This window comes from Lepeophtheirus salmonis, chromosome 9 (genome assembly GCF_016086655.4).
Source record: "Lepeophtheirus salmonis chromosome 9, UVic_Lsal_1.4, whole genome shotgun sequence".
NCBI lineage: Eukaryota > Metazoa > Arthropoda > Copepoda > Siphonostomatoida > Caligidae > Lepeophtheirus > Lepeophtheirus salmonis.
The window spans coordinates 21,688,265-21,810,364 of record NC_052139.2 but is presented as its reverse complement, the minus strand read 5'-3'; the positions used below and the strand labels follow the sequence as shown (position 1 = coordinate 21,810,364).

The following is a 122,100-nucleotide window of genomic DNA, read 5'->3' as shown; positions in this document are numbered from 1 at the left end:
AAACAAAGAAACATAGGCAAGAATTACTCCGATGTCGATACTTAATCCATCCAACAAGGACTTAAAACTATAACTGCAACAAATCCTCATGCGTAACCCTCCGTCTTCTATGAACGCACGCAAATGTTCAATCCTGTTTCGTTTATATCAATTATAGCTTTTATATGGAAGAAATGGAATTTAACTACTGAGTCATTAAATCATAATGATAGCAGCTTAGGAAAAGAAAATTCACTCTTCAGGTTGCCAACTCAAAAAAAAGCGGCCCACCTACAAAATACTTACGAGTAGCAATTAATAATTAGCATAGCTGATTAGTACAAAAGCATTAAACTAATTAACGCATATATGATCGTTAGCTAGAGGAAATAGTATGGTCAATATTTGTCATAATATTTTCGCAAGATGTCGCTTTTCTATGACGCCCTGTATTTTTTGCCCTTACGTTATAATTTTTCTTTCTATCCCCAAATTGGAGACAGCAACAGAAGATGGTTGAAATTCAACCCTCGCAAAATTTTAATGTTATGGAAATAAATTTGTCAAACTTAGGGCGCGGAGTGAAGGTAAAAATATAATTGGCTGAAGAAGAGAAGACGCGAAGTGAAGCGAAAAATACATTTACAGACGAAGGGATCTCGACTTTTCCGAGTTATTTGGTTAATTAGCTCTTCGAAGGGTCAAGAAAGTAGATGGAAGGTCTTATTGTGTGGAAGAAGTTTTGAATAGTATAACAACTCATTGAACCATCATTTTCACAAAAAATAAAAGTCATCGGCAATGAAAGATTCATTTTTGTACAATATTGCAATATACAATACCATAGAAGGTATGACTATGTGTCATATTTTCGAAAACACGCAATTTCTTCAATATTCAATGCTACTTTCTTTCTCAGTAAAATTGTAATTTGCCCTAGGAAAATAGTATTGAAGGAGAATAGAATCTTAACTAGTAGCATTATTAATTCCCCTAGCAGAGATCCTAATTGTAATCTGTCGAAGGAGAATCAACGATTCTACTGGATTTCAATCTATAATGTGACATCCTTTTGCAAAAAGATGACGCCTAACTTTAACGGATAAAATGTTCGATCTAAACTTTATTTTTAATACTGGTTTTGTAATTGACTTGTATAAAAACGTTAATGGTAATATTTGTACCAATCCCAGGTTGAAAAATTCACTCTACGAAAGTTTTTTTATTCAAAAACTTTTTTATTTCAGTTAACAAATACGGTCTTTGTAGAAGAAATATTAATAGTAGGGCGTGACTTGTCATAGATATACAGGAAGTAATATATTATACAGAGTCAATTAGTTTTTACTAAAGGACTCTATGGCGGAAAGAGCGGTCCAGCCAAAAATAAACAATTCAATCAAAAACAGGGAATACTAAGGAACATGGATTAACATAGTCGACCTTATTCTTCTTCACTTTTCACTAGGGGGAAGACTTACTCCTTCACCCCTCTCCCTCCTCCCCCCCATTGGCTGCGTGCCTAGCTGGATGAACCTGTAGAAGCTTCTAATTTTAAGCCAATCAGAATTGAGAACTACTAAACCCTACCTTCCTTGACTTGAGTGTCCTTTCCTTACCTTGACTCGTTTAAGTTTTGCCATTTGATTTTTAAGCATACAAAATGCACTTCCCTCTACATGAGGTTAGGTTGATTGACCCTTGGTCCACTCCTGTTATTACTTATTAGTAACACTCAATGTCATTGATTTGTTAGCTATTTATGTTTTGAACAGCTGACAACTTCACTATCATAACAATAACAAATCCACGTGCTCGCAATATTAAATTCTCTTCATTTTTACATTAAAAATTAACAGTCATCTAGAAACTGTGTCAAAATGAGACCCTTGACTGAAGAAGAGACCAAAACCCTTTTTGAAAAGCTGTCTAAATACATTGGAGAAGAGTCCATCAAAAGACTCATTGATCGGAGTGACGGAGTCTATTGCTTTCGCCTCCATAAGGTCCGTGTCTACTATGTAAGCGAGGAGATCATGAAACGCGCCGCTAATTTAGCACGGAGTGAACTCATATGTCTCGGAACTTGTTTTGGCAAATTTACAAAGACGGGAAAGTTCCGTCTTCACATCACAGCCCTGGATTATCTCGCTCCTTATGCTCCTTTCAAGGTACATTCGTTCATGACATACAAATCCTCCTATTGGTTATTCTTAAACTAAACCATTATTCCCTTTGTTTGTAGATTTGGCTCAAAAGCTCCTCAGAACAAGGATTTCTCTATGGAAAAAACGTCGTCAAGTCCGGTCTTGGTCGCATCACGGAAAATACAGAGAAATATCAGGGTGTCGTTGTATATAATATGTCAGATCTACCCCTTGGATTCGGGGTCGCTGCAAGATCCACTGCAGAGTGTCGACATGCGGATCCTATGACAGTTGTGTGCTTTCATCAGGCGGATATAGGAGAATACATTCGTTCGGAAGATACAATTTGATTCAGTGCAGATCTTATTTTAAAGACTTCTACTCTCTCCATTGATTTAATTATATAATTATCTATATATTTTTATGCAATAAAATGTTTGTATTCTTATGTTCTGTTCAATCTTTTGTGATATTAATTATTTATTAATTGACATAGGATTTGTGAGCGATCGCTTAATTTCTTTAAAAATTTCTCACTTTAACCTTAATGAGAAAAATTGCTCATTTTTTCCCTGTTTAGTGTGATAATTACTTTTTTTTTTTAAAGTGGTATAAAATAAATATAGCAAATTTGGATTACACAACAGCTTATGAAATCCACATGCAAAGACCCTCCTCCATTAGACTCACTTTTTGGGGACAAATTATGTATATGATCCAATCAGAGTTGAGATTACATGCTTGTTTGTGTGGTAGAGCCAGATTCTCACTACAGCCAATTAGAGGAAGGATAATTTTGTTGTAAAATTGACTGTTGAATAATCCCCCTTGAATTTTGAAACAAGGGAGAAATACTTATGCCCCAAATATTTAAATCCTAATATTCCATTTATGCGAAAGGTTGTTCGTGTACGAAGGTGTTATGAGGATGAGATGCTTGGATTTAACAATAATCCTGAAGTTCTCTCCAACGACAAATTTGCTTCAACTACTAATGTGGACGTCTTTATGTATGTTTAAAACTACCAATACTGATCGAAGGCAGAATATCTTTGTAAAATCTTGATTTGTCTATATAATTTAGCAAAATTTATGAATAAATTGTGATAAATATTAAACAATACTCATTACTATATTAATTAATATTTTTATAATACTATATTATAAATTGCTCATTCTTCAAAGTTTTAGCACTCTTTTTTGTTACTCATTTTGGTCCAAAAAAATCGATCAACAATCCAGTCTAAATATTACTCACTAATAGCCTATAGCACACGTGGCACGCCGAGACATATTCTCTAGCACGCACAAATTAGAACATATTCCTGTAGTTTTTGTATGTCTTTTACCACTATTGGTGATAGTGGCCCGCTCATTGATTTGAAATGTTGAAGTTGGCACTCCATGTCTCAAAAGTTACCTACCCCTGCCATAGAGAATAATGGTACAGCCTTTGAACCTGTCCTTGAGACTGTCGGTACTTCGGACTGTCAGAACTAGAAATTATAAAAAAAGGAGAAATAAAGTTGATGGACGTCGTCAAGGACTTTACTAGAGGGGGCTGCAGTATTAAGTATTAGTATAAATGAAAATATTTATTGTTTACGGCACATAGTGTGGACGCACAACAAATATTTGTTAGGATACATGTAAGGTTCACTTCCCACTAAGCAAATTTTGACAAATCTATGCTAAAATTCAAAATTGGACTATCTCTGAATGCGCCTTCTACAAATTGAGGATTTGAAAGCCTCGTGACAATGCCAGAAACATCCACAAAGTCACGGCTTATATTAGAATAAAGAGCCATTTCATCCTATTTTATTATGTTACAATGATCGGAATTACAAATGTATAGCTACGCTTTTAATAAAGTATGCAATTAATAAGTAGACTTAGTTAATGTCTACTATTTATCATCCTAGAAATTAAGTCTTATTATCCCATAGTATTCTCCACATTGACTATTTTATATTTGTTGGGACAATATAAATATTGGACTGTATGTACGTAAATGCATTCTAGAAGTTGCGATTTTATACAAGTTACAAACAAAAAATGAGAGGATTAATTTTAATTGAAGGATTTGCAGTACTTGGAAATGAGGAAAATACAATAATTCAATATTTCATTGATGATCGATATATATTATTAATGGTGTCATTTTGTACATATTTAATACAAATTACTAATATATAATATAACTAAGTATTTTGTAGCACATTATAAAATTCAAAAGCCCGCAGTTATATAGCTCATAAATAGATAATAATCATGTGATTTTAACAGATGAAATTAAAATGATAGCACAGATTAATAGTTGATAATTAGTACGATCATCAAATTTGTAATTATGTCATCCATTTTAAGACGAAGAAATCGGAACTTGTACAAACCATAATATATATCCAATATTGTTTTATTGTTGACAGACCACATTTTTGATTAAAGGCAAACCATTTTATTAATTAGTTCATGAAATAATAATTAATCAAACGGATTTTTGGATAAAATATCGGTAATAGAGATTCATACAGCACTTACTTCATAGAAGTGCGTCCGTTAGATGTCGCTGTATTATCAAAACAATGTGAGGGATTTGATAATAAATGTTTTATATTAATATATAATATTTAGTATATATCAATTATCATTAAATAATGCCGACTGTAATTGTCAATTGAGAAACAGTAATTAGGTGTGGATAAAATGTCGTATTTAGGACTTTCCATCAGGGAAGTCCATGCTGCATTTCGAAACGGATCCCTTAGTCCCTCAAAGCTCTTTGAAGAATCCATGAACCGGATTTCTAAGATAAAACATCTCAATGCCTTTACTGATGTGATCCATTGCTCCAAATTGGACCACCATTCACCCTCTGGGCCACTTGAAGGAATCACATTATCTGTCAAGGTGAAATAAGATTAAACCGTTCTTTGTGCTCATTACTATTTTTTAAATTGAATAGGATAATTACTGCATAAAAGATACATTCACGACTTGTGCCTCTCAAATGCTCCGTTCCTTCAAATCCCCGTACACTGCAACCGTCGTGGACAAGGCCTTTAAAAGTGGCGCTGTCCTTGTTGGTAAAACGAATATGGATGAATTTGCCATGGGCTCAGGCTCTGTGGACTCTATTTTCGGCCCTGTTCTGAATCCTTGGTCTTTCTTTGAGTGTCAATCAAGTAGAAACTGCAATACTTTAATGAACGATTATAAAATAGGTATGCTCCCCTATGTGGTCCATTGATATAGCATCTTACTATTTTAGTCATTTACTAGCTGGTGGAAGTTCAGGAGGTTCAGCAGTATCTGTTGCTACTGGGGCGTCCATGTTGTCTCTAGGCTCTGACACTGGAGGCTCTGTACGCCTTCCTTCGGCCTGGTGTGGAATTTGTTCTCTTAAACCTACATATGGTGCTTTGTCACGTCATGGCCTTATCCCTCTAGTCAATAGCTTGGACGTTCCAGGGCTGATGGCCAATCATGTGGAGGACCTTGAAATTTTTTTTAAATTGCTAAAAGGAAAGGATCCTTTGGACTCTACTACAGTTGAAATAAGTACTGAATAGACTAAGTAAACACATAAATGAATAAATAAGTGACTTCATTGTTAATTGATTTTTCAGATGATGAAGTAAATTCGTTTGAGATTAAGAATCTTAGAATTGGTATACCCCAAGAATATCATTGTGAGGGTATGTCTGAAGACGTTTTATCAGTATGGAGTGAATCTATAGACTTACTAGATGATGCGGGTATATTCTCATCTCCTGTATCCTTACCTCATACTTCCTATTCCTTAATGTGCTACTCAGTTCTCAATGCCGCGGAAGTAGCTAGTAACATGTCTCGCTATGATGGCTTAGAATACGGTCTAAGGACAGAGACCATGGACTCTCTCCATGAATTATTTACCCAAAACCGAACTCTGGGTTTTAATGATGTAGTCAAGGGTCGAATTCTACTGGGCAATCATTTTCTTCTTGAGGAAAATTATGAAGAGTATTTCCTCCGTGCCCTCAAAGTTCGTCATCTCATACATAAAGACTTTCAAAACATATTTTCTCAAGGGATAGACTTATTAATTACTCCCGTCACCCTCAGTGATGCTCCTCGTTATGGAGATTTCGTTACTTCTGATAATCGGAGTCGTACAGTTCAGCATGACTATTGTACTCAACCTATCAACTTGGCTGGCCTGCCTGCCGCAACTATTCCCTTTAAGTTGTCAAAAAACGGCCTACCCCTAGCCATACAGATTGTAGGACGCCAATTTGAAGATGAAAAAGTACTTGCCTTTGCTAAGTACATTGAATCCAAAGTAAATTTCCCTAAATTAAAGTTCCAGTCTTACCAAAACTAGTTTTAATTATAGTCAATTATTTGTTAAATGACAAACTAATAATATACACACTCAGGACCATGTCTCTGTTTGGAAACGATTTTTTAGTTCCATGGTCTTAACATATTCCTCAGGATCCTCGACTCCACATTCATCTAAAACATATTTGAGTGCATCACGTACTTGATCCGGCATTTGTTTAGCATTCCCTGCAATAAAGAAGAATCCATTTTTCTCCAAAATTATGTCTTTCACTCTTTCCTTTTCTTTTTTGATTAAATGCTGAACGTAGACTTTGCTCTCAGTGTCACGACTAAAGGCAACATGAAAGGAAAAATCCTTGCACTTTTTGAGATAAGCCCAATCCTTCTCGAAGTAATAGTCTTTAGATTCTCCTCTGCAGCCAAAGAATAGAGCTACGGGAAGTGGGCTGGAAGAATTTGACAACAGATATGATCTAAATGGTGCTATTCCAGTTCCTGGTCCTACCATTATTTTAGGAATTGACTCATTTGGAAATTTAAAAGTCCCGCTAGTAATCCAAATTGGAATCTCATCATTTAATGGAGTCAATCTGAAAAAAAAAAAAAAATAATAATAATAGAATAAATAGTTATATACATATGTTACTATGACTTCTAAATAAGCATTACCTCGAAAGCCAGGTGGAGCATAGACCCTTCCGCGGCTCAACAAGAGAACTCTTATATCTAACAACAGCCACGAGTATCTCAATTTTAGAATCAGAGCCAGGGCTAGCTATTGAAAAGCTTCTAGGTTTGATAGGAGGAATTAAATCAAATAAGTAGTCGAACGGGATATTGGGGACAGTATGAAGTTGGAAATCATAGAGTGTCTCAAGAATATTTCTTCTAGGTCTATTGCAATATTCGTAAAGATCCTGTTGCCCTCCTGCCGAATTAAATTCTCTGAACTTTTCTTTTTCTAACTCATCCTTTGTGAAATGTGACAACAATTCAAAAAAATATCTCCTTGGAATTCCTTGAATGTCAAGATACTTTCTCACATAGTCCTCAATTGTCAATAAGGTGCCATACTGACGCTCTGAGGGCAATTTAATATTAGTCTCTGGATTTTGCCTTAGGGAAATGTTGTTGGTTCGTTCAAATTGAGGAAATATCCTGAAAAAGAAATCGACATTTTCTTCCGAATTCTCAGGTTGAACATTACAAACATCTCCAGGCCTTGTGACTATCCCCGAATTATCGATATTAAGTTCAATTAAACGAGTGTCTTGGAAATGATTCTCACTCGTGACCCTCTCGCATTTTGTAACTGATGCATAATATGGATTTTCCTTGTTGAATATTGGGTTCGTCTCCAGAATCTCATCTCCTTGCTTTTTAGTGTTCATGTCAACAATGTATTTAGACGGAGGTAAGACAGTAGAGTCAACTATATCCAAACCTGGGGGTAAAGGATCCATTCTCAATAAGATATTCCAGAGAGCCCCTAACCAAGGATCAATAACAAAATCATGACCTAAATCATGTTGTTCATCACATAACCCTAATGGCTGACAAGATGTGCCTCCAAGCTGGAGTAGCCGCCTATATAGCTTCTTTCCTACGTAGTTATATTTTTGATAGCTTGAGTCTCCCAGTGCCAATACTCCGAACTGAAGGCTATATATAAAATCAAAATAAGTATCAAGAATGGAAAAATTAACGAGGACACATTAAGTAATCATGAAGGGACTCAACTAGCCTTTTCAAAGAGTCTCCTGGTAAATTTTTCCTAAGGAGAAATTTCCAAAATGATTTCATGTTATCTGGTTCGTCACCCTGGCCTGTGGTTGAAGCAACAAAAACAACTCTTTCCTCTGTGGGTAGTTGACGTACATCATACTCGTCCATAGCCTTTACATCCGTCACATAATGTATCCTTCTTCCTTCTCTTCCAACTCTTTCAGCCACTTCTTGCGCCGTCCCACTTTGACTACCATAGAGAATCAGTAATCTTCTCATGATCCACTGAAATAAAAATGGTTGCGTGTATGTAACTAAGGAATAGTACTTATTGTATTTCAAAACGACTGAGAATATATTATTTAATGATTAATAATAAATAGTTTTTATCTATCAATTAAATATCAATATAATATGCAATTAATGTATATATCACTATGACTGAAACTTAACACAAATTCAACTCGTTTCAATCATTTGACAATAATTAACTAATACAAAAACTGAGGAATATGATCATGGTGAGAATTATTTGGGATTAAAGAGAGAGCTTTCATGCATGAAATAATCAATAGCCAAGGAGAAAGCCGCAAAACCACAGCCTCCCCAAAGAGCTCCAACAGGTCCTGCTCGCAGTCCCAGAGCTCCCCCGGTAGCAAATCCAGAATATACAGCATTACTCAAATCTGACTTTCCCCGATAGGACTCAATTGCACACTCTGTGGTGGCAAACATAAGTCCAACAATAGCAAAGTTCTTGGCTGAGCTAGAAATTGTGTTTTTCATATCAATGAGTGTCTCTTTAGCCGTCATTTGAACAGATGCTTGATGTGGAGCCATACTGGAGCTAAAGAGTCCAAGAAAGGCCCCAAGTGCACCTCCGACCACGAAGCTCATACAGCCTCGAAATACACAAGATTCCATAAAATTCTGCATGTACACTTCTTGTCTGTGCTGGACACGAGCTATTCCAGAACATTGTGGCACTAGGACATTCGGGTAGGGACGGATGTTGTTCCCAATCAGATACTTGGAAACGGATTCGAACTCGGACAGAGTAAAAGGCGTGTTCTTTGAGGACATGGCGGATAATGGGAGAAATGTCTTTATAGGTAATAATAAAAGATAAATTGGCAAATCAAATTCTTCTATTTAATCATTTATTGAAGAACTCCAGACTTGGCCATTTGTGCCATTGCAGTCTCATTGGCCATAACTTGAAACTCTTGGAACCGGGTAGAGATCCTTTGATTCATTTTCAAATACTTTTCCGCACAGTTGGAGGCACATTGATCCTCACCCTTCGTAACCTTTCGTGTTGTGAAATCCCAAACGCAGTCTCCAAAACAAATCTCACTCAATTTATTGTAATTGCCTAAAAAATCCTTAAACACTTTAACTTGATCCTCTTGCTCATCGGCTTGGTTCATGATGTGTAGTACTAGTTACTCGATCCAATGCTTATGGACACTACAAGATTACAAGAAAAGCATGGACGTTTAATTCAGAGCAACATTGCTTGCATTTATTTAGGAGTCGAGTGAGAGAGAGAGAGAGAGAGAGACAACTAGGAACAGAGAGTTACTATTAGCTAAAATAACATTTATAGCTACGGGATGACGTCATGCTTAATAGAATAAAATGTGCCTAAGCCAAAGGTTTATAGAAATAGTTAATAGAACTCTATTTCTATTAACATTGCCTAAGCCTTAATTAAAGGAATATGGAACGATCTCTTTTATCTCTTTTTTTTAAATTTAATCTTGACCGAAGTGCAAAATAATTTTCTCATATTAATAGCACAAATTGAAACTATAACATATTTTACCCATTTCAAAATTTTATTAGATTTCTTTTAAGAGAAAATTTAAGCGTTAAAAATTTATCTTTCCAATTTAACAGAATTTTATAATGAAACACATATATATATATAAAAAATAAATATACTATTACAAAATATGTATCCAAGAAAATTTCTGCAATTGAGCGAAATCAATTATATTTCCTATCTAACTAACATGTTTTAGAATATTTTCATGCAGCTTATCAGTACTTTTCAATTAAATTGCAAAGAAATTCTTCGACTTCAATTTTTTTTCATAAGCAAACAGTCCATTTCATGCGAAAAGTGTCTCAAAAAAAATATCAACTATCATTTAAAAAAAATAGGTTAAAGTTAATAGTAAATTAACTCAATTTTATCCTCAGGATTCAAATGTATATTTTAATTAATATGATATGAGTTTCAATATAAAAATTGGGTTACATTAGGAATATATATAGCATATTCTGTCATTTAAATGATAATGGTTTAATGGTGACACTTTCTATTTAAAGAAATTAAATTATTAAGAAAAAATGCTAAGATATGTGCCGTTAAAGTTTCAATCTACTTTATTAATCATACATTCATTCTGGTCACACACATTCCTCGGGCTAGGGGGAAAAGTTTGATTTTTCGCTAATAAGTTGATTTTTTTCATAAAACATGATCCATTCCCCGTGCTTCAAACTTTTTTTTAAGGGTTGTAGATTCGAAAATGCACCAAAAAATTGAAAATCTAAAAAACGAATTAGTGTAAAAATGGAAAAAGGGAAACGTATATCTACTGACTATGAATTAAAAAAGGGAATTAGTTAAATGAAGGAAGAAAAGGATTAGCAAGTGAATCATAGTGTGTTTATTCAATCTTCATTATGGTTTAAGAAGGAACATGGTAGGCTTTATATTTACCAAAATCAGTATTTTCATATGGTTAACTAATTATATATTGGATTTTCAAGAGTGTGAAAACGGGGTGTAGGTTTGGTTATATTGACATCAAATGGACAGAAAACAAAAAAAAATGTTGTATACAAGGAGGTTTTACAATATAAATTTGACTATTATATAATTAAAGTTAATAGTAGATTTTTTTAGTTTAGAATTTTAACATAAACAAGCTAAATATAAATGAAATCTTTTTAATAGGCCATCTTTAAGATAGCGTGTTCGTACTACTATTATACGAAAATTATTTTGCACTTCCGTCAATATAAGTGTATTGTAAAAGATGATATTGTGCATATTCATGAATAGGCATATGAAAATTGTCTAAATCTACGTGAGCGTAAATATAAAAGAAAAGTATATGTTGGCAACTTTGATGGACAACATATCTCAAGGGGTACTCTAGACTATAGTACTCCCTGCATATCTGGTGAAAAATATCACTAATAAATAATATGCATTAGTGTTCCATGCTCACCTTTACGTTTGAATGTTCAAAATAGGAAGAAGCTTACGAGGATTTCGATAATTTTAACATCCTTTCAGTGGTACCTCTGACTAAACTTAAGCTAGGGCAGAAAGAAGCAATCTTAATTAATAGTTATAAACAAATATATATTTATAAATAATATTACACATTAACGAAAATGTGACGTCATTGGTGAAATAAGGAAAACCTTTTTCCATAATAGTACTGTCAATAGTGTTATGTGTGTGATTATTTATTCAGAGGTCCTGGACTGGACTCAGGACCCATCATTGGTACCACTTCTTAATTAAGATTTTCTGTACATACTAGAACGGATTAAAAGAGTTACGCCATGAAGGACGTAGCGAGCTTAAATGTGTAGTCTTGAGTTTGAAAGAAGGAGCGAGGCATCACTAGTAGTGTATATTAGGTGATGCCCACACAAGTCGCACTGTTGTACGTTTCATTTTGTTGCATTTCACCTTACTACTTATTTTATTATTCTATTCTTATTCTAAGATGAGCAGCGGGTTTACCTGGCCTTGGCAGTACCATTTCCCCCCATTTTTCACCCTTCAACCCCAAGAGGAAACACGGAATAAACAAGTGGAGTCCTGGAGATCCCTAGTTCTGAACTACTGTCAATGTAAAGGCCTCACGACCCTAGATTTGAATGAGAGCGGCTCTCCTCTCTTCTACAATTCTGAGATCAATCGTCGACTCCCAGAGTCCGGGATATCCGAGGTTCTGAAGGAACTCCAGCTTTGTGGTCACTTGGAGTGGACGGACAAATCCAAGAGGAGATGTCGTGTCTTTTGGCGATCTCCTGCTGAGTGGGGAGATATGATTTACAATTACGCACGAGAGAATGGGCTCAATAAAGGTGGAGTCTGCACTCTGTATGAACTCACGGAGAGTGATGATGTTGTAGATCAGCCCTTCTATCAATTAGAAAAAGAGTTGCTCATCAAGAGTCTTGAGTGTCTTGAGACCCAGAAAAAAGCAGAGCTCTTTGATGAAAATGAAGGTGTCAAGTTTTTTTAAGCCCATGTTCTCCTCTCCCTGTCGAAGAAACAAACGAACTTTTCTATACACTTTATTTTTCTTCATTTTATGCTTATATTTCTATTCTCATAATAATATTCTCCATTATACCCTTTGGAACACTTATAATAACCCTGCTACATTCAAAGACAGTCTCAAACCCATTCTTGTCACCAGGGATTTCAATGATGAGGAAAGTAATCGCCTATGGAATGATCTGGGCGCCATTAAAAAGCCTCAGGTACCTACTCATAGTAACCAAGTCTTGAATTGTATAACAACCTTTTTATTTGTAGGATATCCTTAAGCGTGATGAGGGCTACAAACAATTTGCATTCAATAGTTTCTTAAGCGCACGAATCGGTAATTATCGGCAAATCCCTGATACGCGTCATAAGCTTTGTAAAAATTATACAGACAATAGTTATGCGAAGTTGCCGACGGCTTCAATCGTAATATGTTATTTTAGAGAGGACCTAAGTACTCTTCTTCGCACTATTCACACCGTTGTCAAACGATCTCCTGCCAATTTACTCAAAGAAGTGATTGTTGTGAATGATCATTCGGATATTGATATTTTCGATAAGCTCATTGAAAATGTAAATAAGGAATCTCATCTTATACAGAAAGTTCGATTTGTTACCCCTCCTGAAAGGTTTGGACTGATTCGAGCTAGAATATTTGGATCAACATATGCTACTGGGGATGTCCTTGTGTTCCTGGACAGCCACGTTGAGCCAAATATCTATTGGTTGGAGCCTTTACTTGAAAGAATTTCTGAGATGGGTGTTTCTAATGTGGTAATCCCTATTATTGATATCATCAATGCAGACACCTTTAGATACTCTCCCAGTCCTCTTGTCAAAGGAGGCTTCAATTGGGGTCTCAATTTTAAGTGGGACTCTATCAAAAATCTTCGTAAATCTGAGGATTTTATTAAACCGGTTCGCTCTCCTACAATGGCTGGAGGGTTATTTGCAATAAATAGAAGATATTTCAATGAAATGGGGACATATGACCCCGGTCTGAAAATATGGGGTGGTGAAAATTTGGAGCTCTCCTTCCGTGTCTGGATGTGTGGAGGGTCTCTTGAAATCATTCCATGTTCTAGAGTGGGGCATGTATTCCGCAAAAGGAGACCCTATGGACAAGATGATACAGACACCATGACTTCCAATTCACTCCGAGTTGCTCACGTATGGTTGGACAAGTATATTGATAAATATTTTGAAGTATATCCCAATGCAAAAGGAATGCATTATGGAGACATTAGCGAAAGAAAGGCACTTCGTGAAAGATTGAATTGCAAAAGCTTTAAATGGTATCTTGACACTATTTATCCTGAATTAATGAAGGAACCATTGAAAAAAGATAAAAAGTTTATTCCTTGGAACAAAAGAGTCAGATCCTACGTGAATCAGTTTCAAATCGTATTGGGCGAAGAGTACAAATATTGTGTGGGAGGCGAAGATCCTTCGACAAAAAAATCTTACTTAGAGCTTCAACACTGTAATAAAGACTCCACTCAAATTTGGTACCTCACAAATAGAACCGAGCTTGTTTTAGACAAGCTTCTATGCCTCGATGCCGAATCCAAGAATAGACGACCTCGTTTGATGAAGTGTCATGAGCTTGGGGATGGTCAAGAATGGAAGTTTCAAGAGAATGTACGGTTATCTGCAATCTACAACATGGCGGCTGGACTCTGTTTATCTGTGGATGAACCACGGAAAGTGGGGGCTCATGTCATTTTGGATGTTTGCGATGAAAAAAAGAGTCATAAGTGGCATTTATTATCTACTCCAACCCACGTAAATTAACTTATTTTGGGAGGAAACTTTATGATCATAATAATAATTAATTATCTATATTTAAAAAAAAAAAAAAAACAACCTATACGCAGCACAAGTTAAATGATTATAGATATAACAAAAGATGCCTTCCATTTCAAAATTTGGATTCCCTGTTATTAGATTTAAATACAATTACAATATGATATCTGAACAATACGTGACTTCTTATGAAATTGAAATATAGTTTATTTAAAATCTCTACTTAAAATGGATCATTGAGTGACTTAGCTTCTTTATTTCAAAGGACACCAAAATAACAGGATCTAAATATTAATAATTATTATAATCTTTCATATTATTTAGTGAAAAGGATATTGTTGGGAAAAATATAAATATTTTTTTTTTACATATGCTATATTTTCCGACTTGAGTGAAGAAACACCAATTAGCATGAATAGACCACGCATACATTTATTTGTACAAAACGGATAGAACATAAACCAATAAGTGAAAAACAAGTTGTTTGTTCAAAAACTCAGAAATAATATTCTCTCACATGCCCCGGGCTATCACCATCGTAAACAAATTCAACCAAAATGGCAAATAACATGGCATTAGTAGATAAAGTTATCTCTGATGGTGTTAGTTTGTGCTGTGAATAAAACGAAGAATGAGTTTCCATGGCAATGAGTCATTGCTGATTGATTATAATAATTATTTGAAAAATGAGGGGAATGAAGTTTGGAAGAATCATTCCTTAATTGAAGAGAGTAGTTTTAGCTATCATGCTCTACAAGCTCTGTGTTTGGCAGGATTTGTATCTATAATCACCCTCCTTATGGGACTTCTCCCAGGTAATTCGTCCACAGGAAACTTTTGGCCGTTATTCGTACCAGATTATTATGGATCTCGAGCCAGTGCCCATCTCTTCGATCCTTACAGGTTAATTTCAAGTACTTAAAACCTTAGTTTAACATGTTCCTGTGATATTTTAAATGTTTATGAGTACAAACCTTAATTAATCATTATAGTTTTCTACATGTGGGTCATGGAATCCTATCCTTTTACGCTTGGGGTATACTTGACAATGTGCATGAGATACATTTCAAATCATTTCAAAAATCAAAATCCGCCTTTCATAGTTGGTGGCTAAGGGAAGGAGGGTTGATAAAAGCCATGTTTATGGCCATGGCATTTGAGCTGGTTGAGAACTCTTCGGGGGTCATTGAGATATTTCGAGCGAATTCAGGTAATAAACGTATTTTAGATAATAATTAATTATGTATTTCTTCTTTTCTCTGGTTATTTATGAATATGATGTAGGTGTATCTGAAGACTATGTGGGGGATAGCTCTATCAACGTTATTGGAGACTTGATATCCAGCGCCTTTGGTTACAATTTGTCCAGATTTTTTGTATCACGGGGATATACTGCCCTTCCCTTACTTATTTTCATTTTGGAAGAAATCACCCTTGCATACTTGATCCGTGATGGTATGATACTCATATTACTACAAACTTTCTTCCCATCAGATAAGTAAGTTAACGAATTAAAACCATCTCCCCCTGATTTGTACTAACAAACATATTATAGGATTCGAAACTGGCAATCCAGTATAATTGACAATAAAAGCATTGGATTGAACCAATATCAGCATCTCTGGATTCCTAGAAAGTTTGACAAATATAATCAATATCTAAGAAAGATCTCATGAGGTGGAGGAATGGACTCCAATTAATTTACTAATGCTTTGATAATATGTTTGCTATGACAAAAGGAACTATAAAATATAATATATACATTCATAATATTTTGTCTGAACTTCAAATCCGCTTCATTGTCGCACAAACATTAATATTCCATATAATACTAATAGCCCGACAACCATTGAAATAATATACTATGGTCCATGAAATATTTAAAGTAGCACTTATCCCTCGTATGTATCTTGTTACTTATGCCAGAGAAGACAATATTCACTCTGATGATATATGTATAAAATAATTATGAATACATATGCATGACTTTTGAGTGTAGGTATGAGCAGGGGAAATAACAAATTGGGAAGAAAAATTAATTATTCAATTTTTTTTTTAAATTTAATTTTCTGTGAATATTTTTTTCTTAGCATTTAATATTTGAAATTTTTTCCTAAACATTTAATATTTGAAATTTTTTCCTAAACATTTAATATTTGAAATTTTTTTTAAACATTTAATATTTGAAATTTTATTCGAAACAATTAATATTTATTTTGAAAAATTCAATTTTTTGCTAACAACAGTGGATTAAAAAAAAGAAAAGATTTTCGAACAAATTTAATATTTGAATTTTTTTTCAAAACATTTAATGAAATTTTTTTAGAACATTTAATAGTTGAATTTTTTTTTTTCAAAACATTTAATATTTGCCATTTACAAAAAAAATCGATTTTTTCTGAATAGCTATAGTTTTATTGAATTTTTTTTCCATTAAAAATTAATATTTGAAACTTTATTTTTCAAATTTTTTCCAAGAAATTCAATTTTTAAGTCTAAATAACTGTGGATTTAAAAAAATTCCCCCAAAAAAAATCAATTTGTTGTAAATGTATATATAACTTAAAAAATTTTTCTTAAAATAATTTAATATTTTTTTTCAAAAATGTTTTCCAAAAAAAATAGTTTCCAAATTTTTTAAAAACAGCTGTCGAATTTGAAATGTTTAAAAAAAAAAAATTTTTTTTTGGATACTTATAGATTTTAGAAAAAAAAATTACACTTTTTATGAATAGATAAAGATTTTTGAAATTTTTTTTCCAACAAAGTGAATATTTGAAATTTTATTTTTCAATTTTTTTTCCTAAAATTCAATTTTTTGTGAATAGCTATGGATTTTTGAATTTAAAAAAAAAAGAAAATAATATTTGCCATTTAATTTTTTGATTTTTTTTCCACTAAAACATTCCAAAAACCAACGGACTCCCCTGTATTATGTAGTTATAAGCAGTTGTGTCAGTTTAAGTACCCATATATTATATAAAATATATTACATGGACGCTATTATAATAATGAATACCGAATGTACCTTGAGATTACTTATTCATAAACTTTTTTATTTATTTAACGAGTTTGCAGGGAATTTATACAATAAATGATAAGGAGTATTATTAATAAGTTATTATTTACAACCATGAGGGCAGGAGTGTTAATGGAAGAGGAGGAATGATATATCAAATTTAAGGACATTCAAATAAAAATCATTCACTCATTTGTTCACCTGATATTCAGTAATTACCATGCATATTCTTCTTTGGTCTGTCCCATTGGTTTTTTGGTGTCAATCATACATCTCCATTGCTCAAAAGGAAGAACAGGATTTACATTTTCAATTCTTATTTGACTTTTTAACTTGGGAGCCGGAAATACTTGATTGTGATATTTCCTTTGTATGGAAAAGTGATTTTTTCCAGGATGTTGTGATAGCATTAAAGACCATGGAATTGAAAGAAAATATAAATAGGTAATTAGTGTGGTATCAGGGGCGTCTGCAGGATTGAAAATAAAACTGCAAAAAGGAAAATTTTTGTAGAAATTTTTTTCGCAAATCCATAGCTATTCTAAAAAAATTCATTTATTTGGGAAAAAAATTTCAAATATTAAATGTTTTGAATTTTCTTTCAAAAACCGACTGTTCACAAAAAATTATTTGTTTGAGATATTTTTTCAAAAATCAAATTTTTTCCAAGCAAAAAAAAATTCTGAATAACTGTGGAATTTCGAAAATTAAGCTTTTCGGAAAAAAATATCAAAAATTCATAGCTATTCTCAATAAATTATTTTTTTTGGGAATTTTTTTTCAAAAACCCAATGTACATAACAAAACATCATTTGTTTTGGAAATTTTTTCCAAAATCAAATTTTTCCAAAAAATGTATCTTTTATTTGTGAACAGCTGTGGGTTTTTGAAAATTCAACTTTTCAGAAAAAAAATTCAATAATGTAAAGTTATTTACAAAAAATAAAAAAATCCAAAGCAATTCTCAAAAAATTAAGTTTTTTTGGAAAAAAAATTCAAAAATTAAATTCCGAATATTAAATTTTCTAGTAAAAAGGAAAAATTCCTTAATTTTGCGATGGGGTCTACATCCCCTCCAACCCAGCCCCTGCGCACGATCCTGGACATGCTTCCTCTGAATTGATATTGAGGGGGGCGGGATTTTATAGATGGTTTTTATGATGGACTTTAATTCTATATGAATCATTAAAATTATAAATTTAATTGCAGATAATATGAATTAATTTAGCTCTCTTTTTCTATTTTTCCTCCATCGGGGATGATGTTAGCTTTCATCATTTGGGAGGGGGGGGGGGTTTAGTCCCAAAATTTATCAACATCGTAATCTTATTACTCATACTGATACTGATATAAGTTTATTTGTAAATATATATATTAGGGTATACCGTAATGACAATTATTGGGAATTTGGTATCGCCAGATATTTTTTATTTTGCATTTTATACCTCCAGGCAAGAAAATAACCATCAAACGTCCAAAAAAATGATCCTTCCAGGACGCACGCATTTTGATTTGAAAATCTGTAAAATGTCGAAAAAAATGAAATTTTGATGTTGTTTCTTTAAAATTATTGATTTGAATCAAGTTACAGGATTTTTATTTATTAAATATAATAGACAAAGCATATATTTTACAACACTATTTTAACATTCTAACTTTAACTTGCCTCATGGTATGTGTTTTTTAATTTCAAACATGTCGACAATAAATAAATATTATCTTTCGGTACTGCATATTACGCACATTTATTTTGATGTTTCTCCTTATTTTTATTAATAAAATCCTATTATTATTATATTAACAAATATGTAATATAATATTATCGAATATACTTTCGTTGTTCATTTATGCCAAATAACACACCTTATTTTGCCTATTTATAATTTTGGACTACGAAAACTCTTAAATCTACAACCATTTATTTATTGTTTCTTAATTTCTAGGGTTGATTTTTTTTATTCAAGCATATTTTTATATTTTATAACTTTGACATTTTTCATTTATTATTAATATTTAATTCCTTTTTTATAAAAATAAACAGTTGACTTTTATGAATGACTAGGGTGATGAAAGACTCAGTAGCTTGTTCCAACCCTGGATATTAATAATGGAAGTAGTATCTAAATTGAGGTTAGGTGAACAGTATGGCCCTACAGTGATCCCCGAAATCACTTTCATAATTTATTTCTCATTTTTTTGATATCCCGAATTGCCGATCTTCTTGGTTACAGCTTGATAGTAAATATTCTAGAACATGCTTAGAGTAGAAATTCATAAATATACTTTTGGTCCATATACAAGTTGGAATAGTGTGTGAACTTCATACCAATAAATTACCGGTATTTTATGTAATAGCTGAGCTCAATGGTCCCAAAAATGGAGCTAACTCCATTTTAATTGTCATTTTAATCAATAGATTTTATGCTTCAAAGTCCATTATTTTAATTAGTATTTAGGTATTAAAATATACGTTCCTTAAATTTTTTTTAATTACATTACGTTTCAATTGTACAATTTAAATTCGGACTAATTATTAACCATGATTTTGATTACAAGGACTTGCTTGGTAATTAATTATTAGGTTGCCATACTAACATTATATTTATGAAATCAAAATCCTTCATTATACATACATATTTAATTATTAATTTGTCATTTTTCAAATAAAAATGGACAAATAGAGGAGTCTATTCGATAAATATTGATGAAGCCTACACATTACAGCAAGGAAAACATTGCATTTTATTTTTCATACAAATCAACCTTCCACAATCCATCAACTTCATACAAAACGTTCGTAAATCCATTTCTATAAATACCTTTTTATCGTCAACGTTTTATGTCTTTACAAATCTATGTAAAATGTAGACCCTTCAGAGTGGAAGATACTACCGACGGAATTTCTTTATTTTTGTATTCCAATCTCAAGCTGAAGTAGAGGGGCTTCTTAAAAGAGCACACGACTTGGAGAGAGTTGTATCCTTTTACCAAGTAAGGATTTAATGGAGTAATTGCTCTCTGTGCAGAAGGACTTATATTTATTCATAGGTTCAAAACAAGATGCTTATGTACAACATTGATAGGAACTGCTACAAAAACCGTGTACAATTATTGAATCTTTGGTGCTCGGAGCATGGTATTAAAACAAAAATATAATACAATTAAAAACTTCTCTAAATTATCTACAGGATTTTACAAGGAGGATAAACTATTTCAGAGCTCATTGTTCCCAAGTGGTTGCGAGAAGGAAATTGTTGTAACTGCGCCAGATGGATGTTTTCCTTTCTATGAAATTGCACAAAATCATAGGAGTATACCATTAGGAAGCGATCTACTCCTTATTGATTATCTTACAAAAGGACTTGACTTAAAATATAGGTATGTCGTAGCTCTAGAAAACTCTCAGTACAAAATTTACTCTCATTTATTAAAAAAAATCAGGTTCAATACAACGAGAACAAAAAGTACAAATGAATTGAAGACAATAATTTAATTTATCTATGAGCGCAGAATCCCAAAAGTATCTTAGTTTTTCTCTCAGTCGTCCGAATTTTGAAATATCTGGGGTTATAGTGCATCTCTAAGGATTTTTGTTCTATTTTGTAGGGATCCCATTTTTTATGGGGATGTACTAGCAAATAGTCAATATTATCATCATATTTTTCCGATTTCAATACTAATTTTATGACGACATGCCTCGTAAAAGGAAGATCGATACAATCGAAGGAAGATACTTGTAACTTGATCATCCATCTCAAGAGATGTTCAAATTCAGATTCCGAATTCCACGAGTGACAACAGGAAGATAATTCATTTGTGGAAAAATAGCAGCCCTCATAGGAGAGTAGAGTGGACTCCTTCCTTGAGAATGAGATACTAGGATCGAAACAATAGGGCGATCCATTCACGATGAGTAGATAATTTTAATATTTCAACATGGGATTGCTTAATAAATACAAAATGGACCAAAAATCCTTGAAGACGCATATCTTTTAAATCAATCTTTTTTTTAAATTATGCACTGAATATTTTTTAAGATATAAACTATGATATTTTTGATAACTATGTATTATGAATAAGTTATAAGGGTCTAAAGAAGAGTCTCGTCCTTATCATTTTTCAACCTAAAAATGGAAATATATCGATTTCAGAAAAGATACAGTATAAAGTAATAAAAATAATTTTACAGAAGTTTTATGAATCCTACTTATAATTTGGGGATTGTTTTAAGGGTAAAAATGACTCTTTAACGATAATATTCAGATGACTGAGAGAAAAACTGAGTTTAGTTTTGGATTCTACACTCAAAGATAAATTCCTTTTTTTTTGGCTTGAATTCATTTGTACAAAAGGAGGTTTCAACTGAGTAATACTTCAATATTTAAACCTGTACCAGATGGGGCCAAGCACATTTAAATTATTTAAAAAAAAAAAATTTTAATTTTCTCATTATTCAGTGTAAGAACTCACCGCATTGATTGTAGAATTGTTTATCTGTTAGGGGTATATAAAAAAATAAGTAATCATATTATTTTTGATTCTATGTAATAAACAATGTAACTAACTTATTTTTCCATGAAGTAATATGTAAAAAGTAACTTATTACTCAAAACTGGTTTTAAGTGAGTGGATCTTAAATTGACGACTCATTACAGAGTTGTTCCCTACATTGATGGAAAATGGGGCAATATGGTCAATAAGACGACTTTAAAATTTAATGGTATGATTGGAATGGTTCAAAGAAAGGTTCGTTAAGTTTACCATAAATTTATTTTAACTTAAGAAAATCCAACTTTCCATGGCCTAGGAGGCTGACGTCGCCATTGGTTGCATAACAATTACATATGAAAGGAACATGGTAGTGGATTTCACACTTCCATATTTGATGGAGTCTATTGCTCTGACGACGTATACTACTCAATTAGTTTTAGATATTATATGAAGGGGCGTCCACAGGGGGTAGGCTGAAAGGGCTGTAGCCCCCACCCCAAATAAATAAATTTTTATTTTTTACCAGAAATTATTTTGGTTGGGAAAAAAAAAAATTACGCGAAAATAGGCGGTAAATTTTTTTTTCAAAAAGTTTAATATTTGAAATCTAATTTTTGGAAAATTTTTGCGAACAGCTGAGGATTTTTGAAATTTTGTGTAAATAGCTATGGATTTTATCAATTTTTTTCTAAAAAATTAAATTTTTTGAGAACAGCTGTAGATTTTTTTGATTTTTTTTCTAAACAAAATCTAAAAACCAAGCCCCCCTCCTCAAAAAATATATAATCCTGCGGACGCCACATTGCTATATTTTAGAGAAAAAACGGTCAAAACCCCTATATATTTATATTATTGAATTAAGTTTTTTTTTAATACATCTAATAAAAATGTGTCTATATTGGTTTGTTCAGACATTAACAAATAATTTAATGAAGAGTAATATAGTTTTTTTATAACTCAATTCCTGAGTATATTGTATGTATGAGAATATACCTATAATATACTATAATCGAGTTAATGTTTGAAGGCTATTTAAAGCTTTGTATTCAATTTTAAATAAAAATATGTGAATGCATTAGTTAAAGGCAACAATTTTACAGTAATTTTTTGGAGGTTTTATATCTATATACAACATAATTTAATTTTTTTGAAAATTTTAATATATTTATTATTTAAATACATAAAGTTATATGGCTAATTTTTTAGTATAGAAGAACAACCGTGTACAAAAAAAAAGTCAATGAGGTTAGTTAGATACATGTATGTACATACATACATCATATATCATTGATGAAAAGTATAAAATCAAATTTAAAAAAACTTGAACATATTTAAACACTTTTCCAAAATAAGGATTTCGCTTCATAGTGTACTGCAAGATTGAACAATCTAGAGCAGTGGTTCTTAACCTGTATTCGATCGAACCCTAGAGCTTCGGTGGAGGTCAAAACAAACATAATTTTTGATGACACGCTCTACTTGACGAATTAAGAAGGGTTCGGTGAATATTCATATGAAACTAGTGGGTTTCTGTACCTCCAACAAGATTAAGAGCTAGTGATCTAGAGGGTATCATTCAAAACAAAAATTGAGATAGCAAATATTTAACCGTGATAAATATGTTTTTGAGGGACACCCCACCCTTTTGGTGCTCAATAAGTTTTCCATATGAAGTAAAAAAAAATAATTATGCATCATTTAAAAAAAAAAATGTGTATTATCATATAATGCTATTAAAAAATTATCAAAGGATTTTCCAAGTAGGTGCCCCAAAAAGATATGTATCTATGTTGATTTCTATTACCAAGACGCAACTTTCGTCAGGTTTAAATCTTTCCTATCTCAATTTTTATTTTTGGAGGATACCCTCTATAAGGAATATTTTCTCTTCCTCTAGTCAGTCAACCAATATTTCTATATTGGTACATTATGCCTCCACCTATCAATAAAGGTTTTATCCATGAAAACAAGTAATTGTGTCATCAATTGGACTTTATTCTGAAGAAGCTGGAGAAGCATTAAATTAAGATCTTAGAAATGCTAGACTTACTCACTCAAGAAAATCATCATGAATTCCCACCGTTATAGATTTGATACACCGTCTTTTGATAAGCAGTGATACATAAATATCTGATCTTCGAAAATATAACTTTTAAGGAAATAAAAAAAAGTTATTGGCAGATACTAAATCAATATTTATATTGATAGAGTAAAGGGTGAATCTGATGAGATTGTATGTTTTCGTTTATTTACCCTGTATCATCAAATAAATTATATTTTATATATAAAGATAAAAGCTTTAAAAATTATATGAAATCAGTTGAAGTTAATATAATTTTGATAAATAAGTTATATAAAACTTAAATTACAGCTGGAACTGTAAAAATATAATATCAATTTTTATAGTTTTGGCCGTTTTTTTAGGGAAATAAAACAATGTGGGACGCCCCTGATACGATTACATAATGAAATCTTTATAAATATTATTTCAGATGTAAACCACGGCCCATACCCCAGTGGAGAGCCTTATTTCTTCCTTTTACCAATAGTATTTGGGTTATATTGATTTTGTCCATATTTTTCTTTACTTCAATTCATTGGTTATTTACAGTACAAATACAACACGACCCAGGATTTACATTAAATCAATGTTTCTTCAACACTTATAAATCTTTTTTTAATCAGGGTAAATAGTATATATTTGAATCCTTTCGAATATATAATTACATCCCTAAATATTTTACCCACATTAGCAATACATTCATGGCCAAAGGACTATAGCTCTAAGATTTTATTCATTTTTTGGTGCTTGTTCGTACTGCTAATTACTGCTGGTAAGTATTTCCTTTCTATAAATTACCCTAATTAAAAGATAATAATTAAATACAATTACCATAGCATACTCTAGTCAACTTATTTCAAGTTTAACTTCACCCACGCTGAGTAAAGCCCTTAATTCGGTGGAAGAAATTGCAGAGCAAAATGACTTAAATGTAGTTTTCACTAATGGAACAATACATGAAGTAATTTTAAGGGACTCTAAGGAGAAGGCCTTTAAAAAGCTCTGGAAAAAAGTAAGTTAAAGTGTAGAATAATTTATTATTAAGAATCCTTCACCACAGATCCAGTCACAAGATCCAAGTGAAACGTTTACAAATTCATTAGATGAGTTATTCGCAGACATGTATCCAAATTGCTCCAGCGTAATAGTAATGGATTATACACCATCTCATGCTGCAAGTATGATCAATTACATGTCCCTAACAGGTAAGGGATCCATCCTTTCAGAATATTAAGTTATAACGCAGGGGTGTCAACAGGGGGTGGGCTGAAGGGGGTTGTAGCCTACCCTCCCCCCCAAAATAGGAGTTTTTATATGTTAGAATTTTTTTTGGTCAAGATGAAATTTTTTATTTAAAAATAGTGCCAAAATTTATTTCCTGAAAGATTTTTATTTAAAAAAAAAAGAAAGTCATTCGGCAAATTATGCAGCACAGGAGAATTAAATATTTGAATATTTTCTACAAAATTTAATTAAATTTTTTTTCTACAAAATTTAATTTTTCGATTTTTTGTGACAACTGCGGATTTTTGATTTTTTTTTCCAAAAAATGTAATGTTTGAAATTTTTTGTGAACAGCTCTGAATTTTTTTTCAAAAAAAATCAATTTTTTGTGTGTGGCTTATGATTTTTTAATGTCTTAATGCTTAATGTGCTTAGTGTTTAATGTCCAAGCCCCCTCCCCTAAATATAATCCTATGAACGCCCCAGTAACGCTATAGAAAAGGATAAGATCCATATATATTCTGAAATAGGCAAAAGTTACTTATATCAACTCAAAGAAGTATTCTTTAACATGGGATATGGGTTTGCTCTTCAAAAAGACTCGGATCTAACCCATTCATTCAACCATTTGTAAGTTCTGAAATTATTAATTAGTTATTTTCTAACTATCGTAGTTTTCATTTGTTCTTCTCCAGTATTAGGAAATCTCTGTATTACGGATTGAACATGAAATGGATACAGGATACTATATTCAAGATGAGACTGCTTAATAATCAAAAAGTCAAAGTAATTCGTTCTAAAATCTCACTCTAAAATATCTTATTATTAATAATTCTTTTTTCAAAAAGACTAATTTGGAACTTGAGAATCAAAAAAATATCAAAATCAATTTAATGCATCTCCAAGGAGCCTTCTTTGCTCTAATTCTGGGCTTCATTTTATCTATTCCAATATTTATGACTGAAAAATTGCTGATGCGTCAACCTAGAAAATAAATTCCCTCCCTAAAGAGCAATCCAAGAGTTGTGAAAAATATTTTATGTTTATGAATTAATTTGGTAAATTATTATATATTATGTATTTGAGAACGTTGAATAATTAATTAATTAACTAATCAATATATATATATATATATTTCTTTAGTAGTGAAAACTTGGTGGAGATTCTTTGTACAAGAAAAAAAACTAAAAAAAACAACAACAACACAATCATAAATTGTAGAAATTAATTGCATTTTTTGGAGATTAAAAAATGTATAAAATTTTTAGCAAAATAAAAAGGAAAATATTCCTAAGTATAAATGGAAAAGAAAACTCGTTAATTAATGAGGGGAAATGTAAAACAGAATTATCTCTTTAATTTAATTACATATTTTCTTATAGAACCTTTAATAAATTAACATAAATATGGTATCATCAGAGTTATATATACTGTCTAATATGAATAATGATGATAATAAATACCAAAAATACGATACACAGTCATCATTGGATTTGAAATGAGATTCATTTCTATGGGCCTCAAGCCCTTCCATTTAATTTCAAAAGACACAATCCAACTGACCACAATTAGGTGTAGGGAAAGTGTAGGTATAACTCTCATGACTCCGTTGTTGAAGGGACTCGCCGTATTGAATACCTAGGAAGATAGTTTATGTTAGGATTATACAAACTATATATTAGCCATTAGTATATTATATCTAGCTAACCTGATCCAATTCTCTCGGGATCTAATTCCCCAGTCTCAATTTTTGCAAGAATGGATTTAGAACACTTTAAAAATGCCTCTTCAACGGCTTCTCCCGTCTTGGCAGATGTCTCCAAAAATATTAAGTCATTTTCCTGAGCGAATCTGGAAGCCTCTAAGAAAGAAACTTCCCTCTCTGACTCAAGATCCTTTTTATTACCGACTAGGAGGATTATGATTTGAGGAGATGCAAGGGTTCGAGCATCCGTGAGCCAATTTGTAAGGGCATTGAAAGACTCTCTTGAGGCGATGTCATAGACTAGCAATGCTCCTAAAAGAGAGACATAAATTAAAATCCTGATGTCAAACACTCGATACACTACAGAGAGGGGATTAATTATCGTTATAAAACTTTTCCACATCTAACTCCTGATGATTTTAAGTTACTGTTTTAAGCTTTCATAATTCGGTAGACTAAATACTTACTCTAAAATATATCACAAAGGTTTTCTATGAATTTGATTTAGTTTTTGTCAAGATACAGGTCTTAAAACGTACAAAAGTTGAAACACTGTTGCACAAATATATCAAATCTCAACAAGTGGCTCCAAATGAATCCATTTATCACAGGAAGTCATGGTTTTAGGAATCATTTCTTCAGATGGAAATAAGTTTCCCATCCTTTTCATGGATGCAAATGAAAAGATATCCTCGATAGTCTAGAAGGTCATAGTGCCCATAGGTTGTTTCATTAGAATGTGTTTCTCTGGTTGGAGTTGGCAGTCCTTCCCAAACCTAAAGAAATCCCCCTAAATCTGTTTAAAGAAGAGCTGTTTAGCGGATCACAGGAATCAGTGTTCTATAATTAGAAAGTGTGACCTTAACAGAGACCTATCCTCAATCCTCTGGATTATTCTGTCTGGAGCGTTTTATAGATAAAGGTCAAGGTATCTACCACCCATGCCTCTCAAGTGTAAAAATAACATCACGAACATCTTTACTACCATTCGTTGAGAATTGGAGACTGTGATTGAGGGTCTTTCATTAAGTGGGTGTAGTCTTTGAAATACTATGTACTAAATAAATATTAAAAAACTACATTTTGAAGTCTTATCATTTTAATAAGAGTTGTATAGTGTAAATTAACTAAATTGTAACGATAATTAATCCCTACTTTGGCTTGTATTACACTAATTTGACAAGTATTTACCTGCTGCTCCACGGTAATAGCTTCTTGTGACAGATCGAAATCGCTCCTGCCCCGCTGTATCCCATATCTGAAACGCACAGAGGAATACAAAAGTTTTCATTATTATTCAAACTTAAATAATAATAATATTAAATCTATCATTTTCTTATTCTTTAATCGTAACGATCAATTATGTCTACTTGAATTAAATGCAATTTGTAGTGCCTTCTAAGGGTTAATAAGAATAGTTTTTAAATAGAAGTGGAGGATAATTCGTATAAGAATACAAATGTTATCCAGGCTTAATTTTAAGAAAAATCATTCTAGCTTCTTCTTGTGTTGACGGGTCACAATTGTAATATATTATATCATTGACTACACGAACTATGAAGCTTATACCTGCAATTTAACAGTTTTCCCTCCAACGGGAAGAACTCTGGATCCGAACTCGACCCCAATGGTATGACGTGAATCATCTAGATATCTGCCCTCAATGAACTGATGCAAAAGACAGGATTTACCAGTACCAGCGGATCCGATCACTAAAAACTTGAATAAATAATCGTACTGATCAGACATTATTTCACTTGGCCGTCAAATAGTCCAATAATTACTCAAGCCACATAGCATATAATATCTCAGATCCGTTTTTGGCTTTATTTGATCAATTAAATGTAAATATAAAATTGTCAATAGAAGTACAGTCAAGTAAATCAGAAAATTATTATTATCAGCAGAAGAAGTGATGATGAAAAAACTATGACGTCACATAAGGATTTCTCCTATAGCCATATTCAAAAAAAAAAATATATATATCCAATAACATGACTTTTAAGAACAAAAAAAGGTAAGTATAGCCTTGATAAAGCCTAGATGCATATCACGTCTAGGTTCTCTCAATGTCAAATATATAATTTGAGACTCTACCCTTGAACTCAAGATGGAATCAAGTGATATACAAAAAAGTTTGAGTTCTTACTTGTTGGAATAAAAGTGACGTCATTTATCAACATTGATCTTATAATACGTAATTGTACGAGTGATTGCAACTTGTATAAGTAAGTTGTACAAGTTGCAATCAAAAATGTACTCATTAAATACGCAATACATTCATACTTTTAATAGATCAAAATGTGACTATGTAGTTGATAATTATCATTAATTAAAAGGACTAACAATCTAATTAAATAAGGACCCATGAGACGTAGAAATAACACCTTGTACAACGTTCATATACAAGTTGGAACTTGTACATAAATCGCAAATTGTACAAGACATATAATTTATTCTTATTATTTATGTACGTACTTTATTAGGACACATATTTAGGTATTTTTATATACATTTGGGAACCTTTTATTAGAGCTAAGGGCACACACCTTTCTCTCAATTTAAGGAGGGGTTCTTAACTTTACAAGTCATACAGCTTTCATACGTACAGTAGACTGCACTGAGCAACAGTAGATTCACTCTCTTTTAGACAAGAGAGTCCCTTGAGTATGTAGTATTTTTTTTTTTTTTTTTTTTTTTGAAAAGCTGTATCTACTTTCAAAATAATATGTAAGTAGATATACATATATGCCTCCTCAGCATAAAAGCAAGCTAGAATACTTTTTCTCAAAATTGAGTGTGGATTACGAATACTCGTCAATAGCTATCAATAAATTAAAGTCAAAATTGATATATTTTATTTCTAGGGGCCATATGTATGCCAATATAAGTCCCTTAAATCAATTATATTTTCTAAACTCTACCTAAAATTCTGGGGCATCATAACTCATCTTAAAAATTTGACTTAAAATCCTGTAATTGACTCAAATATCAGAGGTGTATTTTTGAAAAATATAATTATTCATAGTTGTTCACAAAATTTAAATTTTTGGAAATTTTTTTTAAAAGTCAATAGGTATTTGGAAAAAAAACCTCAAAAATCCAAAGCTATTCTCAAAGAATTCAATTTTTTGGAAAAAAAAATCAAAAATCCATAGCTATTCTCAAAAATTTAAAAAATTAAATTTTTTGGATTTTTTTTTCATAAATACATAGCGGTTCACAAAATATTAAATTTTTGAGAAAAATATTTCAAAACTCATAGCTATTCTCAAAAAATTCCAAAAATTAATTTTTTTTCATACATATATAATTGTTTACGAAAAATTTAAAAATTAAACTTTAAAAAAAAATTTTTTTTTTCATAAATATATAACTGTTCAGAAAAAATTAAATTTTTGAGAATTTTTTTTTGAAAATTCATTGCTTTTCTCAAAAAATTAAACTTTTGGGAGAAAATTCCAAAAGTTAAATTTTTTTCATAAATACAAAATGAAGAAAAATGAAGGAATGAAATTTTTGAGAAAAAACTTTCAAAAATTCATAGCTATTAAGAATAAAATTTCAAAAATCTATAGCTATTCTTAAAAAATTAAATTTTGGAAAAAAATTTTAAATATTAAAATTTCTATATAATAAAAAACAAAAAAATATCCTTAATTTGGGAGAGGGGCTGCAGCCCCTCCAAGCCACCCCTGCAGACGCCAGAAAATGTTGGACTGTATCTTCATATATATGAAGTAAGGAAATGGATAGATTTTATATAAAAAAGAGCCATACCACGGCCAATATAAGTCCTTTAAATCAAATAAACGTTATAAAATGTAGCTAAAATTATAAGGTCATCCTATACATTTGACTAATACCCTTCTAATTGACTCAAATATGTCTATGGAATATTGAAGTATATGAATATATGAAGTAAATGATATATTGGGATTTTCTATTTTTAAAAATTATCTTCAAAATTGTTTTTATACTGACAAACCACAGTCATGACATATCACACATAATATTATTAAAATATTACATTTAACACACTCTACGGTTTTTGATAAATTCTTTTTTTCTGATTGATAGATAAATTCTTCAATTTATAAACAATATCGATAAATATACAAATACAACAAGCCTTTACAATGAATTAATAACATATTTTTGAATTACAATGTCCGTCCGACTTCTTTTTCACGGTTGCCAAGTTTTGAATATCATTTAATATCCGTAAATCATCCGGATTTTTCTTAAGAATATTCTCCACTAAAACTATGAAGCATCTGAAAAGAAAATATGAAATAATAATAAAGTTGTAGTCGTTCAGCCCATTAATTTATTTAGGAAACTTGGTATTACTCATCAATATTACTCGCCTCCTTGGCAGATACCTCTAAAAACGTCATGCCCAAGTCATTGGCCAATTGATAACCTCCATTATACGTGACCTCCCTTTGACTTTCTAGATCTAATTTGTTTCCAACCAAGACGAGATGAGCTCCTTCTCGGCCAAACTCCTCCACATTTCTATTTGATAAACAAACTCAAAGTGTATAAGGGATTATGGGGAATGATTTTTATGGATGTATACCTCAGCCACTTTCGAATGTTCAGAAAGGAGTTGTAGTTGGTGATGTCGTAGACAAGTATCACACCCTAGGTAAAAAGGTATAGAATAATGATCAATATATTATTATTTAAATAAGTTTAATTAATTATTACATGGGCATGCTTGTAATGGGAAGTCGTAACAGCGTGAAAGCGTTCTTGACCCGCTGTGTCCCAGATTTGGAGCTTAATCTTTTTCCCTTTAATATCTACAGTTTTTATCTAATAGAGCAAGCCCACCCGCGGAAAGTTAAGAAAGATTGAAAAAGTCAGGGAAATTACATGTGATGCTATTTTGATCCTTACCTTAAAATCAACTCCAAGAGTGTGTGTAAAATTGAGCTGGAATAAGAAGGATTCTTTATCTTCAGAAATGAATTTAAATGATTGTTGTAAGATGCAATTAGTATCAAAGGATAGTTTATAACAATACAAATAACACTTCAACGCACAAATTCAAATTAGGCTTCAATCTAGTATTGTACCGGTCCTTATTTATTCGGTCCAGTCCAGTCTTAAAACCGATCCCAGGCGCGTCCGTAGGATTATATTGAGGACGGGGGTTTGATTTTTGGATTCACAAAAAATTTCAAAAAATATTTTTTTATAATAAAGAGGAAAAAGTCCATTTTGTGTGTGGGGGGGGCTACAGACCCTCCAGCCCACCCGTTGCAAACGCCCCTTGTATCCTTAAGACTGTCGGTCCTTTGGACTATCAACACTGTAACTGATTAAAAACACTTTAAATAAAGTTTAGTGACGTCATCAAGGACCTAACTTTATAGGTTTTAGAGGACTAATATGCAGGACTGAACTGAACCGATAATAAACTAGATAAGTACTAACACTAATATACTTAAATCCAGGAGTACTATCTGTATTTTTCACACTCCACTTACAAGTTAAACTGGTAATTTGTTACTTTTTTATTGGAAATCACAAATTGAAAGGTAATAAGTATTATTATGTGACAAATTATAATGTTGAAATCCCCACAATTATATTACATGCCAATACATATTAAATGCCTATTGTAATAGACAGCATTAGATATACAAGGGGTCTTTAAAAAGTCTGCGCAAAGTCCGAGAGAGGGCACTACTGGCGCGGGTTGAAGTTATATCTAGTGATGAGCATCTCTTGGAAAAACACAGACCAACTTCAGGAAGATCGATCTATTTATTTCTGTTTGGTATTCGTTTGAATCGAGGAAGTGGAGGGATTTGCAGAAAATGGAGGAAATTTTTTTTTCGTATGTAGATGAAACATTACTTTATGAAAGACAAAACAGTTCAAGAGACTAAAAAGAAGTTTGATAAACATTATGGGACTCTGCACCTTCGACTACAACAGTTTATAAGTAGTTTCAATATTTTTGGAGTGGTTATATGCACACAGATGACGATGAACGTTCTGGCCACCCTGTTGATGTTACTACTCAATAAATCAAGGATAAAATCCATGATATGGTCATAGATGACAGAAGAGTGAAGGTGGTCGAGAATGTTAGTGCTGTTGGCATCTTGAGTTGGAATCCTATTTCCATTAATTTTGCAGCCACAAATGCTGAGGTATGAGCTGGTGCATTTTAATGATGGAAAAGGACTTTTTTGTGGGCCAATTGTTGGCTTTTTTCTTGCAGCTCGGTTTTCAAACGGTCCAATAACGATGAATAATATGGACATATAATTGTTTTACCATTTTCCATATAGTCGAAGAGGATTAATCCCTGGGAATCCAAAAGACAGTCGCCATAATCTTTCCAGCCGATTCCTCGACTCAAACGAATGTCAAACAGAAAGAAAGAGACCGATCTGGCTGAAAGTTTGTGCGTGTTCTTCCGAGAAATGCTACTAACGAAACATGACTTCAATACGCGCCAGTAGTGCAATCTCTCAGACTTTGTACGGACTTTTCAAACGACCCTGGTATGTTGTAATTAAACCAAGCCTAATGAAACATATAAATGATAACTTCGTATACAAGCTTTATAGAAATTGCAACTTGTACAGAACGGATATAAGAATAAACCAAATAACTATCTTAACTTTAAATAATTCATCCGTGAAACGCAGTGTAATACATGTTTTCCCAACTCCGGACTCTCCAATAATAATCAATTTAAATAAATGGTCATATACTGGATTGCTGATGTAGCTTCCATTGAATAGATCCTTGTATTGTGACGTGGAAGACATTTGTGTTGTTCCATGGAGGTGAGTGAATCTAGGGCCATTGTAATTCATATAAGTTAACTTTTGTAATTCAAGATAATTTATATCCACAAATTTTGCTTACACCTGTCATAGAACAACACTCTGTGTACGCATGAAGGGAAAGAGCTGATGTTAGATATTACTATAAGTATTTTAGAATTATGTCAAGTAAATGATTGTTGTTTTTACACACACAGCTTCAATGTAATACTGTAAGTGTAGAGTGTAGACTTGCTTGATGGAGGAACAAATACATAATATGTCTGTATGTAGGCACATATATAATGATTATTAGTTGTTTTAAAACGTGGCTGGAATAGGACATATGTTTGCAACCCGTCAACACAAAATCAACCTAGAATTATTTTTCTGAGTCTGGATTACAATAACAGTATTCTTCGACGAAACATTACTACTCTTAATTTAATTCAAAAAGCAATTATTCAGTTAAACTCCATAGATAGTGGAGAAAATCATGTATATTTTGGGTATGCTAAAAAAAATAAACAGAAAATTAACATGGACACACTAACAACTCAAATAATGTTTTGGACGAGAGCAGCTTAGTTGTCATAAACGTTTCATTACCGGGTAGTCTATTGAAATCTGAACACTTCATATTTCAATAATTAATAAATGAAGGTTGAGTGATTGAAATTAATTCATGTTTCGATATATTAAATCATACACAATTTGTTACAATACAAAACAAACTCTCTAACTTTTACGTACACGTCGAGAAAATGAAGCTTGGTCATGATTGACATATTTCCATATGTGCACTCCCAGCAGTTGGGCGTCTCAAGGACCACCATCAGCAAGTCTGAAACGTTGGAGAGGAAGAAGGGCTCTGTCAAAAAGGCTAAACTGGACCTGAAAGATTTACAAAAAAACAACCCAGGCTAATCCCCTCAAATCCATGAGAACCCGTGCGAGAGATCTCTAGATTTCTCACTAGACTATATAGAGAAGTGAGTATAAATATACTTGTGAGGGTGAAGAGGCCACTTTTGACACCAGCCATGAATTAAACCCATCTCCTTTGTTGCAAGACTCTTTTGAACTCTTTTTTGACACTTTTGTCTCTCCTATAGCCCTGATGACAACTCCCTCGACTACACTTTTTGGATGCATGTCGAGGGGAAGGCCTGCGGTGTCCTAAATCCAAACACCGAGCCCCTCAACGCCACTGTCAGCCAGTACTGGGACCCCATGACAGAGAACTAGATCGAGAAGGGTGCCAGGTCTTCCGTCGCCGTATAGAAACCATAAGTGGCGTTAAGGACGGCTACATTAATGATTAAGAGAGCTCAGACACACATTTACCAATTTATATTTTAGGCACACATCTATTTATATTACCAATTTAGTTAAAATTCTATTGGTAATTAATAAATTTTATCTTGTTGAAGTTTAAAATTCAATGCGTTCATATTTTAATGGACCACTTGGTTGATCAGCGAAAATCAGCTGTGACAGAGGAGGAAGGGAAAAGGAAATAAACAAGGACAAGAATTAATCCGATTTCGATCCTCAATTCGTTACTGAGTCCAACAAGTACTTGCAAATGCAACTCCGTAACAAATACTCAAGGTTACTTTCCGTCTTATACGAGCGCATAATATTGTTCAGTCTGTTTTTATTTATAATTGAACGTAACGTATTAGGAAAGGAAGTTCACTACTTAGAAGTTAAATAATAATTATAACAGTTAAATAAATAAAAATTCATTCTTCATATTAGCAATTAAAAATAAAAACAAAAACAGCCCAGCTAAAAATACACACGATTTACATCACTACCTATGGGTGTGCAGCAAATTTATAGTGAAAAAAATCGTGTTTATTTTTTAGGTTACACTTTTTTTTTGGAATTGGTCATCTGAAGAATAGTGATTTGTATACGGGGAAGATACTTTTTTATTTCGTGTTACAGAACAGTGCTTCATGCCATATTATACACTCTACTACAGCAAATTGCGACTTCTACTTTGTTAGTGTCAGGGAAGCCTCATTTTAGAAACAGGTTTCAAGTTTTTTAAAACACTAATCTGGTGAAAATTAGCGTTCAAATGAGCTACGATTGACAAAAATAGGTTAATTCATTGTTGAGAAGGAAGCCAAAAGACAAAGTTTAGCCGATTTGATTCGTGCCCAGCATAACAAGAACACAAGAAACATTAGACTTTGAACTAATCGAAAAACTCCAAGAACGCCTGCTACCTCCCCTACATGGTCGATGAGATTCCGTCGGTCAACCAGACTAAGTTCTCAGCCTCCACGATGATGCTGGGTATTGCGGAATCAGATGTGAAGAGGATGCCCCGTATTGGTTCTCGAAAGGCCTGAAAATAGAGACCAAAGTGTACCAGTCGTTATCTATTTCCCTTTTTTAAATATTTGAATGTAATATCAGCTGTTATTCCATTTATGACAATCAATCTTCTCAAAGTTCATGAGTACATTTTTAGCTTGCGCGGAAAACTGCCTTCTGAAAAATTGCACGTGGAAGGTTGCCTTGGAGAAAATTGCCATGGAGAAAAATTGCCAGTTGGGTAAATTGCCGATATTCTGTTCAAACTTCATGATGAGCACATTATAAATTCGCTTAATATTATTTATGATAAATATCTAAACATATTTGTTTGTTCCATCCCTCCAAGGGAGTACCTTCAAGTGTGAGTAATATTATTGTAATATAGGAAGAGGAGGGGGAGGGACTAAATAGCTGAGAGGGTTCTCTGGATTTATAAGATGCTTTGGCTGTAGTTTAAGAAGGAGTAATACTGTCCTTACTCCACGGCAGGCCCTTCCGATTTTAATTTTTTTTTTAATTCCATAATGATTATAATACAAATGCCATGAAGGAGGGTTAAAAAAAAATAAAATAAAAATTCAATAATATGTGCTTGCTGATGTAATGTAATCGAATGAGCTAAAATGGCCTATTAGATTATAATTTTTTTAGTTAACAATTTTTTGGTATTAGAAGGGTTCCTAGGATGTAAGCGACACTTTGGCGTTAGTTTTTAAGGACCCAACTAATTCATCCAATACATCCAAGAAATCCCACTAATACCAAAAAATAATTCCAAGCCCTCGATTTGCCCAGGGTATTTGGGGGTACCCCTGGATCCTTAACACTATCGACAATTCATCGAAAGAACCCCTCTAAAACCACAAACTATTTAAATGCCCTCAGATTGTCCGATAGTGTGCGACGGATAAGAACCCCCTACAAAAGCATCATATACATCCAAGGAACCCCTCCAATATCAAGAATAAAAAATAGTATCAAGCCCTTCGGTTAAATAGACTACTTGAGGGTACCCCTGGATCCTTAAAAATTACGGCCAAAGTGACAACTACATCCAAGGAACCCTTCTAATACCAAAAAGTAGTTAGCTAAACGATCATGAAGTTTGAACAAAATACGGGCTATTTCTTCCATGGCAATTTTCTCCAAGGCAATCTTCAACGGGCAATTTTCTACAGGGCAGTTATCCTAGAACCCTTTTTTAGTACCAAAAGTTCGTTAAAAGTAATTTTTATTTCGTTGAAGTTTTTATCGTAAATAATATTATAATCTTTTAACTATAATAATCGCAAATTATATATTGCTGTTGGGACATTATGAGGAGTTAGTGTAATTTTGAGTCTCTGTCAAATATGTATCAAGAAATAAAACTCGTTAATATTTTGCTCAAAGTGTAACCCAAGTTCATAAACTATATAAAAAAGGATGTGGTTATACATAATAAGGAAGGAGTATCAGAATCGTCCATAAAGAATCGGCTGAAAGTTTGTTATCGGTACATACTTCATTTTGATATATTTTCGATTAATGATAGCCAAGGTTGCCCCCTTATCGGTTTAGTAGTTCTGGTTCATAAGGCGCTAGAAACAGGCCCGATAAAGTCGAACCAAAGACGCAATATATAGCTTATTGGACTTGGTTTATTTTGCTTTTGTTCCTATATAGAATATATAAAGGAAATAAAATATAAAAATAAATTGGCTTTAATCAATAACTCAATTTTCTGAGCTTTTTTTTTTCTATAATTGCACCGTTTTTCTGTTGTTTTTTTACATCGCCAAAGTGATAGAGTTGTATCTGAGTTCCAAATAGATAAGGGCTTTAATGGATCTGGAAAAGTGGTTTTAAGCACCAGACGGTGTAAATAAAAGAGGGAAGGGGTGTTGTAGACTATTGATCCAGGTCTGCTATTAAGCATATCAGGGCCCTATAACATAATATCTATAATACTTCATTAGCCAGGATTTCCCAAACTTTAAAATACCAGGGTCCCTACACTATTACGTATTTATCTGAGGCCCCCTTTATACAAAGCGTGTTTATACCACTACTCCACCTTCCCGCTTTCCCTAGCCTCCCTTTGCAGCCCCCACTATGAAACCCATTGTCTTAAGCAACCTTAGTTTTCGTGGCCCATACTGTAACTTGTACTTTGCGCACAAAGTAGCCAATGCCCTGTTTGTATCTAATATAATTTCCTGGGCCCGAATTTTGTAGCGATCTCCCTTGTTTTAAATGCCAGTTACCAAACTGAGGCTGTAAAAAAAAGAACCGAAGACTATAACCAAGACCCATACAGCTGCACTTTGACCGACACCAAAAAATGTTGAAATGAAAGAACCGATACTGGCACCGATATAACCTCAATTTAGATGAAGAAATGACACAAAACGATACATTTTGGATATTAATATCTAGATCTAAACGTTACAATAGATAACTATTCATTTGCATAACATTTTATTCCAGGATTTTTCAAATATTTGCAAAAATGAACAACTAATCGAGGGTTATTTTTTTGACCGCATTATTCTCCATGTCTTTTTTTTTTTCTAAATACGAAAAAAACCATGATAGAATTGTCTTCCCCTGTATAATTCCAATAAATACAATTTACTAGAATTTTTTTCACAATTAGTATAAAAATGTTTTTTGAAATTTTCTTCGCAAATTTCGATTAGGCATTTTTTACAAAAATAAAAAATGGAGTTATCATCTGGACAAATATTTTCATCCCTATATGTTTATTCATATTAATACATATATTATAAAGCTCGCTTTTATAATTTCCCCCTCCCTCCTTGGCCGCAGCAACGCCGGCTAAACATTTGTTAGTACTAGCATATAATATTATATTACAAATAGGTTTGAAAGAAGAGTAGCAGAGCTGTTATGCCACTTTTTATATTAACACTGTATAAGCTGCAATCTTAAAGAGAGGACGGAAATAAATACAAATTCCACACAGTTTATAGCAGAAACATAGACAGGAATGACTCAGATGCCGTTTCCTTAAAACTACTCCGAGTCCAACAAGGACTTACTCTACTAATCTCCTAAACAACTTCAGTGTTACTCAACGGCTTTCATGAGCCCAGGCAATAGCATTCACTTTGTACTTAGATTTTATATCTTCAAGAATTAGCCAATAATAACAACTTTTGAAAAAAAAACAAAAAACAGAGTAGATGAAAGAGTAAAAAAAAACAGGTTGAAAAAACCTGTAAAATTCTTGACATTAGGAGTAGTGGTGTGATTAATAAAAATCTTTTTAGTAAATTAAAGAGATATTAAGAAAATAATCAGTAAAGAGCTACTACTGAAATTTTGATATTTTAACATCCTTTATATATACAACCGTAGAACCCCAGTTAAGGGTGTAATTAGTAAATTACCACTCTTTCAAAATTAATTTGCTCATATAATTGTTTTTATTTGACTTTGATGTGATATTAACAATCTCTTGTATAATCATTTAATTATTTATTTTAGTTTTTCTATTTTTCATTTTCTTGAATAAATCTCCTTTTTCTTCAGATGAGGGATTCATTTAAGATGAAGGATGACGTTCATATTATTTAGAAGGTGGAGGTTCCACGAACCATTCTCATGCCTCCAAGAGAAGTATCAGCCAACTTGCAGCGCTCCTCAGTTTCCTCAAGTTCTTGTTGTGCCTTTCTGTATTTAGCCAAGTTCAAAGCAGCAATTTCCTCTGCTTCTTCGATTTGTTGTTTGTAGGTCTTGATCTTTTGTTGCAACTTGAGGCCAAGTCAGACATTCTGTCTTGGTTCTTTCTGTCTTCATCTTGTTGGAATTGTAATTCCTTGATATGCCTCTCAGATCTCTGGTAGGCCTTGTAGTTTTCTTGAGTCTTGGTTTGGATTGATCCCAATTCCAATTCAAGCTCACGGATCTTCATCTCAAGTTTGCTCATGGCATCCTTACCCATTTTCATGGCAGAAGTCTCAGCATCATGCAATCTGCTTTCAAGCTCAGAGAGTTGGGACTCAAGAGATCTCTTGGCTCTGTCTTCAGATCCAGTGTGATCTTGTTCGGATCTGAGTTCATCAGCAAGTCTTGAGGCATCAACCATGGCCCTCTTGGATTTCTCTTCAGCATTCTTGGCAGAGCTGAGAACCTCATCAATCTCAGCTTGAAGAGTGTGGATTATGCTCTCAACATTACGCTTCTCATGCATGGACTTGGAGTTGATGACCTGAGAAAGGGAAAAAGAATGTCATAAGATTATTTAAGTATGATGATACTATGTATAATATATGATTCATGGATCAAATAAAAGGTTTGCTTACCTGCATTTCATTAACAGTGTTGCGAGCATCGGATAATTCAGAATCAATTTGACGCTTGGATCTTTCAGCAGAGTCCAAGAGAGCTCTTGATTCTTCAACTTCTCCAGAGAGAGCATTAGACTTTCTCTCACAGATACCAACTTGTTCCATAACATGTTGTTTGGACCTGCATTCATCTTCATAGGATTGAATGATGTCACGCAAGTTGCATTGATATCTCTTGATAGCCTTTTGACCCTCAGAGTTAGCCTTGTTAGCATGATCGAGAGCAATTTCCAATTCATTGATATCAGACTCGAGTTTCTTCTTGATGCGAAGAGCTTCAGACTTGGCCCTTTGTTCGGCTTCAAGAGAAGCTCCCAAGGAGTCCATGGCTCTTTGGTGGTTTTTGCTGAAAGAGTTTAAAAATAAAATAAATAACAGTTGAACAAAACCATCTACGTCTATTCCATTCCTTACCGGGTATTGTTAAACTCTTCTTCCTTTTCTTGGATTCTACGATCAATTTCTTGCCTAACTTGTCCTAGTTCAAGTTGAGCACGAAGAACCTTGTTCTCCTCTTGTTCAAGAGCAGCCTCAGCTTCTTCAAGAGCAGCTTGTAACTCTTCCTTTTCGACTTCCAAGCGTCTTCTTTGTTTGTCCAATTCATGGATGGAACGACCACCATCTCCAAGTTGATCCAAGAGATCCTTGATTTCATCAGCCAAGTTCTTGTTCTCACGCTTGACGATGTCAAGTTGCTCTACGACTTCATCACTAGCAGCTCTGAGTCTAAAGAGCTCACTGTTGTAGTTTCTGCATTCATTTTGACTGGCTTCCAATTCAGATGAGATATCCTCACCCTTGCATTTCCATTCGTTGATGACTTTGTCAAAGTTCTTTCCTCGCTTTTCGGTGATAATGGCAGCAGCATGAGTTCTTTCATACTCCATAGAGATTTCTTCTAAGTCGGAGTGCATTCTGTTCTTGGATTTCTCATTGTTGGCAATTTTGCATTGAAGAGACTCAACAGTTTCTTCAGCTTCGGTGATTCTAGCTTGAAGCTTGTTACGGGAAGACTCGAGTTCATCAACACGTCCCATGCCTTCAGTTTCGTATCTGGATCTCCACAATTGGATTTCAGCTTGTGCCTTGGAGAGAGCCTTGAGGGCATCAGATTTTCTTTGATGTTCATCCTCAATGCGCTCACGGGTATTTTCAAGATCCGTGGTACAGTTCTTGAACTTGGTCAGGAGGGAGGATCTGTCTCTGGCTTCAGCATCAGCCAAACGCTTAGTATCTTCTAATTGAGTTGTCAAAGAGATCTTTTGCTTGTTAAAGGTAGCCATAGCATTCTCCCTTCCTCAATTTGACGTTCCAAGTCTTGTTTCTCAACTTGAAGTCTCTTCTTTTGAGATTCAGCCTCATTGAGTGCTCTGGCCATCTCGTCCAATTTCTGATGAGAGTCCACAATAGAACCTTGAATCATTTTTCCGTTCTTGTCCATCTCAGCCTTAGCACGAACACCATCCTCAAGGGAGCTTCTGCATTCTTGAAGATCTCTCTCCATGTTAGACTTATCTTTTTCCGATTTGGTCTTGTTCACGTTGAGGCCATCAATTTGTTCTCCCAATTCAGCCATGGTGTTGTTGTGCTTCATTCTGAGAGCAGCAAGGGTTCCTTCATGAGAAATGTTCATTTCTTCCAATTCCCCCTTGAGACGACCAAGCTCAGATTCTCTCTTCTTGTTGAGCTCAACTTGAGTGGCAGTGTTGCAACCAGCCTCTTCGAGTCTTGCTCCAAGGTCTTCAAGATCCTTCTTCAAGATAGATCTGCTTTTCTCAGCCTTGGCTCTGTTTTGTCTTTCAATGAGCAATTCCTCATCCAATTCCTCAAGACGAGATTGGAGCTCCTTGATTTGCTTAGAGTATTTGCTTCCAAGAGTAGATTCATCCTCAATCTTGGCAGAGATGGCAGAAATTTCCTTGTCTTTTCTTTGAACACTTTGTGAGAGTTCAGCCTTGACACGCTCCAAATCGGAAAGAGTTTCTTGAGTGAGCTTCAAGTCTCCCTCAACCTTACGCTTGAGTTTCTCCACGTCACCCTTGGCTTTCTTTTTCTCTCTCTAAAGAGTCCTCGGCTTCATCTAAGGATTGTTCGAGTTTTCCCTTGACACGTGAGAGATGATTGCATCTGTCTTCCATGGCTTGTATATCTTCCTCGGTTTTTTGCTTGGACTCTCCAACATTCTTCTTTTCACGTTGGAGCTTGTTGATCATGTCATTTTGGTGTTCAATTTCTTCCTTGAGGGTTCTGATTTGATCGTCCTTGTCAGAACGGTCTTGCTCAGCACTGTTAAGATGGGACTCGAGATTTTGGATCTCATTTCCAAGAGTTCCAATTTCCTTGTTCACCTTAGCTTGAGCTTGTTCAATAGACTCACTTTGTGCCTTCTCACCCTTAATGCGGTTGTTGACATCAATGAGTTGCTTTTGAACATCAGCAGCCATGCCTTCAATTCGGTTGGTCTTGTCAATGATGTCTTGAACAACGGATCCACCACTTTGGAGAGCCAAGACAAGTTCATTCTTTTGAGCTAGGAGAGCATTATTGACAGCCTCAACCTTTTTGCGGTCAGCCAAGGCCTTGTCAATGTTAGCTTCAGCAATGGCAATTTTCTCTTCATACTCAGCTTTGTATTGAGAAAACTTGGTACATTTGAGGTTAGGCTTGAGGAGCAACCATATCTGCCACCAAAGCCAGGTGCGACCAATGTGCCAGTTTCTGATGGTTCTTTGCAAGCAGTAAAGAGCTAGCTTTTGATCTTGCATTTTCTTGAAGACCAATCGAGAAGCTTTTCCTCTTGCTTGAGCTTGTAGCCAGGACAAGACAGCACCAATTCTGTCTTCACGGATTTCCTCCATGTAACCCAAGATACCAGCTCTGAAGAAGACTTTGGTGTGACCAAGACGGAACTTTTCAGTTTCGAGCTTGATGAGTTTCAAGACAGCTCCAGCAGCAGACTTGTCATTCTTAGCCTTGGCTACAACAGCAGCTCCAAGGATATTGTATCTGGCTTTGAATTCAGGGTAAATCATTTTGTTGGGGAAACCCTTTCTGCAAATGGCAATACCAGCCAAGACACCATTACATTGATATTGATGCATGACAAGTCCAGACTCAACCATTCCGGGTTGTTTGTGAGTGTTGGGTACAACACAACGGATGAAGGAAGGATCTGTGGAGTATAATACTTTCATCAAGTCATCAAGTTGAGCCTTGTAGAAGGAAGACACAGTTTTGCCACCTCCCTTCTTTCTGCCACCGCCACCTGCGTCCTTCTTGGCTTCAAGGGGTTGACCAGGATGATCAATGAAACATTGAACAAGCAAGGCATTGCTACCATTCTTCATGAGTTCAACAACAGTGTCATTGAGGGGATCCTTGTTCTTCTCGAGCCATGAAGTCAAGTTATAAGAGACAGTTGCGGCATAGTGAATAACAGCAAAGTGAGCATTGGGATCGGGCCTGGGAGAGGGCTTTTGGAAGTTCTCACACTTGCCAAGCAAGTTCTCGTGCAACTTGGCGGCAAAAGTCGCATCAGTAGCCTTAGGGAAAAGAGACTCTTCTTCAAGAATGGACAAAAGTCCCATGGGCTTCTCAAACATAGTGATACATTTCTGCAAGTCCATACCAAAGTCAACATTGGCCCACTCGATACCTTCCCTCACATATTCTTCTTGCTCAAGTACAAACATGTGTTGGTTAAAGAATTGTTGCAATTTCTCGTTACAGAAATTGATACAGATTTGTTCAAAGCCATTGTAGTCAAAAATCTCGAAACCAGCAATATCCAAGCAACCAATGTATTGAACCTTCTTCATGGTTGGATCAAAGAGAGTCTCGTTACATTTGTCAACGATGAATCTGAAGGCCAATTCATAGATCTTACGACTAATACCAGCAACAGAGCTAGCGGCTCCAGTACAGCTTTGACCCTTGGAAACCCATTCAGTACCGACCTTTAGCTTGGGCTTACAGAAATAAGTGATCATCCACTCACAATCAATACCACAAAGAGTAGCAACCTTTTGACTGTTGATATCATCCTTGATCTCAGCTTGCTCGTCCTTACCAACTGGGACAAAGTCCTTGGTCATGTTACCCATGTGCATGACAACGGATGTGAGCTTGTAGACATCGTATTTCTCTTGGTTGGAGAAGCCAAGGATGTCATAGGCCTCATCTGCAAACTGCATGTCTTCCTTGTCATCAATAGAGGGCACAGTGACTTTTCCTTGGGAGACCCACCAGTAGTCATAGATATCATTTGACAACAAACATTTTTCCTTCAAGTCAGGGACTGCGTCCGACATGAGATTGTAGAAGGAGTGGTAACATCTCTCGAGTTCAGCCTGGAATGTTAAACGAGATTTCTCCAAAAGATAGGTGACCATGTCAGCTCCAGAGAGCTTACCACCTTGATTGAACCAAATACGGATGAATTTACCGAACCGGGAGGAGTTGTCATTTCTCACAGTCTTGGCATTACCCCAAGCCTCAAGTACGGGATTGGTTTGAACGATTTTGTCTTCAAGACCGGGTTCGCCTTCCTTTTTCTTTCCAGAAGCACCAATGGAGGCAAAGTAGGAGATGACCTTCTTGGTGTTCTCTGTCTTTCCAGCACCAGACTCTCCAGTAATGAGGATAGACTGATTCTTGGCGGCATTTAACATACCTTGATAGGAACCTTCAGCAACACCAAAGATGTGAGGTGGGCATTCACTACGACGCTTGCCAATGTAAATTTCCATGGCACGTTGAGTGTAGATAGGGAATCTTTTGTAAGGATTGATGGCAATACAGAACAAACCAGAGTAGGTGTAGATAAGTTCATTCTTGTAACGGACAACAGAGTTCCACAAGACACAAGCGTCATTGAGGTAAGTCAAACCAGACATGTCATCGGAGCAGTCAAACTTGGGAGGATTGACTTGTCCAACTTGGTCCTTCTTAAAGACTTTGGTCTAAATAACAAAGAGAGGAATATATTTATATTTTATTATATGTATATTAACAAACAACCAAATAAAAATAAACTTACATCTCCACTGTCCTTTATCTTAACAGTAACTTTGTCACCATCTGTGGATTCAATTAAACCTTCGAGGTATCCACCAGTTCCCTTCTCAGGAACCCAGCAAGACTTCTTCGCATCATAAGGCTTGGATTTTAATTTGATTTTAAGCTCAGGAGAGACAAGTAGCCATGGGTCTGGGTCTGGGTCAGGTCCTTCGGTCTTCTTTATATTGCCGGGCATGTTGACTTAGACTTCTGCAAATTAATCAAATATAAGTATCTTAAATCAAATTAAGGTTTAAACTATAGCTACAATTCTTGAGTATCATGACTCATCTCCGTAATTTGAATATATAGCTTATAATTGACTCAAATATGTCCATGAAATATTACTCTATTTGCAAATTTTCTTTAATTTTATTTAAAATTGTCTTAATGTTTATACACAACATTTTTAATTTCTTTTAGAATTCCGGGAAATCAAAGTATGAGTAAATAAAAATACTTTGAATCTTTCGTAATTTATTTTACAGGTACTTTCAAAATAAAAAATAAATTTTAAACTGATCTTAAAAGATTCAAAATAAATTTTCGTTACCTATGTTGGAAAATGAAGTTATATTTAATTAAATATTCCTTGGTAGGTTTTTTACTTATATTTAATATTTGTTTAAACTTCTTCTATGTCCGCATGTATGTATGTATGTATGATAAAAAATATCAATTTAATAAGTCCTTCAATGAATTTCTAAGTATTATTTAACAATGTTACACGTTACATAATAATAAATATTTGAAAAATGTCAAATTATAATAAGTTTTGTTAATAATATGACAAAATACCGATTCATGGCGTTCTTCAAATCCTATACAAACAGTAAATTTAATTAAAAAAATGTTTGTAGGCGCGATATTAGATATAAGACACTAATATTTTTTATCCAATAATTATAAATTTACAAATTGCACTTTGATACAAAAGGACAATTTTGGTCAATAAAATTTTAACAGCATTTTCAAATATAAATCAATCAAGTCTTAACTTTTAAAAAGATATTGAATATATTATTATAAGGCAAAGACAAAGGAAGAATGAATTGAAAAGTAATACTAAAATATATTTACAAGCTGAAATTGGAAAAAATATAAAGAAATTGTCAAAATTGTTTTTCTAAAATGAAACATTTTTATGATTATAAAGAGGTGAGGATAATCGGAGAATCATTTTTTTAAGTCTTTTAATTTTGGGGTCAACAGTAATAAAAAGAATAACAACTAACTCTCACTTACCGATATAAACTTGGTCTGATAAATACTCCACGAGTTTATGGGATTTATATACCCTAGTCCCCATAGTACTGACCTGCCCGGTCAGTACTATGTCGAATAAGCTCACTCCTTTTGGACTTTTGAATATTGTTTAAAATAGTTTTGGCTTTCTTTGTTAAAGGTGTATATCTTTTTTATCAGTAATTATTGTTTTCCATTTTTTCGTGTACATTTTTGTGCCTGTTTTTTTTTTTCAAGAAAGCATTGAAAAATAATAAAGGCTTATAAAATATATAGGTACTTTTGAAAATAATAATATTTTTTTTAAGAGAGCGATTTATATATATATATATCCATGATCAAATAATTATGTATTAAAAATAATCAAAATCGAAATTTGAGACCCATTACCCATTCAGTCATTTTTCGTGATTTAATCCGAAAAGACCTCTTCTTTTAAATACATATATATTGGTAAGGAAGTACCTATCATTTTATTAAAAATAATCGCTAACTTGTAGATTTTAAGACACATTAATTAATTAACTAACTGTTGCTATAATAAATAATCACTTTCCCTATTAAATTGATAAATATGGAGAAAAATAATTGTTCAATTCACACTTGGAAGCCCAATATTTTAAATGGTGTATTTTTATGTTTTTCTCTCTGGTGATATAGAAAAATCCCATATTGTCATAGGGACTTAATATTTTATATCTATGCTAATGGGTTATTAGCAGACAACAACTCATTTAATTGAAATATCTCCTCCCCTCCTAATGATTTTTGCAAGAAAGCAGTAATGCATCCCTAAAGTGTATAATCCTGTTATATTTCCAGAGCAATAGACACTATCAAATATGGAAGTGATAAATCCACTACCATGTTCCTCTCATAAATAATTTTTACGCAACCAATAGCTACGTTGTCCTCCTAGATCATGGAGAGTTAGCTTTGTACTATCTTTTGTTAAAATAAAAATATCTCTGGTAGACTTAACGGACCTTTCTTTGAACCAAAAATTCTGTTATTTGGGGTGGGGCTACAACCCCTCCAGCCTACCACCTATGGACGCCCATGTATATAATATCACAAACTAATTGAGTAGTATATCAGAGTAATAGACTCCATCAAATATGGAAGTGTAAAATCCACTACCATGTTCCTCTCATATGTAATTGTTATGCAACCAATGGCAACGTCAGCCTCCTAGGTCATAGAAAGTCGGATTTTTGTCTATCTTAAGTTAAAATAATTTAAATTTATGGTAAACTTAACGTACCGTTCTTTGAACCATTCCAGTCATTAAGTCGTCTTATTGACCATATTGCCTGCATTGTCCATCAATGTAGGGAACAACTCTGTAATGAGTCGTCAATTTAAGATCCACTCCTTTAAAACCAGTGTTGAGTAATAACTTACTTTTTACATATTACTTCGTGGAAAAATAAGTTAGTTATATTACTTATTATATAGAATCAAAAATACTGTGATTACTTATTTTTTTATATCTCTTTAAGAGATGAACAATGCTGCTACAATCAATCCCGCGACTTCTTAAATTTGTAAATTAATATATTTATACCCTTCAAAAACTAAATTCTAAAACTTTTTCGGTATAAGCATTTTTTTAAATCATGGATTATTTTGGATCCTGGAGTCTATGAATAGAAGTATAGAATAATGTTTTGTACACATTAACAATAATGAAGTAGCTGTTTCTAACTTAACATTGTTGAATTGATAATTTTAACTTATTTTTACCGAATACTTTCAAAACTATTTATCCTTCGTTTTAAAGATACGTTATAATTTAATATTTGTAGAAATAATAAAAAATAAGAGTAGGTTCTTTAATTAAATTAAGTCATATGATATCAAGCATTAACTTATAGGCCCTAAAAATAACCTAGTAAGAATATGTAATTTAATTATTACACTTTTTATGTTTTTTTAAAAAATTAAATAAAGAATTCACTACTTTTACATTATATCAAACATAAACTTATAGGCCCTAAAAGTAATATAATGAGGATATTTGACTTTTTTGTCGCTCAGTTTTGATCGGAGTAAGGTATTTTGTTCATAACTTAAGTAATTTTTTTTTTTTTTTTTTTTTTTCAATAAAGATATACCAATATAATAAGTCATTATTTATTACTTAATTAAAAGGTATTTTCGTTACATTACTTATGTAGCAAAGTAATACCGTTAATCAGTTAGTCCCTCTAAAAGTAATGTTATAACAGAAATATGATATTAACTAACACTTGTCCAAGACATCACATTAGGAGTTATCTCATTACATAAGTTTTTAAAGATTTATGATACAGTGTGACAAAGTACAAAGTTACTTTAACTATAAGTAAAAAACCTACCAAGGAATATTTAATTAAATATAACTTCATTTTCCAACATAGGTAACGAAAATTTATTTTGAATCTTTTAAGATCAGTTTAAAATTTATTTTTTATTTTGAAAGTACCTGTAAAATAAATTACGAAAGATTCAAAGTATTTTTATTTACTCATACTTTGATTTCCCGGAATTCTAAAAGAAATTAAAAATGTTGTGTATAAACATTAAGACAATTTTAAATAAAATTAAAGAAAATTTGCAAATAGAGTAATATTTCATGGACATATTTGCGTCAATTATAAGCTATATATTCAAATTACGGAGATGAGTCATGATACTCAAGAATTGTAGCTATAGTTTAAACCTTAATTTGATTTAAGATACTTATATTTGATTAATTTGCAGAAGTCTAAGTCAACATGCCCGGCAATATAAAGAAGACCGAAGGACCTGACCCAGACCCAGACCCATGGCTACTTGTCTCTCCTGAGCTTAAAATCAAATTAAAATCCAAGCCTTATGATGCGAAGAAGTCTTGCTGGGTTCCTGAGAAGGGAACTGGTGGATACCTCGAAGGTTTAATTGAATCCACAGATGGTGACAAAGTTACTGTTAAGATAAAGGACAGTGGAGATGTAAGTTTATTTTTATTTGGTTGTTTGTTAATATACATATAATAAAATATAAATATATTCCTCTCTTTGTTATTTAGACCAAAGTCTTTAAGAAGGACCAAGTTGGACAAGTCAATCCTCCCAAGTTTGACTGCTCCGATGACATGTCTGGTTTGACTTACCTCAATGACGCTTGTGTCTTGTGGAACTCTGTTGTCCGTTACAAGAATGAACTTATCTACACCTACTCTGGTTTGTTCTGTATTGCCATCAATCCTTACAAAAGATTCCCTATCTACACTCAACGTGCCATGGAAATTTACATTGGCAAGCGTCGTAGTGAATGCCCACCTCACATCTTTGGTGTTGCTGAAGGTTCCTATCAAGGTATGTTAAATGCCGCCAAGAATCAGTCTATCCTCATTACTGGAGAGTCTGGTGCTGGAAAGACAGAGAACACCAAGAAGGTCATCTCCTACTTTGCCTCCATTGGTGCTTCTGGAAAGAAAAAGGAAGGCGAACCCGGTCTTGAAGACAAAATCGTTCAAACCAATCCCGTACTTGAGGCTTGGGGTAATGCCAAGACTGTGAGAAATGACAACTCCTCCCGGTTCGGTAAATTCATCCGTATTTGGTTCAATCAAGGTGGTAAGCTCTCTGGAGCTGACATGGTCACCTATCTTTTGGAGAAATCTCGTTTAACATTCCAGGCTGAACTCGAGAGATGTTACCACTCCTTCTACAATCTCATGTCGGACGCAGTCCCTGACTTGAAGGAAAAATGTTTGTTGTCAAATGATATCTATGACTACTGGTGGGTCTCCCAAGGAAAAGTCACTGTGCCCTCTATTGATGACAAGGAAGACATGCAGTTTGCAGATGAGGCCTATGACATCCTTGGCTTCTCCAACCAAGAGAAATACGATGTCTACAAGCTCACATCCGTTGTCATGCACATGGGTAACATGACCAAGGACTTTGTCCCAGTTGGTAAGGACGAGCAAGCTGAGATCAAGGATGATATCAACAGTCAAAAGGTTGCTACTCTTTGTGGTATTGATTGTGAGTGGATGATCACTTATTTCTGTAAGCCCAAGCTAAAGGTCGGTACTGAATGGGTTTCAAGGGTCAAAGCTGTACTGGAGCCGCTAGCTCTGTTGCTGGTATTAGTCGTAAGATCTATGAATTGGCCTTCAGATTCATCGTTGACAAATGTAACGAGACTCTCTTTGATCCAACCATGAAGAAGGTTCAATACATTGGTTGCTTGGATATTGCTGGTTTCGAGATTTTTGACTACAATGGCTTTGAACAAATCTGTATCAATTTCTGTAACGAGAAATTGCAACAATTCTTTAACCAACACATGTTTGTACTTGAGCAAGAAGAATATGTGAGGGAAGGTATCGAGTGGGCCAATGTTGACTTTGGTATGGACTTGCAGAAATGTATCACTATGTTTGAGAAGCCCATGGGACTTTTGTCCATTCTTGAAGAAGAGTCTCTTTTCCCTAAGGCTACTGATGCGACTTTTGCCGCCAAGTTGCACGAGAACTTGCTTGGCAAGTGTGAGAACTTCCAAAAGCCCTCTCCCAGGCCCGATCCCAATGCTCACTTTGCTGTTATTCACTATGCCGCAACTGTCTCTTATAACTTGACTTCATGGCTCGAGAAGAACAAGGATCCCCTCAATGACACTGTTGTTGAACTCATGAAGAATGGTAGCAATGCCTTGCTTGTTCAATGTTTCATTGATCATCCTGGTCAACCCCTTGAAGCCAAGAAGGACGCAGGTGGCGGTGGCAGAAAGAAGGGAGGTGGCAAAACTGTGTCTTCCTTCTACAAGGCTCAACTTGATGACTTGATGAAAGTATTATACTCCACAGATCCTTCCTTCATCCGTTGTGTTGTACCCAACACTCACAAACAACCCGGAATGGTTGAGTCTGGACTTGTCATGCATCAATATCAATGTAATGGTGTCTTGGCTGGTATTGCCATTTGCAGAAAGGGTTTCCCCAACAAAATGATTTACCCTGAATTCAAAGCCAGATACAATATCCTTGGAGCTGCTGTTGTAGCCAAGGCTAAGAATGACAAGTCTGCTGCTGGAGCTGTCTTGAAACTCATCAAGCTCGAAACTGAAAAGTTCCGTCTTGGTCACACCAAAGTCTTCTTCAGAGCTGGTATCTTGGGTTACATGGAGGAAATCCGTGAAGACAGAATTGGTGCTGTCTTGTCCTGGCTACAAGCTCAAGCAAGAGGAAAAGCTTCTCGATTGGTCTTCAAGAAAATGCAAGATCAAAAGCTAGCTCTTTACTGCTTGCAAAGAACCATCAGAAACTGGCACATTGGTCGCACCTGGCTTTGGTGGCAGATATGGTTGCTCCTCAAGCCTAACCTCAAATGTACCAAGTTTTCTCAATACAAAGCTGAGTATGAAGAGAAAATTGCCATTGCTGAAGCTAACATTGACAAGGCCTTGGCTGACCGCAAAAAGGTTGAGGCTGTCAATAATGCTCTCCTAGCTCAAAAGAATGAACTTGTCTTGGCTCTCCAAAGTGGTGGATCCGTTGTTCAAGACATCATTGACAAGACCAACCGAATTGAAGGCATGGCTGCTGATGTTCAAAAGCAACTCATTGATGTCAACAACCGCATTAAGGGTGAGAAGGCACAAAGTGAGTCTATTGAACAAGCTCAAGCTAAGGTGAACAAGGAAATTGGAACTCTTGGAAATGAGATCCAAAATCTCGAGTCCCATCTTAACAGTGCTGAGCAAGACCGTTCTGACAAGGACGATCAAATCAGAACCCTCAAGGAAGAAATTGAACACCAAAATGACATGATCAACAAGCTCCAACGTGAAAAGAAGAATGTTGGAGAGTCCAAGCAAAAAACCGAGGAAGATATACAAGCCATGGAAGACAGATGCAATCATCTCTCACGTGTCAAGGGAAAACTCGAACAATCCTTAGATGAAGCCGAGGACTCTTTAGAGAGAGAAAAGAAAGCCAAGGGTGACGTGGAGAAACTCAAGCGTAAGGTTGAGGGAGACTTGAAGCTCACTCAAGAAACTCTTTCCGATTTGGAGCGTGTCAAGGCTGAACTCTCACAAAGTGTTCAAAGAAAAGACAAGGAAATTTCTGCCATCTCTGCCAAGATTGAGGATGAATCTACTCTTGGAAGCAAATACTCTAAGCAAATCAAGGAGCTCCAATCTCGTCTTGAGGAATTGGATGAGGAATTGCTCATTGAAAGACAAAACAGAGCCAAGGCTGAGAAAAGCAGATCTATCTTGAAGAAGGATCTTGAAGACCTTGGAGCAAGACTCGAAGAGGCTGGTTGCAACACTGCCACTCAAGTTGAGCTCAACAAGAAGAGAGAATCTGAGCTTGGTCGTCTCAAGGGGGAATTGGAAGAAATGAACATTTCTCATGAAGGAACCCTTGCTGCTCTCAGAATGAAGCACAACAACACCATGGCTGAATTGGGAGAACAAATTGATGGCCTCAACGTGAACAAGACCAAATCGGAAAAAGATAAGTCTAACATGGAGAGAGATCTTCAAGAATGCAGAAGCTCCCTTGAGGATGGTGTTCGTGCTAAGGCTGAGATGGACAAGAACGGAAAAATGATTCAAGGTTCTATTGTGGACTCTCATCAGAAATTGGACGAGATGGCCAGAGCACTCAATGAGGCTGAATCTCAAAAGAAGAGACTTCAAGTTGAGAAACAAGACTTGGAACGTCAAATTGAGGAAGGCGAGAATGCTATGGCTACCTTTAACAAGCAAAAGATCTCTTTGACAACTCAATTAGAAGATACTAAGCGTTTGGCTGATGCTGAAGCCAGAGACAGATCCTCCCTCCTGACCAAGTTCAAGAACTGTACCACGGATCTTGAAAATACCCGTGAGCGCATTGAGGATGAACATCAAAGAAAATCTGATGCCCTCAAGGCTCTCTCCAAGGCACAAGCTGAAATCCAATTGTGGAGATCCAGATACGAAACTGAAGGCATGGGACGTGTTGATGAACTCGAGTCTTCCCGTAACAAGCTTCAAGCTAGAATCACCGAAGCTGAAGAAACTGTTGAGTCTCTTCAATGCAAAATTGCCAACAATGAGAAATCCAAGAACAGAATGCACTCCGACTTAGAAGAAATCTCTATGGAGTATGAAAGAACTCATGCTGCTGCCATTATCACCGAAAAGCGAGGAAAGAACTTTGACAAAGTCATCAACGAATGGAAATGCAAGGGTGAGGATATCTCATCTGAATTGGAAGCCAGTCAAAATGAATGCAGAAACTACAACAGTGAGCTCTTTAGACTCAGAGCTGCTAGTGATGAAGTCGTAGAGCAACTTGACATCGTCAAGCGTGAGAACAAGAACTTGGCTGATGAAATCAAGGATCTCTTGGATCAACTTGGAGATGGTGGTCGTTCCATCCATGAATTGGACAAACAAAGAAGACGCTTGGAAGTCGAAAAGGAAGAGTTACAAGCTGCTCTTGAAGAAGCTGAGGCTGCTCTTGAACAAGAGGAGAACAAGGTTCTTCGTGCTCAACTTGAACTAGGACAAGTTAGGCAAGAAATTGATCGTAGAATCCAAGAAAAGGAAGAAGAGTTTAACAATACCCGGTAAGGAATGGAATAGACGTAGATGGTTTTGTTCAACTGTTATTTATTTTATTTTTAAACTCTTTCAGCAAAAACCACCAAAGAGCCATGGACTCCTTGGGAGCTTCTCTTGAAGCCGAACAAAGGGCCAAGTCTGAAGCTCTTCGCATCAAGAAGAAACTCGAGTCTGATATCAATGAATTGGAAATTGCTCTCGATCATGCTAACAAGGCTAACTCTGAGGGTCAAAAGGCTATCAAGAGATATCAATGCAACTTGCGTGACATCATTCAATCCTATGAAGATGAATGCAGGTCCAAACAACATGTTATGGAACAAGTTGGTATCTGTGAGAGAAAGTCTAATGCTCTCTCTGGAGAAGTTGAAGAATCAAGAGCTCTCTTGGACTCTGCTGAAAGATCCAAGCGTCAAATTGATTCTGAATTATCCGATGCTCGCAACACTGTTAATGAAATGCAGGTAAGCAAACCTTTTATTTGATCCATGAATCATATATTATACATAGTATCATCATACTTAAATAATCTTATGACATTCTTTTTCCCTTTCTCAGGTCATCAACTCCAAGTCCATGCATGAGAAGCGTAATGTTGAGAGCATAATCCACACTCTTCAAGCTGAGATTGATGAGGTTCTCAGCTCTGCCAAGAATGCTGAAGAGAAATCCAAGAGGGCCATGGTTGATGCCTCAAGACTTGCTGATGAACTCAGATCCGAACAAGATCACACTGGATCTGAAGACAGAGCCAAGAGATCTCTTGAGTCCCAACTCTCTGAGCTTGAAAGCAGATTGCATGATGCTGAGACTTCTGCCATGAAAATGGGTAAGGATGCCATGAGCAAACTTGAGATGAAGATCCGTGAGCTTGAATTGGAATTGGGATCAATCCAAACCAAGACTCAAGAAAACTACAAGGCCTACCAGAGATCTGAGAGGCATATCAAGGAATTACAATTCCAACAAGATGAAGACAGAAAGAACCAAGACAGAATGTCTGACTTGGCCTCCAAGTTGCAACAAAAGATCAAGACCTACAAACAACAAATCGAAGAAGCAGAGGAAATTGCTGCTTTGAACTTGGCTAAATACAGAAAGGCACAACAAGAACTTGAGGAAACTGAGGAGCGCTGCAAGTTGGCTGATACTTCTCTTGGAGGCATGAGAATGGTTCGTGGAACCTCCACCTTCTAAATAATATGAACGTCATCCTTCATCTTAAATGAATCCCTCATCTGAAGAAAAAGGAGATTTATTCAAGAAAATGAAAAATAGAAAAACTAAAATAAATAATTAAATGATTATACAAGAGATTGTTAATATCACATCAAAGTCAAATAAAAACAATTATATGAGCAAATTAATTTTGAAAGAGTGGTAATTTACTAATTACACCCTTAACTGGGGTTCTACGGTTGTATATATAAAGGATGTTAAAATATCAAAATTTCAGTAGTAGCTCTTTACTGATTATTTTCTTAATATCTCTTTAATTTACTAAAAAGATTTTTATTAATCACACCACTACTCCTAATGTCAAGAATTTTACAGGTTTTTTCAACCTGTTTTTTTTTACTCTTTCATCTACTCTGTTTTTTTTTTTTTTTTCAAAAGTTGTTATTATTGGTTAATTCTTGAAGATATAAAATCTAAGTACAAAGTTGCCTGGGCTCATGAAAGCCGTTGAGTAACACTGAAGTTGTTTAGGAGATTAGTAGAGTAAGTCCTTGTTGGACTCGGAGTAGTTTTAAGGAAACGGCATCTGAGTCATTCCTGTCTATGTTTCTGCTATAAACTGTGTGGAATTTGTATTTATTTCCGTCCTCTCTTTAAGATTGCAGCTTATACAGTGTTAATATAAAAAGTGGCATAACAGCTCTGCTACTCTTCTTTCAAACCTATTTGTAATATAATATTATATGCTAGTACTAACAAATGTTTAGCCGGCGTTGCTGCGGCCAAGGAGGGAGGGGGAAATTATAAAAGCGAGCTTTATAATATATGTATTAATATGAATAAACATATAGGGATGAAAATATTTGTCCAGATGATAACTCCATTTTTTATTTTTGTAAAAAATGCCTAATCGAAATTTGCGAAGAAAATTTCAAAAAACATTTTTATACTAATTGTGAAAAAAATTCTAGTAAATTGTATTTATTGGAATTATACAGGGGAAGACAATTCTATCATGGTTTTTTTCGTATTTAGAAAAAAAAAAGACATGGAGAATAATGCGGTCAAAAAAATAACCCTCGATTAGTTGTTCATTTTTGCAAATATTTGAAAAATCCTGGAATAAAATGTTATGCAAATGAATAGTTATCTATTGTAACGTTTAGATCTAGATATTAATATCCAAAATGTATCGTTTTGTGTCATTTCTTCATCTAAATTGAAAATTGACGTTTGATGAATAAAATATTCAAACAATGAATTCACATTTTAGTACTTGATTAAACTTTTTACAACCTTTATTTTATCTACGAATTCAATATTCCATTGGAAATCCATTTTTTTTGCACCTGAAAATAACTAAATAGCAATTAGTCCATCACTTTTATGATTTTGAATAAATTGTCTGTATTCGTACAGTTGTTTTTTTAAGGCGCAAGTCTCTTTTTTATTTATAACTCTACACCTTATATATAAGTCTCTTTGAGCTACGAAAAAACAGTTTTTATGTTTTAAATATAGAAAGAACCGCCCTTATGTGACACCCCCTCCCCCCAAAAAAAAAAAAAATGTGGGCACCTCTGTCTTAGGTTGACCACGTTCCAAAGGGGTTCCCATGCGAAATTTCAGTCTTTTTATTTCTACAGTGTGAGTGTCTATAAAGGAAACACATACACGCAAACTCTATTTACTGCGTGCAGAAAACTGCTAAAGGGAAAATTGCCCTAGAGAAAAATGCCATTGAGGAAAATTGCCAGTTAGGAAAATTCCTTGTATTTAATTCAAACTTTATGTTGAATAATAACGCATTATAAATTCCCATTGCTTAAACTATATTTTGATATTATAGAGTATTCTTTGGATCTATTTGATGAATTGGCAGTGGTTTTTAAGGATCCACGGATACCCCCAAGTACCCCATACAACCCGAGGGCTTGAGACTATTTTTTGGTATTAGAGGGGTTCCTTGGATGTATTGAATGAATTGGCAGTGGTTTTTAGCAATACCACACTATCTCCGGGTCAATCCAAGGGCGGAAGCTAAGCCATATTTTAAGAGGCCCCTTCCCCTCCTTCTTACTACCCTGAGTGATGAAATAAACAAATATGTTTAGATATTTCCCAGAAATTATATTAAGCAAATTTATAATGTGTTATTATTCATCAAAATACGGTAAATTTTCTATAGGACAACTTACCTAACTGGACATTTTCCTGTATTGCAATTTACTCCAAGGCAATCTGTATATATGACTGATTATCTAAGAAGCTTTCATGAAGGATTCTTTCTTGCAAAAAGCTTAAACCCAAATAATAGCACATGTCAAAAACCAAATATCTTTTAAGTTACATATTGAATATAAATCAAATCAATTTTGGAGCTGAAATAAACCTTTAAAAGAAATTTTGATAAGACATTGAGAAAAAAACAAAAAAATTGTTGGATGACTTATAAGTACTTTAGTCTTAAGAGTCCACACTAAAGGTCGATTCACTGATGGGCCATACAAATGATAATCAGTGATATAAATCTTCTGTATTTTGTAACTGGTCCGTTTTTTAGAAATGGTAATTTGAAAAATGAATTTTCTTTTCATTAGCAGTGGTTATTATTAATAAATTCCTGAGTAGTGAACATAATTTCCTCAATAGATTCAATGATATTCAAAACCTTATTGAAAATTCGCGTGTGCTTATAAAAAACGGAGCGTACCCCGGAGGATTTGTTGCGGAGTTATAATTTTAAGCCCTTTTTAGAGTTTATATGTGCCTAGATATTAAAAAATGTTTGTTTTTATATTTTCCCTTGTCTTTGTAGGTATTTTTCTTAGTTATTATTATCTTGACAAAAATAGAATACAATAGAATAAAATACAAAAAACATTTTTTCCTTGAACAAAACTTTTCCTTCACGTACGAGAAAGGGAAATTGCTCGGTGTTCTTTTATAACAAGTTCCACCGGACTTCAACAATGCAAGGATTTGACACAATAGCTAGAGCAAAGACAAACTTGGGAGAAAAGTTTTTTTACTTCGCTTAAACACCTCATATATCTGAGGTGATAATAGGAGAAATATTGGAGGCTATTTTTGGGAATTGTCAGGGTCCAGATAATACAATGTTTGGTAAATTAAACGAAGTTTAGTCCATTTTATATAAGGATAATCCAAGAATTTTAGCCAATGTTGAAAATGATTTGGACCTCATGAAGAAAAAATCAAATAATGCCATAAACAATTATCTAGAGAAGACATCTACAAGGGCAGACTTCAGAGAAGTGCCATATTATTCTTGGTAAGAAACCTAGTCAAGGTATTCATTGGACCAAGCCCAGTGCAATTCATCAAGCCCCTTGGATGGCCAAAAATATATATACTATGGAAATGTTGATGTTTTTAAATTGACTCAAATACGAAAAGGACACCATGATTAAACTAGAGAGAATAAATACATTATCGGCTTTATTTTATACAGAGCTCTGGATAAGAGCAAAGTCTACCACCGATGCTCCTATCAACAATTCGCAATTGATTAAAAACATGGTTCACCATATTTGTAATGAACTCACAACCTTTGTTATGAAGAAAATGAGAAATAAGGGTGGATATAGTACTCAGGAATTAGTACCATTCCCCTTATTCAGTTCACATGAGAGCATGCCAACCCCTACTAAAAAAACCTGGCAATCAAGATGCCAAAAACCGAAAAGCTGGAGTTTCATGGAAAAAGCAAGCCAGTTTTTCCAGACATCACTCAAGCTACATCTCTCACAGACTTAGTAGGATATGAGTGTCTTTTTCTTTTTGACACAAAAGTGACTAGCTTATTATACCGGTTGATACTGGTAAAAATTAAAAACCTTTAAAGCGGCATGGGAGTTTGTGAAGTCAGTAAAAGTGATCAATGATGTTGCTGAAAGAGGCGTACAACTCATGAGTGACTTTGCAAGTAGGATTACCACCGACCAAGAGGAGAGAAACCGTTTACTGCAAGTTGTGGAATACGTCAGAAAATAAATATATTAGTTTCAAAAAATCAAATTTTTACCATTAAAAATCATTGTATTTCTAGTGTGTTATACTGTATTGTTTTTTGAATAGAGTAATTAGCTTTGACGAGGGGTAAATTTATTTTTTTGTATTTTATTTAATTGCATTGAATTTTTGTATACATATATGTCAAGGTAATAATAACTTAGGAGAATACCTAAGAAGACAGCGGAATAAATGGAAAAAATATAGAAAACAAGCATTTTTTAATATCTGGGGTAAAATTTACCCATGCCAACAAATAAAGGATTAATAATATACTTATACAAATTGAAACAGAGTTTATTGGCTTTTATTTGATACCCATATAAATGCTATACGATAAGCCATTACGAAGCTATAGTCAAAAGAATTCAAAACATTACATTTTTTCCATTTTTTAGAGCCATCAACAATAAATTTTCAAGGCCCATGCGACAGGCATAGCCGCGCTACAAAATACAAATGACTCGAGAATGTGAAAAAGTTAAATATTAAAAGGTTTGCAAAAAATGTTGAAATTTGAAAAGGTTTAATACCCATTCTACACTGGATTTTCATCATTAATTATAATACTAGAAACCTGTAAGCGAAGGCTCAAGTGCACCCATTACATATGAGATAGAAGAACGGAGAAATTATTAAAAAGACATGAGGTAAGCTCAAAAGGCCATTTCTCAACCACTGGTCATATTTTTATAGGGGAAAAAAAATGTATTTATTAGATTCAAATAGTCAAATTTATAGCTATATAAAAAAATAATGTCTGTGGAATTCATAAATAGCAGTTTTTATAAATTATTAAATTCTAATATAAAACCTTACACAGGCCTCTGTTAATGTTATATATGCGACTGTTACATTCAATAAATGGGTGATTTTTTCAATATAAAAATATAACAAATGGCTGAAAAATGGACATATAAACTTATGTTACATTGAAAAACTTTCCTTTTTCAAAATAACTTGGAGTCAAAATTATTTGCGAGGGATATAATTTATACAAATAACTTTGTTTGATAGAAGACAAATTGAAAATAATTCACAAAAATTTTGACATTTAAATTTTATGGCTAAGAAGAAATTTATTATTTGACTAAACTATAAAAAAATCCTCAAAGTTCTGTAGGCACTAGGGTAATTACTTGTATGATTATTGCTAGGTACAATCAGTAATTTAGTAAGTGATTAAAAAATCCATATTATGTTTTATACCCCATAAATTAGTCAACAAAGAGTTAATGGCGGGACATAAAATAAAGATAAATTAAATTAATATACTAACAAACATGTTTTTATTTGAACTTCTGTCATTAAAAAATGCATGATGATATATCATTAACAATTTAATAATACAATTAAAACATGCATTTTTGAAGTAGAGGGACATGTTTTGTACTCTTTGTGGTCAAAAATAAATATGTCATAAATATGCTTATATGTAGTTTTAAGAATTACATGCATAATTGAGAGTTGACAAAATTGTTGGTGCATTAGTGATATTAGATTGTTTGATTGGTCAAAATTATATTACCGTGTGGTCCACTGAAATTTGAACACTTACTAATAGTTAACTAAGGTTGAGTGATTGAAATTAACTCCTATTCAAATATATTAAAGCCTGTTTTAATTAATTACAAAATAAAACAAACAGTTGCACTCTAGCTTTCCTACAACTCGAGAAAATTAATGAACGAATTTCCTTTCGCGCGCTCCAAGCAGTTGGGTGTTTCTAATATCACGTTAGAGACGAACAAGGGCTCTGTCAAAAGGCTAAACTGGACCCGGAGGAATTAAAAAAGACAGCCTAGGCTAATCCTCTCAAGTCCATTAGGGTCCATGCAAAACATCTATGGGTTTCACAAATAGCTATCCAGAGAGCTATAAAAAAAGTGGCTGCAAGGGCTTTGTAAGGGCAGAACGGCCATTTTTGACATCAGCAATGAAAGAAACCCGTCTCCTCCGTTGCAAGACTCTTTTGGACTCTTTTTGGACACTTTAATCCCTCCTACAGCCCTGATGACAACCCCCTTGTCTACACCTTTTGGGTACATGTCGAGGAGAAGGCCTGCAGTGTCCTTCAATCAAACACCGAGCCCCTGTCAGTACTGGGACGCCATGACAGAGTGCTAAATTTGCAGGGGGAAGACGGCTTAGAGATACAGCTATTTATATTATTAATTTTGTTGAAATTATATTTTTAATTAATAAATTATATTAATTAAAGTTTAAAATTCAAAGTGCTCAGATTTTAATGGACCGCCCCGTTTATCATCTACAAAAATAATATTTGAAAAACCTATTTTGCATATAAATAAAGGATAGATCCATATGTTCTCGGATCCGGGTTGGTTCTGATCTTTAAATATAAATAATCGGGTAAATTTAGTGTTTACAATATTACGGATCCAGTTCCAAAATTAGATGGATACTTGTCTCGAATTATATGAGCATTTATACGATGCTCGGACATATATTATATAGAATTTTTCTGATAACTGATGCCAAAAGAATAAATTATCAAATTTTATTATTATTAGAATATAATTATTCGTCCTTCTTGTTACAATAGCATTATTTCTCGCCATCTCTCTTCTGTGAAAAAATACAGAAAAAGCTCCAAAATCAGTTGATAACTTGTTAATTCTTCAACTATGGATTGGATATTCAATAATAGTTGCTAATTGTTCACAGTTTAATAAGAAATAATTCGTATCCAAGGACCAAAAACTAGCTCCTTTAAGCTGTTTACAATTCTAAACAACTACTGAATAATACTTAATCCATAGTATTATGGAAGAGTAAGGTACATAGGGTATTTTGTGTTAGCGAGGTAATGCTGTATGGTATGTTAATATGAATTTTGATTATTTTTGTTAGTGAAAGGTAAAGAGACTAAAGTACTCTTCAGTCATCTCATCATATTAAGTTTATTTTCTTAAACTCTTATCATCCTTTTCATTCTTGAGGACAGAACCTGCTACTAAATATGAATTGATACAAGTATTGAGAAGTAACATGTGAGTGTGTTCATAAAAAACAGAGAGTAGTGATTCCTAAGATTTCTTAAGGAGTCATCTTTTATATTATTAAATAAATATTTGGCTTTTGTTGAGACCTAATTACTAGTGATGGGACGATTAAAAAAAATACCCAGGCCGATGCGATTATTGTAAAAATTCCCGATATCAATTCGATAAAAATGAAAAATTCCTTATTTTTTTTTTTGGGGGGATGGTGTAAGTATTAAATAAGAATTGGAATCGCGAATTAAACATTATTTTCTGGATGCCGATCCAGATTCCAGAAAAAACAAACAGCCGATTCCGAATAATCGTCCCATCACAACTAATTACTCTGAAGTAAAAAATACATTTTGTATTTCTATTTTTTTCTTGATTTTTCTTCAAGATTATTTATATATTGACGCACAACATATATATAAATTAATTCTATATGTGTGTACAAAATACAAACACTTATATGAAACATGACATTTATGACAAGTCAATTAGTTATACGGGCCATTAACTAAAGAAAATATATGATCTTTTAACTATATACTTATCATTCAAACAATTAGGCCTATTCATTTATACAGTAGAACAATTCCTTTCATCACTAAACTATAGATTCTACTTTAGAAAATTAATATTAATTTGTCAAGAGACAAGGAATGACATATATATATACATATATGTATAACTGTTACATGACACAGTGTCACAACTCATTTTCCACCTATAGGTATAGGAGGATCGTTTGAAAAGTCTGTGTAAAGTATCAAGGATATTTTTAGCTAGTAGCATCTTTTGGAAGAAAGCACACCAACTTTTAGCCAACTTGTTTCGTTCTGTTTGGTATTCGTTTGAATCAAGGAATCGGTCGAAGAGACTATGGATACTGTCTTTTGGATTCGCAAGGAATAATCCTCGTCGACTATCTGCAAAAGAGTATAACTACTGCAGGAGAATGATGTATTATTCATCATTATTTGAACATTTGAAAACTGAGCTGCAAGAAAAATGCACTCGATTGCTCCATCAAAAATTCCTTTTCTATCACGAAAATAAGCAACAACTCACACCTCAGCTAGCTCAATTAATTAAATGATAAGAAATTAGTTATAAAATAAAAACGACCTGAGCTCTTTATCGTACTTACTAGTCAAAAAATGTACTTTTATCTGTACATCATAAATATAATACCCATAATCAGGTTATTACATATATGACCCCCTTTTCATTCGAAAATATAAATATAAAAAAAAGTCTCAAAATCAGATTAGAGTTGAACTTCATTCTCTTAATAATTATTCAATCATTATTGAGAAGCTTTCACAGCTTAACAAAAGCTAATTCAACCAATTAATGTTCAGAACACTACTGATAGGGAATATACTTTGTTTTTTTTTGTTTTTTTTTCAAGTGTAAAAAAATGCAAGAAGACGATGAAATATTTGATTTGTTGATATAATAAAGTTAGTAGAAATTTGTCTGAAAATTCATTGGCATATAAATTTTATAAAATAACATTGATGTTCACGGAAGATTTTGTCATTTTCTGAATAATTTTTCAATTTTTTTTTTCCTCTTGTTTTCCTCAAACGTAAATTTTCAATTTTTAAGAAGAAATCACACCAAACGATGAATTTAGTATAAAAACTTGTATTAATAAATTGTACAGCTTAATATTTTTGAATTTGAAGAACATTTTATTTCATAATTATTATCAGTTATTGCTTGTTAATTTTTCGACCAACTTTTTCGATTATCCCTAACTATTTGGCGTTACTTGAACGAAAAAAAAAATAATAATTGGTTGTTCGTGTTCCTTTTTGCTATACATTTTGTTAAATATCTAATATTTCTAAATATTTTCTTTATACCATGGATAATTATTTACTACAAATAACTACATATAGCTATAGCTAAATTAGATCTATTTCTAGGCTCAAATGACTCAATACTACTTATATAGGCTATTAAAAAATTATGTGTCGGCGTTGGAATCGCGAAATTAAGAATACTGGAGTTGTAGTCAGAGCTGCTCATTTTATTTACCGACTCCACAGTCCTGCTCTCTCCTGATATTATTGTTTTTCAATCTAAAAAATAAGAACCTTTTGGGGTCATTCAGTATTTTTGAACTCTTTTAATAATTATTTTGTTGAATATTTCACTCCATAAAAATTTTGAATTTAATATATGCTTATCAAAATCAAATCCAGAGCAAATCATCATAAAAGTTATAGGCAAGTACACATTTATGGGTTAAGGTATGTATCTACTTAATAATCTTGGGTAATCCTACATTTATTTTCTCTTTGATTGTTTCCCCCAAAAAACTAATATTGTATTAGATATTTCTCATTTTTTTATATTTAAACCTTCCCACATTTATATACAGGGTCGTTCAGGTAAATCTGTACCACATTTAACTGCATACAGATCAATACTGGGAGCAAATAGATGTTTGAAATTTTATTTATAAGTTCTAACAATACTTGAGACAAAAACTATTCAATGTATCCGCCATCTGTGCCTATCATAGCTTGATACGAGGCCTAAAGGATTTGCAGGCCTGGACCACGTCCACTAGAGTGACTTTGAGTGGGGAGTGGGGGCGTCAAAATGACATAGTCTCTTCCTTAAACAAGTTTTGGATCTTACAGACCTTGTGAGAGGGGACGAGTCTTGTTGAACCATGAACAATGAACAGCTTTCAATGTATAATAACAGAAATTGTAACTTGTACAATTTTACTACATGTACAAGCTGTAACTTGTACATGACATATATACATATATTTATCAAAACTTTCTATTGCATATTCTTTTCTCCTAAAATGATAGTAATTTTTGCCCCTATTTTTGAATTGGGAAGGAATTGTATTATGTTTTGAGGCTATTAATAGATTTGAGAAGCGAGGTCAGGAAAGGAAAAAAACTGGGTAGGTTTCACTAGAAGATAATATGAAATAACTATGAATGTATGCACCCAAGGAATGTTTCCTCGCCCTGTTAATACAGGCAACACAATTTTTGACCAGCCTCTTAAGAACAATACTCTCTTTCTCCCATTATTTTCTACCCTTAAAATAAAATATCGTTTCAGGTCACTTTTCTGCCTTTTATTCATTATTTCTTTTTTGTAAATAATATATTACATAAAAGTATTTATCTTATAAGAATAATAACATTTGGAAAGCACTTGCTATAGCTTTCTCCCCCCATTATGTACTTTGGACTATACATATATGTATCTTTAATTAATAACCCACAATGACCCAACTTGTATCCTCTCCAACAACTATCCACTACTCCTCTAAAGAAACATTGTCATCGTTATGACTCATCATCATAACTAAGTAAATTGGGGGGGAAAGCAAGGTCAAAAAGTAACAAATACAAAAAGGATTTTCAATCTTTCAATAATTGAATCCTGATATTAAGGGTGTGTTTACACGGACGTCATAGATTGCATTATATGTAGTTGAAGATACCAATTCTTGGGGCTCAAAAATGATATCTTTTTTTACTATGGTAAAATTACAAATTCCCAATAAATCTGTATGAAACATAATCAAATGTCTTTATGAATAAAATAAACTTAACACTTGCATTGAATACTACTTGATGGTAGAGGTGGATTTGGCATAGGCCCAAGCCCGCAGTCCGAACCTCATTTCATCAAACCCGAAAAACCTGTGGCCCGAAACTTCCAGACCGATATTTGACTTCATCAATTAGTTACTAAATTCTGATGTTTCAATTATATTTAGCTCGCATGAGTATATGTATCTTGGAATAATTTTATTGTATAAATACTAATGTTTTAGCCCTATACTGGTCAAACTTAGCCACATATTTTCTAGCCCAATGCACTTTTACTTTATATCAATAAGAAGTATTGACATTTGAAGTAAATCAGAGTAATACATATTTACTGAAAAATGGCTAAATTTGTATAATTTTTGTTTTGCTTTGATTAATTAGAGACGAGAAAAGTAGAAAAATTAAAAAAAAAAAAAAATAATATTTTCCATTGTAATATTTAATTTTTATCCACAATATGGACATTATGTAATAATTTATTTAATACATTTTAGGGTCAGATATAAATAATAGATAAACTAAAAAGTTCTGAGCGTTTCTTCGCTTTAGTTTGTTACAAAAAATAATATATCCAATTTAGAAGGTTCCAAGCGGTTTTCCCGCTAATCTTCAGTTATTTGTCAATTGAATAAGTGATCACATGCCGGTCAAACTCGACGATTTCCAATACTTTATCAACATTTTCACCGTCCATATTATTAGAATGGAATCGTTGGAACCAATATTTTGATGTTCCGTAGGAAGCTGTATTATGTCTATAAACAGAACAATTTTTTTGGCTGCCTGCTCACCCTTTTGAGGGCGTCCACTAGGGGTGAGCTGAAAGGGCTGCAGCCCTCCCTAAATGAAGAATTTTTTTGCTTTTTACTAGAAAATTTAATATTTGAAGTTTAATTTTTGTAGTTTTTTCCTCAAAATTTAATTTTTGTAAATAACTGTGAATTTTTAATTTTGATATAAATTACCTGTCGATTTTTGATTTTTTAATTTTTTTTAAATTTAATACCTTTAGATTTTTGAATTTTGTTTACGAACTTTTTTTTTTTTTTTGTGAATAACTGTAGATTTTTGAATTTTTTTCCAAAAAAAAAAAAATGATATAATTTTTTGTGAATATCTGTTGATTTTTTAAATTTTTTTCCAAAATATTTAATTTTTGAAACTTTTACTTTTTGTGACTGGTTGTGCATTTTTGAAATTTTATTCCAAAAAGGTTTAATTTTGGATTTCAAAATGAAAAATGTATTGAATATTGTCTTTTTTACTTCTACGTAACGGAACGCTGTTACACACAACTGGCCGTACCCAAAAAAAACTGGCAGTGAATTTTTTTTGAATATACGATTAACTTTTAAGTATACTTAAAGCTTTTTTTTTGATACAATCGTCCAACACTAAAAACATGCAGCGAAAAACGCTCAGAAATAGAAGAATACAATATTATAGATAAGGTTTTGCGCTTGATATTTTTACCACTTAAAATGGAAAAATTTCCAATAAAATTGATGAAACTCCCACTTTAAAAATGAATAAACCCTCAACACTTGCATGAATACTATTTAATGCCAATGATAATTTTAGTATTTGAATATATTCAAAGTTATATTTACTGAAATTCCGTATAAAATCTCTAAATTAGAACAATTATAATCTTTTTTGGATTGATTATGAACGAAAAAAGTAGGATAATTAAAGAAAACTATCATATACATTCCATTCTAATAGTTAATTTTTATCTATACTATGAAAATAAGATGTCTTGGTCAGATAGGAGTTCACAGTACCGGTCAGTACCCCCCTCTCTTTTGGCTCAAAGAAGATAGGGGTATGCCACTATTGTTGCTCCCCTCAATCCATAAGCGTCTTGATGCTGGCCAGAAACTAGGTTTTTAAGACGTGGAGGACATTAGCTCTCTCTGGCATTACTTGATGATGGAGGCCTTCAAGGAGTCAATGCTGTTGTGTCAATTGGCAGATACCTTCCTCTCTAACCCTCTCTATAAGAAGTAATCAATTGGTTAATATCGGGGCCGTTTGAGGGGCAGGAGTGTGGGTATCAAAATGACACCTTCTCTTCTTTAAACAAGTTTTGGGTCTTGTAGGCCTTGTGGGAGGGACGAGTCTTGTTGAAACAGGAACACCATACATTGACCTCAGCTTTTATCCAAGGTATCACTTCGTTAGACAGGAGTTCACAGTTCCTGTTGGTATCCACTCTCTCTTTTGTCTCAATGAAGATGGAAAGCATGATCCAAGGGTCATGATGCTACCGGAAACTAGGTTTTTAAGACGTAGAGGACATTAACTCTCTCTGTGGCCAACCATTTATCGTTCTGGATGTTGTGGGATATGTCGACAGTCCATTGTTTCTCATCCGAATAAATGATGATTCGGTTACCATGGGATTTCAAATCGTTCGGCGATTTTTTTCCGTGGGCAGTCTGTGTGGCCATCATTTGGTTTGTAAGGATATGTCTTGTTGAAATAGTATGAGTTTATCTTCAGTTCAGCTTTTATGGCTCTGGTGACTGTTCCACAGCTTATCTGGGGCTTTTTTGTAAGAGCGTTAATGGGAGTGCCAAGATATGCCTTCAAGGAACGTTTCATGCCTTTTAGGGTATGATAGTTAATGTAACCAGACATAAGAGGGATTCCTTTTTGATGGATATGAAAGTTTAAGTCCATTTATTTGTTGGTTCCATTTTGATATCTTGTAGGTCTTTATTTTCTTAAATATGAAGAAGCAGTTTCCAAAGTTATAAAACTTCGTTGCTTAGGACCCAAAATGGATTACATCCATAATGTTGACGTCACATGAAAACTCTTTAGTATTATTCAAATCAATAATAAAATATTTAACTAGGCAAGTAAACGTTCATCAATTTATATCAAGTTTTTACTAGCTATGCTCTGAAAATTTCTTGGAATAATCACCTATTAGTACTACATTAGTAGCAACTCTTTGAGGATGGTGAGTTCACCCAAAACTAAGCTTGGACTAACTTTCTGTATTTAAAACCTTGGAGTATTTTTATTTATGTTAAGTTATTTTCTTATAAAACACAATTAGTATCTTAAATCAATAAAAACTTTTGTGATTTATTATGCGACGTCAGCATTGTTTTTGATTTACAGGGTGCGTAGATAAAATGTGACAATTATACTGGGATATAATGAAAAAAAGATGAAGCACAGAGATTGAAATCCCACAACCTCTTTTTTATTGAGGAGAAAATTTTTATATTTAGCATGATTTGGAGACAAACCGAGGAACAAAGTCAAGTATCTTGATAATCATGTATATGACTTCAATAAAACAACATCTATAATGTAAAAAATAATTTATTAAAATTAAATAAACCTCTAAAAACCTATAAAAATACATTCAAGACTTCAGTTCAAATAAGAATATGTATGTATGTATATGATTTTTTTAAATGCCCTCACAATTTTTTTTAGTACAGTACAAATAATATTTCAACCCGAATAGTCACATTTACTTGTAACAATATTATAGAAACAATTATAATATTAAATACAATAATTTTTGGATTTAGACACCTACAATAAGTTCAATATATATTTGACAGTTTTTTCACACTTCTATTTGCTCCAGGATCATTGTCTCTTACGTTTCTTATTTTCTTGCAAATTAACTGAGTTGCTTTTAACTATGAAATAAGACTTTTTTTAGCTATTAATTTTGTCAATTTCAAAATCCTCATATAATTTTTCTAGGCATATAGCACTTATAAACAAGGTCCATTGTTTATATCAGTCTTCCTCTATCCTTATTGATGGCGCGGAACAGACAGCCACAGAGATCTGAAACTTGATTTAGGCAATCTGGTAGGCTATTTATAATTTCAAGTAGTCCACTGGGACAGTTATTGGTATCAAACAGAAGCCTAAACAAATTCTGATAACATGAAAGAGGCTGACCAGAACAGCCAAAAGAAATCAATGCGAGTTCATACCAAAGAATTCAACGTTTCTGAAGGTACCATCCGGAATTCTGCCAAGAAGGGGGGAAGTTATACAATATTATGCACAAAAAGATCGTCAAGACCAGCTACAGCATTTGACAAGTACTTCTCAACAACCCGAACAGTTCAAAGGCTGGTTTCATCATCACCTTCTGGTAACTCCAGGACCATAGGTTGTCTCAAGACGTGGAATAACTTGACACTGAAGTACTTACTTGTAGCTCTTAAGATTGACACTTCCGTTTAATTATATGGGCAAAAAAGCTTTCTCATCACTCCCAACAAAACCGAGCATCATTTGGCCGGAAGGATGCTTTGATTTGCTCATAAATCTATTAGAAGGATTGCCAGACCTAACTGGAGACTCCATGTACTGGTACTTCCTTCGATTATGGCATTTGTCAACCAAAACCTTTTTTTCGGCAGAAAAAGTATGAATATGGCCTTCAGATTTCTTCTTGAATTTGTTCCCCATCGTCAAGCACATTTCTAGCCTCTTTTTGCACTGTTTTGAGGTTATCAATTGAAGTCTTGTCTGTGTAAGAGACTTGAGTCTCAAAGTTCCTTATTGTCTTAGGTGACATCCCATGGTTTCGAGCAAGCTTGTCTGCACATGTAGACGGGTTGGTTTGCATGAAGATATTTTATGAAGGTGTTCTTACTGTATTCATACAAGGTGTAAGATATCCTTAAAATTATGGCCCTTTCGTGCAGTCTCTAATTGTTTTTCCAGACAGTGTTTCTGTGGACTCTAAAAGTACTTACGACGTTCTTGTTTACCTCTCCTGTGAACATTCGCCCAGCAATTTTATCGTGTAACTGGTCCATCGTCGAATATATCAATAAGGAGGCGGAATCGAAACAAACTTATTTTATACGCAACATTAATTAAGGTTTCATGCAATTAATAACAAATTCAGAGCAAAACAAAGTCGTGCACCCGCTAATCGTCCCCATCTAGTAGAGATCATGGGCTGCCAGATAGGGACACTGTATCTCGAAACACTCAAGGCTTTTGTTGATGAGCAGTTGAACTCCATGAGCTTCAATTTCATTATTACCATCTGTCTGAGCTTCTGATGTCATATCGAGATCTATGTGAAAGTAATAAAGACTACATTGAAGATTCAAAAGGGCAACATCTCTAACAAGTTTAGTTCAAGTAGCTCCCCTACTTTCAGCTATAAAAAATCCATATTCAAAGTGTCGAGTTTCCAACTGGTATAATACCAGGTAGTCCATTGAAATCTGAGCACTTACTAATTCAATAATAAGTGAAGTTGGGTGATTGAAAATATATCCCAAAGTCAAAGCATAAAAAAATTGTTAGAAAACAAAACAAACTTAAGCTCTGTAGTTTACGTACAAGTTAAAAAGATGCCACTTGAACGTGATGAACGAATTTCTATTCGCTCACTTTAAGCAGTTAAGTAAATGTCTCCCGGACCACATTCTACCCCATAAGCAAATATGATGCGTTAAACAAGAAAAAGAGTTGAGTCAAAAAGGACCAACTATATCTGAAAAGTAGAGGAGTTGAAGTGAATGAATATTCTCCCTGCATAAATGCTACACCTTCTTGGATGTGTATGCTGGGGTGCCATCTTGGGTAAACACATAGTTGTCCCTAGGAAATGTACTCTTTAACCATGGCAAGACATGGTACCTGTAGTAGACCTCTATGTGGAATTTCTCAATTTCCTCCTTGAACAGGGCCACAAACTCGGCATTCCTCTTCCTATTATGGCCTCCGCTTCCACGCTTCCTGTAGGCCGTGTTGGAGTTGTTCATTGCACTTCTGGTGGAGGAGGACCAGCTTCTGTTAGTCAATATTGAATTCATAGAGATACAGAGCTAGACAATTTCTTACTTTAAATTAAAATCATGAGATTAGAGTCAAGCTACCCTTCCAAAACCTGTAACCTCGAGCCTTCAACACCCTTCTCCATAGCAGTGGCAACACTCTGTCATAGTAGAATAAGATGTACAATAAACAGTGATAACAGTGAAACCCGTATCTTATCGTCAAGAGAAGAATAGAAAGACTTGACCTGGAGGAAATGGTTAAGGTATTAAGCCCTCAAACAATATTCAAAAACAACTTTAGAGATACTCATCAAAAATGGTTAAGATACCCTTTGGCCACTTCCTCTTTATCTACAAATAAGTCACAAGAAATGGTTGAGTCTAGAACTTGTTCCTTTTTTAAAGAAAACAACAAAACCATTTCATTCCATTTGATTTATTTTTGCTCAAAAGGGTTATAATTGTGGATTGCATCATTTGTGGAAAGTAAGGCCAAGATCTCATCGCTTTGGATTGGCTAGTTGCAACTAGTGTTGTGTCGGTCCTTATTAAGGACGAAGGTCCAGTCCAGTCCCATCCTGTGCAGTCCTTAAAGAAGGTAAAATCGTTCGTTTGTGACGTCATTGATGACTGTTAGCCTATCAGCATATATGTATATAAATCCGGTGTGCATTTTAGCTGGCCAATTAAGTTGTAATTAGTAGTATAAAGAAGGAGTTTTCTTTTCCTTAGCAGTTCTCATTATTATTTAATTCCTGAATAGTGAAAATCCTTTCCTCAATAGATTCAATTATATTAAAAACCTATTTGAACGTTCGTGTGTGCTCATAAAAGACAGAGTGTAACCCTGAGGATTTGTTGCGGATTGTAAGTTCTTGTTGGACTTTGAGTAGAATTTGGGGATTGGTATCGGAGTGATTCTAGTAAATGTGCTTGTATATATCCTTTTTTCCTTCCTCTCTTGTCATAGCTGATTGTAGCTGATCTAATAAAACTCCTTGGGCATTATTCTTTCTCTCCTCCAAAATATTCTTCAAATTGGTAAGGGTGCCATGTTGATTTTTGGTTTTTTAACATGCCCCTTCCACACTGGATTTTCACTTTGGTCCATCAAAGGATACAGTGATGTACTGCACGCTTTCTAAATATTGCTCGTGATAGATTCTAAATAATATTGTATATTAATATTTATTTTCTGTACCACAAACTGTAATATCTATGTTTGTTAGTATTAATCACAGTTAGGTCATTATTAAATCATATAAAGAGCTATTAATGTTTAAAAAAAAAAGTAGTAAATATTTCATAGCCATTTTCATCCAAAATAAATATGTATTATTAGACCTGTAAAAAAAACAAAAAACTTTTTAAAATTTTATTAGGTTTCCGTAGAAAGAAAATCATTTTTGGAGGTTTTGAATACACGCAAGACCCTCACACTTTGTGCTTTAAGTTTTGAAAATTGTCATTTTTTTCGAAAACATAGTACTTCTTCATCAATTATTAGAAAAATTGTTGGTAGCATAGGTATTTATATATAAAACTTTATAAAGACGAGACAATTTAAGTTTAAATATATTACTGTTTTGTTAAGAAAAAAAACCGTAAGTGCTATTTTTTTTTGGCAAGATATTAGCTAATCTTTTGAAAACTCAAAATACCATCAAGTATCAAGGATGGGCACACTAAAGAGAAAATACGCCGTATTTAACTGTTTCCTTCAAATAAGGCGAGATCTCGGGGTTTCTCACCAGACTGTCCTGAGAGCTATCAAAGATGGAAAGAACCTTCTGAGGGTGGAGAGGCCACTTTTGAAACACGCAAAGAAAGAAACCTATCTCTTCCGTTCAAAGACTTTTGAATGAGTCTTTTTAGTTCTTTTGAATTCTTTTGTGACTCATTTAAGGGATATATTCTAATTTGATCACTATTTTTATTAAAAAAAACTAAGTATTTTCCTAAATACTGTCCATACATTTCAAATTCAAGCTTTTTTCTCATAACAATAAATTGAGCGTGATAAATTTGCATTAAAATATATTTTATAACTATTTCAAAAAAAAAAGTATATTTATATGTTCAAAATAACATCAATTGAAGTCGATTGAAATTTAGGTCATGATTTTTTATTTATTTATTTAGCATATTGAAACCCTAATATTTGACTAATAAATAAGAAAAATTGTAATGACAATGTCGTTAGACACCTTCTTATGAACTTTTCATGGAAATATACCATTTAATTCAGTTTTAACACATAAAATAAAAATAAAATCTAAATCATCCTATTTGAAGATTGTACCTACAAAATATATATAATTGGAATACATTTCTATTCTTTTTCTTTATGATGTATCAAATAAACTATGAGTGAGTTTTAAATTAGAAAAAGTGTCCACAAATATTTATTAAAACAAAGCAATTTGTTTGGACACTATAATTTAAAGTACCGGCAAGAATAACAGAGCTTGTGCTCTACTTGAAAAATTGAAAATATGCCAAAACTTTTGCCATTTGCTAGAAGACATCTTATAATGGAATTAATTATTGAAACTATCTTCCAAAAGTGTATGGGTCATTTTGAGCGTTGTGGATGGCCTCAACGGTGAACCACTTTGTATAATCTATAAGTAGATAAATAAATTGAAAAATGGATTGATTAATGGACTGGAATCGAATTTTAGAGTACAAGATTTCAATGGTCTGCCCTAATAGTTTTGTAAATTAGAAATGAAAAGTTAGCAATAGCCAGATAAAGTTATTTACAGTACGTATAATTAAATTATTAGAGACGTGGAAGGATTAGAATAAAGTAGACAAATATCATAAAGATCTTATTTCCTCATTATTTAATTTAGCATTCGTTGAATTCAGATGTATCTAGAGTACGTTTATAATTTATTATTGAGAATCATATAATACAAAGAAAATTAAATTAAATAATAGTTTGAAAAACTTGAGTAATTTTAAAGGGAGTTAAGGAGTAGACTCATTAATTTATTAGTTATAGTAAAAATAAAGGTTGTATATCCAGTAAAAGATGTCAAAAGTGATTATGGAGATTATGACGATGTTTTTACCATAGAAGTTAACAATGTAAATTAGAAAATATTTTTTCATTCGTCTTTTACACATGGAGAAACTTAACTCAATGATCACTTCATTTATGAAGACGACAAACGGCATCGCGAGGGAAAAGATAAACCAATAGTCAATCATTTTATTGTATCCTGTGAGTGGTAAATATGAATACAGTGTTTGATAGAGGTTGATCATGACAATCATGATTGTAAGAGTTGTCATGGTGATAAAATCAAACCTATCTGGTGGAAAGGAAAGGGTGAGAATAGTGAGAGCCTGCAAAAAAGGGTTGGGAGATATGTTATCCAAAATATATTATAAAACAATCTCTTTAGTGTAATGTGAAAAACTGTTACACCATTATCTGTAGACTCAAACATTAAACCAGATAATTCATACTCCAATAAATGAATTGGCTCAAATCTTGTTGACGTGTTCACAATCAATTCAACTTTCCTCTTTATGTCGAGGGGGAGTCCAATAAAGATTTTACAGTTCTGCGTGTCAAATGGATAATTTAGATAATTAAAAGTGCAAAAAAATTTCAAATTATTTTCTGTACGGTAAATCAAGTATACATCCATGCCATTAAAATTTAACTTTTCAGACAAAAAAGAAACAGAGTTTGGAGAACCAATGGTATATTTTTCTTTTCGGGCAGAAATGGTGATGTGATGATCCTCTATAAATTTGTATTGACTTTTAGCTGCATTATCAAATAAAAGTGGAGGGATCCAAATGTAATTTTTTTCTTCATTTGTTAAAATACGCTCTGTGTCGTTAAACAAGTGATAAAACTTGATTCGGGGGTCCTTCCAATGTAGCTGAATAAAATACCGAATTTCAAGCTCTCCAGAGGGTTCATCGATTTTATTAATGGATATGAGATGAAACTGGATGTGAACTGGAATCGTTCCTTTTTTATTTTCAAGGGTGTGAGGAGGAAAATCTTTGCGGTAGGCCAGGGTTTCAATTGTGGTACATTCTTTTTCATCTTCTGCATCAGCACAATCTTTCAAGTCATTGCAGACACTACTGAGGGGGATACATTTGAGTTCGTTGCAAGAAAATTGATTTTCACCACACTAAAAAAAAGAGAAAAATAATTAGGATTTTAATACATATATGCCTAAAGGTACTGCCAGTTTTATAGATGGGGCCTTTGGCCACGGGCACACTTGGTTATAAGAAGGGATGGGATTTTTGTAGAGTGCAAGGAAAAAGGGAGAGTTTGACTTATGTCTAATTAAAAAACTAATTATTTCGATGAAAAAAGAAAAAAAACAGTTATTCATTTTCTTCTTTTATTTCGATTATTTAACACGGCATTACCTCGCGAACACAGAAATGCTCTATCTATATTGTTATCATTCCCTAGTCTCACTTGTCACCTCATAATTTATTATTTTTGATGAATAAACAAAGTCGTAATTCCCTTGTTGATCTGTCTTCGTCTATTTATATAAATATTGCCTATTTTATTATTTCTATGACAACATTTTCCTGTCATATAGAATACAAATGTAGAACTGGGGTGTAAATAAAATATTAATAAGAAATATTAAAATTCAGTCTCGAATATATTACAATGTAAGATTTTAATATTATTAAATATAAATGTATATTTAATCCATTTGAAAATTTGCGGAGAAATAGTATGATAAGGATAGTCTGGATAAACTAAAAGATAAATAGCACTTCGTAACATGAATAAATTTGGCTAACTAATTGATGATTTGGGGCCTTTTTCGATTACTGTTTGTATGAAATCTTGCGTGATATAACAAAGGTAACGACATGTTAATAATTAACGTGTCTGTGTTAATATTTTACTCTAAAAGAAGAACTCCCTCCCGCCTATCTTTGTTGTAAATTGATTAAAAAATGCATCATAAGATCAATATTTATAAATTTAAGGATAAATGCAAATAATATTTTATATAATATAATATCATAAAGTATTAATTCATTATCTTCCTTCAAGGTCAACAGTGTCTTAATTCAAGTGTATCATATGGCTCACTCTGGCCTTCTCCTCGTGCTCTTCACAAACCCCATCTCTACTTATGGGATTACTAAATTGAGACCCTTAGTAAGATGAGCTGCCCCTTATATGAATCGAGGGTGAGGAGCGGAGATTAAAGAACATTTAACAAATCATTAGTTCAGGAAAAAAATGATGCTTATTTCAAAATTTAAAATCAAACCCATATTAAGCGATCATCCTAGGGAAACTGAATACTTAAATTAGTATTTAATTTCGAAGCAGTTTTTGAAAACTGGAATATGGTCACTTAGTTCAGTCATATGATTAAAACAGTTGACCGTTAGACCAGGTTTGACTTTAGACATATTAGTATTTAATTTAGATTTTTTTAAAACACATCAAAGATAAGCAAAGATCGAACCAGACCTACCTATGTACCACAGTTGAACTTAAAAAAAGGTGTGAATTTTTAAAATATTTTTCTTAAAGTCAATCTCACGTTTGAAAAAAAAAAAATATTTCATTTATTTTCACAATTAATATTTTTTAAGAAGAAAGGGAGACTTGTTCTGGCTATTTTACCCATATATTATTACCTGATGTGTTTTTTTTTAAATTCCTTTTTCTATAGTACTAGTGGGGCGGGGCTGAATAAAGTAGAATAAAAACAAAGAATGAAGGTAGAAGAAAAGAGAGACAGAGAGGGATGAAGAAAGAAGGTGGAATATAAGAGTCGAGAGAGACAGAAGTAGAAAAAAAATGCGAAGGGACAGAGAAATAGGTGATAAATATAGAAGGAGAGAGAAATAGAAAGGGAGAAAGGAAATGAGTTGTTGTTCTTTTGCGATAAAAAACAGACCTTTAATGACTTTGGAAGCCCCAAAAATAGTATAAGAACAAGGTTAGTGGTATTTTTATACGTCTAATTGTTCTGTTACGCTATTTTGAATTCCACTTGTGGGAACAACAAACCCCAGACTAATAAATATATACAAAGGATTCTTATACAAATGCATTTTTGGTCTCTCCCGAATCACCCATTCTTAAACTGGCACTGAAATATTATTACCTTGGTTATTTTTAGAGGTATTTGTTCGTAGGTACGACCTTCTTGAAAGAACCAAGTGTTTAATCCCCAAGGATATGATTTAGTCCCATTATAGATTGCAATTGTTTTATGAAAGTCGTAGGCGTACGTCAGGATCCATATTGTAGAGTTTTCAGAAATCCTTTTGATTAGAGTTTTAGAAACTCCGCTGAATCTCATTTCCCCATCTATCACTTGAAGATAATATTTATAGTCAATGAAATACAATCTATGAGGAGGTATGCCTCGCACAAAAAAAGTTACCATTTGAGAATTTACACATTTAAATCTATTTTTTACTAAGTTATATTCATCCTTAGATGAGTTAGTAATCTTATTCAATACTATAAGTTGTTTCTTCTTGTTATTATTATAATATCTAGGATGTATAGGAGCACAAGGGTGTTGGAGTTCATCAGTAAAATGGAGATACACGATGCCTTTAAGGAACCAACAACTTTCGCAACTTTCTTTGTAGTTTTTCTCTGTGTGTCTAAATATCAAATTGGTATTCTTGATACCTAATAATTCACCATTATCTATCTATGAGAATTTTTTTTTTTATTACAATATGGGTTTTACAAGGGTTGCTATTTATATTTCTAGCCTACTAATTAAAAAAAATAGTTATAATCGAATTGAATTTATCAATACTAGGAAATGTGAGAGGGGGAGGAGATCGTTCAATGTGTATAAAAGACTGTGTAAGTATAACATCTCCACAGTTAGATGACAAAACATGGATTTGAGCCCGAAGAAAAACCTGTAAATTGACTGCATGGATCTTCCAAAACATTGCAAATTTACCCCAAACGAGTATTACAAATTAGGGTAAGTAGGGCCAATGACGTCCAAATACCAAGCATTGTATTATATTTGAAAATATCAAACCTTAAATTGAAACAACTGATGAAGCCTACCAGGAGGCCAGAAATAGGAATAACAACCCTGGAAGAAATTATGTTTTCTAACTTACATATACAAACTTTTGAAATTTCCCAGTATACATCTCTAAATTCTTGGAGTTCCAGTTGAAGATGTATACACTTTTTTTTGAATTTTTTTCTTTTATGAAGATTTATTGATTTAAAATTAAAATAGGTTACCATTCCTGAAAATGGGCGTAAGATGGATGAGTGTGAAATGTGTGGTGCAAGGCCACCAAGTTCTAAGTCATCTATGAATCTGCATGACAGATAAAACTGATCTGAAGTTCCATTTACATCTAAATCGATATAGTCATTAATTTCAACCTGAAGATTACTCCTGCTTCCATTGCTCAGTTTTATTTTAGTGATACAAACTTTGAACCAAACTCGAGGAAAGAGGAAAAATTGATAGGGGATTAGATATTCATATTTGTTACCAAATCTCACGACTGCCACGTGATTTTCAATTGAATCTATCCAAAAGGAAATGTTTGAACTTGAAAATACCGTTTGTGGAGCTGAAGTATAGAGGTAGAATTTAAAGCAGAGTGAAAAGTCGTTCAAAGGCTTACAGGACTCGTCTTCATTTATCTGTGGTCTTAATTTGACAGTGTAGTCTTCCATGTTTGATTCACTATTATGACGTTCAAAATTTATAGCTACGATGGTAGTATGTTTTTCTATCTGAAGCAATAGATTTAATTAGGGAATTATATTTTGGTATGGCATAAAATATGGATGTATGTACTTGTGCTGAAAATTTGTGCGGTAAAAAAATGGTCGTCTAGCCTGCTATAAATATATAGTTAAATACGATGATTAAAAATATTTTATAATTTTGTATCAGAAAATATTTTATTCTTGAAAGGCATTTTATATAGTGCAATGTCGTTAACATTATTGTTAGAATTGTAAAAAATAGAATTGAGGATTGAATGATATGTCCTTGCTAGATACTGAGTTGGGTATGTGTTAATTTCCTTCCTCATGCCTGCTTATATGTAGCTAATCTAATAATACACCATGAGAGCTAAGCTGCTCTTATTCCGTTCAATTGCTAGTAGGATTACCAAATATAAATAACGGTTTCTTTTTAAGCAAACCAAGTTGTCATATTTTATACAATTCTATTTATTGTACATATATTGCAACCTTTCCCATAGAAAGAAACCAAAAACAAAGTTCGTAAATCTGTTGTTAATTTCCCCATTATTTCACTCGGGGAATTGATAACAAATTTAGGAACTTTAGAGTTGTTATAGAATAAATCGTGGGAATGTTCCACAACTTAGCAAAACTAACTCATTTATGCTAACATTAGCTGCGTTATTATAATTAACACCATAGCCATAAAGCCAATGATGTTTGTAAAATATCACAAGCACTGAGTAGCTGACCATTTTTATAATCGTCTAATTGATGTGTTTATTTAATGATTTCACCAGTATGTAAATACATATTTCTTACCTTTTTGGCTACCATCCTTGTTCTGATAGCATAAATAAAGATCGGAAAATATAACAAACCCCCATGATAACGCATGATATTATTTGAGTTTTAGCAAATTGTACACAGAATACTTATTTATATGAATAATTGAATTTCAGTGTTCACTTGAACCATTTTATTTTGTAATTATGATTAATAAATTAATAACACTTAATAACATTTTTTTATAATGAATAAATATTTAGAGTGCCTGAAAAAGCAGGAAAGCTTATTTTAATTAATGAAATGGTACATAAACGGAATAACTAATTGTTGCGTCTTGACGAGGGAGAGACGCAAGCTTATTTATAGTAGGAGAGATCCAGGATGACCGGGAGAGATGAGAGGAAGAAGGACGTGGAGGAATGAAACTACACACTGTTTATACGCTCATGTGTATTCTAACTATACTCTAAATATATTTACATAAGACGACACTATTTATAATACATAAAACTCAGTACTTAAATACATAAACGAATATACAGGAAGATAAAAACCAGAAAGGCCATATTAAATACATAACACTAATCATCTCGGTAAAATAAATACTTATTTTTGTGAGGATTTACTTCCGATTTATAGAGTCAGATGCAGCAGGACGTTAGGAAGGTGAAGAAAGAAAGCTAAAGCTAATTTTTAGGAGTAAATATACCAATTTATTTAAATATCTAGTATTAAATTTCAAAAAATATAAAAAAAAAAACTCCTTTGTGTATTGATAAATAATAAGAAATATAGATTGAGTTAAAGGACTCTGGGGAAAGAGCGGTTAAAGGAAAAATAAACAATTCAATCGAAAAATACGGAAGACAATGTTCCTCACACCGACCTACAATATCGTGTTATTGTTGTGATGTAGTCGCCCTTATTCTACTCTTCTCATTAAGGGGAAACGGCCAGTTCAAACTGGCTGCTTTGCCTGGAAGAACATCAAGCAGCTTCTAATTTTAGGCTAATCAAAATTGAGAAGTACCAAGTCCTATCCTATTGGTAATTAAAAAAGTGTATTATTTTATCCACATTTTTGACCATGTGCCCTCCAGAGCGTAGTGTACATATATTATGTTCCTTTAATTACTCAGATGGAGTTGCACTGATTAAGTATGAGGAAAAATTTTAATATTGCATTGACACCATTTGACCTAAGGAATTGTGTTTGAAGTTCATATACACTAAGTTTATTTCCCTCTCTACGAACGACCTATGTGGAAACCTTCACACAATGAGTTTATGGGAATATTTCGTCGCGATCACATTGTCCATTGATCTGCATCGTTCCATTGCATATTTGACATTAAAATTAATGGAACAGAATCGAAACGACAAAATTTTTGTGTAATTGGCTGCTTTAGCGACCTACTTTGCGTTGTCCCCTTATTTGAAGGAAACAGTAAAATATGGCGTATTTTCTCTTTACTTGTGTCCATCCTTGATACGTACTTATTAAACAGGATGCAACCTCTATTTAAAAACCAACACGATTTTTTTTAAGTGTAATATAATATATAAGTTAACCTAGTAAAGAGAGGACATTCTTAATGATGAGTGTCATACTGAGGACATCCTCCTCCAATTATTACTCCATCTTTTCACCAATCCAAACATTTCAGATGGACCCATCCAGATCCGTTCAGCATATTGAAAAACAATCCATTGTAAACATTTAGTTTTGAAATAATTGCGCAAAAATCACCAGAGCGTCTGAATCATTTTAACCACGAGAGATTCGGCGCCTTCCACATGCCATCTATGTGTGTAGAACCAATACCCCAGCGAGTTGTAGGAATATTAATCCTCCACCTTGAAAAGTATGCTCTAGTAACGCTCTAGAATTTGCCTGTGAAATAAAAATTTCAGTTATTTTTATATTGGTAAATGATATTTCAACCTTAAATCACAAACTGTGAAGATTTCCTTATCCTATTCAATCCTCAAAGCTCGACAACTCAACAGATCAATCGAGTTCTTGTATTTATCAAACACTGAAAATCATGTTTTATTTCGGAAGGGTCTTGAAACTATGTTTTTACTTCCATTCATTAGGATACAAAATCCTCCCAGTAATATGAAAATGTTTAATCACTACAAAGAACTGAGTTGTTTCCAGACGTACAGTGAGAGAATCACAAGGGAAGGGTCGAAGTGAGCACAGCACAATCTATGATTGTGATAAGTTAATGAAATATTTAGATATATTTAATATCATATATCATAATCAAAAATGCATGCAGACTTTCATGGACGAGGTCCCCATCTTGATCTAGTTCTAAATTCTTCTTGATCTCATGATGTAGAAATGGACTGCATATGAATGACAATGATTCTTTGTAACGGACCATTTTAGTAATATTCCCTGATTCCTTCAAAATGCTTTGAAACCTACGTTTTGAAGTTTAAACAGTTGTGATTAGATGTGAAGGGGATGAATGATATACATATATTACGAGTCCCAGGAGGATCCTATGAATGATGATAATTGTTGTAATTTGTAGGATTCAATCCAGAATTGAGCTTGAATCAGGGGAGAGTAAGTGATCCTCGAGAAGGGAGTTAGGGGTCTGAGAAATTTGGTTATAGTTATTGTTTACGTAGATTAGAATTGTGAAAAGAAAAGAGGATGATGAAATTGATGATTATCGATGGATGAGAAGGAGTATGAGCAATGACGGGATTTACTTGTATTTCCCAAGGTATAAATAATATTAACAGATTGGGATTATATTTCTACTCACTATTAAAGATTTGTTATGGCGTCATTTTTAATCCATAAACACCATAATTCATTCGTATCCGTCTCCCATCCATCACTAATAATCACTCATTTCCAATACCGACTTACCAGTGACAATCCCTCCCTCTACAGCCCTACACAAAAACTACTAACTAGTGTTGAAACATAACCCGCATTACGTCACTAGATATCCCTCTTGAAAGTGGGATTGAGATGTACGATAATTAAATTACTGGGAATGAAATTACCGGTCACGGTACCATAGAGAGTATAACTTGGCATCATATTTTCGAAAACACGCAACCTCTTCAAATATTCAATGTTACTATCTCCCAGAATGAAATTGTAATTTGTTCTAGGAGATAATAGGATTGTAATCTCTACTAGTAGAATTATTGATTATTGAATGGAATAATTACTTTAATAATAATTTCATTAACTTACTTAATTTCGCATATATATTCTTTGTCTTCAGAAAGTAGAAGAAGCTATTCTATTTTCTTTGATAATCGCAGTTTGCATTCGTAAATGTATGTGCATTGTTATACTAACATACTTAAACAAAGTAAAGAATAATATTTTAAGACATTTGGCGACACATATAGACGACTTAATTAATAGAACCACTACTTTATTTATTGAGTTTACAATTTTTTTTCATTTTTTTGAATTGATTTACATAAGATTTGAATAAAGCCTCTATTTTTGCAAATTGATCCAAACAGTTCTTGGCGCAATACATTAATTGGACAACATATAGTTCCTCAACAAATTTTAACTGGAGGGAATTATCGATGTTTTTATTAGACCATCGTTTTGGAATGTGAAGACATGCAACTTAAATTTTTTTATGTAGTTTGAATTAAATACCGAAGAGAGGCACATTTTGAAAGACATAAATTTTGATTCTGCGTACCAAATTTTGACATCTTTCTCCTTCAATTCCTTTATTTATGCTTCAGTGACTCCAAGTTGGACTTTTATGTTGGTATTTATTTGCTTTAGATGTTTACCTCAGGATAAATATATGTAATACATACAATTATTATTTTCTAAGGTTAAAGTAACCAATGCAATATACATATAATTATAAGAAGTTTCATCTTCTATTGTAAAGTAAATTAGATTAATATCCACTAATTATATATCTCTGTTTTCGGAAGTAAGAGGTTCCAAATAAGGAGTAAAGCATGTATGACCCTGAAATTATGGAGATCTTTTCTTACCTGAAATTCGAAATAAAAAAGTTGCTTGAGTTTATCATTTTTGATGAATAAGTCAATTTTCTGAGTTTTTATTTGTTCAATTGGAGCGTTTTCTAATGATTTTTGTAGGTCACTAGGGTGATAAAGTTGTATCTGAGTTCTGAATAGCTAAGGACTTCTCAGATATCTGAAAAAGGGGTTTTGGGCACCATAATATTTCCTAAGCCAAGGTTCCACAAACTTTATTATACCAAGCCCCCCTACACTTATACCTTTTTAGCTGAGGCCCCCTTAATACGAAACATTTGTACTGTGTATGTGTAAACTGAAAGCAATTCTCAATACTCCTGCCCCCCCATGCCTCCCCTCACGGGCCCCCACTTTAAAAAATGAAAACCATTGTCTTAAGCAACCTTAGCTTTCGGGGCTCCTGCAGGAACTTGCGCACTAGGTATAAGGTAACTGCGGTCCTGTTTGTATCTAATATCCTTTCCTGGATCCGAATTCTCTAGCGACGCCTCTTGTTTTAAGTGCCTGTTACCAAATTGAGCATGTATAAAAAAGAACCGGGACCGATAGCGATTAACCAAGACCGTTGAAATGAAAAAACCGAGACTAGAGCTAATAGAACAGTTTGACCTGAACCGGGCACATGTATTATGAAATGAATGAAATTATATCTGCTCTTGTTTTAAGATACATGAGCTTCAAAACTTTTAAATATATAATTATCATCTAACTGAAGAGAAGTGGTTTTAATGGTTCTACTGCTTGTTTATTTGACAACATGAGAGTATTAGAGCCATGAAAGAGATGTTCTTCATTTCAGAAGATGATGAAAAGATAGGAATCTTAGCCTTTGATGAGATGCCGAATGCTCACATAACCTCTCTTATGCTTAGCTTTGTGAAGGGGGCTACAATGTGGTTGTCCTATGCTCCAGAAAGGGTTCTTGTAAAATAACGAAAACTAGTTCAAAGGGACTGATATTATTATGTTATACGATATACAGTACTGCTATGATTACATATCAGACCCAGCAAAGTTCCAGGTTCTTCCTGTTTACATAACAAGAACCCTCATTAATTCCTTGATAGACAATTCATTAATGTGGAGAAGGTAAACTAATAATTGAAAATTAAAAATTCATGGAGTAGTGAAAACATTTATAAATACACCAGAAAGGGGATTAAAACAATTTTTTTTCATTTTCATTAAATATTTATTACTTTATACGAATTTCGATAATCAAATGAGTACCCATTAGTTTTAAATAAAATTGAAAGTATTATATAAATTAATGACTACAGTCCTCATTTAAAAAAAAAATCCTAGATTTTAAAAGAAAAAACGAAAGAAGGACTTTTAAACAGTTTAATTTAATTTTTAATTAAATTAATTGGTTTTTGGAATTAAATTTTTTGGGAAAAAATTTCAAAAATCTACAGTTGTTCACAAAAAAGTTTAAAAATCTATAGCTATTCAAAGAAAACTAAATAAATAAAAAAAATTGAAAAATTAAATTTTTTGGAACTAAAATTCAAGAATCCATAGCTATTCTCAAGAAATAAAAAATTTGGAAAAACATTTCAAAAATCCAAAGCTATTGGCAGAAAAATATTTTTTTTGGAAAAAATATAAATATTGTTTTTTTTTTAAATTGAATAAACCATAGTTGTTCCCAAAAAGTTATACTTTTTGAAGAAAAAAATTCCGATAAGCTAAAACTGTTTACACAAAACTCAAATATTACATTTTTTGGAAAAAAAAATCAAAAATGTATTGCTTTTGATAGGAAATTAAATTTTTTGGAATAATATTTTCACATTCCAGTATGTAGAAGCCCATGATGACTTTTATTGAATACAACTTTTAAACTGATAAAAACAGTAATAATTGACAACAGAGAGTCCCAATGATTCGTTATTTTGCATCTGACGGGAAGATAGTGACCCTATTGGTTTCCAAAGGGTCTCAATATTGAACCAGACAAGTACCTAAAGGTTTGGAGAATTTGGTCTTTGCTTGGAAGAAGGCCACCTTTCAAATACTCACATTATCTTTTACAGTAAGAATCCAACCGGCTACTAGACCAAAAAAAATCAACAGTGTTGTGGATACAACTGGACAATTAATGGCCATAGTCAATGTAGCCGCCGTCCTCTACATACTGCAACCCTTTTGATAATGGGCGCTATCGATAGGAAGCTCTGTTCTACCTCCCTCGTGAATATGGATTTCCTAAAGGCTGCCGTGGAGAAGCAGGAATGCATGAAGAAGAACTGCAAAGGCCATGGTGCTGACCAAGACTGGCTCCTTTTGTCTATAAGACTCTATTGAATGAGTTTACATTTTTCATTTGCCACCCTTCCTAGAGCCCTGATGCAAACCCACACAACTATACTTTTTGTGTGCATGTCGAGAGAAAAGCCTTCAGTCATACAAACACCGAGACCCTGAAAACCACTCTCGTCCAGCACTATGACGCCATAACAGAGCAGAGTACTACATCCACAGCGGGTGCCAGGCTTCCGCCGCCCCCAGGAAGCCATCATTGCCTCTAAGGGCATTTACACTAATGATTAAGAGAGCTCAGACACACATATATATTTATAAGATTAATTTTGTTGAAATTCTATTGGGTAATTAATTAAATATATCTCGTTAAAGTTTGAAAATCAATGTGTTCTGATTTTAATGTAGCACTGGTTGTCGAATAGAACTTCTACTTTAAGAATTTATATATAAATAATATCAAAGTAATTTAATCGTTTCAATATGTCACATTTTTCTGAACAATAAAAGCTATAAAAAAGTCCTAGTTTTCCTTTTGCATCCTGTACAAAACCCTAAAAAATATGTTAGTTTTTTAACCTTTCTATTGAATTTTCTTAGAATTAGTTGCTAAAACATGAGCAATTCGCATTTTATGTAGATAATTGATTTTTTTCAATTCAAAACTTGACTCAAACCTATTAAAAGTGTTAAAAAAGACAACTCAATAAATTCAAATTAAATATTATCGAACTCGCAATTAAAAAAATATAAAAAATAGCAGACTCATAATTATCTTATATAGTACTAATAGAGTCGGGTGTAGAATTTAATACATATTTTTTGTTTACTTGTAATAGCTATTCACTCAGCTCTTAGTTTGAACATGCTTGAAAATTTTTCAAATATGTGTGAATGTTTTATTAAATATGGTAGGCTAAAAAGTTTTGTGTCTGGCAAATAGGTGGTGTTAAAAAAATTGAAACAAGGGAATTTTAGTTTGTTTCAACCTTCAAACGATTTATGGATATTGTACATGTTTTCCGACTTTCCGACAATTGGTTAGTGAGTTTTTGTGTTTTAAGTATAGCAACTTTTGTAGCAGGAGTTGATAAAAACAATTAAAGAAAGTATTGTTTTTTAATGAAAAAATATATTACGGAGTCCCAGGCTTAGCTTGGTAAACATAGATGGTTTATTAAATTTAAATAAGGCAGAATAAACGTCAAAGAGGATGCACGCAGTGAGCGTCCGAAAGAGGCAGTTATCAAAAAAAGTACCATATTAAAATAGAATGATCACAGAATGAAGTTGATCGACATAGATGAGACTCTACAGATATCAAATGAAAATGTTGTACATATTCTGAATGAATTTTATTTTATGATTAAAATAATAATGGGCACTCGGTAAAGCGCAAAAACTCCACATATAGTCATTTTTCTGGTGTGACTTTGGCCTTGGACGTTTACTTTGACCTCTCAAAATGTAATGAAATCGTACTTTAACCATATGTAATCTTATGACAACAACAAGTTTGATCAAAATCGATCCGTAACTTTCATTATTATATTTTATTTAAATAAATAATAATTTGTGATCTATTAATGCTGTTACTTCTGCAGTTTTGTCTGACTTTAGCTTAGCTTCTGTCGAAAATTCAACTCCATTTTAAAATAAATTACATGAAAGTGATAATTTGCAAGTATATAAGATATAAAAAGCGGTTTGTATGATGTATTTATTTGTCTAACTACTAGATGATTTCGGCCCTTTTTTCTGTTTTGTTTTAAGGAAAGGTTTCGTGATACAATAAATATAACGACGTGTATCCTAGCTATTTTAGAAACAGACACCAAAACTTTACAATAAGAATCTGGTCACCCTGACGTGTTACTTCTCTTACATCAACCTCTTTCTGTTGATAACCGTAACTTCAACAATGTAAAAGGGATGGCGGGAGGGACTATTGACTAATGTATAGCTACGCTTTCAATAAAATATGCTGTTCATGTCATAGCGTAGCTGTACAACTGTAATTCCTCTCTACGCTAGTTTTTTGGGACAGATACAAAAATGTTACAATAAGAATCTGCTCAACCTGAATCTCACCCCTCTAGGAGATGTGTTTCTTCTCTTCCACCATCCTCTTTCTGTGTCTACCCTGTATGAGTCAAGACGTACTAATATAAATAGACAATAACTAAATTAAAATTTAATAAACATGAGTGAAAAATCCGTAGAAATAACAACGCAGGAAAAGCTATCGTCCTTCTATACATGCTGCATTAACGACTCCTTATTACCTTCAGTGGAGACGTTGCCCCCCACTCAAGATCTGACGCCAAATTTAAATCCTTAATGGATTAATTTGATAAATTAACGGAGTCTGACAATTCACAACTTGCTATTTCGATGGAAAAATTCGCAATTAAGCTACTGGAGTTAGTGACACAATTATAACTCTAACTGACATACATAAGAATTTCAGATAGTCTTCTAGACTCATTATGGGGGCCTATGAGGAGACATATAAGTGACATTTCTAGAAAGTTAACTCGATCCCTATCTCTGCTGATCTTTTAAATGAAGCAGTAAGCAAGGAGAAAATTTTTTTTTTTTTTTTTTTTTTTGAAGCCATATCTAGAAGGATACTTTTAGTCTCTTCCTTTAAAGAACACCTTAAAACATCCATCCCGGAGGAGGAATCAAAACATTTGACTCCAAGCAATCTTATATTTGGTCCTTCATCAATCAAGATGATGTAGGACAATATTCGACATCACTGAGTTTTGTCTAATGCCATATGGAGGGGTTCAGGGTATCGAAAGATACCTTTTGGGTAGACAATGGCTAACAGGCCTTCGAACCCTAACTCTTCTTTAAGGTCAAGACTCCGCCTAAGAATTGTATAGGACCTCCAAGAGGTCATGAAATGACCTGAAGAGAAGTATACAGAGTATACCTATTTGAGGTATTCCTCATTTAGGTATATTTTTGATTTAGAGACTTAAGATAAAGCAATTCAAATACTTTCAAATTTGGGGTTTGACTTCTTTTCTGATAACTTTTTCCAGCTACTCACAGAAGCAAGGACTATGTTTACATAATTGTGCAATTTTAATTAAAAGTTTAATATTTTGGATATGGTTATATATCATAAATTTTAACTAAAGAACCTTCTTTTTCCTATGTGGGAGGCAATCCTCCTTTATGCACTGAGGCTAAAAAAACAACGGAAACAAGTTGCAGAAATGTTGTTTTCTGGAGCTTTTAAGAATGAAAGTGATTAGTCTCCTTTCTTCATTTTCGGAATATTCACTGTTCTTAAGAAGGATAACTCTCGATGGAGAGTACAAGAAATTTCAAAACCTTTATTAAGTTTATTCTAAATTTAAATTAGATTCAGTTGATTTATTCCTTTTTTTATGCTCTTTAGATCTGTTTGATACATATCATTTTTTTTAAAGATTTTTCCTGACCAACGTCGTTTTTTCAAATTTCGATGGAGAAACAATATTTACCAAATTAACGTTTTATGTTTTGGTCTGACATCAGCTTCGATAATTTTTACTAATCTTTTGAAACAAGTAATTTCATATCTAAGGTCACACCTTAAGATAAGTCGTATCATCTATTTAGATGACTTAATTTTGCAAGCCAATGCCTTTATGCATGCCTCACTCTCCTCGTGTTTAACCTTGCTGTTATACACAATCCTTGGTTTCAAGGTCAATTTGGATATAAGTTCTTGGATTCCAAGGGCGCAACTTATTCTTTTAGGGTTGTTATGGGACTATGTCTCCATGACTCTTAGCTTCCTAAGGAGAAAGCGTAAAAGATCCAAGTTCTTGCCACTAAATTCCACCATAGGAGAAGGCTGTCGGTCCGAGACTTTCAACGAAAAACTTCGCAAAAGATCCGATATCTTGCAGCTTAATTCCTCCTAAGACGATGGTTGTTAGTCCGAGACCTTCAACAAATAACTACGCAAAAGATCCGAGATCTTTTGGCTAAATTACGCCAAAGACGAGGGCTGTTGGTCCGAGACCTTCAAAAAATCACTACGCAAAAGATCCGATATCTTATTGCTAAATTCAGTCAAGGGCGATGGTTGTGGGTCCAATACATTCAACATATAACTGGGTAAATTGGAAGTGGGAGAACAGCGTTTGAGTACCCCCACTCTTTCAGAGAAACCTTCGGTTAAATTAATAAAACGGAAATTTTGATGACCCTTACAATCCAGAAATTCAAACCTCCTCCGAGAGCGAGAAAGATTTATGATGTTGGGAAGAACTAAGAATAGCCTGTGCACCAGTGAGAAGGAATTTAATCCAACGTTAGAAGTTTTTACGGATACTTCCTTACCAGGTTATGGCATTTCATTATCATACTGCTCCTTTGAACAGGGTAGGTGGACAGGGAATGATCTTCCTATTAACGAGCTCGGAAAGTGATCTGTAGAGAAAGTGTTATTTCCATTTCATATCACTCACAGATTACAGATCACTCACAGTTCATGTGGATAATACAACTACTCTTCTTAAAGAAAGGCGATGCCAAGGTGAAACGTCTAAAAGATATCGCTGTGAGAACTTGAAAACGTTTGATGAAAAGAGAATTTGGGTAGATTTTGTCTGGATTCCTTTCAAAAGAGAGAACGAAAGCGGAATTTTTATCAAGGGAGTCTCTTCTTAGTCGGGAGTTCGGATTGAAGGAAGATGTATTCAACCAAATAACCTACCATTTATTCCAACCCGAGGTGGATTTCTTCTTGTCAAGAGATTTCCACGCTAAGTCAAATAACGTCGATGAGAGACGATCAAGCGGATACCTTAGGCGCGTACTCCATCAGGTGGAAGAAGAAGGGTTAACTTCTTCCCTTCTGTTCCATTGCTTCCGAGAGTTACAAGCACATGGAAAAAACAAAATTTCTCCTCAGCAATTCTGATAACTCCCAAATGAACTGGAACAAAATGGTTCCTACAGTTGCAGAAGGTATCGAGGGAGTAACTATGATTTGGGGCAGCAAGGGTAATTCTCTCGTGCCTAGAAACTCAGAACCTCGCAAAATTGGGGATTCTGATTGCATGGCTGATTTAGAGGGCCTTTCTAAATCAAAGTTTCGATTCTAAGGCAATTAATATAATTTTTCCGATATTTGTTTCTCAACTAAGAGGACTTAAACATCAGGGTTTTAAACATTCTTATAAGTTTTATTTAAGAGAGGGGGTTATCTCCCTTTAAAGTGTAAGAGAATTGGCTAATTAATTACTTAGCATCACATTCTATGTTTTCCATAGCGCCCTTGCAATAAGAAAGCGCCTTTAGTTAAGATTCATTTAAGGCTGGAGGTATTATCGTCAGATAAGTTGTTGACTAGATTCTTGTCAGGTTCATTCAATTTAAATCCTCTGTTACTGAAATATCAAGATACGTTGAATATTAAATAGATCCTTAATAAATATAGAGATTCAGGGTGTATGGATGGTTTATCATATGAAATACTGGCAAAAATACCCTTGCTTTAATAGCGAAAGCTAGTTCCTTAACTTTATTAATTTCGGGCTAATGAATTTTTCAAGAATTTTATCCAATAAGTTATTATTTTGCATTTATTACTTTAGACAAAATGATTTACTGTTGTCCAGGTTGTAGGACTGGTTATCCTAAGAAAAAACTCATCAAAATCATAGTGAGGAATAAATTGTTGAAGAAAAACATTCTCTTCATAAGTTTCCAAAAGATCCTGAACTTATTGATGTATGGGACAATTCTATCAGAAGAGAAAACTAGGAGCCAAATTAATATTCGAGAATCTGTAGCAAGCATTTTCCTACATCAGCTTTTATTCATGAAAGAACAGATACAAATTCAACTCGGCAAAAAATATATAGTCCACTTAAATGATAAAAATTAAAATTTAATGCGGTTCCAACAGTATTTCCGGATATTCAAAAAAACTTGAGAAAACAAACATATCCTGAAAGGACAACAACTTTATCTACTTCTACTTAAAGGTTAAACTTTAGAAAATGCATATTCAAAGTAGGTTAAAGTGCATTGTTATTTTTTCAGATTAGAGCAATATAGACTTCGTCTTAATTCTCAAATTGAACGTTTATCTCAAGAAAATATGATAAAAAAATTCACGGATATAAAAAAACCCTGGATAAATCGTGTTTACCCAAAGACATTTTCACCTTATCATCATAGGATTTTGTTCCTTACATTTTGTTTTGTTTAAAAGTGAATAATGACCTTTCTTTCTCAATTTTGTCACAAGGACTTCCTTTACCTACTGTCAATGTGTGTCATATACTCATATATGCTCATCAAAGAGTCTGAGTCTTTATTCTGATATCAATAACATTTTAGCATATTTAAAAAATAAACAGAATTCACCCAAACTAGCTTCAAGCACAATGTATGCCAATGAGATATTGGAAGAAGTAGTACATCAACAAGACTTTAATTTGAAAAATCATATCAGCTTTATTATATTACAACTTCATCTTCACTCTTTAAGTGCAAAAGGACTAAGATACTCTCCTTAATTTTTAGGAATTTCAATACTTCGGTACAATACAAGCCCAGCTTTATAAAATCAAATTAGAGAATTATTTACTTGCCATCTGAATCACGTAGAAGAAGAATAACAATTATGTTTTCAATTCAAGTTGTACCAGTCTCAACAATTGATTATTTAAATGATTATTATAATCTAGAATTAAATTATTAGATGAAAAAGACAAGTATGTTGCCATAATAACTGACAAAGTATATTCCTCAAAGAGTTGAATTTAGTAGTGACAATTTTTTTTGGATATGATAGGAATGAAAACTATTGTAAAACCTTAACTTTTTTTTATAGTGAAGAGTGTACATAGGAAATACAGTGACATGGTAGTATGGTACACATCACATTGATATTAAATCTCCCATTATAAAACAATATTACATGAAAGTTCTTGAAGTAGTTACCCAAGTTGCCCTAGAATCCGTTGCAAACATTAAGGATACGCATGTTTCAAACAAAAAATTATATCTGGATGAACTAGGAAATTGAATTTTTCCTAGATATACACTGGATCCTTTTTCCACTTCCGATGTTATTCGATTCGGTACATATCTACAAAAAAACTATAGCAACTTTACCACCAGACGAAAATTATCATGTCAATCTTTTGAAAATGAAGATGAAAACATAGCCCTAGATACGTAACTCAGAGTTCTGAACAACTTTTTATTTTACCCCTAAAGTCAGTATCTTTATCCGTGCCCTGGTTAATGGTTATGTGTTTTTATTAGCAGAATAACACACAACTATATTATAGTAGATAACCGAATAAAATACTATCTAGGATTTTATTAAAATCATTTTAATATTATAAAATATTTTTATATATTCGTTTTAAAAATAAGGAAGAAATAATATGTGACGTGTGAGTACAATAGAGAAAAATAGCAGTTGGTAAAATTAATTTATTTGGCTAACTACCGGATGATTTCTGGCCTTTTTTCTGTTTCTTTTTGGAAGAAAGGTTGCGTGATACATTATAGGTAACGAAATGTAACGGTGTATATACCATAGAGAATATAGTAATCAATGGCAGGGATTACTTGTACTACTTGTAAAATATTTATTTAACCCAAGTAACCCCCCTTACGAGTACAAAGCATTTTTAGATTCAATGAAAGGGTAGTCCGTAGAATTATATTTTGGAGGGGGGTTCTGTTTTGGATTTAAAAAAAAATTGAAAAATTAATTTTATTGGAAAAAAAATTCTATATATTAAATTTTTTTCTAAAGAAAATTTTAAAAATCCATAACTATTGACAAAAAAATAAAAATTTTGGAAAAAAAATTTCTAAAATCCATATCTATTCTCGAAAAATTTCAAAAATTTATATCTATTCTTAAATAAATAAATTTATTTGGAAAGAAAAATCAAAATTCACAATTGCTCACAATAATAAGATTGAAAAAAATTGGAGAAAAATTTAATAAATCCATTGGTATTTAAAGAAAATTCAAATATTACATTTTCTAGTAAAAGAACAAAAATTAAGCCTCCTATTCAGTAATTTAGCTTACCGACCCTCTAGCCTACCCCCTGCGGTGGTAAGTCAAAGTACCCAAAGGGATACGCGTACCCCCATTTAAGAACCCCTGATCTATGGTGTATAGATATTCATCATTCCTGTGTTTCCCTGGCTAGATACTTGTAGCTACTAAAATGATTTAATCCTTAGTGAATGACGTCATTGGAGCTGTAGACTTCTTTTTCACCTTGTTGTTAGCTCATTATTAGTCATGATCGGAATCTACTATTAAGTATTTAATTTGGAGTTTTGACTAAGGGGGCTGTAAGGATGAGTCGATCATCAGAGGACATATTACTCACGGTGCATCATGTGAAGCACAAAAAGAACGATGGAATACTGTTTATAATGAGTGAGCGGATTGGGTGGATGATTGGGAACCGGGATGTGTTCAGTCTTCATCACAAATACACGGACATCAAATCTCAAAAAATCTCCCCAGAAGGGAAGCCCAAAGTACAGCTCCAGATCGTCCTTCACGACGGTTCCAATACGACTTTCCATTTTGTGAATCCTGCTGGGCGACAGGAGCAGATATCGGATCGGGATGGAGCCAAGGAACTCCTTCTTCAGCTCCTCCCAAAGTTTAAAAAAAAAGTGAATAAAGGTTTGTTTTTTGAGAATTTTTGAAATACATTTATGGATTTTCTTTTTGATTGCAGAGCTTGAGGATAAGAATCGAAAGCTGTCCGAGTCTCCGAATCTTTTGCAGCTCTACAAGGACTTGGTGAGTACTCACATCCTCACAGCAGACGAATTCTGGGCCCGTCATGGTAAGTCCGGCCTGGGATTAAGTTCAAATACAGGAGGAGAGAATCAGGAAGTGGGGGTTTCCGGCTCTTTCTTGGGGGAAATTAAGCCTCAAGCTGATGGAGCTAATGGCCTCAAATACAATCTGACAGGGGATATCATTCAAAGCATTTTCAAGACATACCCAGCTGTAAAGAAGAAACACACTGAAAAAGTCCCTCAAATAATTAGCGAGCAAGAGTTTTGGACCAAATTCTTTCAGTCTCATTACTTTCATAGGGATCGAATCATTGGAAAAGGGGTCAAAGATTTATTTACAGAGTGTGCCAAAGATGACGATAAGAAAATAAAAGCAGCATTAACAACAGGGGTTAGTGATATTTTAGCAGATATTGCCAAATTCGACGATACAAGCTTGGATCAGCACTATGGTTCTAAGGATTCTGAAAAGAGTCAAGTCAATTTTGTGCACCAAAATATAATCAAACGCTTCAATCACCATTCCATAATGGTAATGAACGTGAGTAAAAATCCTTCAGAAGTAAATTCTAATGTGAATAAGAGACTTAAAGAAAAATTAGAGTATGAGGACTTGAACACGAAAGAGCCTTATATCAAAATTGCCAAACTCAGTTTAACTAAGCCAGAGAGATATCTCAATGGTCCAACACCTGTGCTTAGCTCCTCCTATTGCACCTCTGATGAACTGTCCCGTTCTAGAAAGTTATTAGCGGATAGTTTAAGAACCTGGAAGAATACTCGTCCTCCAAACGTTCTAACAGCGTCAAAGGCTGTTTCCACTCTCACTGATTTAACGCCGGGTGGGGCTCTTATGAAGGGATCTCAAAGTCAAGCATTAGCGGAGAGTTGCCCTGAAACGGTACAACAGGACTTGAAGCAAGTATATATTTCCTTAGGAGAACTCCTCAGACATTTTTGGGCGTGCTACCCTCCAACCACTCCTCAACTTCAAGAAAAAGCTTCTAAAATGTTCGAAACCCTTAAAAAGTTTGAAAGAGTCAAAATAAGGCCATTCGAAAATGAATTGATTCGTAATTATAACTCCGCCGCTAAAATGACTACTCATATCAATAGAATGTTGGATGCCGCTTACAGAAAACATACCACTTGGCAACAAAAAGTTAAATAAAATTTATTTACTCATTAATGATTACTTTTACTGTTGTTTTTTTTTTTTAAAACATAAACATATATAATTACGACTATAAATCTTATTATATCAACAAAAATAAATATTAGGAAGTAATATATCACAAAGCAGGGTACTAACAAACGAAATCACAGCTCATTATCCATATCACTTTCTTTAGTAGGTAAAGCAAACTGTAGTTCTTGAAATATAGTCATGGCATAATTTATTTTCTGAGATAAATCGTACACCTTCTTTTCACTATCCCCCATAACCTTTAAAACTTCCTTATTCACGGTATAAATCTCAAGATTACATAGATTTCCATCAGGAACAACCTTGACCCATTCCACTTGACTATAATTCAGGTCGACTTCAGGCTTGGTTGTTGATATGGGATTGCCACGATTAGATGCAGAATGATATTTTTGGTACACGAGGATCCTCTCAAATGAAACAATCACATCGGACTCTATATGTCCATACACAAGGGTTTCATCTGTAACATAAATTTCATTATTGTGGTCATTGATCTTAGATAATCTTTCTTGTCCAAGAGCGGCCCTTTTGTTGTAAATAGGAAAGGCACCAGCAGGGCTGTAAATTGGCCTTGCGGCCCTTATTTTGGGAGGCCTTACATTTGTAACCGTTTTACTAGATTCTTTGAGCGCAGTTGCAGCCTCTGTAGCAAAATCAAGGACACCAATAGCAGGCTTCATCACAACTCCAGCAAGTCCCCAAAGAATGCCATTAATGATACCTGAAGGACCCTCATCTTTTACTCCTCCTTTGACTTCGTCGTAAATGGACGTAACACCCCCTAAAGCTCCAAAACCAAGTCCCTTGATAGCAGCCATCAAGTGACGCATACTTGTTTCGCCATGCTTCCCTCTAAGCATTAAACGTTTCTCATCATACTTTTCTTGTAAGGATATCTTGCTCATACCATATGATAGGCTACCAGAAAATTTTGCAGCGGTGTTAGCCGCTCCATGTGTAACATTAATAATGGAATTAACCATGTTGCCATCAAGTAAGTCACGAAATCCCTCCATCCAATCATTCGCAAGTCCAGCTGGATTCCCCAAAAAATCCGTGGATCCCAGTATAAGAAGGGTCTTACGAATCATTTCGTGTTGGTAATGTTTAAGAATTGAATTAAAGAGGAAGCTCGCAGTCTCAAAGGGATGCGATTTTAAGTAGGGTTCCAATTTGATATTTGCGGATTCAAATGTTATGAGAAAGAGATTTAACTTTCTTTGAATGAGTTTCACATCCCCTTTCAAACGATTTGATTTTAAGACACTCAACTTTACATTATTCAAGGCTATTTTTAGTGTTCCAAAATAGTAACGCGTCGCACAAATCGTATTGGAAATCATGCTCTCTTGATTTTTTTCAAAAGTATTAGAAAAATTACATTTAGTATTTTTATTCTGAAAATCGGATAGATCCAGTATCCCAGCCCATCTCACAATCTTACAAATGAGCTCTTCCTCCAAGTTTAAAGTAATTCCTTTGATAGTTAGAATCATATTATCATATATTTCTGCATTGTGAATTGATAGAGACTGTCTTTGTTTGGCTGCAGTAAAATGAATGGCCGGCATGTGACGATATTCGTCTTTTTTGGTTGATTTACAAGAGTATAGAATAGAAGGATATTGAGAGTTGAAAATTTGGTTATCGATTTGAATGTTTTGGACGCCAATATCTAGGATATGCAAATCATTTCGAGTGGTATACTCTACTTGCACATTGCTTAATAATCCATAAACTAGTTCTTCTGAAGGATCCGAACTTATTAGACTCAGACCAATACCCTGTTTGAAGTTTAATGTGACAGTGTAGTCCTGATAAGTTGGCCTACTTTTTTCTTGAATGAATCTATCACTCTGCTGGAAAGTGTCTGTAATAAGAAGAACTCTAGTGGGCCCATCAGTATGGACAAATACGGATAAAACTCCGGATCCAGGTCGCATTCTTTGACGAGTAAACCCTAATTCAACTGGATTAGTATCCTTGAATTCATTAGGACCTAGGACGATACTCGTTTCTTTCAAATCACTTTTTGCTTGAACATAGAGCCCTTTGTGCTCACACATTAATCGACCATTATTTGTGAATTTCCATCTTTGGGTCAAGCGGCGTCTATCATCTGCTTTACGGAGGACTAAAGGAATATAAGCATGAGGTTGAACTGCAGGTCCTGCTATGTCTAAGACAATGGGCTCTGTAGAAGGAGTTGGATGATTGGGGTCTCGAGGAGGCGAGCTCCCTTCATGCTGTAGTAATCCAGATGCAGTCATACGCCAAAGCTGACTTCTTTTACCAGTAAGCTTAGGGGCGAGAATAACTCTGTTGCTCCTACTTTCTACATCCAAAACTAATCCAGGAGATGATAGATCATCAGAAAAAGTGTTCAGTAAAGTAATGTATATAAAGTTTTCATAGGTGAGCTGATCTCCCTCTCCAATACGATTTAAGTCATATACTCCCATGGAGCATCCAGGTGCTAGGCAAGTTAATATTGGTTTGAGGGTTGGTTCATCCAAAGCATAGGGATTGATTTGTTTGGGTTTGACAATACTACGAGACTCTGTTCCATTCTGATAATAAGCAATTGGAACATGGGAAAAGTTGTCGATTCTAAACGGAGGAGGAAATGAATCCGCATCAACAAAAATAACGGAATAAGTTGCACCAACGAGACCAATCTCAACTCTTAGCAGTACACTCTTCCCGAATCCATCACGAACATTAAATTGAAATGAATCTGTATTCTCTAAAACAAATCCTCCAGACCAGGAGCAGTTATACAATTTTGGTAATTTTACGCACAATAAATGTTCTTGGTTCAAATGAGGCCAATGAAAAGATACACTAGACCCTGGAGGAGATTCCAGGAAAGATTCAGTAGAACCTTCATTATTCATAATTTGACATTTTTGAGCCATTAATATCATAAACTTGGATCTATTGTGTAGCTGAAGCCTTGGTGTAAGAGTAACAATCAAGGTTTTATCAAATTTTTCTTTTCCAGACACAATATCAACACCTATGTTGTACACAATTTCTTTTTTAGTATTCTTATCCTGACTCAGGACACGAAGCCGTCTCACAAAGCTTCCTTTCTGTTGGATATAAAATGCTTTACACCATTGAGACTTCCCGTGTGTATGTAATCCATTTCCAATTCTCATACTCAAAGTTTCCTTGTTTTCTTCTGAAAAAGAAAATGTGAGAGGTTCAGCCATTCGTGCAATTTCATGTTCTTTCTCTTGTCCAGCAACAATGCAATCTTTTTCTGATTCACTACTCTCTTCAGTTAAATGAGGAGAAGCAAATCCCTTTTCTTCTCGAAAAATCAAAGGTAGTCCAGTTTTATTCACAAGCCAATATGATGCAAAGACACTGATTCGAACTATTCCGCCAAATTTACAAATGATTTGAGCAGTCAAATACAAAGGTCTGTTATTTGAGTCTCCTAATCTCACACGAACTTCATAAGTAGTGGACACATTCTGAGGTAAAACAATGTCTGATCCTATTGGAAATTGATCCACGGAAATATGAATTATATTTTGTTCTGAGAGTTCCACAGACAGACAGGCCTCATTTCCAGGATCCAAACTACCCTGGATCATAGTATTTCTCAGACTATAAGATAATTGATAGGGTAAAAGACTGATAATTGTTATTGGAGAAGCAAAGGAAATTAAATGTGCAGGTTGCATCCAATTACTTTGAATTTTTTCATCGCAAGGGAATTGAAGCCTCTCCACGGTTATACAAAACCTGCAAGTAAATCAAAATGGTAATATTTGTATTCTTTTATATAAGATGGTTACTACCTCTCTGGCTCCTGCAACTTATTCCAAGCATGCTTGCACTGATATAATGTCATTTTTGCACTATCTGATGACTTAACTTGAGAGTATTCAATAACATTATCACAAAAATCCCAGTCACCGATTCCGGGTTTACCATGTATCGTTGCCCAAACATAGGACAAAGGAATAGATTTGATTTCTTTGGACGGAACCTCCATGTTGAGACACTTATTAGATCGAACTTTGTCTAATATCAGCTTGATTGAATAAGGAAGTTTATTCGAAACAAGGAGTGCTGATCGGATTTTGACCAACTTTCTAGCAGACCCCTCAAGTGAAATATCGACCACAATTCGAGCAGGAGGAACTTTATGAGCAAACAAGGGCGATGCCTTTACATTTCTAAAGTAAGTTCCAACCTTATCCACACTCACTGGGCAAAGATCCACCCAACCTTCAACCTTTACAACGATTTGATGAACTTTATTTTCTCTAGAATTAATTTGTCTGAATTTCCCCCTCTCTTCGAACGTGAAAGGAATAGTTGCTCCATCCTTCACAGAAATCCATGCGCGATAATCGTGTTCACAGTCAGTTATCCGTATTTTTGATAACGTCTTCTTCTTTAATCCTACACTGGATTGACTAACATAAGTGCAAAATATTAAATCACATCCTGTTTCATTTTTCAAAGCAAAAGGAACAAAAGGGATTCTCGGTTTCATTGCGTCCGATTGGCTGTAATAGTCCTGAGTCCAATTATTTCGAACAGTTCTATAGAGCTTAATAAGAGATGAGGTTATGTTAAGATTGAGTATATCCTCACTACTGACGTTCACAATCACCCTATTACGTAAATTCCATTCAATCTCACTATGAAGGGGCTCAATCAAGGGTTCCCAAGATCCTAGGGATCTATTGTGGTATGACGCTTGAACATCACAAGAGACGGAGCCGATACTTGAAATATCATGTTTCAAATGAACACGTCCCAGGGATAACTCTAGCAGTGGAACATCGGCGTCCAAACAGTCGTCAATAATGCAAATGTTGAACGTGTTAGTCTTCAATTCAATATGTGAGAAGTTGACCTTACTTCCGGAGAAATATGTTTTTCTGTTCAACATATCATCATCATCATCAGAATTAGAGTCTTCAAGTGATGGAGAGGACAATACTTGACTAAGATTATTATTTATTGTAGTGTAGTCAAGTGCTTCTATACAGTCCAAATCTGATGCGACACTTTTGTTCGATTTGATATCTTCAATACACTCATCATTTCCTTCATTCTCAAAGGCAGCTTTGGCTTGTTCAGGAAATAATTTAAGAATAAATTGAATAATGATCCAATCGTGATAGGATAACCTGACATTTAGTTGTTGTAAATGTATCTCCAAACACCTTTCCAAGTTTTTATCACTGAAATTATTGAGCCCTTTATTTGAAGAATTCGACAATGAATTGGAGGGCTGTCCAATTTCTAAATTTATTGTAACTGGATCTATGATGGACAAGGTGGATTCATCATGCCCCAAGACACAAGAAAATACTTCTGCATTGTTCAGATTACAGGAAAAAGGTTTTTCACTCATGTCAGGTCGATATGCTATTACAGTGGTCGAGTGAAGGATAATTGCCTGGGAATTTTTATTAAAGGGCTCTGCTAATATGACAATCTCAGATTCAGTTATATTTATTTTCAGCTCAAATACGGGACCAGATGTTTCTATCATAGGAGTTCTTTTAGAAATAATTCCAACAGACGGATAAATGGGTTCCTCATCAAGGTACACAAAACGAGTGACTGGTTCATTATTTTTTTCTTTATTGAACTCTGGAGGGGAAGTTGGACATTTGGAAATAAACTCCAATACTTTAAACCACCAATCAAATAGACTCATCAAGCGCATGTTGTTTAATAGGATCGTGAGTCGATTCATATCCAAGGTAGAACGATAATGAACTTCAGCTTGCAAATTTCCAAAATAACTGATATTTTTCATGGGATATAGAATTTTAGTGAAAACATTGGGTTGGTCCTCAGGTGGACAATCTATGTATCGAAAATCACTCAGACAAATCTCTTGAGACACCAGATCCACATCTCTTGAGGAGTCACTCCAACTTTCATAAATCAATTTGGACTTGTAAAAATTAATTCTCGCCAAAATGATTTCGTCCTCTTGTTGTAAATCGAGAATGACATCTTGAAGTTCGATATTCATGAAAAGCCTCTTCCAAATTTTATCTCCATAGATCATTTGAGCTTCTGTTTGATTGTAATTATCCTCTACATAATGAAGATTAAATTCCTCAATAGCTTCTCCAATGTTATATGACAACAATCCACGAATAGTTTGATATTGTTCTGGATTAACAACAGCATGTACTGTCGACAAAATCCCTTTAAGTGATAAGTCCGGTACACGATGAGAAAATGCCTTATCTAAATTTCTCTCAATTTGTAATTGTAGCTCACATTTTTCTTTGAGCAATTGTTTTGATGAGAGGCGAACAATGAAGCCGTGTACACTGATATCTTGAGGAGTCAATAACTTTTCATCTGTGAATCCAGAAATTCTATCTCCCATCTTTAAATCCATAGATTTCAAGTTTATATTCAAAACATCAATTAAACAATTGTGCAATTCGTTCACTAGTATACTACTATTGTCGTTTGAGTCGTTCAAATCATCATCATCACCCGAATTGTAGGCTCTACGCCTACTGCTCATTCGTGATCGAGAACGCCTAGATGAGAGTGACTCGCAACTTTGTGCTCGAGACCTTTGACCAACGAGTGTAGTGGAAAGAGTTTCAGGGCTTATTGTGGATGGATCACCAGAAAAAGCAAACTTATTTCTTACACTCAGTTGACCCAAGTCCACTGTCAGAATTCTTGTCGAAAAAGAGCTCATTGGTAGAAATATAATTGTAGACTCGGCGTCAATTTCTAATTTTAAACGTATTTCACGGGAAACAGTCCTTGGAAAGCTTGATTCATTTTGGGGATCAATAGATTGATCCATCAATTTCTGTAAGTGACTAAAATGAGCAAAAAATGCAAGTAATTCTGTATAAAACCTTTGAGTGTGAACATAAATGACTTGATCCATATGTAAAGAGAGTGAGGAGTCAAAATCCCTTCCTAACTTTTCATCTAAAGCACTATATTTAAAAAAATTAAATGAAAGAACTCGATTTGATCCCTTTCTTGAGATAAATCGATCACTATAGAGCCTTCCTGTGGGTGTTAAATCCTTCAAAGAGAAATTTCCTAGATGCCCCTTGATGGTGAAGTCCTTTTCTGAGGATATCATATTGGCAGCAAAATTATTGACACTAATTTTAGAAAGTTCGTATTCAGGTTTGTTTAGTAAAACAGAAAGCGATTTGACCCGTAAATCTATTTTGGTGTTCCCCAATGGTTTTTTATTTAGCTCAGGCTCAAAACGAGATCTTGACCCCCAAGAAGACGTGGAAGCAGGAGGAGTTGGAGATGATCGGAAAGTACTAGATGACGACACATCAGGCTCATCCTGCCTTTTACTCATACTAAAGAAATCAAGAATAATCACCCACGTCTTTATATTTATAACTATGTCGAGATTATTAAAATCAACATCAACCAATCTTTTTGTGGAAAGTTCTTGCTCATTCAACTCTTGAGAATTAATATCATATTCCTCAATCTTTATATGTACCAAATTTTTAACATCGCATAAATCATTTTTGGAACATTTGGAAATATTGGTAATTGTGCTTCCAGAAAATGATGAAGTACTTTTGAACTCTTTATGCTGTTTCTTTTTTTCTCTCTCCATTGACATTTCATTGATGGGAATACCAAAAATAGTTTCCACATTTAGAAGAGAAGGGAGAGAAGCACCAAGGTGTTTGTTCTGTGCAAATCTGCGAAGATTTGGACATGATTTAGATAATCCATTTTTGAAAGATTTAGTTAAAGAGCCATAGAATTGCTCTCCAATTGAAGTCATTAATTGTCTATGTTTTGCCCCATTAGGGAGGAGTAAATCCTCCATAAAAAGGCTTTTGAGAATAATATCCAAATTATATTTGAATGCGTCATATTTTTTGTAGTAAACAGCAAACTCTTGAAAATTCACATTTACCAAATCGGAATCCTTTGAATCTCTGAGCTTCACAATCAAATTAGGGATTTTGAAATCACTTTCAATAAGTACTGTAGATACTGGAGAGATCAGCTCAGAATTAGATTCTTTTCTAGTAGTTCTAGATGTATGCTGTACTTCATCATCCTTAGGAGATGACTTTAGAGACATCAATATTTGTTCATACTGTGATCGGTTAATGGTAATTTTTAAAGTATCTGATACGGCACAACTAATATTATAGAGTTCCCTTGAAAGTAATAAGTCCTGTTCTTCCCCAAGAGATAAGAAGGATTGAAAGCTTTTAGACTCATTAACCATTGAACCATAGGAGACTGCTCCTTTACAAATGATCAAATCAACTTCTGTGTCGTGAAGAATGGGAATTGAATGATCCACATGGCATGAATAAAGCTCCTTTGATGTCATGACTTTAAAATGAGCCAATAAATCTAAAAGATCTGACTCTTTATATTTCTTTCGTAAGTCCATACTGTGGATATTCATATCTTTAATCTTGATGATATATCTCTCCATAGATAGATCAGACTCCACTTCCTCATTGCGAATTATGATTTCTCCCAAATGAGCAACCAGGATCTCAAATGATCTTTCATGTGACGGGATAACTATGACAGGAGTTTCTATTAAAACATCTAAACTTAATTTATAGGCGGGTAATTTTGTAAATGACTGAGGAAGTTTCGGTGTTGGAGCGGGAGCAAAAAAACCATTATTCTCAGAATAACTAGAGCTTTTACAAAGTTTATTAAATTTTGAAGTAGGTAGAATAGTTTCATGCATAGCCATGGATTCAGTCCGACGATGAACGATTCCAAGAGCCATCTCTGTCGCCGCATTTCGAATTGAAGAAGCGAGATTTGACATATAGGTTTTGAAATCGGATGCACAAGAGTTGAGTTCCTCGAGAAAAGCGAATGAGTGTATATAACAAACAGATGCAATTCGGACATTAATATCAATAATTTCTTGATCCATGATATCAACATCTTGTAGCAGTTCAATGGGTGCTTAAATACAAAATGAAATATTAATAGTGATGTATACATGTACATATGAATATAATTACCCTTTTTCGCAAAATTAAAGGTAAATGCCTGGATATCATCTTGAATTTGACTGGAGGAATTATATAGGTCATCATGAATGCTCTTATTAAAGAAGCAACTTTCTCCTTCGATAAAAGGATCCTTTCCAATTGAAATAATTTTTTGATGTAAGGAAGATCCAGATAACAGATTGATCACGTGTAATCCTCCCAAAGAGCCAGAAACCTCAACTAATCTCCCAAAAGACGAAAGAATCTTTACTTCAGTAAGTAGAGCAGTCCCTATCATTTTTCCAGTGTTGGCTCTTAGAAGCAAAACATTCAAGCGTTGAAATTCTGCGGTGAGCTCAGTTTTTGTTGAAATTCTATCATACTGAGATTTTGTATGTGGCTTGCTAATACTAGATTCTAAATCACTGAATGGCTCAATCTCACACTCTGTTGTTTGTGTCCCGGAGTCTTTTAGTGGGAGGTGTCTTGATTTCCAACTTTGCATTTCTGGTGAGATACGTTTCATAAAACCAATTAGTTCTATAATTGTTTCTTGATTTGCAATTATATCTAAAGAATTAAATTGGACGGATATAATTTTATGTTGTTCGTTGGAGTCATCTTCTCCCGGACAATGAGGACTTATTATTACTACATCAATTACAATTAAAGCATCCGGATCAATCATTTCCGGGAGATTAAATCCCACATTGTTTCCAATAGAGGAGGACATCGAAACTCGAGAATTCTGAAAATGAAAAGGTTGAGTAAATTATGAAGTATCTACTAACAAAGACTTGCAGCTTACATTAAGTGATCCCTTTTGAAGTGAGGAGAGTGCTTTGTGAATGTTGAGAGGAGGTGCGTCCCTCTGATATGCTGATTTTGATGCAAAAGAAGGCGAAAAAGGAGACAAGGGTGAAGCAGGCTCAGAACCTCGAAGACTTCCACTAATACTGTCTACACATACATTACGATGACTAGCAACAAGTAACTCAAAATTAGGTCCAAATGTTTGAATTGCATCAACCACAAGGAGACTGTGCACAGAGAGAGAAATGTTTGTATCAAAGGGTCGTCGTGTAAGAGAGGCTTTAACTCCAGTAACTTGGATTTCTGCTATACTTTTATCCTGGGATTGTAGCTCAATAGCCAAATCATCAATACAAAAATATATCAAAAAAAGACGAGAGTATTGATTAATTGGGTTTGAGGAACCCCAGGATGAAAATATAACATCACTCTCACTCTTGGTAAGCTCTTCCGAAAACTCCTCATGAGACGGTAAAAGTGTTTGAGTACTAACAGAGACACAGTTTTTGCGGATCTTAGCTGATGAGGATTCAAAGTCATTTCCACGAAGTAAATTATTCATTCGTTTAAGAGCAAATATTTTTTCTTCATTAAAATGGACGACAATTCTAGGAAGACTTCCAGCAATGACTATGTTTGGAAACTCAGAGTCCGATAATGATGCAATTCTTTTTTCAAGTTGCAACTTGATTGAAAATTTGTCCAGGATATGGAGGGAAGAAGTTCCTTTCAGATGAGCATATTTCCAATTATCCTTGATTTTAGAAATAAGAACCTGCATATCACTCAAAGTAAGCGAAAATGAAGTATATAACCTTGAAGAATCAAGCTCTGCGATCTTTGGTACAGAGGACTTACGCAAATCCTCTTCTTCTTGTACTTCAAGCTCCTCTGGAGTACTAATAGGTGTGCAAAACTCTTCGTCTTCATCATCTTCGTCGTCCCAATAATTGCTTTGGTTGATTTCTTGAGGAATTGGTTTTGGAGCACTACTATCGTGATAACCATTTGAGAGATGCAACTTCCCAAAGTCAACGACAAATATAAGAGCATTTTTGTCAACAAAGCTTTCTGGAATAAGGATTTGAGGAGCCGAGAGTTCAAAGGATATATCAAGTTTCTTTTTTCCGGAAAGGAAGCCCTCCTCGGCCTCAGAGCCTTCTGTATCAAATATTTGATGAAGATTCTTCTTGAGCTCTTTTTTTGTTCTTTTCTTTGCTTCTTCTATTCGATTTAAAGCAGCAGATTTTATTTTTTCAGAGAGATTGGAGGATTTATTCAGATCTGAAGGTATTCTTAGAAAATCTGACACATAGTGCACAATGATTGGATTATAAACGATATTAAGAGACTCTGAGCGACAATGAAACTTGACATCTAAATTAGAACTTGGATTCGTTTCGAACAACAAATAAAAAAGAAAGGATTCTTCTGTTTTCGTTGTTGACCCAAGAATGGATTGAAGAGTAGACTTTGCAAAGCCCGTGAATATATTACGACTTTTTATAGGACAAAGAGGAGCTCCAGCAACGTTTGCAGGTGAAATAAGAATGGGAAACATGGATGCCTCAGTGCTTATTCGATCTCTTAAATACATAGCACCGAGGGAGAGTTCAAATTTATATGATTTTGAACGAGGACGACTCTCAAAATTTGTTTTCATTTTTTCAAACTCAAATTCAAAAATCTCTCTTTTTTGGCCAATGTCTTTCATTGAAAATAGCTTTAAACTACCACTCTCTAAACTAAAATGTATTCTTGCCATAACAGCATCTTTGTGACGATAGAAGTCTTGATCAATTCCTTGCTCTTCATCTGCTTCATTTTCACTCGTACACTCCTCAGAAATAGGGATTTCAATACCGTACCACCACTCATACCAAGTCAAGGCTTTCTTATTTTGATTGGACAACTTCGAAGGTAACTCATTCTTCAATTGGAAAACAACTAAATTTCGTAGAATTTTCAATTCTTCATACGTTCGCGATGCATCAGTTGAGTCCTTAAACATTTTAATATCTTGAGAAATCCCCACTGGATTCAGTAAATACTCTCGAAAAGCATCTACATATTTCACATTTTCTTGAGCCATTGAAAGAACGTTACTCCATGAATACTGTGCGTTTCTTTTATGAATACGCTCCATATGGGAAGTGATGGCATAATGCCACCATGCTCTGGGACATTTTTTAACGGACTCTTTGGGACGCCACCTCCATACCCTCCGATTTTTACGCAGCTGATGAAAAGCTCTTAATCCATGGAGGGCACAAGAGTATTGGGAGCTTGATATTTCCAATGGAATAGAATTCACTTTAACATCAATAACAAAACGTGGTATTTTCTTGGACTTGAGAGCCCTAAACTGACAATTTTTCTTTAGCGTTGCATTCAAAGATACTGGTTTAAGGAGATATTTGATAGACTTTCGACTCGACATTTTCTCAGAAAGAGTATGGATATCACAAGCTCCAAATATTTCCAAATCAGGGCCTACGTTCAAATATAGTCCCAAGTACCGAAGATCCAGGGTTTTAAAAATATGAGTTTGACTATTCGCATTTCTTGCAACAAACTTTGGTAGCCAATTCTCATCACATGTCTCTGCAGAGAGAGAGTCCAGAACGATTCCGTAGGAAAAGGGTATAGGTGAGGTAAAGTCATCTTCATAGCGGATATGCACATCTTGGATGTGCACTTGAAGATTTTCAAGAATGGAAGAGATAAAGGAAGATCCTTGAGACTTCCACTGGTCATAGGATCCTGATGCTTCTTCCAGGGCTCTCCATTCCGCTTCGATACCATCAAGAGAGAGCAATTTTTTCCCTAAGAGAACTTGCTCTTCCAAATCTAGAAAGAAAAAAAAAAAGCAATAACGTCGTAGATTGTCATTTCCTCATCTCAGTCCAGTCTTTAAGGACTTTTAAATGACATAGTAGATACAAAATTAAAAGAAAGAAAGACAAGGAACTGAAAGGATGAAGGAAATATCAACCTTCGTCAAAGTCCGTGAACTTTTGAGGACCAAACAAAATGTACACTTTTTCTAAAAGCAGCGTCCACGGCTCAGTTCGAAGTTTAGAAACGGGTACTTTGAGCTTGATATGTCCCACAAATCCCGCTTTTACATCCAGGGCAGGATCAAGGAACTTGAAGGCCTCTTTACGAAATGGGGCATTTTCTAATTCAACCTCTCCTTGACTCAGAGCGATTCGCAATTGATCTGTATTGAGATCCTCCAGATATTTCCCCAGGTAATTGTTTAAGAACCAAGTGGCGAGTCCCTTGAGCATCTTGGTATTACACTTGAGTCCTTGGAGCACACATGTTTCTTTGAAAATATCAAATTAATTGTCTTAATAATAATGATTACTCTCTACTAAAAAAAGTATAGACTTCCTGAGCAGATGATCAGATCATGTTCATTATTTTTTAACTTTTATTTATTTATATTATGAATGATGAGCAATACCACTAAGAGCCAGAGGGCGCTATTTACTATAAAAACAAATATTCCGTACATATATTATATATGGCTCGTCAACACAAAAGAAAGCTACAAGAATTAATCTCAAAATTGAGAGTGGATTACATATTTGGTATTCTTATAATACGAATTACCATTTCTATCAAAAAATATTATTAATAGCCCTTGGGTTGTATCGCCAATTGTACGATTTAATCTAATCAAAATTTTTGGTGGCAATTTCAAAATGATAAATTAACAGATTTTATTTCAAAGGGGCGATATTGGGCCCAAATTATGTTTCATAAATCAAGTCAAGGTTTTAAACTTTAGAGGATGACGTCATAAATTGGATCATAATTGACTGAGACGCCATCTTGGGGGCTCCAAGTGGATGCTTTTAGTACATAAAATAAACAAATTTCCAATAAATCTTCATTTAACTCAATTAAATACAAAAATACTTCAGCCCAGCATTGAATACTACTTGATGAGCAGTGATATTTGAATATAATCTAAGTGATATTTACTAAAAATGGCAAGATTTGTACATTTTTGTTTGATCGATTAGGGAGAAGAAGAGTTGGATAATCAGCGAAAACTATCCTTTTCTTTTCATTGTAATAGTTAATTTTTATCTACAATACTGTGGAAATAAGATTATAACGATGTATATATGTAATCACATATTTTGAATACATTTTGGGGGAATATATTATAATAAAGTAAGGCAATTGAGTGAAGACATTTTTAGACAGTCAGGGCTATTTGTTGATACCATTTTGACATACAATAGTTGACTATTTTTTTGAACATCAATGGGAAAAAAATTATAAAACTTGGTTGTTTAGGGCCTTAAAATGATGGAAGACATCAAAATGTTTATAATAATATTTATTTTTTTAGGGGGGAGGATCGGAGTTTTTGAGTTCTGGGGGGGGACTACTGCCCCTCCAGAACACCCTTGCAGATACCCCTGATGTAATACGCTGGGAACAATGTAATTTCGTAATTTATTCTTTATAAGAAGTGTTACAATCATTCGATTTAAGCCAAGTATGCCTGTTCTGTTTGATAACTTGTTGCCAACGAGAATCCAACTTCATAATACTCTTATCGTAGAAGTCCTTGTCCCTATTGCCAAAAAACTCGGAAAACCAATTTTCAATGGCCTATATTGAAGCCTAATTTGTACCCCTAAATTACGTTGACCATAGACAGGAACAGCTGGGTGTTACTTGGTACCTGGTCCAGACTGTAGGGTGGATGCATAAAAACTCCCCATCTGAGCTCCCGAAGTTTCTGGCACGTCATCATAGATATATGCGGCCTGACACTGTTTTCATGTTGTTTTTTTGTCTTTTATTTACTAATGCTGGCCGCTTTTGTTCGATCGACAGCTTAAAATGGTCGTATTGTTCCTAGTAGAGAGTAAAATTGAGCAGAGGAAAAAAATTCTTGAACCACTGTTGTGTAACACAGAACCAATAGAGTATTGGCCCCGTATACATTGCAAATTTTCTTTGTCGCGTTCGACATGTATTTCCCTTTCAGATAGTAAAAATGTAAAATATGGCGAATTTCTTCCTTTGAGACCTCCATACTCGATGCACGATAATTCACAACTGAACCGACCAAGCGCAATACTGTAATAAAACGTTTGAAGTATACACTCACACTTTTTACGCTTTTTTGTATGATCTGGTGTGAACAATAATGAATAAGATATACTTATATTTGTATGTATATGAAGGATTTTTTGCGGGGGACTGGGGAAAATTATAGTCTGTTATAGTTAATTTAATTGTGTATTTGTTTTAAATAATAATACGTAGGTCACGTCATAAACTTATTATTTCTCGCAACCTTTCATACGAAAATAAACCCAAAAAGGACCCACGATCAGTTGGTAGTTAGTAGTGTTGAGATTGCGTCCATCACAGATTTTTTTTTTCAGCTGGCCTTTGAAGATTTTTTCTAGATCCGTTTTTCGGTACAGACCGGAGTCTCATATCGTGGACCGATACTTATCTGCCTCACTTTATGGAAAGATTTTTTTTGTTTCTCATATATAGGGTGGTTCAATGACATCTGAACACTTACTAATTTAATAATTAATTATGGTTGAGGGATATAAATTAATTCATATTTCGATATATTAAATCATGAACAATTATTTACAAAACTAAACAATCCAAGCAGTTGGGAATCACCAATACCACAGTCTGCGCCATCAGCATGGGTGAAACGTTAAAAAGGCCAAACTGGATCCGGTGGAGATAAGGAAAACAGCCCAGACCAACCTCTCAAGTCCATGAAGCCCAATGCAAGAGATCTCGGGGGTTCACACAAGAATATCCAGAAAGCAATAAAAAAACTTGAGTTGAAAGAGATTTGTGAGGCTGAAGAGGTCACTTTTGACACCATCAACGAAATAAGCCCATCTCATCCGTTGCAATAAACTTTTGAACTCTTTTGTCCCACTGACAGCCCTGATCGACTACACCTTTTGGGTGCATGTTGGGGGGGGGGGTTTATAGTGTGCCTCATCCAAACATCGAATCCATTGTCAGAGTACTGGGACTCCATGACAGAGGACTACATCAGTAGTGTGTGCCAGGTCATCTGCCACTGTCTGGAAGCCATTATTGCCACTAAGAGCGGCTACATTAAGGATTAGGAGATGAGACACACATCTATTTATAGCATTAATTTTGTTGAACTTCTATTATTAATTAATAAATTATATCTTGTTGAAGTTTAAATTTAAAGTGTTCAGATTTTAATGGAACACTCGGTATTGTGACGATCAATTTTTCCTACTTTATGTGTATCTTCGCTGTAAAGTCTAAAATGATTAATTTCATTACCAAGAGAGAAATCAAGTTGAGGAATGAGAGACGTGGGTGTTGAATATACATTAAACACATTATGTTATACGTTACTCAATCAAATGCATTGTTTTAGATTATGTTTATTTAATTAATGAGTAAGATTTGTCTATTAGAAAACATTATTTAAAAATAGTATTGACATAATATATGTATATATACAAACGATTGAATCATCTCATGTTGAAATGAGTAGGGTTCATGCTTTTTGTTCATATAGGATATACTATTTTAAACGGCGTTTATTCCTTCACTTTATATTTTTATTTGTTTACGAGAATATTTATATGTCGGCTGGACGCGCCGCGAGTGAAGTGAATTAGTCTATAAGATTATAACTAAGGTAGAGCAGTTCAGGGTTAGTTTTTTTAAATTAACAAAGATGTGGTTTATTTTCCTTTCAGCTATTTTAATTAATTTCCATTAGTCAACTCTTGTATTATTTAAAGCAGGGGATTTTACATTTAGTATGAACTCAAGAAAGGTAATATCGAGCGGTCCATTAAAATCTAGCCCCTTCAAATTTAAACTTCAACAAGATGTAAATTATTAATTAACTATAGAATTTCAACAAAATTAATACTATAAATAGATGTGTGTCTAAGCTCTCTTAATCATTAATGTAGCTACTCATAGTGGTAATGATGGCTTCCAGGTGGTGACAGAAGGTCACCCACTACGGATCAAGTCCTCTGACATGGCGTCCCAGTGCTGGCTGACAGTAGCTTTGGGGAGGGGCATCAGCAGGCCTCCCCCTTGACATGCACTCAAGAGGTGTAGTCGAAGGGGGTGACACAAGGGCCGTAGGGGGTCCTAAAATGTAAGAATACTGTTCAAAAGAGTGTTGCAATGGAGGCGATGTTTTTTTTCATTACTGGTGTCAAAAGTGGCCTCTCTACCCTCACAAGGCTCTTCCCATCCACTTTTTGATAGCTCTTTAGACAGTTTGCTATAAAACTCTGAGTTATCTTGCATGGGCCCTTATGGACTTGAGGGGATTGGCCTGGGCTATTTTCTTTAACTCCTTCGGATCCAGTTTTCCTTTCTAACGTTTTGTACTTGCTGACAGTGTAGAACGTGGTCTTGGTGATACCCAACTCCTTGGAGTGCGCAAATGCAAATTCGTTGATCACATTCAATACTTTCTCGACTTGTACGTAAGCTAGAGAGCTGAAGTTTGTTTAGTTTTGGAAATAATTGTTATGCTTAATATATCGACATATGAATCAATTTCAATCACTAAATCTTCATTAATTATTGAATTAGTAACTATTCAGATTTCAAGTGATCACCCAGTACAATTTTCTTTACTCTCCTCTCCCCAAGAATGAAAGGCACACGTCTGGAATATTGTATTAACACGACTACAATGTTATTTCTTCGATGAACAATATATATATGCTATATATCTGGGAGCACTATATACAATGTACTTTGTGATATATGATATTGGAAGCAGAGCAGCTTACACGGAGACTTCCTTTAATCATCTAACAATAGCTAATATACATAGTCAAAGGTGAACATCCAGTGTGGAATGGGCATGTTTAAAAAAAGCCGAAAATTAACATGGCAACCTTACCAATTTGAAGAATATTTTGGAGGAGAGAAAGAATAATGCTAATGACGTTTCATTAGATCAGCTACAACCAGCTGTTACAAGAGATGAAGGGAAAAAGGATGTAAACAATTACATTTGCTAGAATTACTCGGATGTTGATCCCCAATTCTACTCCCAGTCCAACAAGGACTTACAATTATATCTCTGCAACAAATTTTTCGGCGGTACACTCCATCTTTTATGAGCACAGACGAATGTTAAAGCAGACTTTGAATAAATTTGAATCTATTTAGGGAAGGATGTTCACTACTCAGGAATTAAATAACAATGACAACTGCTAAGGAAAATAAAATTCGTTCTTTATACTACCAATTACAACTTAACGGGCCAGCTAAAAAACACACCGGATTTACATGTATCAAGTAATACTGAAAGTCTTAATATGCCTTGCATGTACGTACATAATACATATTTTGTGCTCAGTTGTAGATTCAATCATCTTTCTTGATAAGTTCATCTATTTCATAATCTATTCTTTTTGATAAATAAACGTAGTAAGAAGTTTACTATAATTATGCTTCGTTTCCAATAAGACAGGAATACAAATTCTGGCTGTTCCCTCGTCGTATATATATTTGCCATTTTATTATTTCTAGGAAGTTATTTTGGCTATTTCAAGTTTATAGCTACGCTTCCAATAGAATATTACATAGCAATACTATAATACAGTATGGAATGAAATATGATGGTGATACATGGGATTCCATAAGAGATATATAGGAGTATGATTGACTTATTTGGCTAACTATCTGATGATTTCGGGCCTTTCCCCCGGTTTCTTTTCCGAAGAAAGGTTGCGTGATACAAAAATGTAATAATGTGATATTTATATATACACGCAGGATAAATCTAATAAACTGCCTTAATATACATTCACGTAAAAAAATGTTAGGCTATATCAAACGTTAAGGACACCATAAATATTTCATATCAAAAACATTAAGCTATATGATGAGTAATGAAGTATTGAACGTTGGGACAAAAAATATATGTTGAAACGCAATTAATCAATAGATGTGACACCTGTTTCCTCAGGTTTTTTTTAATTATAATTAAAAAGTACAAATGAAACATGATTCTTTTCCCTTTGCAAATAATAATAAAATACGTAATTAAAAAATTAATCCATTATTCGACAAAATATGAAGTACAATAATTCTATTTAATAATTAATAAAATATGAGTTGAACCTAGAAAACGATCTATAAGGCATTTTCACTGACGTAATCCATTGCATCATTTTTGAAAGAGACGCCATTTTGGAGGCCCTAAGTGATACTATATTATAACTCATGACTTTGTGAATAATAAAAAGAAAACTTAATACTTGCTTCGAATCCTACTTGATGTGGATGATAGAAAGTGATATTTGAATTACATCAAAGTAATATTTGTTAAAAATCCACATAAAATCTTCAAATTTGTACAATTTTATAATTTTTTGATCAAACAAAGACGAGAAAAATAAAATAATTACAGAAAAATAATTAATTTATTGTCTAAAATGAAGAAATATGAGTATATTACGATGTAGTAAGATATTTTAATAAATATGAAGATCAGATATATAATAAAACCTCAATTAGGGTTATGCCTTTTTTGATAAATAGTAAGATTTAAGTTATTTTATTTATTGCTTCCATTCTGACGCCACGTGAATAGCTAAACAAGGGTTATTTTTAAAGAAAGAAGCTATGTTTGATGACTAAAATAGGGAACCACGGGTTTTCCTTTGCTCTCTCTTCTTTTCTATTGATTATTTAATAGGGTGTCGTGTTGTTAACTTCTCCTCTGAAGTAAGCATTCTCCCCTATTTTTGGTGTAAATTGATTTAAAAAAGAATAATAGAATAAATATATATGAACTGAATACTATTTTTATCCACTCATACTCTCTTCAATGATGCAAGTTATCTCCTCTTAAAAACAGTTATTCATTTTCTCTCTCCCCGAAAAATTCAAATAATTTGGCACTGATATTAATAAGAGCCTTAATTCAATACTATAATATGTCTCGCTCCCGCCGCATCCTTACGCTTTTACAAGAATCCCAATTCTGATTATAGTAAAAGTAGAGTTGAATAGTTCGTAATGAAAACACTACTTATCAAAATTAGAAAAGGAAAAACAGTTTTTGCGTTTGCTCTTTCTTCTCTTTTATTCATAATTTAATAGGTCGTCATGGTGATAAAAACTCCCTTAGAAAGAAGAATTCTTACCTATTTTTGATTTAAATTGTTTTAAAAATGAATAATAAACTGAAAATATATAAATTTCAATATTATTAGGATATTTTCCCTAAACTAGTACTATTTCAAATGTAGAAAGCTCTCCTCATTATATCAGTAATTCAATCCCCCCCCCAAACAATATAACTGGTAGCTGACATGACATTAATTTAGGGACTTAATACTTAATCCAATAACACCATATGTCCCTCCCGCCTTCTCTTCACACTCTTAACAAAACCTAGTTTGTGTCAATCCTTATTTATTCGGTCATGTCCAGTCTTAGGACCGGTCTTATCAGTCCCGGGACCGCTTCATAGGACTTTTAGTACTAGAACTGACTAGAAAAATACAGTTGAACAGCGCCATCAAAATATTGAGCCTTATAAGTTTTAGGACTGATTTTTAGAACTGAACTGGACGGATCTGTCTTCAATCCTTCATAATAAAAAAAACCCCTCTTATTATGCATAAACAAAAATCAAAATTAAGAGGTTACGTGAAGAAAATAACGATTTATATTGCGTGATGAACGTAGGATGATTTAATTTGATACTTGACCGCTCATTCAATCAGGTTGTGAAGATATTATATTTTATAAGATAAAATGAAATACTTTTCATTATTCAATACCTCAATGTATTAAATAGATTTGGGACTCTGCCCTCCTCACAAACCTCCTTGAATGAGGGACCAAAGGAAATTTAACATACTTCTATTGACGGGTATCCCATATAGAACACTCTGATCTTGTCGAGTTCACTTTTAAATGTCAACTGAGGAAATCCACCTGAGGAGCACTTTATTACTATTATTGTTGTTTCGGGTTTCTGGGAGGGAGAAGGGGGGAGGAGGAAGTGAGGTATAAGAGGCTTAGACTTATTAAGTATGTATTTTTTTTTCTACTTCTTTTGTAAATGGATACGTTTAAGACGCATTGGAAGAAATTTGACTCATATTTTTTTCAATTTTTTTGTTTAGTTAATTAACTGTCTTTTGAAGCTTTGAGGCAATATTGGGGGGGGGATTATTGTAATTTATAATATTCAACATTGGAGCAATATTTTATTGGTTTAAAAATTAATTAAATATTACATTGCCAATAGGGTATGCGCAAACTATAAAATATATATTATTTGCAAGGTGATGTCACTTTCTGTACCCTAGGATAATGTAAGTATAGTTTGCTTAAAGGCTCTGGTATCTCCTCTATATCACGTTGTTATCTTTATTGCATCACACAACCTTTCCTTGGAAAAAAACCCAGAAAAAAGACCGAAAATAATCTGGTAGTTAGCCAAATAAGTCAATCATATTTTATTCGATACTGTATTATAGTATTGCTATGTAATATTCTATTGGAAGCGTAGCTATAAACTTGAAATAGCCAAAATTACTTCCTAGAAATAATAAAATGGCAAATATATATACGACGAGGGAACAGCCAGAATTTGTATTCCTGTCTTATTGGAAACGAAGCATAATTATAGTAAACTTCTTACTACGTTTATTTATCAAAAAGAATAGATTATGAAATAGATGAACTTATCAAGAAAGATGATTGAATCTACAACTGAGCACAAAATACAAAGCTTATTTTTGTATTAGCGATATAACGCCGTGATATGATTATAATAATTATCTATCAGGGAATTGTATTATTTTGTTACAATACGGCATCTGTCAGCTTATTTACAAACTAATAATAGGTGAAGTAAAAAGTTTTGAACGTTTTTCGCTTTATCTTGACAATAAAATTAACTTAGTTAGGATTATCTGTTTAGATGGTTCCAAACGATTTTCGTGTTAATCTTCAGGGCCTGGGCAATGAAATAAGTGCTCACTTGCCGTTCCAGTTCTACAATTTCCATTATTTGATTTATATTTTCGACATCCATATTACCCGAACGAATAGTTGGAACCACTGCTTTCCTGTTGCATTTGATACTGTTTTGGGTTCATCAACATAATGAATTATTTTTTTTGCTGTCTACTCCACCATTTCACCTTGGTCGGTGTGATACTGAAGAATGTACCGAATTTTCTCTTTCTTTAGTTGTACTTTGGAACGCTGCACACATAAATGGCTTCACCAAACACAAAAAAGTAAATGAACTTTTTTTAAGCGTATATTTAACCTTTAAGTATTCTAAAAGTGGTTTTTTTTATGTAATGTATTATTTGAGAGATATAGCTCACTAAAGACATTTAGCCAAAAACCGCTCAGAAATTTTTACTTAAACTAAGTGGTCATATATTTATTACGTCTAGTTGACGGGGGGGGGGGTATCAACCCCTGGTGTGTGAAATCTATGAACATCACCAATTGTACTCTTACTCCTCCCAACTAGGCGGCTCGAAGCGAGTGAAAGGGTCTCCCGGGGAGTACCAGAACATTATTCATTTATTGGAGGCAAAGACTGCCAGAAAAAAGAACTATTCAATTAAATCGCTATCTTATTAATTAACAAAATAATACAACCAATTTATGTAAGGGTCATATCAAACATTAACAAAAAGGGTTGGGGGGCTAAAAATTTAGGACGTCGAACGCAAGGGAGTATGAAGTTTTGGACAGGACAGGGGGACCCCACTCGGTGTAAATATGGGCACAGAATAATCGAAAAACCTAAAATAGTGTTTATAAATTAGGAATCAATGAAATTCACATATTCAAATAACTACATTTTTTACTTTTTACATTTACCCAAACAAATGCTCCCAATGACGTCACAAGAAGGAGAAAGATAATTACTTAAAAAATATGGTTTGTTTGCCCTACGATTTTCTTGCGGCCTAACCTTGTTCTAATACACAGTGTTACCTCGCTAACACAAAAATACCCTATTTATTTTGTTGTCAGCTATCGATGGCTATTTCATAATTATTTTTTTTCATAAATACACAAAGTAATAAGTTATTCTATAAATATGCTCCGTTTCCAAAAGAACAGGAATACAATTTCTTGTTGATCCCTTGTCGTTTATATAAAATATATATTATTTCTAAGAATAAATTTTGGCTATTTCTTTATAGAAATGATATATGCTATGTATATATATATAATGATATAACTATTATTTTAATCAAATATTACTAAGCAATATTATAATACAGTATCAAATAAAGTATTATGTGGATTTTAATAATATGTAATTTATTTTAAAAATGGCGAAGAAATAATATGACGGTGATAGTCTGTAAGTATATGAGATATAAATAGCGTTGGTATGATCTACTTATTTGCCAAACTACCAGATGATTTCGGCCTTTTTTTTTTTTTTTTTTTTTTTTGAGGAAAGGTTTCGTGATATAATAAAGACAACGACGTGAATAACTTTGGAAACAACCACGTAAGTAGTTTTGTGCCTCCAAAATGGTGCATGGTAGTTGTTTACTTATATAAGTTTGTTTACAAAACAATCCAAAGTGGTGCCGTTTTGTAACACTATAAAACAAATCTCTGAATTATAGTATTATTTTATACGGGCACTAGCAAATACACACAAAAGGTGTAGTCGAAGGGGTTAGAACCAAGGCTTTAGGAGGGCCAAAAAGATTAGCAAAGATTTCAAAGGAGTCTTGCAGCAGAGGAGAAGGGTTTTTTTCATTGTAGGCGTAAAAAGTCCCCCCCCCTCTTTATTACTCTCTGGACAATCTGGTGTGAAATCCCGATATTTATTACATGGGCACTCATGGACTTGAGGGGATTGGCCTGGGCTGTTTTCTTTAGCTCCCCCAGGTCCAGTTTGGCCATTTAACAGAACCTTTCTTCCTCAACAATTCGTCGATCCCTTTCAAGGGTCATTTTCTCAACTTTTACTTAAGCTTGAGAGCTTGGGTTTGTTTTGTTTTGTGGTCCGATTTTGTATGCTTTAGTATATCGGAATATGAATTAATTTCAATTAATCAACCTTTATTAATTATTGAATAAGTAAGTGTTCGGTTTTAATGAAAAAAAAATCAAAAATCCACAGCTGTTCACATAAAATATCAAAAATTGAATTTCTAATCTAATATTTTTTGGAAAAAATATTCAAATTCTCTTTTTTTTCTTTTTTTTTTATATTTCAAAAATACATAATTATTCAGAGAAAATTAAAAATTATAGAAAATTACAAATATTACATTTTTCGGAAAAAAAAAATGAAATATTAAACTTTGTATTAAAAAGTTAAAGTTCCTTAATTATGTAGAAGGGGAGAGTTATTTTTTTATGACCAAGAAAAGCTATAAATAAGAATTGGAATGGCAAATTAAACATTATTTTCCCGATGCCGATTCTCCGATTGCGATTAATCGTCCTATCAATATTTCTTATTCCTCTCTTTTATAGGTGTCCAGATTTTAACTAAGCACCCTGTAAGAAGCAAAAAAATACCTTTCAAAATTTTGATTGATTTCTGATCAGTATAATTTTTAATATTTAGAAAGGAATTTTCATAAAATAAGCTAGTTAGGTTGCGTTGAATACAGAATACAATAATACTCCGGGAGAACTAATATGAAAAAAAAATTAGGTGTAAGGGGCTATAACAAGTTTATAGATACTTCATATTCAAAATAATTGATCGATTAATTTTTTTCTTCGGAATATTAATGTAATAAATATTTACGCAACCTGACTAGCTTAGTTTAATGTATTTCTTAATAAATTTTAAAAACTGAATTGCCCAAGACTCAATTTATTTTAAAGGCAATATTTTTAAAATCGAAATATAAGGTATTTTCAATAACTTTGGCTAGGATATAAATTACTATATTTCCTGCATTTCAATCTACTTTTTAGTGGTTATATACATTTTTTATTAATTGTAATCAAGATAAAGTAATAAATAATTCATTTGTCAAACGTTGAATGTTTGTATCAATTTGTTATTCATTTTGATTTTCATCTATATAGTTCAACCATGTCGAAATATGGCACTAAATCGTAGCTATACCCTTACAACTTGATTTTACTAAAAATGCTTTAAAGGCCAAACCTTTAGAGGGTGAAAGTTTTAATGGTCATTTTCGTGTTTTACGGCTTATCTAACAAGAATAATAGTGTGTTTCCGCCTGGGGGCATTCAAAGTCCTTCATTTTGTTGCATAGTGTAATTGATTAATCAGGGGAAATGAATGGCGGGGGGAGACCTCAGGTTTGAATTGATATAAATAGCACAACTTGAACTAAGGACAACCCTTATGATGATTCTTTTGTTCAGTTGTATCAACTCAGTCTTGTATTATCTCCTTCTTTTCAAATCTATCATGGATACACTCGTACATACAATTGTATTGTTATAGGCAGTAGTTTATAATCTACTTAAGATTTCTACAAAGAATTATTTTAATCCCTTATTGTGTTAACGGCAAAGATATAGGTATATACAATGAAATTCAAGACGACTTAATACTTGTATAATGTGCTCAGTTTTAGCTGAGGTGAGTGTTATTTTGAGGGGGAGGAGGATG

General features: G+C 33.7%; 13 protein-coding genes, 3 long non-coding RNA genes and 1 pseudogene across 22 annotated transcripts; 8 read left to right on the top strand and 9 right to left on the bottom strand.

Annotated features, from left to right (window-relative positions):
• Positions 1-1,753: 1,753 nt before the first annotated feature.
• Positions 1,754-2,574, top strand: LOC121123909 (60S ribosome subunit biogenesis protein NIP7 homolog). Its single transcript, XM_040718970.2, has 2 exons — positions 1,754-2,150; positions 2,225-2,574. The coding sequence occupies exons 1-2, from the start codon at positions 1,860-1,862 to the stop codon at positions 2,474-2,476; spliced, it is 543 nt and encodes a 180-aa protein (XP_040574904.1). The 5' UTR covers positions 1,754-1,859; the 3' UTR covers positions 2,477-2,574.
• A 793-nt stretch (positions 2,575-3,367) lies between these two features.
• On the top strand, positions 3,368-6,574 carry GatA (glutamyl-tRNA(Gln) amidotransferase subunit A, mitochondrial). The gene is made up of 5 exons (XM_040719409.2): positions 3,368-4,000; positions 4,076-5,039; positions 5,095-5,353; positions 5,412-5,690; positions 5,759-6,574. Exons 2-5 carry the CDS (start codon positions 4,836-4,838, stop codon positions 6,493-6,495), a joined length of 1,479 nt encoding a protein of 492 aa, XP_040575343.1. The 5' UTR covers positions 3,368-4,000; positions 4,076-4,835; the 3' UTR covers positions 6,496-6,574.
• Positions 6,483-11,559, bottom strand: LOC121124252 (NADPH-dependent diflavin oxidoreductase 1). The gene is made up of 4 exons (XM_040719408.2): positions 11,432-11,559; positions 8,203-8,468; positions 7,128-8,120; positions 6,483-7,048 (listed from the first exon to the last, which is right to left on the bottom strand). Exons 2-4 carry the CDS (start codon positions 8,460-8,462, stop codon positions 6,547-6,549), a joined length of 1,755 nt encoding a protein of 584 aa, XP_040575342.1. The 5' UTR covers positions 8,463-8,468; positions 11,432-11,559; the 3' UTR covers positions 6,483-6,546.
• A 79-nt stretch (positions 11,560-11,638) lies between these two features.
• LOC121124846 (polypeptide N-acetylgalactosaminyltransferase 35A) lies at positions 11,639-14,527 on the top strand. Its single transcript, XM_040720048.2, has 3 exons — positions 11,639-11,878; positions 11,942-12,707; positions 12,763-14,527. The coding sequence occupies exons 2-3, from the start codon at positions 12,438-12,440 to the stop codon at positions 14,284-14,286; spliced, it is 1,794 nt and encodes a 597-aa protein (XP_040575982.2). The 5' UTR covers positions 11,639-11,878; positions 11,942-12,437; the 3' UTR covers positions 14,287-14,527.
• Vps25 (vacuolar protein sorting 25) lies at positions 11,942-12,402 on the top strand. The gene is made up of 2 exons (XM_071890845.1): positions 11,942-12,321; positions 12,375-12,402. The coding sequence occupies exons 1-2, from the start codon at positions 11,942-11,944 to the stop codon at positions 12,400-12,402; spliced, it is 408 nt and encodes a 135-aa protein (XP_071746946.1).
• A 402-nt stretch (positions 14,528-14,929) lies between the features above and the next one.
• Positions 14,930-15,800, top strand: LOC121124254 (UPF0314 protein BBta_0150). Its single transcript, XM_040719410.2, has 3 exons — positions 14,930-15,201; positions 15,291-15,508; positions 15,583-15,800. Exons 1-3 carry the CDS (start codon positions 14,930-14,932, stop codon positions 15,798-15,800), a joined length of 708 nt encoding a protein of 235 aa, XP_040575344.2.
• A 1,537-nt stretch (positions 15,801-17,337) lies between these two features.
• LOC139906287 (uncharacterized) lies at positions 17,338-19,999 on the bottom strand. Its single transcript, XR_011781689.1, has 2 exons — positions 18,703-19,999; positions 17,338-17,683 (listed from the first exon to the last, which is right to left on the bottom strand). It is a non-coding gene; the product is annotated as an uncharacterized lncRNA (long non-coding RNA).
• Positions 17,538-26,216, top strand: LOC121124157 (glutamate receptor ionotropic, kainate glr-3). The gene is made up of 14 exons (XM_040719283.2): positions 17,538-17,761; positions 19,999-20,110; positions 20,186-20,308; positions 20,366-20,453; positions 20,506-20,695; positions 21,973-22,063; positions 22,125-22,225; positions 24,301-24,494; positions 24,562-24,642; positions 24,707-24,882; positions 24,931-25,075; positions 25,625-25,724; positions 25,790-25,880; positions 25,943-26,216. The coding sequence occupies exons 1-14, from the start codon at positions 17,538-17,540 to the stop codon at positions 26,087-26,089; spliced, it is 1,863 nt and encodes a 620-aa protein (XP_040575217.1). The 3' UTR covers positions 26,090-26,216.
• A 215-nt stretch (positions 26,217-26,431) lies between these two features.
• On the bottom strand, positions 26,432-30,493 carry LOC121124158 (ras-related protein Rab-4B). The gene is made up of 4 exons (XM_040719284.2): positions 28,369-30,493; positions 27,991-28,057; positions 26,803-27,111; positions 26,432-26,732 (listed from the first exon to the last, which is right to left on the bottom strand). Exons 1-4 carry the CDS (start codon positions 28,546-28,548, stop codon positions 26,635-26,637), a joined length of 654 nt encoding a protein of 217 aa, XP_040575218.1. The 5' UTR covers positions 28,549-30,493; the 3' UTR covers positions 26,432-26,634.
• Positions 30,494-30,722: 229 nt separating this feature from the next.
• Positions 30,723-33,911, bottom strand: LOC121124226 (ras-related protein Rab-10). Of its 7 annotated transcripts, none has more exons than XM_040719372.2 (8): positions 33,829-33,911; positions 33,702-33,719; positions 33,450-33,627; positions 31,708-31,743; positions 31,516-31,623; positions 31,385-31,449; positions 31,153-31,320; positions 30,723-31,076 (listed from the first exon to the last, which is right to left on the bottom strand). In XM_040719372.2, exons 1-8 carry the CDS (start codon positions 33,894-33,896, stop codon positions 30,944-30,946), a joined length of 774 nt encoding a protein of 257 aa, XP_040575306.1. In that variant the 5' UTR covers positions 33,897-33,911; the 3' UTR covers positions 30,723-30,943. The 7 variants fall into 7 exon arrangements, with proteins under 7 accessions (XP_040575306.1, XP_040575312.1, XP_040575310.1 ...); XM_040719378.2 differs by having other exon boundaries at positions 31,170-31,320; positions 33,829-33,896; XM_040719376.2 differs by having other exon boundaries at positions 33,700-33,759; positions 33,829-33,886.
• A 5,430-nt stretch (positions 33,912-39,341) lies between these two features.
• On the bottom strand, positions 39,342-45,542 carry LOC121124108 (myosin-3-like). Its single transcript, XM_071890844.1, is given in 7 exon segments — positions 39,342-39,696; positions 39,699-40,149; positions 40,244-40,634; positions 40,703-41,579; positions 41,582-42,347; positions 42,397-45,249; positions 45,327-45,542. Coding segments are annotated over 7 exon segments (5,739 nt in total). The 3' UTR covers positions 39,342-39,511.
• Positions 45,543-46,905: 1,363 nt separating this feature from the next.
• LOC121124034 (myosin-4-like) lies at positions 46,906-55,551 on the top strand (annotated as a pseudogene).
• Positions 55,552-74,634: 19,083 nt separating this feature from the next.
• On the bottom strand, positions 74,635-80,603 carry LOC121124488 (uncharacterized). Its single transcript, XM_040719641.2, has 4 exons — positions 80,352-80,603; positions 78,932-79,568; positions 77,938-78,498; positions 74,635-75,966 (listed from the first exon to the last, which is right to left on the bottom strand). Exons 2-4 carry the CDS (start codon positions 78,962-78,964, stop codon positions 75,100-75,102), a joined length of 1,461 nt encoding a protein of 486 aa, XP_040575575.2. The 5' UTR covers positions 78,965-79,568; positions 80,352-80,603; the 3' UTR covers positions 74,635-75,099.
• A 301-nt stretch (positions 80,604-80,904) lies between these two features.
• On the bottom strand, positions 80,905-83,375 carry LOC139906292 (uncharacterized). The gene is made up of 3 exons (XR_011781706.1): positions 82,820-83,375; positions 82,264-82,754; positions 80,905-82,212 (listed from the first exon to the last, which is right to left on the bottom strand). It is a non-coding gene; the product is annotated as an uncharacterized lncRNA (long non-coding RNA).
• Positions 83,376-94,830: 11,455 nt separating this feature from the next.
• On the top strand, positions 94,831-96,638 carry Tfb1 (transcription factor B1). The gene is made up of 2 exons (XM_040719629.2): positions 94,831-95,301; positions 95,357-96,638. The coding sequence occupies exons 1-2, from the start codon at positions 94,965-94,967 to the stop codon at positions 96,592-96,594; spliced, it is 1,575 nt and encodes a 524-aa protein (XP_040575563.1). The 5' UTR covers positions 94,831-94,964; the 3' UTR covers positions 96,595-96,638.
• Positions 96,582-110,495, bottom strand: Vps13D (vacuolar protein sorting 13D). Its single transcript, XM_071890987.1, has 6 exons — positions 109,810-110,495; positions 109,432-109,749; positions 106,432-109,286; positions 105,654-106,371; positions 100,449-105,594; positions 96,582-100,392 (listed from the first exon to the last, which is right to left on the bottom strand). The coding sequence occupies exons 2-6, from the start codon at positions 109,727-109,729 to the stop codon at positions 96,744-96,746; spliced, it is 12,666 nt and encodes a 4,221-aa protein (XP_071747088.1). The 5' UTR covers positions 109,730-109,749; positions 109,810-110,495; the 3' UTR covers positions 96,582-96,743.
• A 4,925-nt stretch (positions 110,496-115,420) lies between these two features.
• Positions 115,421-116,767, bottom strand: LOC121124694 (uncharacterized). Its single transcript, XR_011781850.1, has 2 exons — positions 116,009-116,767; positions 115,421-115,913 (listed from the first exon to the last, which is right to left on the bottom strand). It is a non-coding gene; the product is annotated as an uncharacterized lncRNA (long non-coding RNA).
• Positions 116,768-122,100: the final 5,333 nt, after the last annotated feature.

Coding starts and splice junctions, on each gene's coding strand:
- LOC121123909 (XM_040718970.2), top strand. CDS start 1,860: ATGAGACCCTTGACTGAAGAAGAGACCAAAACCCTTTTTGAAAAGCTG. Junction 2,151..2,224: donor CTCCTTATGCTCCTTTCAAG/GTACATTCGTTC, acceptor CTTTGTTTGTAG/ATTTGGCTCAAAAGCTCCTC.
- GatA (XM_040719409.2), top strand. CDS start 4,836: ATGTCGTATTTAGGACTTTCCATCAGGGAAGTCCATGCTGCATTTCGA. Junction 5,040..5,094: donor GAATCACATTATCTGTCAAG/GTGAAATAAGAT, acceptor TAAATTGAATAG/GATAATTACTGCATAAAAGA. Junction 5,691..5,758: donor CTCTACTACAGTTGAAATAA/GTACTGAATAGA, acceptor TTGATTTTTCAG/ATGATGAAGTAAATTCGTTT.
- LOC121124252 (XM_040719408.2), bottom strand. CDS start 8,462: ATGAGAAGATTACTGATTCTCTATGGTAGTCAAAGTGGGACGGCGCAA. Junction 8,121..8,202: donor CCAGGAGACTCTTTGAAAAG/GCTAGTTGAGTC, acceptor TTTTATATATAG/CCTTCAGTTCGGAGTATTGG. Junction 7,049..7,127: donor TGCTCCACCTGGCTTTCGAG/GTAATGCTTATT, acceptor TTTTTTTTTCAG/ATTGACTCCATTAAATGATG.
- Vps25 (XM_071890845.1), top strand. CDS start 11,942: ATGAGCAGCGGGTTTACCTGGCCTTGGCAGTACCATTTCCCCCCATTT. Junction 12,322..12,374: donor AAAGGTGGAGTCTGCACTCT/GTATGAACTCAC, acceptor TCTATCAATTAG/AAAAAGAGTTGCTCATCAAG.
- LOC121124846 (XM_040720048.2), top strand. CDS start 12,438: ATGAAAATGAAGGTGTCAAGTTTTTTTAAGCCCATGTTCTCCTCTCCC. Junction 12,708..12,762: donor GCGCCATTAAAAAGCCTCAG/GTACCTACTCAT, acceptor TTTTATTTGTAG/GATATCCTTAAGCGTGATGA.
- LOC121124254 (XM_040719410.2), top strand. CDS start 14,930: ATGAGTTTCCATGGCAATGAGTCATTGCTGATTGATTATAATAATTAT. Junction 15,202..15,290: donor CATCTCTTCGATCCTTACAG/GTTAATTTCAAG, acceptor TAATCATTATAG/TTTTCTACATGTGGGTCATG. Junction 15,509..15,582: donor GATATTTCGAGCGAATTCAG/GTAATAAACGTA, acceptor AATATGATGTAG/GTGTATCTGAAGACTATGTG.
- LOC121124157 (XM_040719283.2), top strand. CDS start 17,538: ATGCATATTCTTCTTTGGTCTGTCCCATTGGTTTTTTGGTGTCAATCA. Junction 22,226..24,300: donor GAGTCTATTGCTCTGACGAC/GTATACTACTCA, acceptor ATATTATTTCAG/ATGTAAACCACGGCCCATAC. Junction 24,883..24,930: donor TTAAAAAGCTCTGGAAAAAA/GTAAGTTAAAGT, acceptor CCTTCACCACAG/ATCCAGTCACAAGATCCAAG.
- LOC121124158 (XM_040719284.2), bottom strand. CDS start 28,548: ATGTCTGATCAGTACGATTATTTATTCAAGTTTTTAGTGATCGGATCC. Junction 27,112..27,990: donor CTATTACCGTGGAGCAGCAG/GTAAATACTTGT, acceptor TCTCTCTTTTAG/GAGCATTGCTAGTCTATGAC. Junction 26,733..26,802: donor TCCCGAGAGAATTGGATCAG/GTTAGCTAGATA, acceptor CTATCTTCCTAG/GTATTCAATACGGCGAGTCC.
- LOC121124226 (XM_040719372.2), bottom strand. CDS start 33,896: ATGTGCCTACATACAGACATATTATGTATTTGTTCCTCCATCAAGCAA. Junction 31,744..33,449: donor TCACGGATGAATTATTTAAA/GTTAAGATAGTT, acceptor TTCTTATTCCAG/CTCAATTTTACACACACTCT. Junction 31,077..31,152: donor GAGGCGAGTAATATTGATGA/GTAATACCAAGT, acceptor TTTTCTTTTCAG/ATGCTTCATAGTTTTAGTGG.
- LOC121124488 (XM_040719641.2), bottom strand. CDS start 78,964: ATGTATACTGGGAAATTTCAAAAGTTTGTATAT. Junction 78,499..78,931: donor AATTTCAAAAGTTTGTATAT/GTAAGTTAGAAA, acceptor AAATTCTCATAG/ATAGATAATGGTGAATTATT. Junction 75,967..77,937: donor TACCTCTAAAAATAACCAAG/GTAATAATATTT, acceptor TCTTTTTTTTAG/TGTGGTGAAAATCAATTTTC.
- Tfb1 (XM_040719629.2), top strand. CDS start 94,965: ATGAGTCGATCATCAGAGGACATATTACTCACGGTGCATCATGTGAAG. Junction 95,302..95,356: donor TAAAAAAAAAGTGAATAAAG/GTTTGTTTTTTG, acceptor TTTTGATTGCAG/AGCTTGAGGATAAGAATCGA.
- Vps13D (XM_071890987.1), bottom strand. CDS start 109,729: ATGCTCAAGGGACTCGCCACTTGGTTCTTAAACAATTACCTGGGGAAA. Junction 106,372..106,431: donor TTCAAAAGGGATCACTTAAT/GTAAGCTGCAAG, acceptor TTTCATTTTCAG/AATTCTCGAGTTTCGATGTC. Junction 100,393..100,448: donor AAGTTGCAGGAGCCAGAGAG/GTAGTAACCATC, acceptor ATTTACTTGCAG/GTTTTGTATAACCGTGGAGA.